General features: G+C 44.8%; 20 protein-coding genes, 1 long non-coding RNA gene and 1 other non-coding gene across 44 annotated transcripts; 8 read left to right on the top strand and 14 right to left on the bottom strand.

The window, feature by feature from the left end:
- Positions 1-7,894: 7,894 nt before the first annotated feature.
- LOC146302304 (E3 ubiquitin-protein ligase RNF38-like) lies at positions 7,895-16,746 on the bottom strand. The gene is made up of 12 exons (XM_084676670.1): positions 16,421-16,746; positions 15,048-15,674; positions 13,137-13,189; positions 12,719-12,900; positions 12,165-12,633; positions 11,721-11,861; positions 11,395-11,583; positions 10,933-11,094; positions 10,715-10,818; positions 10,118-10,321; positions 9,416-9,515; positions 7,895-9,294 (listed from the first exon to the last, which is right to left on the bottom strand). Exons 2-12 carry the CDS (start codon positions 15,316-15,318, stop codon positions 9,232-9,234), a joined length of 1,938 nt encoding a protein of 645 aa, XP_084532796.1. The 5' UTR covers positions 15,319-15,674; positions 16,421-16,746; the 3' UTR covers positions 7,895-9,231.
- Positions 16,747-17,448: 702 nt separating this feature from the next.
- On the bottom strand, positions 17,449-21,431 carry LOC146302303 (uncharacterized). Its single transcript, XM_084676555.1, has 8 exons — positions 20,556-21,431; positions 19,865-19,923; positions 19,597-19,707; positions 19,292-19,462; positions 18,957-18,992; positions 18,755-18,859; positions 18,486-18,603; positions 17,449-18,384 (listed from the first exon to the last, which is right to left on the bottom strand). Exons 1-8 carry the CDS (start codon positions 20,962-20,964, stop codon positions 17,885-17,887), a joined length of 1,509 nt encoding a protein of 502 aa, XP_084532681.1. The 5' UTR covers positions 20,965-21,431; the 3' UTR covers positions 17,449-17,884.
- Positions 21,432-21,608: 177 nt separating this feature from the next.
- On the top strand, positions 21,609-23,951 carry LOC146302302 (paired box protein Pax-5-like). Its single transcript, XM_084697920.1, has 6 exons — positions 21,609-21,764; positions 21,952-22,117; positions 22,197-22,394; positions 22,486-22,532; positions 22,617-22,709; positions 23,767-23,951. Exons 1-6 carry the CDS (start codon positions 21,725-21,727, stop codon positions 23,949-23,951), a joined length of 729 nt encoding a protein of 242 aa, XP_084554046.1. The 5' UTR covers positions 21,609-21,724.
- A 103-nt stretch (positions 23,952-24,054) lies between these two features.
- LOC146302301 (uncharacterized) lies at positions 24,055-25,428 on the bottom strand. Its single transcript, XM_084699026.1, has 4 exons — positions 25,031-25,428; positions 24,807-24,903; positions 24,598-24,689; positions 24,055-24,465 (listed from the first exon to the last, which is right to left on the bottom strand). The coding sequence occupies exons 1-4, from the start codon at positions 25,268-25,270 to the stop codon at positions 24,193-24,195; spliced, it is 702 nt and encodes a 233-aa protein (XP_084555152.1). The 5' UTR covers positions 25,271-25,428; the 3' UTR covers positions 24,055-24,192.
- Positions 24,923-29,408, top strand: LOC146302300 (signal-transducing adaptor protein 1-like). Of its 4 annotated transcripts, none has more exons than XM_084699022.1 (11): positions 24,923-25,051; positions 26,311-26,543; positions 26,782-26,853; positions 26,932-27,045; positions 27,297-27,353; positions 27,556-27,740; positions 27,982-28,107; positions 28,453-28,522; positions 28,661-28,763; positions 28,883-29,068; positions 29,247-29,408. In XM_084699022.1, the coding sequence occupies exons 2-11, from the start codon at positions 26,442-26,444 to the stop codon at positions 29,330-29,332; spliced, it is 1,101 nt and encodes a 366-aa protein (XP_084555148.1). In that variant the 5' UTR covers positions 24,923-25,051; positions 26,311-26,441; the 3' UTR covers positions 29,333-29,408. The 4 variants fall into 4 exon arrangements, with proteins under 4 accessions (XP_084555148.1, XP_084555151.1, XP_084555150.1 ...); XM_084699024.1 differs by having other exon boundaries at positions 24,984-25,201; positions 28,883-29,062; XM_084699021.1 differs by having other exon boundaries at positions 24,992-25,201.
- A 265-nt stretch (positions 29,409-29,673) lies between these two features.
- On the bottom strand, positions 29,674-35,388 carry elf2a (E74-like factor 2a (ets domain transcription factor)). 3 transcript variants are annotated; one of them, XM_084676339.1, is made up of 9 exons: positions 35,018-35,388; positions 34,261-34,341; positions 33,805-34,030; positions 32,971-33,081; positions 32,387-32,500; positions 32,185-32,271; positions 31,783-31,975; positions 31,289-31,531; positions 29,674-31,104 (listed from the first exon to the last, which is right to left on the bottom strand). In XM_084676339.1, the coding sequence occupies exons 2-9, from the start codon at positions 34,330-34,332 to the stop codon at positions 30,459-30,461; spliced, it is 1,692 nt and encodes a 563-aa protein (XP_084532465.1). In that variant the 5' UTR covers positions 34,333-34,341; positions 35,018-35,388; the 3' UTR covers positions 29,674-30,458. The 3 variants fall into 3 exon arrangements, with proteins under 3 accessions (XP_084532465.1, XP_084532640.1, XP_084532550.1); XM_084676514.1 differs by having other exon boundaries at positions 32,387-32,497; XM_084676424.1 differs by lacking the exon at positions 35,018-35,388 and adding an exon at positions 34,538-34,772.
- Positions 35,389-35,769: 381 nt separating this feature from the next.
- On the bottom strand, positions 35,770-49,308 carry mgarpa (mitochondria localized glutamic acid rich protein a). 2 transcript variants are annotated; one of them, XM_084676224.1, is made up of 8 exons: positions 49,054-49,308; positions 45,347-45,447; positions 45,075-45,180; positions 43,795-43,821; positions 41,135-41,659; positions 37,793-38,761; positions 37,550-37,598; positions 35,770-37,454 (listed from the first exon to the last, which is right to left on the bottom strand). In XM_084676224.1, exons 1-7 carry the CDS (start codon positions 49,127-49,129, stop codon positions 37,579-37,581), a joined length of 1,824 nt encoding a protein of 607 aa, XP_084532350.1. In that variant the 5' UTR covers positions 49,130-49,308; the 3' UTR covers positions 35,770-37,454; positions 37,550-37,578. The 2 variants fall into 2 exon arrangements, with proteins under 2 accessions (XP_084532350.1, XP_084532275.1); XM_084676149.1 differs by having other exon boundaries at positions 37,800-38,761.
- Positions 49,309-50,331: 1,023 nt separating this feature from the next.
- ndufc1 (NADH:ubiquinone oxidoreductase subunit C1) lies at positions 50,332-51,793 on the bottom strand. The gene is made up of 4 exons (XM_084676032.1): positions 51,642-51,793; positions 51,007-51,110; positions 50,696-50,767; positions 50,332-50,460 (listed from the first exon to the last, which is right to left on the bottom strand). The coding sequence occupies exons 1-3, from the start codon at positions 51,685-51,687 to the stop codon at positions 50,708-50,710; spliced, it is 210 nt and encodes a 69-aa protein (XP_084532158.1). The 5' UTR covers positions 51,688-51,793; the 3' UTR covers positions 50,332-50,460; positions 50,696-50,707.
- Positions 51,794-52,249: 456 nt separating this feature from the next.
- naa15a (N-alpha-acetyltransferase 15, NatA auxiliary subunit a) lies at positions 52,250-60,843 on the top strand. 3 transcript variants are annotated; one of them, XR_014730726.1, is made up of 20 exons: positions 52,250-52,534; positions 53,695-53,779; positions 53,941-54,045; positions 54,393-54,550; positions 54,667-54,801; positions 55,749-55,902; positions 56,066-56,185; positions 56,343-56,438; positions 56,535-56,641; positions 56,732-56,804; positions 56,901-57,070; positions 57,393-57,545; positions 57,816-57,944; positions 58,150-58,363; positions 58,566-58,759; positions 58,914-59,022; positions 59,138-59,236; positions 59,536-59,603; positions 59,704-59,847; positions 59,961-60,058. XR_014730726.1 is itself a non-coding variant. In XM_084675303.1 (20 exons), exons 1-20 carry the CDS (start codon positions 52,481-52,483, stop codon positions 60,362-60,364), a joined length of 2,604 nt encoding a protein of 867 aa, XP_084531429.1. In that variant the 5' UTR covers positions 52,258-52,480; the 3' UTR covers positions 60,365-60,843. The 3 variants fall into 3 exon arrangements, 2 of the variants coding, with proteins under 2 accessions (XP_084531418.1, XP_084531429.1); XM_084675303.1 differs by lacking the exon at positions 59,536-59,603 and adding an exon at positions 60,158-60,843 and having other exon boundaries at positions 52,258-52,534; XM_084675292.1 differs by lacking the exon at positions 59,536-59,603 and having other exon boundaries at positions 52,253-52,534; positions 59,961-60,843.
- Positions 60,844-61,266: 423 nt separating this feature from the next.
- ugl (ureidoglycolate lyase) lies at positions 61,267-66,066 on the bottom strand. Of its 2 annotated transcripts, none has more exons than XM_084675318.1 (15): positions 65,563-66,066; positions 65,331-65,459; positions 64,945-65,163; positions 64,731-64,821; positions 64,520-64,596; positions 64,307-64,417; positions 64,117-64,176; positions 63,833-63,989; positions 63,330-63,528; positions 63,072-63,150; positions 62,872-62,964; positions 62,688-62,760; positions 62,475-62,542; positions 62,129-62,259; positions 61,267-61,911 (listed from the first exon to the last, which is right to left on the bottom strand). In XM_084675318.1, exons 2-15 carry the CDS (start codon positions 65,445-65,447, stop codon positions 61,749-61,751), a joined length of 1,638 nt encoding a protein of 545 aa, XP_084531444.1. In that variant the 5' UTR covers positions 65,448-65,459; positions 65,563-66,066; the 3' UTR covers positions 61,267-61,748. The 2 variants fall into 2 exon arrangements, with proteins under 2 accessions (XP_084531444.1, XP_084531451.1); XM_084675325.1 differs by having other exon boundaries at positions 65,637-66,066.
- A 116-nt stretch (positions 66,067-66,182) lies between these two features.
- rab33ba (RAB33B, member RAS oncogene family a) lies at positions 66,183-68,931 on the top strand. Its single transcript, XM_084675373.1, has 2 exons — positions 66,183-66,711; positions 67,007-68,931. The coding sequence occupies exons 1-2, from the start codon at positions 66,484-66,486 to the stop codon at positions 67,505-67,507; spliced, it is 729 nt and encodes a 242-aa protein (XP_084531499.1). The 5' UTR covers positions 66,183-66,483; the 3' UTR covers positions 67,508-68,931.
- Positions 68,932-69,351: 420 nt separating this feature from the next.
- LOC146302293 (uncharacterized) lies at positions 69,352-71,795 on the bottom strand. Of its 4 annotated transcripts, none has more exons than XM_084675403.1 (7): positions 71,668-71,795; positions 71,220-71,389; positions 71,050-71,109; positions 70,826-70,957; positions 70,458-70,604; positions 70,313-70,373; positions 69,352-70,113 (listed from the first exon to the last, which is right to left on the bottom strand). In XM_084675403.1, the coding sequence occupies exons 2-7, from the start codon at positions 71,382-71,384 to the stop codon at positions 70,007-70,009; spliced, it is 672 nt and encodes a 223-aa protein (XP_084531529.1). In that variant the 5' UTR covers positions 71,385-71,389; positions 71,668-71,795; the 3' UTR covers positions 69,352-70,006. The 4 variants fall into 4 exon arrangements, with proteins under 4 accessions (XP_084531529.1, XP_084531538.1, XP_084531512.1 ...); XM_084675412.1 differs by having other exon boundaries at positions 71,220-71,332; positions 71,668-71,753; XM_084675386.1 differs by lacking the exon at positions 71,668-71,795 and having other exon boundaries at positions 71,220-71,475.
- A 205-nt stretch (positions 71,796-72,000) lies between these two features.
- On the bottom strand, positions 72,001-76,889 carry setd7 (SET domain containing 7, histone lysine methyltransferase). The gene is made up of 9 exons (XM_084675362.1): positions 76,751-76,889; positions 75,825-75,967; positions 74,883-75,012; positions 74,541-74,742; positions 74,197-74,386; positions 74,017-74,098; positions 73,552-73,669; positions 73,113-73,270; positions 72,001-72,991 (listed from the first exon to the last, which is right to left on the bottom strand). The coding sequence occupies exons 2-9, from the start codon at positions 75,862-75,864 to the stop codon at positions 72,802-72,804; spliced, it is 1,110 nt and encodes a 369-aa protein (XP_084531488.1). The 5' UTR covers positions 75,865-75,967; positions 76,751-76,889; the 3' UTR covers positions 72,001-72,801.
- LOC146302291 (short coiled-coil protein B-like) lies at positions 76,246-79,064 on the top strand. 7 transcript variants are annotated; one of them, XM_084675487.1, is made up of 6 exons: positions 76,246-76,340; positions 76,514-76,562; positions 76,878-76,949; positions 77,046-77,397; positions 78,243-78,312; positions 78,846-79,063. In XM_084675487.1, exons 3-5 carry the CDS (start codon positions 76,931-76,933, stop codon positions 78,271-78,273), a joined length of 402 nt encoding a protein of 133 aa, XP_084531613.1. In that variant the 5' UTR covers positions 76,246-76,340; positions 76,514-76,562; positions 76,878-76,930; the 3' UTR covers positions 78,274-78,312; positions 78,846-79,063. The 7 variants fall into 7 exon arrangements, with proteins under 7 accessions (XP_084531613.1, XP_084531695.1, XP_084531548.1 ...); XM_084675822.1 differs by having other exon boundaries at positions 76,274-76,562; positions 77,046-77,126; positions 77,259-77,397; positions 78,846-79,055; XM_084675569.1 differs by having other exon boundaries at positions 76,258-76,532; positions 78,846-79,064.
- Positions 79,065-79,079: 15 nt separating this feature from the next.
- Positions 79,080-87,153, bottom strand: LOC146302290 (alpha-1,3-mannosyl-glycoprotein 4-beta-N-acetylglucosaminyltransferase B). 2 transcript variants are annotated; one of them, XM_084675340.1, is made up of 15 exons: positions 86,981-87,153; positions 85,998-86,132; positions 85,524-85,646; positions 85,060-85,193; positions 84,495-84,541; positions 84,293-84,406; positions 84,089-84,164; positions 83,839-83,953; positions 83,262-83,392; positions 82,815-82,922; positions 82,244-82,437; positions 81,377-81,455; positions 80,965-81,040; positions 80,452-80,564; positions 79,080-79,555 (listed from the first exon to the last, which is right to left on the bottom strand). In XM_084675340.1, the coding sequence occupies exons 1-15, from the start codon at positions 87,069-87,071 to the stop codon at positions 79,538-79,540; spliced, it is 1,554 nt and encodes a 517-aa protein (XP_084531466.1). In that variant the 5' UTR covers positions 87,072-87,153; the 3' UTR covers positions 79,080-79,537. The 2 variants fall into 2 exon arrangements, with proteins under 2 accessions (XP_084531466.1, XP_084531474.1); XM_084675348.1 differs by lacking the exon at positions 86,981-87,153 and adding an exon at positions 86,285-86,365.
- A 2,144-nt stretch (positions 87,154-89,297) lies between these two features.
- LOC146302289 (saxitoxin and tetrodotoxin-binding protein 1-like) lies at positions 89,298-90,990 on the bottom strand. Its single transcript, XM_084675276.1, has 6 exons — positions 90,759-90,990; positions 90,432-90,574; positions 90,187-90,251; positions 89,880-89,990; positions 89,652-89,756; positions 89,298-89,389 (listed from the first exon to the last, which is right to left on the bottom strand). The coding sequence occupies exons 1-6, from the start codon at positions 90,876-90,878 to the stop codon at positions 89,343-89,345; spliced, it is 591 nt and encodes a 196-aa protein (XP_084531402.1). The 5' UTR covers positions 90,879-90,990; the 3' UTR covers positions 89,298-89,342.
- A 1,330-nt stretch (positions 90,991-92,320) lies between these two features.
- Positions 92,321-98,125, bottom strand: mmp17b (matrix metallopeptidase 17b). Of its 2 annotated transcripts, XM_084675248.1 has the most exons (12): positions 98,043-98,125; positions 96,394-96,795; positions 95,979-96,111; positions 95,691-95,847; positions 95,412-95,520; positions 95,149-95,326; positions 94,800-94,976; positions 94,622-94,715; positions 94,315-94,388; positions 93,972-94,121; positions 93,506-93,814; positions 92,321-93,397 (listed from the first exon to the last, which is right to left on the bottom strand). In XM_084675248.1, the coding sequence occupies exons 2-12, from the start codon at positions 96,553-96,555 to the stop codon at positions 93,024-93,026; spliced, it is 1,917 nt and encodes a 638-aa protein (XP_084531374.1). In that variant the 5' UTR covers positions 96,556-96,795; positions 98,043-98,125; the 3' UTR covers positions 92,321-93,023. The 2 variants fall into 2 exon arrangements, with proteins under 2 accessions (XP_084531374.1, XP_084531383.1); XM_084675257.1 differs by lacking the exons at positions 96,394-96,795; positions 98,043-98,125 and having other exon boundaries at positions 95,983-96,104.
- Positions 94,535-96,249, top strand: LOC146302288 (uncharacterized). The gene is made up of 2 exons (XR_014730273.1): positions 94,535-95,034; positions 95,135-96,249. It is a non-coding gene; the product is annotated as an uncharacterized LOC146302288 (long non-coding RNA).
- A 2,097-nt stretch (positions 98,126-100,222) lies between the features above and the next one.
- Positions 100,223-100,294, bottom strand: trnaa-ugc (transfer RNA alanine (anticodon UGC)). The gene has a single exon. It is a non-coding gene; the product is annotated as a tRNA-Ala (tRNA).
- Positions 100,295-100,454: 160 nt separating this feature from the next.
- Positions 100,455-105,763, top strand: hars (histidyl-tRNA synthetase). Of its 3 annotated transcripts, XM_084675020.1 has the most exons (14): positions 100,556-100,702; positions 101,742-101,902; positions 102,295-102,384; positions 102,478-102,597; positions 102,725-102,820; positions 103,053-103,178; positions 103,303-103,410; positions 103,516-103,614; positions 103,778-103,871; positions 104,067-104,194; positions 104,374-104,652; positions 104,918-105,034; positions 105,123-105,269; positions 105,363-105,763. In XM_084675020.1, exons 2-14 carry the CDS (start codon positions 101,873-101,875, stop codon positions 105,420-105,422), a joined length of 1,494 nt encoding a protein of 497 aa, XP_084531146.1. In that variant the 5' UTR covers positions 100,556-100,702; positions 101,742-101,872; the 3' UTR covers positions 105,423-105,763. The 3 variants fall into 3 exon arrangements, with proteins under 3 accessions (XP_084531066.1, XP_084531146.1, XP_084530988.1); XM_084674940.1 differs by lacking the exon at positions 101,742-101,902 and having other exon boundaries at positions 100,455-100,702; XM_084674862.1 differs by lacking the exons at positions 100,556-100,702; positions 101,742-101,902 and adding an exon at positions 101,917-102,156.
- A 230-nt stretch (positions 105,764-105,993) lies between these two features.
- Positions 105,994-108,676, bottom strand: dnd1 (DND microRNA-mediated repression inhibitor 1). Its single transcript, XM_084675142.1, has 5 exons — positions 108,590-108,676; positions 108,077-108,182; positions 107,250-107,575; positions 107,018-107,150; positions 105,994-106,759 (listed from the first exon to the last, which is right to left on the bottom strand). Exons 1-5 carry the CDS (start codon positions 108,674-108,676, stop codon positions 106,221-106,223), a joined length of 1,191 nt encoding a protein of 396 aa, XP_084531268.1. The 3' UTR covers positions 105,994-106,220.
- Positions 108,677-114,555: 5,879 nt separating this feature from the next.
- On the top strand, positions 114,556-123,864 carry gfra3 (GDNF family receptor alpha 3). The gene is made up of 8 exons (XM_084699020.1): positions 114,556-114,805; positions 118,532-118,801; positions 120,323-120,397; positions 120,621-120,972; positions 121,202-121,311; positions 121,878-122,012; positions 122,269-122,399; positions 123,616-123,864. Exons 1-8 carry the CDS (start codon positions 114,721-114,723, stop codon positions 123,862-123,864), a joined length of 1,407 nt encoding a protein of 468 aa, XP_084555146.1. The 5' UTR covers positions 114,556-114,720.
- The last annotated feature ends 4,219 nt before the right edge of the window (positions 123,865-128,083 follow it).

Here is a 128,083-nt window from a genome sequence, read left to right as displayed (position 1 = left end):
CGAAATGTGGCGACTATGGAAACAACATATTACCCGAAATACATCAATCTCGTTGTTTGTGGACCGTACATGCTGAAGCCAGATAAAAGATGAAAGCGTCCGTCTTCACTTTTGCCCTGCCGTGGTGCGTTCTCAGTCGGGGCGGTAATTCTAGCCTCAATCGCAGCCTCCACTGACTTGACATATGTGACAACAAACAAGAAGCAAACCCCAGGCAGTTTTTAGAAAAAGGCTATTGGGACAGTGGCCTCTTATGCTCCATTATTTCAGCTACACATAAAATCATACCCCACAAATTGGTGTTTTGAAGTTGTTTCCTGAACAGGAAATGACTCCACCCTCGGTGGAGTATATTAAAAGCGTCTCCAATCAGTAAAATCTCCCATTTGAATGAAAAGAAAACTTTTATATTTTACCCTTCATAATCAGGCAACGAAGAAAAAAATATTAAAGCCCTGAAATCAGAATTTAGATCAAATTACTTTACTATCTTCGATGGTCGCAATGTCTGATGTCAGAGTAATCTACATTCTACACATTCGCCCCAGGTGGCTTCACTGCTTGAGGCATGGAAAGGTGCCGTCCGCTGGGAACCGAACGGAGGCACGTCCGTGCTGCAGAGTGGGGGTGCGTCACTCACAGGGCAGAAGTAATAATTAATAATCTGATGTCTACCGATATAAATGTAGTCATAAATGTGGTAGGCCTACCTAAGTTACTTAAGCGACTTTAAGGGCGCTGTAGACGGCAGGGGAATGGAACCACATGTGATGGTTTCACAGGGGTTGCTAAATAATCCCGTTTGTAAAATGTGTCTTTTAAGGCTAAAATAAATTAGGCCCACAGTCACAAAACGCACACCCACACCAGAAACTAGTTCACACCAACAGTAGGCTACACACATAGAATACACGGAATTAGCACATAAGAGATGGGTGCATCTTAATGGTCAACTCCGTAAGAGGTTAGCGGGGAGTCTCGGTGAAATAGGTCAACGGAGACAGAGAACCACGCGAGTCATTTCATTACCCGGGAATAAACACAACCACTTCAGCTGTGCGGGCGGTGGACTCATCTGGTAACCAGGGGCTGCGTAACAATTATGGTGGGGGATTATGCAATTAACTTTGAGTGAACTTAATTAACGCACAATGAACGGTAACCTCACCCGCGAAGTGTCCAACCCTGAGACTGGCCCCGCTTAACTACCCAGAGAGGGGGGAGGAGTGTGTGTTGGGGTGGGGTAGGGTGGGTGGAGTGTGGGCTGGGTGGGGGAGGGTGGATTGGTGGGTGGGTATGTGGGTGGAAGAGTAGAAGAGAAAGAGGAAGAGGACAAGAGAGAAGAGAGAAGAGAAAACAACAGAGCCATCACTCCATACCTGCTTCTCTGTCATGAACACTCACACACACACAAACAAATATCTATCTCTTAATTTGCCATTATGCTGGTCTCTAAAAGCTGTGGAGTAAGAGGGAAAGGAGCTATGGGAGAGCATGAATCTAATGAGAGCTACTTAGACCTCTCTGAGGGCCTCACTATTGGGACTATGAGATCAGGTCTTGGAGGGAGCAGCTCACACACACAAACACACACACAATCCCCATGCACTTTGTCCTCCTCTCTATACACAGCATCATCACGTATGGAATAGTGATCAATCACAACTCACTCACAGGCACTTTTACAAACACACACACGTACACACACACATAATCTCATTCGATCATGTAATGGCAGCACAGTATCTGGTGTGCTCATCCTATCTTTCTTCTCATTACTAAAACACTGGTAACGTGATCAACACTGGCAAAAACATACAGTCAGTCTCCTCAATAGATGGGTTTTAAATGACACACATACACACACCCACATATGTCCCCCCAGGTCATCATTAACTATGCCCATGCCCCCCCACCCCCTCTTGAAGTCTTGGGTTGTGGTGCTGTTATGCGTTCCCAGGGACCCAGAGACATTGCTGTCCCTGTTTGCCGAGATGAGTCTGGGTTCTCCTGCTCCCAGGCTGGTGGACTGTCACAACCAGGCTCTGTCATTCTGATGGTTGAGACTTGGCATGGGACTTCTCTCTCTCTTCTTTCTCACTTTGCTCACTCCAGTTCCCCCACTTTATTTTTTTTCCGTTGCTTTTTCACACTCTCATTCTGTCTCCTACTTGTTTCTCCCTCAGACCTCCCACCTTCACCATGTCTCCCTCTCTCACACCCCACCTCTCTTTCTGCTTTCCTTTGCCCCCCGTTTCCCTCTCTCTCTCTCTCTCTCTCTCTCTCTCTCTCTCTCTCTCTCTCTCTCTCTCTCTCTCTCTCTCTCTCGCTCGCTCTCTCTCTCTCTCTCTCTCTCTCTCTCTCTCTCTCTCTCTCTCTCTCGCTCGCTCTCTCTCTCTCTCTCTCTCTCTCTCTCTCTCTCTCTCTCTCTCTCTCTCTCTCTCGCTCGCTTTCTCTCTCTCTCTCTCTCTCTCTCTCTTTCTCTCTCTCTCTCTCTCTCTCTCTCTCTCTCTCTCTCAATCTCTCTCAATCTCTCACTCACCCTCTTCCACTCACATTAAGAGTTAGTACAGTGTTTCCAGCCTTACTCAACAGACTCAGCGGAGTGTTCCAGAGCACAAAGCCCCTTGTGTCATCATCGCTGAAGCCCAGAAGAGATGCATGGCTCAACATAATCCAGACCCGGCTCCAGTCTGAGCTGTCACCTACGAGAGTTTATCCGGCATGACAATGTGACACGCTTCAGAATTTCACATGCTACAGTCGTGTTCCAGCATTCCCAGGCAATAACGAGCAAGGGGAAGTTGAGGGAAGAGTGGTGCAGTGTATGTGTTTGTGCGTGTGCATGCATACTGACGACATATAGGTCCAAATTCATTCATCCAGGTTGTGCTATGTCCATTTCAGGAGAGTAATAGTCCTGGAAGTGATGTCATTCTGTACACGAGTGACAGGAAATGTTCCATGACTTTCCTAGATGTAAGATGTATGGCATAACAGGCACCTGGAACCAGTACCAGGCCAGCGCACAACTTACATCATAAGTCTGAGCACACATGGCGGAACAAATCTGACAACAAAGAGAGTGAACGCTGGGACTTCAAAACCAACATCTCGAGTTAAGAAGAAGGGAGGGAGGGGAAAAGGAGCTAAAGTGAAGAGGTGACTGGGGCTGTCCCCAGACAGACCTAGAAGGCCACGTATAGATCTAGGAATGCACTTGGTGTAACCTCTGGAGAGCGAGGAAGTAGAGAATAGTCTCCAAACTTAGTTATGACCGCATCACCAGTGTGCCGTTTCCCCTGTGCATCATTCGTGGAACGTGTACTGTTTAAGGGCATGTTTTAGTCGGTACTATATCTGTACTGTCCAGCTAATGTATATAATTGCCATCTGAGAGACATGGGTCTCACTCATGCTATCACTCTGTTGTGGACTGATAGGGTGATCCAAGCTTGTTTCTAATAAATCCTATAGATCAAATCTTTTCCATTTTATTGTCTTCCTTGGCCTGTGTTATGACAGTAAAAGTCATCTAACACTATGTGAGGTCAGACTTCAGGCTATTCAGACACCAGTGGAGTCCTATATAGCATGAAGTGGGAAAATCTCTCCAAATTAGTCTGGTGTGAGATTCTGAGGACTTTTAACATTATAAACCAGGCCAAAACTAACTAATTAACATGGTAATTAAGTACTGTTTGAGCTGTGAGGGCTCTTCTTATTGTGGATTATTATGCAAAAGTGGATTCTCAGTGGGAAGTTTCTGAGCACTTAATGATGAGAAAAGGGGCAGAGAAAGAAATGATAGATGTATGTCTGCCTCATTAACTCATCGGAACCCTTCTATCTCAGTTTTTCTTATTATCATGTATTAATTGATCTCCTTCTTGAAAACATACTTGATTTTGGTATTTGCACACAATAAATGTGGGTGTTGATGGGTATCTCCACACCATTTCATCAAAATTGAGTTTCAGGGTCAAAAGATGTTTGACTAAAGATCTGCCTGTAGGACAGATAGTGATGGTGAACGAGATTGACAGAAAAAGAGAGTGTTTTGGCTTCTGGCTTTCAGATGCACCTGCTCTTTCTGTTTCCTTCTTTTTCTCTCTTTTTCCCATTTGATCTTGCTGTGTGTGCATTTGTGCCTGAATGTTTGTGTGTGTGTTTTCATTTAACATAAATACCAGGATGGGCAAATGCCACCCCTAACACCAGTAGGTGATGAGGCTTGGGTCCTCCCTGCAGTACTCTGGAGTGTCAACATATGTAAACATGATGACTGCACCATGTGCAGGAAGCACAGTGACAGGGCCCAGAGTGATGCTTTCCTCTATTTTGTAAGTCAGAGACAGCTGTATTAAAGATCGTAAATTTACAGGACATTTCTAATGGCAACCATCATAGAAAATTGTATTATTGATACTCAGACTGAAATTCATGCTAGACTTAAATAGAGTTTAAAGCACATTTGTGTCAGAGAGGGAGCCAACTCTCCAAAATAATATCCGACCATCAAACTATAATATCAAATTTTATTGAGGTCTAGTTTTCTAAGGAAAGCCGGGGGCATTCAGGAAACACCAAACCAAAATCTAATCACAACTGATAATGTTATCACAAAAGTCAGATACACATTTGATTTAAGATGTATTGGATGCAACCTCATTCTGAAGCTTTCTACCCTCATCACCTGCTACCAGGGTCATGGGGGAGGAGCCTATCTGAGTTCTCTCAGAATCAAACCAATCACGAACAATATAGCATGAACAAGGATGAGTCAGCAGACAGATTTTATAAACAGCCAATCAGTGAAGCGGGATAAAATGATCGGTTCCTGCTGGGACAAGAGCATAGTGAATTACAAGTCACACCACATAGTTCCACACATACAGTGTATCAAACAGGAGAAAGGTGCGTTTTCTGGATCGCTCTCACATACATAAAGGGAGGGAAGTATAGGGAGTCAGAACCAATCTCACCTTCAGCAGCACCTACACCTACATGTCCAAACACATGCTCAAACTTCCCAGATTTAATGCAAACAGGTTTGCAAGTCAACCCCCTCTGTTAGGGTGCGTGTTTCCTCCAAAGGTTGTTTAAGCCTTCTTCAACCCTAGAGACATCATCTTCTGAATGTACTCTTCAGAGTGCATTCAACATCTATAGATTTGAGTGACCCCTCTGGTGAAGCCAGATGTAGCTGGGTTTCCTATGATCTGAGTTCTCGCGGGGTAGAGCATATGTACAGCCCAGGGCATACCGATGCAAGTCCACATCAAACCTTCCCCCTCGCCGTCGTTTTGGCGCTCTACCGCAGTGGAATGTGTCAAAGGGACATCCATGGCCCGACTCTTAAACCCTGCATGGCCCTGAGATATTAACACGCACATACGCACACACGCACCTCAGTTCCCGAGCATGACAGTGATGGTCTGTGACAGCTCAGAACATGATGACATGGCTGGCAGTCACAGTGCAAGCAGAGGGGGGGGTGGGGGATCCCTAAGAAATAAATATCACAGACACACAAACACACAGAGGCACACACACACAAACACACAGAGGCGCACACACTCCACTCCAGGAGATGAACTAACAGGGAATTAAACCCCCTATAGATCTTCCCTCTGACACATGAAAGGTTATCCCTGGCACTACTGGGGATGATGTATATGTGGGTGTGGGTGTGTGTATGAGGGTCGAGGGGGTGAAGCTGCTTGGGTGAGAACATGCATCTGAGCTCAGTGCCGCGGCAGCCTTTAGCACAAGACAGGATGGAGAATCCATGTAGTCTGTCAACCTGGAGCACACTGCATTCGGAAATGTGGCTGAAAAACACGCAGTCGCAGTGAAATACACACACAAGCTGAAAAACATACACGCATTCTTGTATACACTCACAGACACTTAAGATTGAGGAGGGGGGGAGACACAGCTAGTAACAAATGACAAAAAATAATGGTAACCAGTATGAAAGAGGAGAAGAAGAGCGGATAGATGGATAGAGACAAGTTGCAGGATACACATTCACACACACACATTCATTCACACACACACATTCATTCACACAATGAATGTACAACACATTCATTCCTTCATACACACACTTAGTGCGTGGTCTTCTGGGGAGGTCGTTCCTGACATGGGTTCTAAGACTAACTAAATGCAAAAGTTCCTTAACCCAAAAGCCAATCAGCTAGCTGCTTGAGGACTTGCCACCAATAAGAAAAGACCCTGAGGACACAGCCAATCCAGGGCAGCTGGAGGACAGCCAGTAAACTGGAGATTGGAGGAGAATATAACCCGTGGAAGGGCTCTTGGGAAATTAAAAACTAATAGAATAAAGTTTTTTTTGTGTTTCTCCATGTGGAAACTGGAGATAAAGTAATCTTTGGAAAAATGCCACAAGAATGCATGTTCTTCAGGTCAAAGTGTAAAGAGGTTTAGGTTTTGAACTGTGTCTATGCAAACAGTATTAAAACCAAAGAGTTGTAATGCTGATGTTATGTATCCAATACAATCCACTTTTTGTTATTAAAGCTAACAAAGTGATATATCTGGAAGTAAGAAAGTGGGAGAGTGAGTAAGTGTGAGAGAGAGAGAAAGAGAGAGAGAGAGAGAGAGAGAGAGAGAGAGAGAGAGAGAGAGAGAGAGAGAGAAAGAAAGAGAAAGAGAGACAGCAACAGAGAATGCAAATATTTTCAGTGAATTCATGCTTTAACTGGAGAGACAGTTTTAGGCGGGAATCCAACATTTCTTCAATGTCACTGAACCCTGTAGAGGACAAGTTGGTTAGACAGCCATGCGGCAGTTACAGTGAGAGGGAGAAAAACAGGAAGGCCGGGTTGTTTGGAGTAAAGGACAGAGGGCGGACTCCACTTGTTTTTCTGACGCATACTCATTGGACCAGGAGGGCTTCTAATTCAATTAAACATGAACTCCCCCAAAAACTTGCTCTCCCTTCTTGTTGTTCTTCCTTCTTTTACTGAACTATCCCTCTCTGAATCCATTCCCGTATACACGTGCGATAACCTTCCCACTTTCCTTTCTGTCTGGCCCCTCTCTTTCCATGTGGGTGTCTGTTGTGTGTCCTAGACATTTGTCTCTGTCTTGTGTGTGCATCTGAGCAGAGAGGAATACCACCCATACCACAGGACAAGGACACCTACCCACCACTGCAGCCTGACAGGACAATAAGCAATAACTCTCTGTGTAGATAAAAGAAAGGGAGAGGCTCTCACACAGAAACAGTCTATCTAACATGAAACAGCCTCAACAACACTTGTGTTGTGCCATGTGTTGCTAAACAGCAGCTGTGTGTCCATGCACAGTTCCACCTGAGATCAGAGACAAAGTGGGTCATGATTAGGTTGCTTGATCATAGCAAATACTTTCAAATATAACTAGTCATACCATAGCATGTCTAATACACTACAGAAAACCACCTGTTCTGACTCCCACTACCCCATGGATGGAAATTAAAGTGGAAATGCTTAAACAGACTACACATATGTAAAAGGAGCTACACTGGAAGAAAGGTTCATGGAATTGCGAGTCCCTTAAGATTTTAACAGGGTCAATGCCAAAGATATGCCAAGGTAAGGCAAATTGTTTGATAGTCCTGCAGATTTAAGGACAAAGGTCAACTTGAAAAGCATATATTCTCACCATTCATACTTTGGAGATCTACTAAAAGCTTATTGGCGTAACATCGTGTGACATGCCTTATTCTAAAAGGGTTCTTCGTCTGAAGCAACCCACCTTGTCGAAGGAGCAATGACGCCCTCATGTGGCAATGTACATTTAAGACTTTCAAACACATATGAACGACCCACTGACGAACAGACAACAGAACTGCTAGTTGTAGCCAAAAACGAGCCAAGTAGTGAACAGTTGGTGAGTATTATTATTTTATTGATTTACCACCACCACCTGAAATCTAACACATTCAGCACAGAGAAATCCAGCACAACCAAACTGTAACCACTGGGGCCTGGGATTCGTTTTTTAAAAACTGTACAAAAAGGTGACTTATATTTAAAAAGTTCATATCAAGCCTTTTATTTGGTATACAGATAATATTTCATATATTTATACAGTCTTGTTTATAGATATAACATGTGCCACTGCAAAGTCACAGACAAAATCTTTATCTTTAATAGGGACAAAACAAAAACAAGAAGAAATATATATATTTATATATATATATAAGGATACAAACGCGCTCAAGTTGAGTACAGGTAAGAGTGTAGAAGTGAACAATGTTCAAAAACGGAATGATGAGGTAACTGCTTAGCAGAAAGAACTACTGAGACGCTAATAATGGCCCAGATGGATCGCAACAGACACCGGTGGGGCAACCGATGGGGCATGCGGGCGTTGTGGTGCTGGGCACCTCTCCTACTGTACCACACTGCAGCAGTCAAAACACCAAATCAGTAGCCGTTGGAAGCTCGCAAACACCAGAGGCAAGTCCTCAAGTCCTGTGCTCTAAGTTTGGTTGAAACAAGCTACAGCGGTGAAAAGCCAGCGTGCAGCATTTGTAAAACGTGTACGCGATTCAACTGCATCTGACGAACGTTTAGTGGCAGGGGAGTTGTGGCTTGGAGGCAAGTTCCTCAACCACAGGGAGAGACGGTGGACACACTTCATCCTCCGGTCATGCAGACGCCTGTTCACCACCAGTGAGGTAGGAATCGGAGAAGTCTGTTTTTAAGCACTGGAAAACCTTAATGGACATGGGACTTATCATTTGGTGGTATTCACCCTTATGCAAGTCAATTGGCAGAAGGACTAGATCCCAGACATTAAGGTTAAATTCAGGTGGAATGAAGCATATAAGATGCCCTTGGTGTGCTGCTCACATTCACACTCAGACATATCTAAGGTCTGGTACATATAGAAACTCAGGCATGCTCAGAAACGCAAATACAGTCTCGCTAACACACAGACAAACACAGAGGCCAGGAAACACACACACACAGGCAATTTTGTGTATACATATGCATGCACATGTAACAACCAATTAAACTCGGTTACACACACACATACACACACACACACACACACAGGTGCAGTCGAAGCTGAAGGACATTCACAGCTGAGAAGACGTGAGGCTTAACAAAAGTCGATTAGGGTTGGACAGGATTGTGTGTTTGTGTGGGCGAGTGGGGGGGCAGTGCTAAAACTGTTTAACAGTTGGAGTGGTTTGTCTCCCTCTGGTGGTCACTCAGAGTCTCGCTGGACCTCGGAGGCGTCGGCCCGACAGATGGGACATGTCCTGTTAGCCTGGGTCGGGAAGGAGGGAGAGGACAGGAAACAAGAAACGAGAGAGTGAGACAGATGAAGACAAAGTTTTGGGTTCAAAACCTTTAAAATAAATATATCAGTCAGTAGCAAAACATCTTACCCTTAGCCACTTGTCGACACACTTGCCATGGAACTCGTGACTGCAGGGTAGAACTCTCAACAGCTGTCGAGACTCAAAATCACTCATACACACCACACACCTGTGGGAAAACCACATTAATATGGGCAAAAACATACTTAAGCAATAAGCCCCGCGAGGCCGTGGTTTACGTTGATTTTAGAACAGGTAAGGGGAGTTGTTAAAAACCCCCTTACCTGTTCTAAAATCAGCGGAAACCACGGCCTCGCGGGGCTTATTTCTTTTCTAAAGCTGTTACTACAAATATTTGATATGGTTTCATCAATAAAAACTATTAGAAACAAAATAGTTTAATAAACCGTCATTCTTCCGCTACTACAAAGTATAGTTCCTACATAAATCGTTGCCACGCAACAGTCAGATGGACATCTTTGCTGTCTTTTTCAATTTGAAATATTCGATGCGCAGTAATATGGAATGTTAAAGAATGTTATGAGGACAACCTGTGAGGTTATGCTGGATTTTACAACGGCATGGAATGCGATATAGCCAATCACAATCAAGGATGGGAACAACCAGTTTTAGAACAACCAATAACCAACGTGTATAATTGTAAACGCCAATGATCCAACTGGCTGCTGCAACGGGACAGAGGGAGACAGAGCGCGCAACCAAAACACAGAGAGAGAAAGAAAGAGCGAGAGAGAGAGAGCGAGCACTCACAGGGTTTGTTCTGACTGGTGGTTGTTGGGGTTGAAGCGGTAAGAGGGCAGCTGTTCGATGTCCCCCTTGGTCAGGCCCCGGAGCTTGGCCTCGCCCAGCCGCTCCGCCAGGTTGAGCAGGGCCTCGTAGTTCTCCACCTCCCCATCGTCCACGTCCAGCTCCAGGCTGATGGCGGGGCCTGGGGGCTGCACGGGCAGCATGGAGCTGGGGGAGCACAGGACGAGGACGAGGGGACACTTCATGACACTGAACGTGGATCAGTAGTGTGGATCAGTAGTTTAAAGGTGTGGGTCGGTAGTTTAAAGGTGTGGGTCAGTAGTTTAAAGGTGTGGGTCAGCAGTTTAAAGGTGTGGATCAGTAGTTTAAAGGTGTGGGTCGGTAGTTTAAAGGTGTGGATCAGTAATTTAAAGGTGCGGGTCAGTAGTTTAAAGGTGTGGCTCAGTAGTTTAAAAGTGTAAGCAGTTAGAGGTAAAGGAACAACGCCATGATCAGGAGTGATGGTTAAACCGCCTGTGGTGAGATTCCTCCAGGAGGTCATGAAAGACGCTCGTTTTAGCTTTTCACAAAAATCCCCAAAGGGGCCGATGAGCTACTTACAGGAAGTAAGGCAGGAAGCTGGGGTGGTAAGGCGAGGGTGGCAGTGGCAACTGGGAGCGGTGGCGTCGCCCTGGGATACGACGAGGCATGAAGTTTGGATACGACTGAGAAGCACAGAGTAAGAGAGAGAAACAAACATGGAAATCATTTACAATTAATACATCTTAAACGTGCCTCATTGAATGCTCCTTTAATGTGGGGGTTGGGGTATAGCTCACCACTCCAAAGAACTCCTGTGGCAAAGGATCGTGGGAGAGGAAGTGCAGCTGGGTGGAGTGGGGGGGCAGTGATGGGTGTGTGGCAGGGGGGTAGTGGAGCCCCGCACCCAACGACAGGTGCTCCCCCAGAAGCTCCACATCGTTCTCTATCCTCTGCAGGGGCTGGCACCGACGGACAACAAGACACAGGGAGGAAAAGAGAGACAGACAATCAAAATAAAGGTTGCAAGTGCCTTCCTAGTGACTTAAGAGTGTTGAACGACTGCCAACCTTAATGTCAGTTCCTGTAAATTCACATGGAAAGTTTTCCCCACAGAAAATTCCTGTCATTTTGCGACTCCCACTAGGATAACAGTATGCTCTGTAGCTGGCACCACATGTAGCCCTGTAGAATAACTTAACGGACTCATTCTCCCCCCCCCCCCAACAGAAACATGATCCACACGCCCCACTCACACTCACCGAGCGGGCCTGCTGGGTGGGGTAGGGTCCGAACTGGCCCGGCTGGGGCAGGTGAGCGGGGTGGTGGGACAGGTGTGGGGGTGGTTGATGGGAGAGGTGGGGGGGCAGGAGGAAGGCGGGGTCACTGGAGAGCAGCGAGGGGAAGTGGTAGGGCATGGGCAGGTGCTGCACAGAGCAGGTCTGCAGAACCTGAGGAAGGGAGGGACAACGTCAGCTCTCACCAGATCTGCTTCACAGTCACTGGTCATCCATCACACAGATTAGACATCCAGCCCATTTCAGCTGGCAGGCAGAGGGACACATTTCCAGTCACGGGTGGAACTCACAGGTGGTGCCACGCTGCAGACGGGGTAATGCTGACCGCTGAAGACCACTGAGCATGCTGGGAGCTGCTGGGGGGCGGAGCGAGGGGGCAGGCCAGGGGGAGCCCCTGGAGGAGAGACTGGGTAGGACACCTGAGCAGAAGCCTGCGGGCGGGGGAGAACAAAGGGAAACAGTTCAGGGAAATAGATCCAACAAATCAATCATTTGCACTCTTGTGCATTTACCGTCCACCCACCAATTTCTTCCACTCAAATCTGACACACTTGACTCACTTAATAACCACACACAAAACATTCACAAACCCCACTAAACACACTTTAAGGGCCTACACGAGACACACACTTGCCACCAGAAGGTTGCCATCAACTGCCACCCATTAACATTTGAGTAAAAACAACACCAATGACCTTGACCAAAAAAATTATGAAAATGAAATAGCTACCAACCTGGTCATGGAGGTCCAGCATCATGGTGCTCTGCTGCTGGGGGGGGTGGGGGTGCTGGGGAGGGTGGGGGTGTTGGGCAGGGTGGGGGTGCTGGGCAGGGTGGGGGTGCTGGGGAGGGTGGGGGTGCTGGGGAGGGTGGGGGTGCTGGGGGAGGGCGGCGGGGTGCAGCAGCCGAGGAGACAGATTGGAGGGGTGGAGGCTCCGTGGGGACAGGTTGGAGGGGTGGTAGGGCCTCTCATCGAGGGGAGGACCCCGGGGGGCCTGCTGGGCGAAGGGGTACGTCTGGGGGAGCGCGGCGTGGCGGTAGTTCTCGTCCTGGGGCCCAGAGGGAGGGCCATGGTGGGGGTGAGGGGGAAGGTGGTGGTGGTGGGGGTTGTGATGGTGGTAGTGGTGCTGGTGGTGGGGGTGGGGGTGAGGGTGGTGACGGGTGAGGCGGTCCCGACGGCCACGCTGGCGTCTCATTGGAGGGCTGGGGAGGGGAGGGTCAGATTAGCACCATCATCAGTACCATGGTCATGGTCATCATCAGAGGGCCGCTGCAGGGGTGCTCATACCTGCGGCGGTTGCGGACGGGCGTGTGGCAGCGCTCGGGCATGTAGTGCGGGTGAGGACGGCGACTGGGGGGCAGCTCCCACGGACGGATGGGGGAGGAGGGAGTCGGGGGGGAGACCGAGCTGAGGTCCAAGACAGACTGCTGGGAGAGACGCTGCCGCTTCGGGCTCGGACTGTCCTCCATCTGGAGGAAGAGACAGGAGAGGGACAAAGAGACAAAAAAAGAACATTTCATTTACTGGTCCGTCAGCAGGTATAGATATCATGACAAATACATATATGTATATCATATCTGCATTATGTAAAACCATGTTACTGATATAACCCAGCCATATAGGAATTTGACTAAATCTTGTGACATCATTTAAAGAAGGTGGTACTAAGAGGTTCTTCCAAACTACAGTGGATTATCCAGCTCACCTTGTCCCGGTCGTCATTGCACACACTGTCTGAGTGAAAGTGAAGCCCTCCCCCTAGAGGATGGAGCGAAAACAACAGGCTGAGGTCAAACACCAAAACATCACAACAAGCGCCAAGACCTCATCCTGCTTCACCATCACAAATACACCAGTAGTCACTCCCTCCCCCTCTTTCCTAAGTCTTGTTTTTCCTCAGGAATAAAATGATATGAGGGCCCAGCAAACTGTTTGGTGTTCAAAGATGGATGATGTGAACTTCAAAGAGACACTGATCTATTAAAACTCTCACCAACTGTCCCTCTGATCTCCAACATGACTCTGCTATGCCTCTCTACACTCAAGCACACAAAACACACCAACCTCCAAGCGTGCACACATACACACAATCCTTCACAGACACACAGAGTTGTCCTTGTGCTCTTCAGAAGGGAGTTTTTTTTGTTTGTTTTCATCTCACATACAGTATGTATGTATGTTTTATATATATATATATAAATAAAAGGAGTTCTTTGAAAACATTCAGAGCACCACTGTCTACCCCTCCTTCAGCAAGCCTGTTTAAAAACAACAGATCTGAGAGGCCTCTGCCTCTCTTTCTTCCCTTTGCAATGGTGCTCTGGAGTGCTGTGAAGTCTGCAGAGAATGTCAGCTCAAAGAGGCCCAGTCGGCGGCTGCAGAGCACAGGCCACATGCATGAGGGCTGTGACTGAGACACCAGAAAACACAAAAGCAGAAGGGGGGGGGGGGGGGGAGGACTGAGGTCCAGACATGTTTCAAGCCTTGCTACTCTTGACAACTGAACACGAACAGCTTCCAAACTAAAAACTGTAAGACTTCATCGACATGACACATTTAGCAGCACAAAACATCCAGCGTTGTCTGTTAAGAGCTAAAAGAGATAAAGACACACGCCAAGAAAGAAGGGAAATGAGAGTCGGAAAATGATACTAATATTCTCAGCCCCTCCAGATCCAGTCCTGACACATTCCCCTGAAAGTGAAGTTAAGAGTTGTGAAATCCTGAGCACTTGACTCCCCCCATCTCCTCTCCCTCCGAGAGGAACACACACACATGCACACTTCAGAAAAAGGCATCTGCAGCTGCTAAGAGAGACAAGGAGGATCAAACAGCTGGGAGACGGAGCATTTCAGTCATACACACATGAATCCCTCTTTGTAGTGTTTGTGCCTGCAAACTGGGGTGTGTGTGAATGTGTTCCTCTGCGTGGGTTATTTTGGGTCGGGAAACAGCAGTGCAATGCCATTACAACAACAGCGCTCCATTAAAAGCTTGTATTCATTCATGGCTCTTTCTGCCGAGGGCAATGCACTCCATTAGAATGACACGCTGCTTCCTCCTCCTGCTTCCTGGTTAGTGGAATCCACTAATATCACTTTTAAAGTTCAGGCACATCGGACTTCATATAACTCTATGGTATTGAAGAGAAGGGTTTAAAGTGACAAATAACAGGTTCAAAAGTTCTAGGTAGGTGCTCTTATGGACCTTTGCTGTGCTCTCTGTTTAGGAACGTGTATTTAAAATATGATGCAGTCAATGCAAGCACTAATACTCCAGGTCAAATGAGTCAGAACTCACTAGCTATATGTCGCTTACTGGAAACGTGTTCATACTGAGCCTTCGGGTGATTTATTTCTAGTGACCAAGTGTTGAGAAGGTCCAGCTTTGACAAAAAGGACTGGTTCCATTCTAACCGTAACAAAACAGAAGCAGGAAAAAACAGCATGGAGATTACATGGAAAGCCCAAATGAGCAATATTAGACATATCACAATGCTTTGAGCAGTGTGCTAGGCCGGCACTTCACACCTGTCAAACCACCAGCAGTATAATCACCTAGGAGGTGAGATGCATGCAGATGAGAAGTCTGCCCTGTGATGCAGCATGTAGCTTACCAACGCCAAGATGTCTGTGTGCTCCGTGCGAAGCATGCCGCTGAGCCCCGGCAGGTAGGTAGTTCCCCTGGGTATGTTGGTTATCCGTGTAGCTGCGTGCCCCGTGAGGCATCCACCCGGGGTTGTTCTGTTGGGGGTAGTTAACCCCGACCCCGCCGCTGGAATTTAACATACTCCCGTTGCCGATTGCGTTGCTGCCGTTCCCTCCCCCGTTCATGCCATAATGATAGAATCCTGACCGCGACCGTGAGCGAGTCCTCGGGGGGTCCATGGCTGAAGGAGGAGGTAGTGTGAAACTGTATTGAGGTAGATAGCTGATGTCTGGACGAGGTTCACCGTAGCAGGAGCCTCCTTCTTTTCAGGCCGCCTTGTCTCCTCGTCCCCTTATCCGCCTTGGTATCTCCGTTACCGTCTTGGAAGTCTTCTTCCTCCGCATTAACCGTTTGTTAAAGGGAGAGGTAAACTGCTAGTACCGAATAATAGGTAGGCTACAGAGCCGTTATCTAATGCTCATCATGCAACATAAGAAATGGGTCTTTCTTTTCGACTCTGCCGAGTCCAGCTGTGTTGTTGCACCTCAGCTCACGCAGTGAACGCAAACGATCGCCCTAAAACGATTTTATATCCCTGTGAAATCAATAATGTGGTATCAGTTGCAGTAATGATCACACCACCAAGACACTATAGTCTGGATGGCATACCAACATTTTCATTTATTTCAAAACTGCAGCCAGATGAAGGAACAGTTGAACCAGATCGCTTTATGTTACCATTTCATCAGTAAGCCTCGCAGATATCCCCATGTTCCCTACACTACGCAAATAAATATTTGTAGTTCATTTGAGCACAACAAAGTTCCACGTAGTTTGCGTAAAAATCTCGCTTAAAATTTTTTTTTTTTTACAAATAATTTGAAAATGTAAGATATAATTCAGATATTAGTACTGATACCTTTCAGGTACTTTTGGTCTTGGTTAGTTAGCATTCGGCGCTACTAGCTCGTCAAGCACACAAGGCACCACAAACCAAGGAGTCTAGCTACTACTCCTACTTAGCTAGCGTTAAGTCGGTACTGTACTGTAGCACTATTAGCCAGCGTAATCGACAAAAATGTACGTAGCTACATATTCAACTATTAGATTGATCACATTAAACCTTCAAAATCTGAAACATACTGACACATTATTTAGCAATCTCAATATTCTTGCCGGTTAGCTCAATCTAATTATCGCCTAAAAATATACCATTGTCGTAGCTATCATTGCTAGCCTAGCTAGCTAACAACAACAGGAAAGCTAGCCGAGTTAGTCAAACAAGCCAGAGCAGCCGACATTTCAAGCTACCCAGCGATGTAGTTCAGCAAGCACACTAACCTCTTAGATTTTTGGGGGTTACAGCAGATATTGGTGAGCGAATCCTCTGTTTGAAGCAATCAAGTGTGATCATTTGTCTTCAGATTATTGGTCTTAGTCCAATTTAAATCCACACACTATACATTCGCTGGTGTTTTCTCTGGATGTCAGTGGGTAGCGCAAGTGAAGATCAATCAATGGGATTTTCAGATCTGTCGCCAGGCTAGTCAAATAGAATACAGAACAAATTAAACGATTTGTCTTTTCACGCCCCAAATAAAATAAGGCAAATAAGGCTACTTGCAATGATTCACTTTGTACGATGTCTTCAAAGAGATTACAACAGAATGCAACGAAATGGGCGGTGACAATGTATCAAGGAAACAGAACAGCAATAATCGATGCCATGATCGACTCGTTTAGTCTGACAAACGACTAGTAATAACCACGCTAATTAATAATTGAGCAGACCGTTTCAGCACGAATCCAGAAATTACATGGTATAGTGTGGCGTGATTTAAGGCATAAATACTACGTTATTAATAATATGATTTGCAGCATCTTAAAATATAATAAACATCTTAAAATATAATAAGTTATTGCATTTTAAAATGTTGCCAATCATCCCTAGGTGTATACTGTAAAAGATGATCATTTGGTTTTTGTTGTAAAATAAATGGATATAGTATAGAATTAGTAACTATTTTTCAGACCTGCCCTGCCCCATCATGTCCATGTCTTGCAATGCTTCACACCAGTGATCTACAACAAAATAAGTTGTATTTTACCCTCTCCTTCTCCCTCTAATTTAATACACACATACACCATTATAATATGCAGTGAAAAATATGTTTTACACCACAAATGTGATAAAGGGTATGCTTATAATGTGTAAAAACAATAGAAACAATTGATTAAAACATTAAGTAATTTTAGCAGACGCTCTTATCCAGAGATTATAACCTGTGTGTTTGTAACTAAACATACCGACATGCAGAGTGTGTGTGTGCGCGCGTGGGTGTAAAAGGGAAAGAAATAGCAAACATCAGTTCATATTGAAAGATTTCTCTTAACAATAATGTCGTTTTCTGTAATTTGTAGCAAAATGATTTGTTCCAGGCATGCAAGGCAGTTTGGAAATATACATGAAAATACAGCCTCTTAATCAAAATGTGTGACACAATGCAATTTTCTGGCCCAGATGGAAAAACCTTTACCGAAACATTTTGGCCAGCCAACTTGGAAGTTACTCTGCTCTGCATTGCATCATATTTTTCGAAGTCCGTAAAAAACAAATGTTCTTTAGTCCTTTTAACAAAGGAGCAGGATTTAACAGATGTAAGTAAACACATTTTGTCTGGCTGAGAGCATTATTAAGTGCCTTGCATGATTACTACTTCTACTTCCTTTCCAGTCCTAAAACAGGCCTGAGGCAGCAAGTTCATTCGGAGGTTGGTCATGTATTCAGGAGTCACACACCCAATGCTAACTCCTGCGGTTCCGTACCCTGTGTTTGATGGAGAGAAGGGTCTCGTCCATGGGTCCAAGGTCATCTCGCAAATACAGATCCCCACCCTTCATCCCTCCTTTCTTTTTCCACCTCTCTGCCTCTCTGGTCTTCCTACTCTTCTCCCTGCTCTGGCTCCTTCTCCCCCTCTCTTGACTGTTCCTCCTCTTCTGCAGTGGAGGTGAGGAGTCCCTATAGCGATTTCTGTACATGTCTTTGGCATGGCTATCTTTGTCAAAGCCATCCCATGTGGTGGTCCCTAGCCCCCCTTCACGCCTGGCCTGGGCCTCTCTCCTTAGCATCTTTACCTGCCGCCTCTCCCTGCGTCTTTCTGGCCATGTCTTCCTCCTACCCGCCTCCCTCCGGGCCTCCAGGCCCCTCTTCTTGGGAGCTGGGTGCTCCTCCTCACCGCTGGCCTCTGTAAGCTCAGAAGCCCTCTTGTGCTCTGGAAGCGAGGTGTTGCCAATCTGTGTTGAGTCTGGGTTTGGGCAAAATCAATTAGCTATTTATATATACTCAGCTACTGTGGTTGTGAGTGTATGTGCATTTGCATTCTGATTAAGTGAAAACACGTATTACCCCTGCCTTTCTTCTGTATCCCAGCATCGTCTATGAGGTTGTCTCGCGAGTCATCATAGTGACAGACATACGGGAGGGAGGGAAACGTCCCACTGATCATCCTTCTCATGGTACACTCCTGCAAAAGAGAAACCAAGTAACAAAAAGAATGACCTGGCGGGAAAAGGATAACAACAAAACGACGAGACAGTAAATTTGAGAAGTAACCAATCACACACAGGTAATGTGTGACGGAAGAGGAGAGCAGGAGAGAATGTTCTCATTCATACATGCCCATAGTGTCCTCTCCTGGAGCAGTTGTAGCAGTGGGCGGAACGATTCCTGTAATTGGGGGCGTGGTCTCGGTGTGGCCTGTGGGGTACTCGGTCTTGAGTCTGAGGAAGTTGAAAAAAAACACAGATATAAGAGGTCTTAGGTCCAGCACTTCAACCCTGCTCTTTTCTTCTCTTTCCACCAACCATGGTGACTCACTGTAAGGTGGTACTGTCTCCATGTGTCTGGGCAGCCCTGTTGAAAATGCAGAAAACCCATAAGGACAGAGTACAGGCATGGAACAAAGCATGTCAGAAAAAAAAACATAGAGGTAAACAACAAATCGAAATACAGTACAGTACAAGTACAGTTTTTATTTATTCGTAGCAAAACCTCCCAACCTACAAGCGGTTGTGCGTAAACAGCAATGGACAAACATTTGCTGCTAGACTTAATCGGAAGCACAACACATACACAGAAAATACATACGCACGTACACATACACACACACGCACACATACACACACACAGGCAGTGGGCATGCACATACTCACATCAGAGAGGTGTCCAGTCATCCCACAGCGGTGGCAGTGTTGGTACCAGACAGGGGGCTTTGGGCAGGCCTGGTACCCATGGGAGGGCAGTCCGCAGCTGGGACAGTGCCGGCCAGGACAGGCCCTCTGGAAGTGGCCCTGGAGCCCACACAGCACACAGGTGGGTCGCTTCTATAGACAGAAACACCAAGCTGTTGACAAGTGATCATTTCAATCATCATTGTCATTGAGTATACACTTTTCTGTGTGTATACACTGTTCTGTGTGTATACACTGTGTGTGTGTGTGTGGGGGGGGGGTCCTACCCTGGGGATGGGGCAGTTCCTGACCAGATGCCCTGTCTTGTTGCAGTTGTGACAGGTCACACTCCGGTCAGGGGTGTAATAGCGGCTGGGTCGTGATTGGTTGTATACTCCCTGGGCATTAAAGAGAACCATGACAACACCTCCTAGCCAGCCAATCATCTCAGACCAAATGCGCCTCTCACAGACTACTCTCTAACAGATGAAATCTAATTGTTATAAGATACAGTACATTCCCTTTGTGATTTTGCAGTAATGATGAGACTATTACCTTGTCTTTTGCTGATATGGCCCAGTCGGGATTAAAGGCAATTTTTGACTTCTGTTCCTCTGTTGGGATGACAGAACGCTTCAGATAAAGGCTCCAAGAACAGAACAAGTGGGACCATAATACTGTGTGGATGGTTGTGCCTCCTTATTCAACCACTAAGGGCATCATTGCTTAAAATACAATAGCTGCACAAGTTTCTGGGTGATTTATTCAATATATTCCAGCGTGGTAGTAAAATAAGCGTTCCACAGTCGTTCCGAAAGTCTCCTGAACTGTCACAGTTCTAACTGCAGACTTTTCATTGCCTTTGTAGTTTTCACTATTGGGGAAAATACAGAACTTTCCCTCTGTATATGTAACTCACAGTGTGTACATGCTTTATTGTTTGTGTAATAATTGTATGAGGACCTCGGACACTGTTTTGTCTTTGGAACTTTTATTGCTTAAGGGAACTCAACCTCAGCCTCTACAATGCTAAAACTCAACTGCTATTGTATGTAACTTTCTGTCAGGGGAACTGTCATGTGTGTAACTCCCATTGTCTATGGAACACATTGTGGAAGTCTTGTTGTATGTGGAATTCTCCTCGTCTGTGGAACTCTCTGTCTGTGAAACTCTGCCTTGGTCACTACTAGGTTAGTACTCTGTCCTAGCTGGTGTCATGATGTCAGTTGTTCCGCCTGGTCCTCACCCTCATCTCCAGAATCTGACTCTGAACTTCCACTGCTCCAGTAGCCCAGGTTTAGTTGAATGTTCCTGTCTCCATCCTGCTCCTCTTCTTCCAGGATCATCCACTCCTCTATAGGCTCATCACAGTCCACGTCCTGGTCCTCTTGGTCTGAGTTTAGGCCATCCCTGGAGGATGGACTGGGGCACCTGACTTTTTTATATGCGGAAAAGGGGAAGGCCAGAACTAGGGGAGGGGAGTTGCCTGGAATGGCGAGGGGAACCCTTTGTGAGCTGCTCTTGGGTGTCCGTTGTAATGAACTAAAACCCAACTCACTTTCTCCCTCAGAGGTACTGTCACATCCCTCAATGTAGTGTTCGCTGTATCGTCGTACAGTTAGTTCAGCGCCATCCGTCTGTTTCCCACCAAACATCAATTAACCAGACATATCACCATATACATATTGCAGGAAATGAACCCCATAGTTATTTTTTCGTTGAACAACTCTAAACGTCATGTGCCTTAGCATTAGCTAGCTAGCGTGGCTAAATAACTGTCCACAACGACACGTGTGGTAGTTAGAAGTCAGTGTTATGTGTGATTAATAAAAAAAAATAAAAAAAAGAATCGTGTTCATAAAACGCCTTAATTTTACATATTATATAGTCCAATTTATCTCTTTTAAAAGACGGCTAGTTTATGGCACTCCGAGTTTTCAATGCAAAGCTCCTCAGTGGATGACCAAAAACCTTCGCAGAGTTTTCGGCTAATCGACGGTACAAACTCAAATATTTGTTGGACAACAAAAGTTGAAGTCGCTTAGTTATATGCGTAGAGTTTAGTACAGGAGGACTGTTTTTGTAAATGTCTTTCCTTGGCAGGCGACTCTGTAGTTAGTTTCGTTGCTATGCCAGATGGTTACCCAATTGAAAGTAGAGGTGTGCGTACATGGCATGCGCTGTTCAGAAGATGCCAAAACGCTTAAGAAAACGGCGCTGCACCAAGTACCGTATGATCCACCTTGGAGCATCTGCACCTTTGATGTTGGCTGATCTCAATATTTCTTTGTTATTCCTTAAGTCAGTTCCCACACTTTAAGTACATTATATAGGCTAGTCTATAGATTAAAGCAACTATTACTATTATTCTAACAATTAAACACAATATTTGACACATTTGGATTTACTTCTGTGATGGAGATACGCTGCGGCAAAGTGTCACTCAACATGCAAAGTAAGTAGAAATGTTCTTGCCAATGATCTATTGATGTATCCTACTTCGCTAGATTATACTATATTTATAATTGTATTTTCTACAATAATATTAAAGTGTGCGTGTTTTGAGTCTGTGTGGCACGTGCTGTGCAACAAACGGAACGTGCGTAAAGTTGATCCATAAATGTCTCCGGTCCAATGCCCAGGGCACGGTGGGGTGAACCAGCTGGGTGGGGTGTTCGTTAACGGACGACCGTTACCACAATTAGTCAGACAGCGCATCGTGGATCTGGCGCACCAGGGTGTTCGTCCGTGCGAAATCTCCCGCCTGCTGCGCGTCAGTCACGGCTGCGTCAGCAAAATATTATCCAGGTGACTCACATAAATTGTTTTCAGATTATGTTGAGGACTGTGCATAACCACCACAGCTGTGTAAACTCCTTTTACTCAGGTTCCATGAGACGGGTAGCACCATGCCAGGGGTGATAGGGGGTTCTAAGCCCAAGGTGGCAACCCCCAAGGTGGTGGAAAAGATAATGGGGCTCAAGCAGAGGCATCCTGCCATGTTTGCCCGGGAGATCAAAGAGAGACTGCTCCTGGAAAGGGTGTGTGACCATGACAGAGTACCCAGCGTTAGCTCCATCAACAGGTGTGTCTGTGTGGGTGGGTGTTTATAAATGCTACAATAGTCTACATATCATGATAAGAATTCTATTGATTATTTCCTTGTCTCTTTTTAGGATAATAAGAGATAAAGTTCAACTTCACCCTCTTTCTTGTGAAATAGGTACAGTAAGTGCCCTTCTACTGTACCTATTTTGACATATTTCACTCTCTTTCCAAACATCTTCTAACCTTTGACCCCCCTCAGTGTCAGATACCACAGGTAACAGCTTCTCTTCTAACTCCTACTCTATCACTGGTATTCTGGGAACTGGTTCAAACGCAAGCAAAAGTGTTGAAGGTAGCGTGTGTATTTGTTTACTTGTTGTTTTTGTAGCATTACTTGAAAAGTATATAAACTCATTGGCGATATGTTAATGTTAGTCTGGGTTTAACAACCTTCCCAGTGTGTAACCCACCTCCAACCTCGAGGCTCCTGTCTTTACCCAGCATGGGTAGCATTGCTACCCGACATTCCATCTTCCTCACACTCATTACAGGCCTGCTTACACCTCCAGTGTTTCATCACATAATATATTAGTGGTGGAAGGACACATACTGGCCTGTATACTTTCAGCATTTCATCGTGTCACCAATTATAGCAAAAACAACAGGGAAAGCAAGGAAATGAGGGAGAGGAACAGTGCTAGATGCAAGAACAGACAGAATTCCAAACATTGGTCTGATATGAAAACTAATTATGTTCCAGGTGGAGATTTCCCAAGCAGTTTCTACTCTGAAAATCACAGTTCCTCCCAAACCGAAGACTGGAAACCCTCAAACCTCAGCTTGACATCTCGTTCCAATCTGCCAACTAACCTCAGCCATAGCCTGCCTGTTCATTCCTCTCAATGTGCTTAGCTTGGCACAGTCTCTTACAACAAAACCTAGCTAATGCTACATCAGTTTTTAGCACTCATACTTGCCCAAACTTCTCACTTTTAACATGAAGTTACAGAAACACTGCACTGATTCTTTTCTTATGGTCTGCAGGGAAGCCATACTGCTACAGCTAAGATGGAGAAGAAAAAGTCACTCATTAGTATCATCATTGTGATAAAAGCAATCACTCACTGCAGTATGGTATTGTCTTTATGTATTTACTATAGTAAAAAAAAAAAAAGCATGCACTGCTGTATTCTCTGACTATGACCACAGAGAACCAGCATCGAGCTAAGTAAAGAAATGCTGTTATTTTGTGAAGACATAACTCAAGTCACTGTTGGTTTCAAAATAAATGACCAATCGGTACAATGCGTGTAGTCTCTCTTTGTTTCTGTAACTAGAAATCACTACACACACATAGAACTAAACGAGGCCCATCTGTGCTACATCTCATCTGTCCACTGGTACCCCAGGGCCCCGTCTGTTAGCACTCCTGTCGGGGGCCATCATTAAGGTCCCTGTGATGGAGGGTGATGCTCGTCCCCTCTCAGTAGGGGGCGCCCTTGCCCATCCTCCCCCCAGCCTGATGGATGGCAGGATAAAACAGAGAAGCAATGCTGCTCAGACCAGTACTACAGGGGTCAGACATGAGTGCTGAAAGAAATAACACCTAGAGCTCACAATTAGATATTTCCGCACACAAAGAATACACACGGACAAACACACAAATAGGAACGAAAACATCACACTGTGTGCTCTTGCATATGGATGTGATTGTTTATTTTGTTTGTTAATATTTTCCATGGGAAACAGCATTTCAAGTCATACGAAATGTAAAATAGTGCCCAATTAAAGGACATTATTGAAGCCTATAACAGTCTAAAGAATCAAATTATCCTTTATTCCCTACGGATAATGAGAGCTATCCCATAGAGAATAGATATACTACCAACAGTATACACAAAGTTATTGAATATATTGTATACAATTCCACACAGAAGGAGAATGCCTTGGAATATGATATTTGCCAAAATAAAATAGATTATGGAGAAAACCGATGAAATGAGCCAAACCAGCAATCCATACAGGCTGTAGAGGATCACCCAGACACACCAGAAGGGAAAAGACACCAGGAAGCAGACCACCTCAGAGACACCTCCCTTCTTCACATTCTAGAAAGGGTGGATTACCCAAAAAAGAAATAAAACACATAGGCCATACCTAGATGAGTCTAAATAATGAGTAACTTAAATGTTTAAAAAAAAGTGTAATTGAATAGCAGAATAGGAAGAGAGAAGACATACCTGGTGTTCCAGATCAGCAGGACAGATGTCAGGCTCCGTCTGAGATCCCAGTTGCTCTGTATTTTCTGCATTATAAAGGCTAAGCACTTTAACTGTAGAGAGAGCATAGTTATCGTTACAAGTATGTGTTTTTCTAAATGTACTTTATTTCAACACTTTTGACCACTGTACTATTGGGTATAGGCAAATGCTATAATTGTATTACTCACAGAAAGTAGCGCTCACTAGGATTATGAGCAACACCTGTGGCCATGTCGAAATGTTGCCTGACCCACTTCCTGGAAATGGAGGTATCTGGGGAGAAAACTAATATTTGTCCATTTAGCAAAAGCCTACTTAGTCTTAGTTCAGCAGACTAAGTATAAACCCAGACTTCAATGATTGGATAACCAAATGCTACTGCTATGTGTATGTGTTTGGCATCAAAGATCACCTGAGAAGACCCGGGCCTCTGGTAGGCATCAACGATGTTAGCCAGACGGTAGTTCTTGATGACATTGCTGTTAGCTGGGAACTCTTTTCGACACTCGGGACAGCGGTATTCCCCTCTGCTCCTCAACTCAGCCATGCAGGCCAGACAGTAGCTGTGTCCACATGGATACTGGTGAGGCTCCGTCAGGGTTTCCATGCAGATCCCACATGTCATTAGCTCCGATAATAACTCGTTGTCCATTTTGATCAAATATAAGAGCTAAATAAGGTGTTTTAAGGTAGAAACTTCATGAGAGAGTAGAAACAGTTTAGACGTAACAGAGAGTAGCAACATCAGTAGCAGCTGACAAGTGAAAGTATGTGGAATTTATTTTTAGGAAAGCATTACTGCTACTATTCTTAGTAATACTGAGCACCACAGTCAGAACTGTCGAGGTTGACATAGATTACAGCAAACCAACAATAAAGTATGTGTAGATAATAATCAACAAGACACTGTAATAAACACGTACAAATTTAAATTATAAACAAAGTTGACAAATTCCACACTGAAACAAAGTGTAGTATGTCCTCATTCCAGTGTATTAATATTTAAACCCTGATTGCAATCATGGGTGGGACCAGGAACAGAATGGCAAAACTAAATGGGCCATTGACCTAGACAAAAAAAAATGTGAGCAGAACGTTACTTCAAGTTATAACCTATTAAAGTGATCGGTACATTAGGATCCCTGCTTGTTTTTACAATAAAGCAAAACCACCACAACCCTCTCTACCAATGCACTTGTTCCACCCGTGAACCACTAGGGCTTCCTCCTTATTTAATACTATCCCTGAGTAATAAACAGCAGCTCCATCACCAAATTCTCATAAAAGACACTTTGATATGGAATGGAGGTGCTGAATAAAGCCTCCCTATGAAATGTCTTCGATATGGATGATAGTTTAGTCTGCTTCTCAGGTCAGTGAGTCAGAGCAGACTGGCCAGACTAACCAGTATCCATGTCACCATGGATACTGGTGAGTCTCAGTGTTTCCACGCAGCAACTCTCCATTTCCTCTGTCAAATGTGTATTGTGGAACTTCAAGACTGGGTACTAACACAGAAACTAATACAGAAACTGAATGCAGTGTGGCTTATATATACAGTATTTACTACACACAGTTGATTGAGATATCACCAAGAGTGTAAATGTGTAAAAACGGCACCTACGCAACCAAGAACTGGTACTGGACTTTCACCCACAATAAATAAATACTTCACTTCCTTATTACTTTCAGTGGGACCAGCTCAGACCAGGGGAGAACGAGAGACACAAGTTTGCTAAATGAGAAAACAGTCCACATAAGGTAGCTTGGATTACTTCACCTGAACCGAGCTGAACTGAACTGAACCAGACCAGCGTTGGAGCATGGCAGCGCCCCGTAGGGTGATCACCAAGAGGAGGGCCACCATCACAGCCCTGCCACTCTACCACTCTGGAGCTCTGCTGAAGAAATACACCGGAGAGAAGGTAAAGAACAGAGAAATAGAATGATGGCGAAAGCCCATAGAGCAGATCAAAGATGAGAATAGAAAGATAGAAAACGAGACATCAAACAGGGTAGGGGGAGTCAAGTGAAGTGCGCTAAAAAGTTATGTGTCAAAGTTAACAAAACAAGGCAGTATTGTATCAATCAATGCCATGGAATATGACGTATATTGCCCATTGCATAAATGCACTAAACCTTTTGTTTTCTGTGGTCTCCTAGGACTTTAAGAAGTACTATGGAGAACTACGGGGATCCACCATTTTCCTGTACATGGATGAAACACAGGACACAGTAAGACAGCCTTGAACTGTGAACTTGATAACCACAATCAACAGCCATGTTGATTTAACCACTACTGTCCTTTGTCAGTATACAGAGAAACTGGATTTGCATATGCTGAAGTCCATGGAGATGGATTCTCCTTATGTGAAGACCCCGACTATCTTCACACTCTGTCTCATCAACGAGGAGGTTCAGCTGAAGGTCAGTAGTACAATCTTGTACCTTAGTGCTGTGCGTCACACAATAAAAAGCAGACCTGGGTTAACAAATGTATCACATTTAACATAAGCCAGGGCTGTGAAACAGGGAACATTTGAGGTCAAATGCACCTAAAGCTATGAATAAAACAATGTAAAGATGATATATTACAGGTATTTGACCATGTTTTGGTTGAATGGTTAAAGTGTGCCATAGACGGAAATGAGAAAGTAATTGTTTATATCTTCATGCAGATGGAATGCCCAGACAAAGGAGAGGAGTGGAGGGGTTTCATCATGACTGTGGCAAATGTGAGTTGAGTATATAATGTACTGTAATATAATACAAGAAAGGCAGGCTGAACACAAGTCAAGTTACATGAGGAGAAATGTACAGAGGAAATAATGTTGACCCCCGTTCACAGTCACTACTAATGTAGCACAGTGCAGCCTTTGTTATCGAGGATGATTAAGGATGTTACTGATGATGACAAGCACTGTATGTGTCTTACAGAAAGAGATCCCAAGCAAAATACAACTGCTCCCAGGCCAGATTGAAAGACTGAAGCAAGTTCTGTACGATGAGAAACAAAGACTTTTCCCCCAAACGCCACCTGACCTCTCCAAAAAGAGTTTCATCTCCTGCTCATCCTTCCTGGGAAACACACAAGAAACAGATAGTCCAGCTGTAAACCCCCCGTATGTTTAAACTGATCTTTGAGAAAGTGGGTTTGTAAGTGCAAGCATCTCTGTGATGTTATTCAATACGGAATTGTTTTTTCACAAAACTCATAAATCCTGTCTCCTAATCTTTCTCTTTTCCTCCTTCATTGTCTCGCCCACCATACCTTATTTACACCACCCATCTTTCCATTCACCATACCTTCATGCACATCTTTGTCATCCGCTTTTCATGCTTCCTCTTGTCAACTCTCTCCAGGTGTCTCTTTGACGTGAGCCGCCAGGAGGCGGAGCGTATGCTAACCAAGAACCCAGAATACGGCAACATCATCATCCGCCCTTCCACTTCCAGCTACGCTGTGACTTTAAGGCAGAATGACTTAAGGTATGATCTCTGACCCTCAACCAATGAGCAGAGCTTCAACATCAACAACTTTGTTCTCAACTATGAAAGGGACCGAATCAGAATGAGCTGCATCATGACATTGTACAGACCCTCACTACACTGGTCTGTTCGTTAACACCTTCAGGAAGGAATGCTCCTGACAAAAAGGCCTTTATATATGCTTGGTTTCCCAGGCATATATTGCACTTTGTCAGGTCTCTTTTGGCAATGGGCTTTAGTTGTTTGTTTTTTTTTGTGAATTTGAATAGGAAACACCACATGTTAACAGTTCATTGTATCAATATCTTGAACACAGGACAAAGAGTCGGATGTTTTCTGTTTCAGTGGGCCAGTATTCAAGAACTACAAGGTGTTGCCTATAGACGGGGTGTTTGTCATTGAGCTGGACCCCCCAGTGAGTCACATACACCTATCCATCCACATACGCACTCAACCACAGACAATGAAATATACCGTATTCTAGGTGCATCCCATATGAATCCAATACGTCTGATGCTTCAGTGTTTGTCGACCTGTCTGTCTGTTGTGTCAGGTGACGGTTCATTCGCTGAGGGACGTGCTTGACCACTTCCTGAAGGAGACCAAATATCGTCTCAGTCCCTATGTGATTCCCCAGGTCTATGACAACAAAATCGGTAAGGAAATTCAAACTGAATCAAATGTATCCAAATATTCACCACAGCAACTACACAATGTACAGCATGATGGCGGACGCAACCATACCCTTGGAACACTGTGCATGTGGTCTAAACAGAGGTTCCACCCATGTTGGACCGTTCAACAAAGCCAGTACCCCATGCCAGAGTGGCACCTATGATCCACACTCAGACTGCTTGTGCCGACATCCCTCCAACCACTCCACCACCAGATCCCCCCTGTCAAACCTCAGACAATAAGGGGGACTACATGGAAGTGGACGTCCCATCAAAACTGAGTGTGTGTATGTATAGATTTGCGTTTGGGGGCGCTGAGTAAAACACGTCTGTTTGTTCCAATTGACCATGTTCACATGAGCATCCCTGATACCATATATGTGCTGAGTACAAGTCAGATGTAGTATGTGATACATGTGTTTGGTGTCATCTCCATACCATTCTTCCTAATCCATGTCACTCCAGGCACCAGACCGGCAAACGTGGATGAGGAACTGAGGGCCATTCTAAAAGCAAGGAGGGAAAACATCTACAAAGCAGGGTCTACATGACTGACACACAGAACAAAATAAAAAACATTAAAAGATTGACAATGTGAAGATTAAATAAAACTGATTGATGTGCAAATGATATCTTGTGAAATAATTATAGTATGTATTATCAGTGGTCTTATCACCAGTAATATGGCAGTGTTGTCTTTATGATAATGTGTCATAAAACCTAGAGTTTGGATGCAAGGGGGAGTTGTTAAGAGCCAATTGTGCAACTTCCAAGCATTTATCAAATGGAATTTATCCGTTTGATATTTCAAACTATTAGACATGCCAATTTTCATGCTGATGGTAGGGACCAAGTTAACAGTAGGAGTAAATCACAAACCAAGAGGCTTCCATTCATATTTGTTTTTTTTATAATACATATTTCAGTAAAATCTACTTCAATTCACTTTGAGAGTACAAGAAAATAGCATATACTTCAAACGTGGAGTACATTTATCTAGTTCCATATTGACAGACAGACGACCTTTCACTCCCTTTTTCCCCCTATGGTAAAAAACAGAAAAGAACAAGTGACAGGGTAGAGTGCTATGAGGAATGGGCTGAGAGTATGAAGACTACACAGGTAAACAGAGCCCCCTAGGAAGAAAAGCAAGGATTCAAACTATATGACAGAAAGAACTTCTTTGCATTGAACCTCAAATGCATACATAGCCTTGCTGCAAAGTATCAAAAAGTTTTTTTTTCTTTTAATTTAATTACACAAAATCTTGTCAGGCTTTTTTTTTTATATTATGTTTTTGTTTACAAAAAAGATTTTTAATTTACAATCTAAGGCAGCCCATCTTTTTAAGGATTCCATGAGCTCTAAAGCGTGTAGGCAGAACGTTCCTTCCTTCCTGTTGTCGGTTGCTGACTGACAAACTGAGCGGAGGTTGTGCCATCAGTTCCAGTTGTGGACCAGGACTAGCTCGAGGTAGGGGAATCTCAGCTAAGTCCAACCCAGAAAGGAGTTCTTCTCTAAGGGTCTGAATCCCGACAGCTCCCTTGTCCAGCCAGAGGAGTGGGGTGGAGATGGGGGTTGGGTTGGTGATGGTGAGAGGGGCTCATCTTCACAGTGTCCAGAGTCAGAAGCTCTCTGACCTCCACCAACCACAGATAATCCTGAGGGGGGCCCCTCTCAGGAGGACGGGGGCTCTGGGTTCTGGGCTGAGGATGAAGCACTGGGCTTGGGAGACTGTCTGTCCTCTGAAGAGGGGGGCAGGTCAGATTCCAGGGATGCTGTGGTTTGGGATGAAACAGGGTTTTGTTTGAGAGCGGTGGGTACTGGGGATGGGGTCGCTGACACAGGGGTGTTGGTGGTGACCGTGGAAGGGGAGGGCTGAGGGTTCGCTACAGGAGGGACTTGGGCCGGGGGCTGAAATGCCAGGGGTTGTGCAGGGGCAGAGGACACAGCAGTTTTAGCCAGTATAATCTGGGTGGTTGGTGGCCTTGCCTGTGTTAACTGCATTGTGGGTTTAGCTTGCGCTAACTGGCTTATTGATTTAGCCTGGATGAACTGGGTTAGTTGGCCTGAGGAGTTAGCCTGCATTAGCGTGGCTAGCTGGTTAGCGGGAATAGTGATGATAGTGATTTTGTCTCCACTCTTGGTTCCTGCTGGCATCATGGTGGGCATGGCCTGGATCACGAGCTTAGTTGGAGCCCCCACGTTGCCAACGGTGACAGGTGCTTGGACGGCACTGGTGAAGATAGGTGAGGTGTTCAACGTCACCTGGCCCAGAGAGTTTGTCATGACAACGGGCATGGCGCGAAGAGTCCTACATATACTGATAGAGGCAATTAGGTAGAGGGGAGGGAAAGAGAGAGAAGAGATCTGTGTTAAAATTTATCTGTGATAGTATGATAAACTGGAAAAGAGGAAGCAAACCAAAAACAGCCATTTGCCCAAACAATCCCCTCACTCTAGCCTCACGGCCCACACAACTAAGCCCTCTCCTCCATCCTCCTCACCTGGAGCCCGTTGCTGAGGGGATGACGGTGACGTAGCTCTGCTGAGTCTGGACGGGCATGGCGGCCGTGTCGGATGTGAGGGCGTTGACAGCCTGCTGGTGCTCGGAGGCCATGCCCTCATCCTCCTCTCCCTCCTCCCCCTCCTCGTCATCGATGACCCGGATGTTCTTGGGCATGTCCTTGAACTGGTAGGCCAGCCGCTGGCCCTCCACCTTGGCCAAGATGCCACGCTGGTAGTAGTATCTGGCCACAGGAGACAGTCGAGAACACATAACATTATAGATCACCTGTTACAAATGCTTATACCGCAGGCATCGACCGCTCTTGGTAACCTCCAGAAACACTTAAAAGGAACAAGATGTGTTAAGTCTATCAGGCTGTCTCAGTGTGTGTGAGGGAGGAGACAAGGACAATAAATATTCAGTAGCAATCTTAAAACGCTTGATACGGTTTTGTCTTTGACTTCCCCAGACGACAACCTCCCCCTGCCTCACCTGAGCGCCCGGCCCATGGTCTCGTAGTTCATATCAGGCTTGTTCTTGTGCTTCCCCCAGAGCTTGGACACGGCCTTGGAGTCCACCAGCTTGAAAATGCCTTTCTCCCTCTGCATCCACTTGATGTACCTGGGACACGTGTTCTTGTCCTGGAGCAAGTCCAGCAGGAACTCCCACAGGTATGTTGTGTTGCCTGGAAGAGGGGGGTGGTGGTAAAAATGAATTAACTGATTTATTTTTATTGTTTGGCAAAATTCTGTGCAATTCCTAGTCCTACAAGTCCAACCAGAGGGAGGACACCCATTTGTTGGGGTTTGATAAACACAAGTTCCTCCAAGGTGTGACCACCCTGTGTCTAAGTGTGAGGGTGTGCTAGGTGCAGTGTGTGAGAGAGGCACGCACCCTTCCCCTCTCTGGGTCTCTTCCTTATCCCCAAGTCGATGGAGCCGTTGGACGCAGGCTGGTGAGTCTTAGGCCTCCTACCACCCCCTAGAGAAAAAACCCAGAGAAGAACTTAGCTGAAAACCCTCCAATGTTCAATCCTACCATCTGTAGATAAACATCCTCAAATGAGCATTAAAAAACATAGGTGTGAGCTCTGTACCTCTCTTCTTCTTGACTGCAGGCTCACAGTCTGGGGGGATGGGGAAGGTGTCTTCCTCTATGGTTTCACACTCTGTAGACACCTCCACCACAGTCTCCATCATCACATCTTCTACTGGAGGGAGGGAGGGAGGGAGGGAGGGAGGGAGGGAGGGAGGGAGGGAGGGAGGGAGGGAGGGAGGGAGGGAGGGAGGGAGGGAGGGAGGGAGGGAGGGAGGGAGGGAGGGAGGGAGGGAGGGAGGGAGGGAGGGAGGGAGGGAGGGAGGGAGGGAGGGAGGGAGGGAGGGAGGGAGGGAGGGAGGGAGGGAGGGAGGGAGGGAGGGAGGGAGGGAGGGAGGGAGGGAGGGAGGGAGGGAGGGAGGGAGGGAGGGAGGGAGGGAGGGAGGGAGGGAGGGAGGGAGGGAGGGAGGGAGGGAGGGAGGGAGGGAGGGAGGGAGGGAGGGAGGGAGGGAGGGAGGGAGGGAGGGAGGGAGGGAAATAGAAACAACAAAGGTCTGATTAATAAACAGAAATGGATGAGTGAACCTTGAAAGTTGCTTAACATTTTAAACACATCAACAAGAACAGGAACAGGGAAGTGAGTACCTGCGTGACGGTCATGAAGTACACCAGACGGAGATTCCATGTGCAGGAGAGCTTCGGCAGCCTCAAAGGTTTTGTCGAAACACACCATGTCCCCGTGACTTGACACTTCCACTGCAGAGGGAGAGAGGGTGAGTGAGAGAGGGTGAGAGGAGAGGGTGAGAGGAGAGAGGGTGAGAGGAGAGGGTGAGGGAGGAGAGGGTGAGGGAGGAGAGGGTGAGGGAGGGTGTTTGCTTACCCAACATGACAATACAAATACTTTCTTCTACCATGTTGTGCACCCCACACTCTTCATGCACCCCCTGCTATGATTCTACAGCTTTTTACAGTCTCTATTGACCAAACCGTAGAGGGCTTAAGGTTATGCACTTGTATACATCCACCACTAGAGGACATAACTGAGTTTGTTGGGGTTAGTTCTTGGAGGGAACAATACTCTGGTCTGTTCTATTTATTACACAGCTCAAAGCTTGGTAGGATGTCTACAGCCCTTAAAATTATGTACAGCATGACATTGGTCAAACACTTCTCAGTAATAGACAGCATTTGTTCATTATACCATTATATATATATATATATGGTCTGCTTCTCCACCCAATAAACTTGTCTTAGGTTGTAGAAATCATAACAAGAGTTTGATTGACACACTACAGCTTCTCTCCTTACAACACTCACACGTGTCTCTCGATCCAGCACAAACATAACCCTTCAAATCAAACCGCTAATATTCATCATCGTCCAAACACGAGTCTGTCAAATCTTTAATAATACCATACTGTCTGTTCCTAAACCGGTCTGTACCACTGCTGCACTGCCCGTATTCCCACCCAGACTCACCGGTCTCCACCACCTCCGTCACCACCTCCTGCTCTTCTGCCACGCCCTGCATCAGGTAAGTCTCATCGTCGTACACCAGCACCTGGGCAGCGTAGCACTGCTCCACCTGTGCGCTGGGCACCTCCTCCACAATGACAGCAGGACACTCTGCCTCCTCCTGCTCCACCTCCTCCTCATCCTCCATCACCACCATCTCCTCTTGGCCCTCATCCCCAGGAGTCTCACTCTGGTGGGAGGAGAGGCAGGGAGGTTAGAGACAGATGCTTTTATGCTTCAGCACCGTCACAATGCCAATAGAGAAATGCATGGTGGTTTGAACAACAGTGGTCAGTACATGGTGTTCCTTTCTGAGAACACAGTAGCTGAGAGGAGTCATGTTATGTTTAGGTTTGGAGAGGACTTATAGTGATGACAAAAAGCAACTGACAAAGAAGGACAGGGCGGTTAAACTCTTACCTGCTCCTCTTCAATCACAGTTACATACTCCACCACGTTCCCTCCTCCGTCTGCCACCACTACAGAGGTCATCACTCATTCCTGAGGATAATGCCAACATAGAATGATGTGTGAAAGAGGGACAGGGCCATCCCAAAGGCTATTGCTTGCCAAAGAATACTGAAAGTTGTCCTTGTGGAAAGAACATTACTCCCGCCCCATTATAAAGTACACAATCTATGCTTGTGCACCGACTATGCTCATTATGTGAAATTAAATGAAAAAGGTAACAACATACACGTATCCACGAATCAGTTGCAACACCTTTTCAGGTTTCCGTGCACTGCATTATGATGGGACAATAAATACACGAAATTCACAAGCGTGCCCCGAATGTTTACATCACGGTTTGATGTTTGGCAGTTAAGATGTAGCTTGTTAGGCTACACCGTTATGTAGCTACGTCGTTGGCCAATGAGGGTAAGTATTATTTGGCCGATTACCTCTATATTAGTTAGCTAGCTGACCAAAGTGGTTGTTAATTGATGTGCACAAGTGTAAGATTTTGTTAGAAACCTTGCTAACTGCAAAGTTACGAAAGCTAGCCTTAAAAAAAGAAGCAGGATGGCTAACTTTCGGTAGCTAGCTAGCTACTAGTTGTTGGTAGTATTAGCCAGCTAGCTAACGCCTGTATCCATCTTGCTTGTAGTGTGCTGTATTTGTAGGTGAATTTTATGCATGCGAAAAACGACATGCACTGACAAACTTCGCAACTCACCTTCTTGTAATGTCTTGTAATCTACGTAGAGTATAGCCTCAAGCAAACGTTAGGCCTGTGTAGCTATGCAGCTAGCTAACACAGCGAGCTTGATAGCTAGCTAGTAGCTAGCCAAGTTGACAAGGCCGTCGCGATTCCTTACTTTTAAGTGTTTGCTAGCGATTTAGCAGTTGGCTATCTCGTAAGCTAGCTAATCGCTTTGGCAAACTAATGGTTTTCAATCACGTATAAGAACACTGCTACACAAAACTTCAATGTTTTGATTGACGCTATTTTCCATGATCTGAAGATCTATCTTTCCCGTTGCTTTCCTGCGCGCCCTCTCTTTGCCAGGAGATTCAGGTCAACCTCAGAGACCGCTGGCGAATGACACCCTAGTCACGATGACGTCACGACACCCGTCCGTGACACGGGCCGAAAGAGTTTGCTTGCGAGTCCTGTCTTTGAAACCATCCAGCGGCCTTCAGGCACATACAAAACATCTCTATTTATAAAATACCGATTAAGTTATCGATTCAATACATATGTCGTGGATGAATGAGTTTGTGGACGACAGTATTACATTTTTGTACAGCCGGCTTGCTGTAATAAGCTGTTATTGCTACCAATGCATATTTAACAATGCAAAACGCAAATGAGATAAGACAAGGTGGCAAATGTTTCTTGTAGCACGAACATGTTTGATTGTGTATGTTTGTGTTAGATAAAAATGTATCTAGAAAGAGAGAAAGGGAAGTCAAAACGAACCAACGTTCCTTTAGTATTACCTCTTTATTTCACAAAAACAGCAATGTGTCACAGTCAGTCACAGTTTCTGGCCTTAATTAGACCACTGCCAAGCCACCCATTCACAGAGCAGAACAAACCACTATTATAAAACCTGCCTGCAAACATGAAGGCAGACACTGAACAATCTTGATTAATTAGGAATAAGCTTACATTCGTTTCAACATCTCGGTCCCTTTTTAAATATGACTAAAACAGAAAAAAATTAAATATAACAAGTGAGTGAAGCCAAGAGAAAACTATTTTGTCAAACACAGTACATTACTCTATGGATTCTCTGATAAGTACCAATACTTTGGAAATTCTAGATCAAATTGAGCTATTAGGTTTGTTAGCCTTCAATCTCTCTTTTTCAAAACTTATTACCATAAACCACTTCCTGTGAGCCACCAATGCAAAACATCACCAACGATGGCACTCTGAAACAACAGACTTAGACACCAATGGGATCATTTGAGTGCCTCTTTTGACAGATTCACCAATGTTCACATAACAGGTAGTACTAAGCTAAAACCCATCCTATGCAGTCCAAAACTTGCTCAAGTGATCCTTATTTTCTTGTAGATTTTACTCCAGTAACAATCCAGGGGACAATCTGTGGGTATAGTTTGGGAAAACGTCTATAGACTCCTGCAATGGTGTCAATCAATGGAAAAACAGCAACTATGAGAGGGAGAAGGTAAAGAGATAAAAATGTCTGCCTTATGAAATCTTAAGGGGTGATGCTGTTCTAGCGTTAGGACACAAACATGGTTGGTTATTCAGCTGTGACTTCATAAACTATGGAGTCAACCTGGCAAATTTGGTTTGTGATGCTGTCTGTAACACTGGCATATTCAAGTGAAGTTCTCCCAAGGGTACAACAAAGAACAAGGTAGTGAGGTAGCCTACTGAGTAACGTTCCACAAGAAAGACCCCTGTAAAGTTTGTAAAGTGAGGTTTAATTAAAAAGTGTGTCAGACCACTTTAGCTTTAAAGCTGAAATACTTGTGATTTTTACATTAAAACTAGTTTGACCTGAGGAATAACAGGTTTGTTCAAGGATGCTGGTGAAACACAAATACAAGCCTCGCTATTGCAAGGTGGTAGATGAGTGATAGGCTGGGAAGTGTGTACCACTGCATTTGGTGCTGAAAAAGCAGACACCATTGCAGTGCTTTACAGTGAGGTCTCTGAGGTGTAGTAAACTAGTACAGAGTTTGGGAAACGACCATCGAGAAGACAACCTTACCCTTCACAGTTGTAACCAGGCAAAAACACAAATGATGTGCCCTAAGGGAGGAGAGTATATACCAATATGTGTATGCAGTGTCACAGGTTGTCTTGTGTTGTAAGCCATGTAAGCCAATTGCCAATGGTTCGTAAATGAACTAGAGTTTTACATTTAGGCAACTGTAAAAAGAACAGGAGTGTATATCCAGAAAATACTCCAGGTGTTTGTTTCATAAAGCAGGCATCACATGACTAATACATGTACAGACAAATCCCTGGAGTGAGATGGGGAGATGACAAGTTTTAAACTACTGATACAGGGAAAAAGGTAAGGGATCGTGAGGAGAGCGGTCTGCGATTGGAGGGAGGTTGGGGAAAGGCACATCCTCTTCTCTTCCTTGGGGGAAATATTTCACTAGATGAGAGATCCAGGAGATTTCTAGGAAAGGAGGCAATGTAATGTTCATAGTTATTTTTGTGCAGAAATAAAGTATTCAATACTGGGGGTTCTAATGGCAATGGAAAAGTAAGTACCTCAGAGCTGGAGCTACTGCATTTGCATCCTAAGCAGCCGCCGCTTGCCCTGAGGAAACAGTCTTTATTAGCAATATTTTCTATATAATCTACAATATTTGTAGATTTGAACATTAATTTAATTTATGCAATGATATTAAATTATCCATTAATCTAACTGTACAACATAATCACAAATTCTCTTTAAACCAAATATTAGTTCCTGTTTTGACAAGTTATGGGATTAGTATTGAGACACAGTACCTGTTACCTCAGCAGCCGGGGCTTCATCTTCCTCTGGAGCTGGGATGATCCTTCCAGTCATGGGGCCGACTCCCAGGACTTTGGGCCTCTTGTCAGATTTGGGTGCTCCCTCCAGTACCACCACGATATACTCTTTCTTGGGTTCTGAGACAGAGGCTTCCTCAGGTGCAGCTTCTGCTGCTACTTCCACAACTGCTGGAGCTGGTGCTTCTACTAGCAGTGTTGCCGCTGCCTCTTCAATGACTGAAGAAACATCTACTGGGTCTGGGGCAACTTCTGCTGGGGCTTCAACCACTGGGGCAACTTCTACTGGGGCTTCAACCACTGGGGCAACTTCTACTGGGGCTTCAACCACTGGGGCAACTTCTACTGGGGCTTCAACCACTAGGGCAACTTCTACTGATGGTGCATCCTCAACAACTACAGGGGGAACTTCTATTGGGGCAGCTGGGGCCTCTTCTGCTGGGGCAGCTGTGGCCTCTTCTGCTGGGGCAGCTGGGGCCTCTTCTGCTGGGGCAGCTGGGGCCAATTCTGCTGGGGCAGCTGGGGCCAATTCTGCTGGGGCAGCTGGGGCCTCTTCTGCTGGGGCCTCCGCTGGTGCTTCAGCTGCTGCAGCCTCCACAGGTGCCTCCTCCACAGGTGCAGCCTCCACAGGTGCAGCCTCCACAGGTGCAGCCTCCACTGGGGCAGCCTCCACTGGGGCAGCCTCCACTGGGGCAGCCTCCACTGGGGCAGCCTCCACTGGGGCAGCCTCCACTGGGGCAGCCTCCACTGGTGTTTCGGCCTCTGGGGCAGCTTCTACTGGGACAACCTCCACAGGAGTGGCCTCCACTGGTGCTTCGTTCTCTACTGGTGCAGCCTCCTTGGCCTCTTCCACAACAACACTTTCCACTGGTATGACAGCTTCAACTTGCTCAACAGTCTTCACCTCAATGGACGAGGCGGCTGCAAGCAGGTCCACACTGGCCACTGCAACACAGAACCCATCACAACCCAAGCATCACTCACTCACTCCTTGCTGAAGGACTGAAGCCCATGCCGTAACTTTGGGACTGTTAATGTATCCAGTGTTGGTGTAACTTTCAGTTAGTTTCCTAAAACAAGTGGGATAGGTAGTCATGCTAGCAATAAAGTGAAGGTTTTACATATCCCAAGAAAGGTAAGAATAAAGTTTATAGCAAGTCGGTCAGTTTTATAGAATGCACAATTCCCAATGCACAACCATGTCAAACAAATATTTCAAGCTGGAATCCAAAGCGGAATATGTGTACGTTTTGGGAATTAGATATAAAAGAGCAATTGACTCCCATGAGCGACAATGGTGAGTTGGATGATGTTAAAATACTGACGGGGCTTACAGGTGGAAAAACGACATCTACTGAGGCATACAGGAGGAACATTGACATGGGTGCAGAAAGCAGGCACAGTAGAGGAGGGAAAGATGAGAAACGTCCTGATATTTGACAGGAATAAGCAGTGTGCGCACGGAGCAAGTCAAGAAGACGAGTCGGTGGAAAAAACTATCGAATATAGTTGACTATGGAATTGTGTGTTTAAGTGCACCAGATAGACAACAAAGCACAGACCGTAAGACATGTATCTCAGGACAGAAAGTCCATTAGCCAATAATCCTTTTACAAAGTGAGTGGAGAGAATTTAAACATATGTATTTGTAACCGTTGCACCCAACTCAATAGAAAAAAAATGGGCCATACCATGTGAAAGGCTTTTCCTGCCAAATATCACGAAGAATACACACACCAGATTGAAAATGCTAGATATATCCATACCAAACAAATTAATAATGTTAGGGATGCTTGCTGACGTACTTTCTAAAACCGTGTTGTTTTAGAACGCCGTTTTCGACACCAAAAACCCTATAAGCATAGCCGTTAGCGTAAGCAGACCAAATTCAGACAAATTAAACACGGGAATGGCTCTTTCCAGTTTGACAATACTTTTATTGTATGGCTCGTAGAATTCCCTTCATCAGTTGACACTACCACTTTTTTAGCCAGTTAAAGGATCATGTCTAGAAAGACCACACACGTTTGAGTTCCTTATGTCTCTTTAGACTTACTACTTCCCTTGTTCATTTACAGTTAAGAATAAAACACACCGCAACAGTTACATAGCTTTTACAGGTTTAAGAGTTTGTCTAGAAGTAAAGCTCTCACATAGCTGAGACAGCTGTTCAGATTAACAAAAGCTTCCACATTACATTGGCGTGTACCAACTCAGTGATATCTGGCAGAGAAGCACTCAAAGCTTGAAAGAAAAAAATACAGTCGTAAAATAAATCACAGCCTGATTTGTTAGTGGTCGGTTGTGGCCAGGGCTTTACACATTACAAACAGAGGTAACAAATGAAGCATTTGCTAGCTTTCCTGTTTGTTTTGTTTGTGCATGCAACCTGACAAGTGAGAGATTGTCTGCTACTGTATGTGAGATCAGCCAAGTCCTCTGGAGGTCAAAGGTGAGTGGGAGTATTTTAAGGGTAGAAGGGACAAAGAAAGAAGGTACACCCTTTTTGTCTTCCAAGGTAGCTCAGTTGGGTAAATACAATGGTGCAGGATTAGAACCTTCTCTGGAGGGCTACCCTGGATGGCAAAACGTTTACACCCAGAAAGAGGTTTGTCAGGAACAGCAGAACTTTGGTAAAGAATTATGGGAGCACAGTGACTTGGTTAACGGTGTATCTCTATTCCTACTGTCCCAATAGCATGGGTTCTCCTCAATCATACATCCTTAACTGAAGTAGCATGTCTAGTAATGAGGCTCTTACTGCTAAATAATACAGGGTCTAATGACGCATTTCTCTCCACTGTTGAAGAGTGAACTCATGAACAGATGGCCTTTTGATACATGCATTATTAGGACTTGCACCCCATCAACAGTATCCTGTACATAACCTGGAAAGGGACTTTGTCAAGCAATACGTTAAAATCATAAATATTATCTACAGCACACAGAAACAAAAGTGTGAAGAAAGGGGAAAATAACAGAATAATCTACTCTGTCTTCTCTCTTTTCACAACTATGTCCAATCAGCAGTATTCTTACTCCTTGCCATCTGAAAGAACTCACATAGGCAATCTGCAACCTAGGTAATGCAAGGGAAAACTCTCATTCATAAATCATTTTCTGTTCACGACTGAGGGGACCAGTGTCAGGCTATTAGGTATGGCTCTGTTACTAGTGGTATGATGAGGTAAAAATAAAAAAAGTGTACACCTTTCTATTAGTGGGCTGTATGAGTTAGCACAGGTGTGAGGGTGTGAGAGGAATCTCAGGCATCAGCAGCCTCAGATGCTACCTCCTCCTCAGGGGGAGGGGCCGTACCATTGCTCTCTGCCTCCGGCTCTGCTGCAGCAGCAACTGTCTCCTCTGCAACCACGGGGGCGGCGATAGCCTCCGCAGCCACCTCCACGGCCTCGGCCACTTTGATTACTTCCTCTGCTGCTGCCTCCACCTCCTGGGCTGCCTCAACAACTACCTCTGCGACTTCAACGACTACCTCAGCGGTCTCGGCCACCGCAGCTGCGATCTCCTCCACCACAGTCTCTGCTGCTGCCGGTTCCGCCTCCAATGCTGGTGTTGCCTCGGCCTCAACAGCTACAGGCTCCGCCTCAGCGGCAGGCTCCGCCTCAGCGGCAGGCTCCGCCTCAGCGGCAGGCTCCGCCTCAGCGGCAGGCTCCGCCTCCACAGCTGCTTCCGCTTCCTCAGCTGCTGGTTCGGAGACCTCTTCTGCAGTCTCAGCCTCACTTTCAGCCTCGGCAGCAGCCTCAGCCTCCTCCCCTCCAGCCTCGTCTGCGGCTGCCTCACCTTCTTCCTCAGCAACCTCACCTTCTTCCTCGGCACCCTCACCTGAAACAAAAATGCAAAACTATCAGAAACATTTATTTTTCCCTTTAAAACTCATTTTTTCCCAACTTGCTTCAGTATGCCATTATAAACCTATACAATCTTAACATCTTTATAGGCATGTTTCTCATACACTTTCATATTTTGCATCCTATCATGTATATCTTTACATACAAATGATTTTAAATAAACTCTGTATTAAGTAACTCTTATATCCTATAACACACATCCACTGCAGCACACAAACACACACACCACTTCAAACCTCTTACCACCCCTGCATACCACGTCCCACACCTGCAGGGGGTAAAACAAACGAGCAGAGCAACATCACTGCAGCAGAGACCTCAGAACAGAACGGCATGCAAACCCGGGAGATCGAGAAAAGGAACAAGGCATAAAACCAGAGAGGGAGAGGAATGGCAGTGGACGGGAGAGGAGAAACGTAATGAGGTTATGGAGTGGGATATGGGGGTGGGGAGGGGGTAAAAAGTGCCTTACCATCCAATCAAGGCTAACAGAACCTGGAACTCTGCAAGCCCAACAATGACAGAGATAGTCCAGGTGTTTGTGGGCGTTTATTTAATTCAGGGGGAGTCAGGGGCCTTTTTTTTTTTTCTCTTGTCATTTATCAATTTTCATTTAACATTACATCAGCAAGAGACCATAATGTAGCACCAGTTTGGTCAATGTGAAATTAATAAAGGCAGAGTGCGTAATGAGAAGCATCCAGAAGTTACAAAGTTTAGTGACAAGCATTTTAAAGTTGAATTAACGCTTAGCTGGACTAGTTCTTAGCAGTACAGAAGAAGAGAAAAGACGAAGAGGAATTTCCCCCAGATTCATCCAAAGAGTCCAGTTCTATAGTCCCCTGATGCGTAGGCCGCAGAGGACCGTATTTAGCCTTACAACACTGAAAAGAGCAAAAAATACAGACAATTAGCAAAAAAGATAATTTTTGCTTTATACATTAATAATTACAAATTAACAGGTAAAATTACACGTTTCAAATTGAACGACGACTACACTGTTGAACTATACGTAATGCATCTTTTACATATTCTGTACGTCTTAAGAGTATGTGGATGCTTGTGCAATGCACTGTTCAAAAAAATCCCCTTATTGTGGCACTCTATGACAAAGTCACCTGTTGTCTCGGTTTGATGAAGGGCCTTAGTGTGGACTCAATGTAGGCAGCAAGTAGAGAAAGCAATTTTTGAAGGTTTGGAAGGGGGGAAGGGAGGACTGAATGTGAGAAAGGGGAAGGACAGTCTTTGTTTTGGGGTGGACAAGAGTGTCATGGAAGGGTAGCCCCTGTTCTGATTAACAGGTCTTTTGGCCAACGGGATCAAGTGTGGGAAAACAGGGATGGGGGCAGATGCTGAGAAGGAACACCAAGAAGTTCTACCTCTATACAATTCAAAGTAATTGAAACTGTGGGGTCATTCTGTATTTAGATTAGTGAACATTATTCCATCTTATTTTTTTCATGATCAACTTTAAAGATATATTAAAAAAACTTTAATAAGGCACCTTAAGTGATTTGATTCTTCTACAAAATAATATAGATACATATTACCTCAATCCTAAATTATTTAAAAATATATATATAACACTGATATTAATAAAGCATACAGAAAATTCCTTACTGTTGATTAATCTGACTGCCCTTTTTTAAACTCAGGCAGAGCACTTTTTATCATTAATCAGAACAGGGACATGACAGTGTACTTTGTGTGCATTAGTGGCTAGCCAATGAGAATTCAGGAGCCCAACCATACATGGTGAACAACAGTGTTCAACCATCTAGACTAAGTAAACCTATCTGAATACTCTGATTCCACCTGAGTTTCAGAGCTCATGAATCCCCTACTCCTCCTCCCATATTTGATTCTGGAAAATGCATTTTAGTAAACAAGGTTGAAGAGAGACCTAGCTTTGTGAGTGTACCTAAAGAAAACACATTCAAAGTGTCAAGGCAATAAGTGAGAATAAGTGAGAATAAGATAGTGATAAGTAAATCCATGCCAAGGTACCCCTTGCCAAATTCAGTGCTTCATTGGTCATTCAGTATTTAAGAGCCAGGCTGTGAGTAAGAAGAAAATAAAACCAGTAATTAGTCACACGAAGGCACTCACCCTCCTCTTCCTCCTCTCCATCCCTGCCTAAAAACAGAGACAGAATCACAGTCACAGAAGGCTCTAGAAGGAACGGAATATTTTATGGAATGGTTTGGCAGATGCGAATGTGAGCCATTGGATGGTTGTTCTCGTGCATCTGCCATGTATATGGGTTTACACTGAATGATTATCATCACACTCTCACAATGAATGTCAGCTGTGAGACGCACAAGACTAATGTGAGCTAAGTGTGCTCAGAGATAAAATGTGTTTAGTTTACTGCTCTGATGATCACAACTAGTCTAAATACACACACACGAGAAAAATAAAGCTGTTATAATTGCATCTAATCTCATCTACTGGCTCTTAGTTTGGCTCTCTCCCAAAGTAAATAAATATCTTAACTGCTTGTAAACTATCCACAACTGACATATCAGCTGATGGAACATGCACAGTGGAACTTAAACAACCACTTTGTTTTTGTTTGTGGAAAGTGGTTTTGGCAGGAGAGAATAGTGGCCGCAGGGGAGAGATAGGCAGCTGCCAGGGGCAACACCTTGCCCAGGCCAGAGAATGTGCCATGGACTGATGGTCTTGGCTCAGGTTCCATAGCTACGTTGAGACCAAGTACTTGTTAAATAACTTGTTAAATAACTGCTGACACACCCCTCTAGAAGTTAGTAATGTCCTGGTGTTGTTGGATCTTTGTGTCAGGGAAGGAAAGTAGTGGAGGTACTGAGGAGCCCAATTGTGCATGTGTCTGTGCTTGCGAGTGTGTGTTTGGCCCTGCACAGCTCAACAGGGTTCTCAGGGGGATCAAGTCTCCTTGAAGAAACAACATGACACATAAGGACAAGCCAGGCAGAAGCTTTGGGAGTATGACCCTGCAAATGTGGATGTATGTGTGTGCGTGTTCACTGTCAATGACGTTCTTCACGCTGATATAAGTACAGATTATCCAGGCCTCCAACTGTCCCACAATCCCTAGTTTGGACCACATCTCTTGCTTTATCCACATGCACAGCAAAGCCACAGAGGACACCTGCTATGCAAAGATCAGTCAGTGATCAGACGGTTAATTTGTTGATTTAGGGGCCAAGGCGAGTCAAAGGGATGAGGGTCAAACACTGGACTTCCCCATGGAGTTTTTGATGCCCTGAAAGGATTCCTTGGATTTGGTTTCTTTACATATGTGTGATAACTACTCTATAGGTGATGTACTAAGTGAGCAGATGGTGATCGCCTGCATGTGAATGACAGATGAGCTGGAAGGAGTGGGGGAGGAGGGGGGGGCTTACTCTTTGGGGGCCATGGTTTGGGTGTCCACTCTGTCTTGGGTCTCGCGTTTATTTCAGCCACTCGGTCGTTGAATCTTTCGTGGTCTGACGTCACAGTACTGTAAGCCTGTTTCGGAACACACAAGAAAGCCTTATTTCAGGACTTTTGGCATGCTATGGCATGATATTACAAGTTGGTTACTATCAGAGCGTTACAACATCTCAACTCACAACATGTTAATGTCAGGGATGTTTTTTGTTGTGGTGGGAAGGGGGTGGAGTGAGGCACTCACATAGGTGACTGATCCAGCGAAGGCCCCACCACAAAGGAGAGCATAGATAATGTTCTCCCCAGTTCCACCTGGGACCGATGACATCTGACGCCTAGGAACCACTGCAAAGGGTAAAGATCAGTGGTTAGAGGTGATGTAATCTCCTTATAGAACAATGCATTGTCATATCCTCCTAGTATTTTTGTATTTTGAGGGTGAGAGAGGAAAAAAACATGAGATTCAAATGAAAAAATATTTACTCAAATAAGTAGTCAAACCAGATACCCCGTCAACCCTCTACCATAGATAAACGGAAATAGTCTGTGCGGTGGCTTTAAAAAGATTGCAACCAGAGAGGCCCAGAGTGCAAGCCTATCAGACATGTCTCTCATGGAGCGAGAGGGTAGGTGCCCTGAGACGCTTTGTTACAGCAGGAGGAGGCCTTGCTGTTATTGGATTGTGTGGAATGGGTTTAGGAGTCCAGGAATATGCCTGTCAGAATCAATTGAACTCCTGTCATGCTCATGAGACTCCACACTTTACCTCTGATAAAAAGAACAACGTGGTACAGCGTGAAAGGTTAGGCTACAGTCATGTTTTTGTGAAAGTATACTAAATCAAATGTCCTGATTGCATGTCATATTCTATGAATCCATTGCAATTGACAGAACTTGATCTTTACCTCTTTGTTTTTGTAACTTCGCAAGTGTGTTAAGTTTCCTGCTAATGCGATCAGGTCAGAGCTCTCACAAACAGAAAAACACAACTAAAGCATGTTAGGCATCTTTCAGATCAGGCATTTATCACCTTATTACTAAGGCAAAATATATCTACACTGGTTGTTAGAACACGGGACTGTATCTTCTGCCAGTGACTACCTCAGCTTTAGGGATCAGGTTGCATTTTGTAAACAACCATAACAGAGACTGTTGGCAGAACTCTGGTGTTTGCCTTTTTCATTCACTTTTCAAACCACTGAGGGAAGAAATATTGTTTCCTGTCTGAATCAACATTTGACAATGTGATCGCACATCCAGAGCCTCAAGTTCAGGTTAATAAATGCAATAAATAGGGCTGTGAAATGATTAAAAAATGTAATCAAATTAATCACATGTTTCTGTGGATTGATCATGATTAATTACATATTACCGATTTTCCAAAATCGCAAATGTATTTTGCAATACATTTCGCAACTGTGCTAGTCACCTTGTCACAGGCAGACTTAGTGAGGGCCCTGCGTTGTTCAGTGAGGGTGGTTTGGCACATTCTACTTGAACTCCCCTCGCCGACCAATGCATGCTTCGCGTTGAGGAGGTATAGGTTACTTTATGCTGGTATTGCTTCGGTGAAACGATAACATTGTCATTTAGCATTCAGTCATTTAGCAGACGCTCTTATCCAGCTGGGGACACACTATACGATCTTTTTAATCTTATAAGATTTTCAAACTGAGACCACAAACATTAGGACAAAAAATCCTAGATTTAGCCATTATGCTCCTACAGTGTGTGGTCACTTTTAACACACCTCACACCAAGGGAACGTCTGATAAAATCTGCGGAACCATCAAGATAATCGGGACATATGTTACCTAGGATTGTCGGAAGGGCCGAAATCGGCCCGATTATCCTATAGTGTGTCCCCAGCATTAGTTTTTTTGGAACACGAACTTCTCATCCAGAAATTGCAGATTGGGTGAAATTGTGGGTATATTACGTGAAATGTGTTAAACAAAAATAACGAATTAATCCTGTAATTTAAATCATAACACGTTAACGTGTTATTTTTCACAGCCCTAGTAATAAACTATAAATATATATAACAATAATAAAGATGTATTTTGGGGCAATCTCCAGTATTATTGGATGGGCAGAAAATGTAGGGGGGAGAGGGAGGGAGACAGAGAGAGAGAACATACAGACTGGAATCCCATATGGTACACAGTCTACCCAGTGAGCCAACGGGGAACCCCGTTATTGACTAATCTTAACAGACAAACTTGCTGTGTATTACTTTGTGTTGCAGCATTCCCTTGTCAAATGTGTATTCATGTTACTGAACAACATTAACTCCTTCAACGAATGAGTATAAACAGTTGCCACGGTGAAGACGTGGTCTTGCACATAAACTTCATAGAATCTCCCTGACAACCACCACAACAGGACCCAGTAGCGTCCTATGGGATTTAACCCCTCATACTCTCACTGGGATAAGCCTGTCACTGCAGCCCCTACTGAGCTCCCTAACCAGGCTCTCCCCCAACACCTCGTTATTTATACCTGCTAAGCTGATAAACCCTCAAGTACTGGGAGTCAAGGGGTTAAGGTGGTGAGCATCCTGACAGGAAGAGGGGAGACGGGTCACAAGGTCATGGAATTAATCTATGTTATCCTCGGGGGCTGTATAATGGTGAGTGCCGCTGGAGGCAGTGCTAAAGGAGGGTCCGTGACTCGTCATGCGTGAGCAGTGCTTCACTGGACACGAGCACGGAGAAGTGCACACTCACAAACAGGCATAATCAGGGGCTGACGTTGCGCAATACAAGGACAGCATTGGTTCTTAACTACGGGACACCCGTCTATGTATGTGTGGGTTTAAGAGCTAAAATGGAACTTAAAATGGTGAAGCAAAGACAGCAAAAACATTGGCATGGCCAGAGCAATGCTACGTAAGCAAGAGAGAGGGGTGCCATGAGGTAAGGGGATGGGTAGCAATTGAGAAATAGCTAGCGTGAGGATCGGTTTTTGTACATTCCCGTCCATGGACATGTTTATTATAATAATATATGGAACAATTGATCAAGGCTATTGGATAAACAACAAGCCACAGCATAGAAGCGTAAAGTACTTAATGTACAGAAAGTGGACCAATAAATGCTGGACAACTATTTTTGTTGCGCACAGTTTAGAGTGTGCAGAGGTTTGTAGCTGAAACCATAGAGTTAGGCTGAAACAGTGAGACGCTTGCTTTGTCCGCTGTCTATACATTAAGGACACCGTCACACGTTCTCTACCACGTGAGCAAGAGCAGGAACCATATTTCTGTTGCACCCTTGATCTATTGAAGGTCACATATGGATATTTAAAATAAAATAAATACATCATACTTCATGGCTACGCTTCAATCAGTAGACACTGGGTTTTTCTTTCAAATCTGTCTTCCGTTTGCGTATAGTCAATATAAATGTTTAATATTGACATCCAAGACAAAGTAATCGCCTTCTTTACAATGTAATAATTTATCTCAGACCGGCACACGCACGCAGAGTAATTAAACGATTGAAGAGGATTTGCAGATTTGGTAGAGCGGTGGAGCTACGTTGAGTTTGCGTAACAAACCACCAATGTGTTTGTTTCATATAATATCTTAGGCCCTTTTGGCATTCTATGCGACAAAGGCATTCGAGAGAAAATAGAATTGACAGCCTTTAAAGTAGGCAAATTAGCTCCGCAATATACACCCAAATGCACCTTACGAAACGATTAAGAGCATCTTTGCCAAAAAAATCCAATTGACCTTCATTCCCCCAGTTAAACAACACCGGTGCCATCTTTTACATTTTGAATGCGTCAGTTTAGCAAAGCCAAGCTGCTTGAGTACAAAATGTTCTATTCGGAAAAGTAGCCTACCCATGGACATTTCCGAGTTAAGAGATTACAAATTGCAAAAATTGCAAAATGCCCATACATATAAAATGTGTTCCAGGGTTCTGGCACTCCACTACTCACCATCTCTAGATAACCTGTAGGCTGTTTTCCGTGCCAAAGGCCCAAATCTTTGCCAGGCCGCTCTGCAGAAAAACATTTCAGTGCTCTATCCGATAACTACGGGAGGAATAACCCACAGCGCGAGCTGGGAAGTTGACAGGGTAACTGGCCGTAGTGAGCTGGATGGGCAGGTCGGCTTGGCTGTTACTCGGCCGCGTGTGAGAGGAAGAGCCCTACCTCGAACGCGATTGCTGTGCGACTGATTTCTCTTGGCTCTCTGGCTTCTCACCTCCCCCTTTCTCACGCACGTCACGCATGCACCCTCACCGGGAAAAGTTCGAACAGAAAAATAGTTTCTCCTCTTATTGTAGTTAGACGCATATTTTGAAATGCAACACTAATGTCATTAACATTAAATATGGCCTAGAAATAAATATAGGAGTGCACAATCAAAATGAACGTAAAATCAATATTAAAATGTAAAATCCCATAACAGGGGTGACCCCCTGGAATAGTTTAGGTTTGCCCAAACAACGGAGATCAGAATTTGGTTTGGTGGTTTTATGAGTAGATTTGCTCCCTCACTATTAGCAATAAGGCCGGCCCAAGCCTTTATGGGCCCTTAAGCAAAATTGATTTGGCCGATTAAAACAAAATAACATATACATTTTCACATAATACATCAAACTGTAATTTCATTTGCTCTTGGGGGCCCTCTGGTAGCCACAGGGGCCCTAAGTAGCCGCTTAGTTCGCTTATGCCTTGGGCCGGCCCGAGCAATGTTGTTTTCAAATGTGTGAATATGAGTTAAACAGGAGGATAACAAGCAGTAACAAGCAGATACAAGTATATTTGACCTTTGTACCTTTCCCCGTTAGAAGCTACAAAGGTAATTTGTTTGTTTGTGTGTGTGTGGGGGGTAACAACAAATTAGAAATAGCAGCAGAAAAGAATGTAGACTTTTACATTACTTGTCATACTGACTACCATTAGGCTCTGTGGAATCTGATCTAAAACAGCAACCATAACAGGCATAAATAGCACAAGAGCTACATGAGAACAAATAGCTTCAGTACCACTGCACTGCACATCATCAGGGTCCTCAGTAATCTGGTTAACTAATTGTATGCTGCAGTTGATCTGTTTACAACAAAGACAACATGGGCACTGGCAATGCTCCGTCTTGGTGTTGTCATCTGGCAGGTGAACATTTACGCTGCAGTGTCTTCATAGTCTCTCTCTCTCTCTCTCTCTCTCTCTCTCTCTCTCTCGTTAGTTTATGAGAAGGACACAGGGTGATACATGTTCATAGCTTTATTATACAGTACTGGACACAGGATTATCACTTCCCCAAAAAATAGACAAACAAAAGAAAAACATTTAATGGATCAATGAGACTGACCCTCCTGGTCGATAACAGCTCTAGTCCTGCAAAGAAAGCAAAGATTTGACTGAGTACTTTTATAAAAAAAAATATTTTCAGAGTTTGTGTTACCAATGATTATATTACAATAAAATTACTAATATAAAGAATGAGAATGGCACCATAAAGAAACAAAACCATATTGCTTGATTCAAAATAAGATTTAGAGATAAGATAGTTCTTTTTAAAGGTTAGTTCTGTGTTTAGGTCTGTATTTTTCCTGACAGTTTGAACACTTACATGTCAGAGATTTTATTCCAGGCCGTTGCTCACTTTGTACTCATGTACATCTGTGTTGTGCTGTTTGAAGAGCTGAAATCAGAAACATACATTTCTAGTTAGCATTTATGGCCCATTTTAAAGACATTTATGGTCAACATTCTCTTCTCGCGTTCACTCCCCAATACACTTAAAGGTGTTAGTTTTATGTAGGATCAACACAATTAGGCTTCTTAATATGTTTGTGTTCATATGCGGGCTTAAGAAGTGGAGAAAAAAAGAACACGTAGGCCAGAGAGTGTGTACAGTGTTAGATAGTAGGGAGTACTTACCAGGCCCCAAAGGAATGCAGATGTCCCAAAAGCTAAACCAACACGCACCCAATTGGGGTTGTTGTAATCCGGCGTCCCAGCCGTAAACGCTGACCTAGTCCCACCTGCGATTCAACAAACAATAGCCTACTTTCAACATGTTGTTTTAAAGCAACGAAACATGAACACAGGCCGTAGGGTTGTGATGCTTTTTTAAGTTTTAGTTACAAAAAAGGCTAATCGTGTTCAGCAAGCACTAACCCATGGAGTTATTGAAAAAGTGGTATCAGCAACCAATGTTATAGTCAATGAGTTTGTCATAAATTGCAATAAACCTGCCTGCTATTATGCTATGCACATATTTCGCAAAATGTATTTGAATCCAATTTTCTAGCTACATAAGTAATTAGCGATTAAGTAAGACATATGTTTACATTTAGCTGCAAAATACAAAACACACAAGAATTTGACTATCCTTGGCGAGTGGGTTAATGCCAGTGTGACTACTGTCACTGTATTGACATTGGTTTGCTAGTCGAAGAAGCTAAGCTAAGCTAAGGTCAGGCCTAAAAACATACTAGTGTTTTATTAGCTAACTAGCCCAGTGAGAACGTTACCATTTATTAAATATTTGTTATTACTTTTCAGCTACTTACTTTTGCTGACGATTACTGCCCGCGATAATAACCGACTGAGTGTCATTTTGGCAGCACACAAGAGGCAATCCCTCTCCCACAGTGTGATGGAGTCGTGCTTTGATTGATTATTCGAACTGGCTGGCTAGTACAGTATAGGATAACAGAAAAACCGATGAAGACCTGCTGGGCTAAATTCCATTCCAGAAAGATACGCTCTCTACTTTGTTAAATTTATGCCAGTTAATGATCACGAAACGACCAGAGATCAATTAAATTATTTAATATAAATACTTGAAATTAAAACGTGTGTACAGATGACCGGAATAACCAGCCCTTAATTAGGCCTACTACCCAAGGGAAGAATGTGAGTTTTTTTGGAATTGAATGCATCCATGCAATTCAATCCGTGTCCACAATATGTGGTTGATGTTATAGTCAAATATGAATGCTACAAACATCTATATAATCTGTGTCCATGTGTTTTTTACCTCACTATGTAAGCATAATTAAATGTCCATGCAAACATACTTGTCCATTAAGACATATATATATTATTATTACATTATTACGACCGTAATAACTTTGTTTCGGGTTCTCAGTTTAAATGTGTGCATGCAAACAGGTAGGCCTCGTAGTAGACACGCAGCCGCAGAGCACAGTTTGACCCGGAGGAGAAGGTAACCAGCCATTTTGGTCTGAAGGGGGCCCTGGCTGCCTGTCACCACGTGAGGAAGAAGAGCCCGAAAGAGAGCGAGACAAGTCCGGGAGCTTTGAGTCGAAGAGACCGAGGGGGGAGAGAGTGGAAACTTATATCACGATTCATGTGTGAAGCTACACAATAATAGCCAGTTTACAGAATGCCCACAATCACCCTACCGCCGAAGGAGAATGCTCTCTTCAAGAGAATATTGGTAAGCTAAATGCCAATGCTAGCATGCTAAATATAAAGTTAGCTAGTTAGCCAACCTGCTAGCTTCTGTATCAATTTCAACTTATCCAGCTAGCCAGCTATCAGGAAGCTAACTTGATTAGCAAGTCAGCGAGTACCGATAACTGTCCGTCTTGGATGTTTGTCGCAAACCGAGTCACAAATAAGCAGACTAGATAATCAGAAACGGACCGCCTTTCATACACTGATCTCACGTCGTTTATCATGTAACAAGCCAATATTGCAAGGCTTGTCTGAGTGACAGCTAGCTAGCTACCTAGATGTAAAGCTTAAACTAGCTAACAGTTAGCTGCCTGCAAAGCTAGCTAGGCACACTGCAGACTCATTCCACACCACCGGTGCTAGAGAAAGCTAGTAGTATGCATACGTTTGCTTTATTGCTAACAACATCATTTTAATTATAACCGTGAAATAATGGATGCGATAATAAACACAAGACTTTGACTGCTATCCTAAAGCACCGCTAAAAAGAATATTTCGTCATGCTTGCTAGTCTTTTCTGTTACGCATGGCATGCCTCACTAAACTTCGATTGTTGCCAACTATTATAAACAGTTGGCCGTTATTTTTGGAGAAAAAAACACGATGTGGTTATTTAAAGACGTTTACCGTGGCATCTTGAAAATGTGCACGTTTTTTCTTCTTCTTGCCATTTAAAGTATTGCTTGAAAGTGTTTTTTCAATCAACCCCACACCCCTCCAAGTACTGTTGGATCGACTCTCCTCAACCTGTGCCAGGAGGGATTGGTGGGCATTGTTGAGTAGTTATTGGCAAGCTGTGGTTCTGGGGACCCAGGCCTTGCTGTGCTGACTGCTGACCCTGGCAGATCATGCAGGCAGATTCTAAGTCTGTCTGGCAGGCTCTCTAATCACTATTCTGCTCACCACTGATTCACACAAGCTTATGTCTCAGACTACCCTCAGGATCACACTAGCCACAGTGTCACAGTATGCACACGCTACTCAGGTTTGTGTTTTTGTCTGTGCTGGATGATACAGTACCCTGTTGTTTTTGTGCGTCACATTTTCTTCGCCACTAGAATAAGGAGGCATCAGATTGCAACACACGTGCAGTAGATCAGTAAAGATCAATATTCTCGCCCTATCTGATCTGTCCTGCAGAGATGTTACGAGCACAAGCAGTACAGAAATGGACTCAAGTTCTGCAAACAGATCCTCACCAACCCAAAGTTTGCAGAGCATGGAGGTAAGACACTTAAACATATCTGATCCTGTCTGTCCGCCAGAGCAGTTAAAAGAAATGGAGAAATAAACGGAACCATTGTCATTTCCTCAACCATTAATTTATGATTTCGAAAGGACTAATGACGTCGATTCGATTTCTTTCCTTCTCCCTGTTTCCCTCAGAGACCCTGGCGATGAAGGGGCTGACCCTGAACTGTCTGGGGAAAAAGGAGGAGGCGTACGAGCTGGTGAGAAGGGGCCTACGCAACGACCTCAAGAGTCACGTCTGTATCCTCCCGCTGCGCTGAGAAACGCCTCTTTAACCAGCCTGCCAACACTGAGATGCATTGATGCATTTTGGCTACATGGTTTGGGCCTCAACCCCTCCTGAAGAGGGAGGAGAGAGAAATAGATCTTGTGCAACACACTGTGACTGCATACCGTTTTTGCATTATATCCAGTCATTAGTTTCTAGTGTAAGTATCAGGTTTCTCTGCATTGGAAATGAGTCTTGAATGTTCCCCACTCTTAAGTGGTCCATGTGGGGAGGTTTAGGTAGTTCAGGTATGTGGTTGTTCTTTTCTCCTGGGTGGTTTCCATGTGTGTCTTGGCCTCCTTAACCCCCGGTGTCCCAGGCTGGCACGTGTACGGGCTGCTGCAGAGGTCTGACAAAAAGTACGATGAGGCCATCAAGTGCTACCGCAACGCTCTGAAGTGGGACAAGGACAACCTGCAGATCCTCAGGGACCTGTCCCTCCTGCAGATCCAGATGAGGGACCTGGAGGGGTACCGGGTGAGGATGGGAAGGAGTAGGAGAGAGGGGTGGGAGAGGCATCAGGGGGATCTGCTGTATGTGTGTGTGTGTGTGTGTGTGTCTGCCTGCTTCAAGCCTTCTCTCGGCCTCTCTAGGAGACACGTTACCAGCTCTTGCAGCTGCGCCCTGCCCAGAGGGCCTCGTGGATTGGCTACGCCGTAGCCTACCACCTGCTGGAAGACTTTGAGATGGCTGCCAAGATTGTAGAGGAGTTCCGCAAAACACAACAGGTGAGCCAGACTCATCGTTATAACAGCACGGGCAGTGTATCTGTGGTCCAAATTCGAGGGTTCTAGCATTAATTGAAAGGGTTTGGTTGTCTGCCTCATATCGGTAAATATGATTAGTTGCCGTGCCTGCGCCAGTGAATGTGATTGGTGTTCAGGATGGTCGCGGGTCCATAAAAAGTCTTAAAAAGTCTTAAATCACTTTTTCTAAAAACGAGGCCTTAAAATGTATTAAATTGTCTTAAATTCAGATTGGATGGGTCTTAATTTTTTTTGAGTCATGTCACTGCAAAAATGCAGGCAATCTGTTCTGTCAGGCTGAATATATTTTTGGCTGCGCTGCATTGTCTATCATTAGGTCAGAGCGTAACCTACTGTGCAGATTTTGATGACGTAAGCATTGGCAATACAGCAATGGTTGATAGCCACTCAACTTAGAAACATGGGGAAATGAAAGTTCAATTACAAATGGCTTGATAAAAACGAGTATTCTTGGTTAAGGTTGGTGCTTGAAAATGCTTATGAAGTGAACTGCGTGTCAGAAAAATGTCGAACTTGGGACAATGGGGATCAGAGCGATAGAATCGCACGTGCAGAGCAAAAACAGAGACTACGAAGGGCACGCCAGAAGCCTGCAAGTGCTAGTTTCTGCTCCAACATTTCCATCGCTAGCAACGATGTCAACGCTACAACGGTGGATGTTACGATAGGAAATCCAGAGCCAACAATGCCAATGTCAATGTTCTTAAACTCAACCGATTATTGTCATTTTACTATACTGTTCATTTTGAACAGACATCAGTATGTTTATCTTGAAAGATTACTGTATATTTGCACTTTCGAAGTTTGGTCTTAAATTTCATTTAGAAGTGGTATTAAAAGGTCTTAAAAAGTCTTGTATTTAACTCGTTTATAACTGTAGACACCCTGGTGTTGGTATGTTGTTCCAGACGTCTCCGGACAAGGTGGACTATGAGTACAGCGAGCTGCTGCTTTACCAGAACCAGGTGCTCCGGGAGGCGGGCTTGTTCAAGGAAGCACTGGAACACCTCACCACCTACGAGAAACAGATTTGTGACAAGCTGGCAGTGGAGGAGACCCGAGGTACGTGTGTGAGCTTCAATGATGGTTGTCCTTATGATGTCCAAGTGGGTTGACAGCAGAGATGTAAGTGTATGAAAGGAACCTGGCACAGACCAGTTTGTGGTAAGTGAGGCTGACTTGGTAGATCTTCTTGAGTGTCTCCTAACTGCTTGTGCTGCTGCAGGGGAGCTGATGCTGCAGCTGGACCGGCCAGAGGAGGCCCTGGAGGTCTACAGGAGACTCCAGGAGAGGAACCCTGAAAACTGGGCCTACTACCAGGGTCTGGAGAAGGCACTGAAACCAGGTACGCCCGCACCTGGCCATCACATAGCCTCTTCTGAATCTGCTCTTCAGCTGGGATCCAGGAAGACGCTGAGGTTTTGTGTTTCTGTGGCCTGCCTGTTGTGAACATGTGGTCAGTGTTGGACACCCTGACTCTTGTAACGTGTCTTCGCCCACAGGGAGCGTTGAGGAGAGGCAGAAGATTTATGAGGAAGTGTGGGTGAAGTTCCCCAAAGGACTGGTGCCCAGAAGGCTTCCTCTCACCTTCCTCACTGGTATGTGTACTCACACACACGCGCTTATGCTTTCTACATGGTAAAAGAATGTCACTGAAAGTACCGTCGCCCTAACTCCTAACATTTGGTAACCAGGTGAAAAATTCTGCGAATGTTTGGACTGCTACCTGAGGATGAACTTTAGTAAAGGCTGCCCGCCAGTCTTCACCACTCTCAAGTCTCTCTACAGCGACAAGGAGAAGGTAAAGACAACCAGAAAGATAAGCTAGAAATTACCTCCAAGTTCGTGTCTGAACCCATCAATGTTAACACCCTCATTTGTTTTCTTGCAGGTGTCAATTATAGAAGATTTAGTAGTGGGATACGCAACTTGCCTAAAAAGCTGTCGAATGTTTAGTCAAAATGGTAAGTATTAAATTGTAGTACGTTGATGGGTTTTGTAAAACCCCAAAACATATTTTGTGGGCTATATCTGTGTCAGTGATTGTGTGTGTCTTGTAGATGATGGGAAAGAGGAACCTCCCACCACACTTCTCTGGGTGCAGTACTTCTTGGCTCAGCACTTTGACCACGTTGGCCAACAGGCCTTAGCCCTGGAGTACATCAACACAGCCATCGAGAGCACGCCCACGCTCATAGAACTGTTCCTCATCAAAGCCAAGATTTACAAGGTAGAGGCTGCAGGCCCCTGCATGCAGACACACTCTCACATCTGTCAGCAACACACCCATGTTCATACACCTGTTCTAGAGAAAAGCCAACCAAAACAAGGGAAAACATATTCAAAGAATTGTTCTCTCTCAAAGCCAAGATATTCAAGGTAGCCTGTTGCAGCCATGTTTTTGACACTGACAGAAAACCAGACCAGCCTGATCACACCAACGCACCACATCCAAGATGCACCACGCGCCAGACTTCTCAACCTACCGAGGCCATCAAATCGACAACTGGACCATTGTTTCTGACATTCCTCCCCCTCTTCTCCCCCCACAGCATGCAGGGAACATCAAGGAGGCAGCCAGGTGGATGGACGAGGCCCAGGCCCTGGACACGGCTGACCGCTTCATCAACTCCAAGTGTGCCAAGTACATGCTGAAGGCTGGCCTGGTCAAGGAGGCAGAGGAGATGTGCTCCAAGTTCACCCGGGTGCGCTGCAGCCTCGTCCCTCTAGTCCTCCTTTGTCCCTCTAGTCCTCCTTTGTCCCTCTAGTCCTCCTTTGTCCCTCTAGTCCTCCTTTGTCCCTCTAGTCCTCCTTTGTCCCTCTAGTCCTCCTTTGTCCCTCTAGTCCTCCTTTGTCCCTCTAGTCCTCCTTTGTCCTTCTAGTCCTCCTCTTATTGTTGCACGTCCCAAACTGGAGCATGCGTGTGCACTGTGGCCGCGGGGCTGTTTTGAAGGCTGACGCTGTGCGTGTTTCAGGAGGGAACGTCGGCGGTGGAGAACCTGAACGAGATGCAGTGCATGTGGTTCCAGACCGAGTGTGCCCTGGCCTACAAGTCCATGAACAAGTTCGGGGAGGCGCTCAAGAAGTGCCACGAGATTGAAAGGGTAAGCCACAGCATGCTGAGCTCTGTCCAATCTTTTATCCTCCAATCAAAATGATCCCCTCTTCTTTCATTTGTCTGGCATCAGACAGGGTTGCCAGATTTTTAACCCACCCAACTGACAGTAGTTTAGAAACTAGTCAAGAATAGGGTAATCGGCAATCCCACTTGCAGAAAATCAAGAATTGTCTCTCGCTGTATCCCCTCAGCATTTTGTGGAGATCACGGACGACCAGTTTGACTTCCACACCTACTGCATGAGGAAGATGACGCTGCGCTCCTACGTGGACCTGCTCAAGCTGGAGGACGTGCTGCGCATGCATCCCTTCTACTACAAGGCAGCGCGCACCGCCATCCACATCTATCTGGGCCTGCACGACAACCCCCTGGCCGACGACAACAAGGAGCACCAGGCCGACGCCGGTAAGTGTGGGAATGTGTGTGTGTGAGTAGGTGTATGATTGTTTACATGTGTTACGTGTGTGTGCGCCATAAAACCTGTCTGTTTAGTTGGGGCCTCAAAAAACAAAATAATATGTAAACCAATACATTGTACTTATATTTCTCTACATCTCACTTAATTCTACGTCTCATCTTTTTCTCTCTCGGCCCGTCTCTCCACCAGAGAACCTGACGGACAAAGAGCTGAAGAAGCTGAGGAACAAGCAGAGGCGGGCGCAGAAGAAGGCGCAGCTGGAGGAGGAGAAGAAGAACGCAGAGAAGGAGAAGCAGCTGAAGAACCAGAAGAAGAAGAAGGAGGACGATGACGAGGAGATCGGAGGGCCCAAGGAGGAGCTCATACCCGACAAGCTGGCCAAGGTGGGTGTCTTGTCTCCAAAGATATAAACAGATCATTTAAAGCAAGGAAAGATCTGTGTCTGTCACACCTTGTCAATAGCCATGCATAGTTAGTCAGGGTGTGAGAACCCAGGTCAACAAGGCAGTGAACGTCATGGTCGTCACCTGTCCGCAGGTGGAGAGTCCCCTGGAGGAGGCAGTGAAGTTCCTGACTCCTCTGAAGAACCTGGTGAAGAACAAGATCGAGACGCACCTACTGGCGTTCGAGATCTACTTCAGAAAAGGTACCACGCATGCCCACCAGAATGGAAACGAACGTTTCAGAACCAGTTTGTCTGGACTCTGATGACCTCTCCTCACCTCTTTCCCTCTCTCTTTTTGCCCCCCCCCCTCCAATAGAGAAGTACCTGTTAATGCTACAGTCGGTGAAGCGGGCTTTCTCCATGGAGCCCTCCAACCCCTGGCTCCACCAGTGTCTAGTACGCTTCTTCAAAGGAGGTACGCCCAAGTGTTCTAAACCTCGCATGCACCCTAGGTGACACCAGAAGTATACTGAATATTCTGTGGTAGCTGTTCCTAAAAGGGGGCAGTGCTCGTTAGCCATCTAATCAAAGCTCCTTGAATGGTTCCCAGAGAACACCCAGGGTCTGCTTGTCTCTGTAGCTCTCTCTGGTCTCTTGTATCTGGGTCACAGTGAAGTCTGGTCTGTACCTCTGCATTGGGGGGGCGCATTCCTCCCCCACATGTATTCAGCGGACCTGTACAAACATCCTGTCAACCTTTCTGATTAATCCTAGCTTGGTACCTCAGTCAATCGTCAAGACGCAGAAGAGAGAGGGGGAGTAGAGGGAGTATCTGTTGGGATGTATGTTTGTGTTCTTCTGGAGAATGAAGGTGAAGTGGTGTTCCAGAACACTGTTCTGGTTAGTTGATAATCCTCTGGCTGTCCTGAATGTGTTGTGCAGTGGCTGACAGCCAGGACCTTCCGGAAGCTGTGAGGACGGTACTGAAGCAGGAGATCTCCCGGCTGTTTGGAGAGAGCGACCCCAAGAGCTTCAACAAGAACTACCTGAGCAAACACTCCAACTCTGTACCGCACCGCTTAGCTGGTACGCACACACGCGCGCACACACACACACACACCCCCGAACAGTGCACTCTGACTGGTCCATGTAACAACGCAGAGCCACATGCGTTGACATCCATGTTCCTCCTCTTGCAGCTGCTAAGATGATGTTCTACCTGGACTCCTCGTCCGACAAGATGGCGTGCGAGCTGGCTACGGCGCTGGACGAGTCCTTGACTGGGAGGAGCATCCAGGTAAGCCGGCCCTCTTCAGTAAACGGCTCCTTGTTTTCGGGTCAAGTGGTCAGGTGTGTTGACGGCTCCCCCCCCCCCCCCCCCCCCCCCCCCCCCCAGATCTGTACGGAGGCTCTGCAGGCGTTGCGTGAGGGCAGTCTGGGGGAGGGCCAGCAGAAGGCCACCGAGTCGTACCGCGCAGCCTGCAACAAGCTGTACCCCTACACGCTGGCGTTCATGCCCCCGGGTTACGAGGACAGCACCACAATCAGCGCCAACGGGGACCTGTCAGCTGGTGAGCACGACGAGATGGCTAACGACATGTGAGGAGGAGGAAGAGCGCGCGCACACACGCCTCCAGCCGCTAGTCTGCCAACGACACCCTCCCAACCCCCCCACCCCATCCCCCAGCTTCGGCTGTCTGTGATTTCCCCCCCCCTTCCCCCCACCCCTGCAGTGCACTGATTTGGATGGACAGAGAGCCACAGAGAGAAAGGGAAGGAGAGAGAGAGATGTGGAAGAGGAGAGGAAACATAAAGCCCATTTTACTTTCTTTTTTTTAACCCCCCGGTGACAACTATTCTTTAAAACAACAAACATCAACAAAAGGAAATAAAAACGTACAGAGAAGAGGGAGGACGTGGAGGGCACAAAGCGGGTTGGGTGGAAAGCTTCTGTGAACAGGGTTTCTGTTTCCTGTGATTCCAGCCCATGTTCCTCTGTGCATCTGCTTCTTCTCACGTTTTTAAAAAGGTAATTTATATATTAAAACCACAAATAAAGAAATAAAAATGTTTGAAAACTGAGATATTGTAGTAGTGCTGGGGACTGTGTTCATATGTAGTGTTGAGGCTGGCATGTGCCAAATATAAGAAGGTGGAACACTCAAGAGGAGGCATCACTTGTTCCTGGGGAAGCATTGAGGCGTTGCACTCGGTTACAATCGTCTGAGCTCATGTAGTCCTCTACTCAGCCACCAGGGTGTCCAATGGCAGACATCTAAACATGAACTCCAGGTGGAAGGAGCCAGGACACATCCGGTCTCAGTGCAAAGACACACACAGAGCTCAGAAGTCCATCTGCTGAAGTAAAGCTTTATGACTGACAAATCCATTTTTATTTCCTTCTATTCTCTTTGTATTTCTGCAGTTTTACCCTTTGTGAAAAATGTGTGGGTCCCATTTAAAACAACCACTTATAAAAGATAATCACTCGTCACAACAGCATCCTACAGTTATCTGGCTTTTATTTCAGGGGTTTGCTTCCGTTTGTCCATCATAAGGTGTAAATGTGATGGCATCTCTGTTACCACTCAGTCTCATTGTTTTACTTTTCATTTAGGTAAACAAGGCACTTGTCAATCACATTGAAGTCTTCACACAGACCACTCCTCTCTAACATCAAGGAGTTATGAATTAAACTGAGTTGAATAAAATATCCCTTGTGAGGGGGTTTTGTCTGGATTTTATTATAGTGGTGCCCAGCCTTCATAATTTTGGCCCTCGACCTAGCCAGCAGAATATATTCAAGTGGCATAATTCTCTGTTCTTTGTAAATGTAAATTGAATCATTACTTCCCAAAGAATTGCACAAGCCTTGTTTAGATGTTTTCAGCCAAATGTTTTAACTTGTATCCAAAAATTCACTTAGCACTTGCTCTAGCAACCGTAAGGGATGTAACAACTCATGTACAATGGGGGTGTGGTTCCACTCAGAGTTTGGCACTGGGGATTCTCCCTGTTGAGCCATCCTGGACCTGGGCACTGAGAAAGGTGTGGTCCAGGTTCAGGTAGGTGGTGAGGAACTCTGGGAAGTCTCTCTTCTGCACAACTTCCAAGAACATGGCAGCAGCATTGAGAAGCCTTTGTTCATCTCTACCGGAGAAGAGAAATGGGGACAAACAAAAAGCAGAGAGCTGGTGATGAAGTGCTGACGGGAATTAATAACGGGAGTCTAGATGTTGCTGTTATTGTAGATTGTCACTTTATCATAAAACAAATTGTACTTAAAACATCCTGTATAGTTTGGAACAATCTGAATTTCCCTACTGAAATAGTAGAACAGGCTTGACTCAAGACTGCCCTCTCTTACCCAACAGTCTGGCAGTGGGTGACTTCCCGGAGCTCACTGATGACTTCCTGAGTGAGGTCAGTCACCAGCCCCCGGGTCACCACGCTGCCATTGTCCTCCAGGAGGGCCTGGTGCCGGATCCACTGCCACACCTGCAATAGAAACAGGAACTGGATCTCTCCTCTTAGGTCAAGGACCAAGGGTGGAACTTAGACTAACATGAACTTTCCCCTCCAACTAACCTCTAAGTCTAAGACAAAGCAACTAAGTAAAAACTGAAAGTAACTGAAACTTAACTCACACTGTGGGAGTGATAATACAGACCTTACAACAGGGAGTTGTGCGCAAATGAAGGTCATTAACACACCTGCGATCTGGAGATCTCTGCTGTGGCGGAGTCTTCCACCTGGCCTCTGTAGAAGAAGTGGCCCTTACCTGGATTAAAACCACAGAGAGACGGGTCTTTGAGTCAAACATAAGGAAACATTGAGATTTAGGTATTCATCTTTCCTTCCATACATAGGAAAGTAGTTTGTAGTTGGTAGAAAACAAATAACACAACTCAAAAGACCTTTCTCACCCGTAAGCCATGCCTCAATAAACAAGATACCCACAGCAATGTTATACTTCAGACCATAAAGTGTTACTCCACCCTGTCACTCACAACGAGAAGAAGACATCAGTTAGATACGTATACACTGTGTTTGAGACTAGTACGATGAGTTGGTAGACAGGTGCAGTTGGCAGATGAGTTGGCGACTGACTGCTGGCATAGAAAGTAGGTCATCGGGGGTGACCACTAGGTCCTCTCGAAGCTGGTGCAGCTGGTTGACACCCTGGCTATGGAGCTGGAAGAGCTGTGTGGCAGAGAGGAAGAGAAAGAGAGTGATGAGGATAAGGGAATGAGGCTATCAAAACATGTTGAAAGGTAGTTCACATTCAATGATCACAACGAGGAACGTACTTTCTGCATTGGTTCTATGAGGTCTAGGTCGTACACCATGAAGCCGTCAACACCAGCATCAATCTCCAGTAACTTCAATCTGAAATGTGTAGAGACAGACGTGAATAAACTAATACTGCATAGCCTGCCTAGATGACAAAACTCTTGACAAAAAACATACTGGACAGATGGCATGACACTAAATCTGAATGGTAATCAAAGTCACAATAGAACAGAGTTGCACTTCTGCATGCATGCTCATTTGACCAGTGACTTTGCCTGGTGACAGTAGCCAGCACTGTCCTGCAGGTAGCGCTCTCCCTGTCTGGAGGTAGAAGCAGGGCAGCCATGCCTCCTGTGGCCAACGCCCCTCGCTGGTGACATGTGCAGACGAGCAGGTCCATATAGCTACGCAGAAAACGCTTTTCCATGTTGACATATTTGCTGCGGTCGGGGAGCAGAAAGGCCTTCCGGTGACCTGGAAGAGAAACAAATGACCTCTGACCTTCAGAGTGATGGTGCAGATTCTCTGTACAACTTATATGAGCAGCAGGTGTGAATGTGCCATGTTTTATAACACAGACTCTTCCTTGGAATTCACATGTCATTATTATCCCCTGCATTTGTACATGCACTTTTTGTACGTTGCTTTGTCACTGGCAAAAATGTAAATCTAAATGTGATTCAAGTCATTTATAGATATTGTGATTATAGATATATTGTAATATGAAGGGTGAGTGGATAATTGACCCATGAGGAAAATGCTTCATGGTTAGCCTCACCAAATTTGTTGACAAAAGAGGCGGAATAATCCCAGATGCCACAGTTGAGACCAGCGGAGTGATCTCTCAGCTCGTACAGAATCTCTTCCATCTCAAATGCTGCCAGAACGTTCTCTATCAGCACCGTGGCCTTAATACTGCCAACAGGTAGGCCCAGCTATAACACACACAGATACAGAGGAACAGACATGCACATATGTACACACACACATACACACAAACTCAATATGCATACATATAACATACACAGTAGATACTCACATACAATACATCAGCACACAAACCTTGTGCTCGGTCCATTCAAATATGTTGTTCCATAGTCTTGCCTCAAGGTAACTCTCCACCTATTTAATGAAGAGAATGAGACAGAAGAAAGAGAGGGAAAGAAAGGTAGATTAAATTAAGAGGGGGTTTCCTTGTGGGGTTCATTTTTTATTAACCCTCCACCATCTATACATTTCAATGCAGCCTTACTTTGGAGAGGTAGAAAAAGGGCCCACTCCCGCAGTCAAACAGCAGCTTCCCACAGTGGAACATCAGGAGGCCAAAATCAAACAGAGGACCAGGAACCTCCTTCCCCTTCACCTGTGGAGTTACGTAGATGTCCATTACAGACCTCTAGCACACCTAAACTGGATTGTGAACCAAGCAGTACAACATTGGCAGAACAGTCAGGTGTTTCTGTACCATCATGTTATGTTCCACCATGTTCCATGCACGAGGGCGAAGCATCAGCACGGGAGCTTGGGAAATTGGGGGGGTGTCTGTTGGAGGGTGACAACAGCAGAAAACACACAATGTTAATGAGTGATGTTTATCTGCTCTTTAGAGTGTGTTGGTGACTGAAGAATGTGTGTGTCTGAGCATATACAGTATGTGTGAGAAGGCTATAACTAACCCGGAAATGTGTTATGCACCACCTCGTAAACATTAAATATGCCTTTAATCTGGTTCCGGTATGTGGGGCAGTTACCATCATCAAAATCAATCTGTGGGACACAAACAAGACAATAATAGTGAACAAAGGAGATTTTGAGATTTATGAACAATTTTTACTACTAGAAATTACTAATCCAACCAATTTGAGTCCATCCTGTTGTGTTGGCCAGTACCTGTAGACCCTGAGCAGGGGAGCGAAGAGCCTGAAGGAGGCGTTGGGTGTCACAGGGGGCCAGGTCCCCCACATCCACATGTCTTTTCTGCAACCGGGGGGGCACAGGTCGGACCCTCCAGGTAGGGTCACTTCTGACGTGGGCTGTGACCTCTGAGAACTCTGGGAGGTCACCTGACAGGTCCAGGTGAGCCTTCCTAGAGATCCGGAGCTTCAGGATCTAGAACATCAAGGTGCAGAGTGTGCATCATTGAATCTCTTTGTTGTACAGGATTCCAGTTACTAACATGTCTCATTCAAATTCCTATTGTATGTGTATTCTTTTTCTGATTATCATTTAAAAAGGGTGATTTATGTGTAATATAGAATTAGCGTCATGTCCCTTACCCTATCAACCTCTTCATCAAAAGTGGAGATGAGCTCTTGCAAGAAAACCAGGGACCCAGTGGAGAAGATGGTCTGATACTCAAGATCCAATCCTGGGGGAGAGGGAGCCAGATCCATGTCTGTTTGTGCCTGGGAGTTCAGAGCCATACAAATAACATGGTTTAGACACACAAAGCAGACATAAGGGAAGTTTTGGTCAAATCATTAAATGAACAAAGTATTCTAAGCATACCTTAAATTGTAGTTTACATACTTCTAATGTAAAAATGTTTTGTCATTCATGGCAATGGTTAAATGCTCACAGACCTGTTGTACTCGGGTTGTCAACTGCAAAGAGACTGTTCTGGACTTTGATACAGGGGAATAATGTCCAATGTTTGGCCAGGCAGAAGAGTATTTGTTTGGAGCTGAGGTTAGAAAACTTCAAACTGCGAGCCTATAGGTAATGAGATTTGTTGCCTGACGTTTTTTTTAACGTTTACTGGTGATATTCAATTTACTGAGTCACCTGCTAAACTATAGAAAGCAGTGGCAAACATATTTGGCAGTCCCAAAAGTCTGCACTTAGGAGTTTACATAATGAATACATTTTTCCAAGTAACAATACTTTTGGACCTTCCCAGATTATATTTCACTCAACGCGAAAACTTCTGTACAGTAGAGGTTTAGAGCTTTCTGTTTTGAGCACATTTATTTGACAAGAGTCAAAGAGTCCAGAGACGTTTAAACCCTACACATGTTAATGAGTACGCCTTCTTTGGAAGTGAAAGGCTGATTTATTCAAAACACGCCTATTTGGTCGAAACGGATCCAATCAATAAAGACTTTCCGTTTCCATGAAGTTCTCGCGAGATGAGTCCTTCAACGTTGTACGTGGCGACGTAACATCCACTAGCTGCAGAGTACCCATACATAGTATTTTTGAGAACAACAGTTCAGAGCTGGTAGTGGTACGATTTAAAACGTAACCAGATAGCTGTTTGTTGCTGATGGCCTTAGTTACATATGAATATTAATTTGTATGTCTCAAAGGCAAGGTTGTCCTGTTCCGACAGCTCAATCGCTGCAAGTTCGCCAGTCACAACATATTTGCTTGTGGTCGAGCTAGCTACAGCTCGTCTCGATTAACAAGTTTAGTGGCTTGTTTATCAATATGGCAAATCTGGAGACCTCTACTGAATTTGCCAATTCTCTGACCAGCGTGAACCTTCCGCCACCACGGACACGAATCTTCAAGATCATCGTTATTGGGGACTCTGGTGTGGGCAAGACATGCCTCACCTACCGATTCTGTGCAGGCAAATTCCCAGAGAAAACCGAGGCCACGATCGGGGTGGACTTCAGGGAGAAAGTTATCGAGATTGACGGCGAAAAAATAAAGGTGAGTGAATGAGAAGTGTCAAACCATTGGAATAAGAAACAGGAGTTATTTTACAACGATTTTATCTTACAACGATGCACAGTATAAGGTCAACCAACCTTCAAGATGAGGGTATCTTGTTAGGGTCCTTTATCTAAAGGGCAGTGGCTGCTAAATAAGATACTCTGTGTTCTGGCTGCCCTCTGCAGAATCATAAACACATTACAGGACATATGAGCAGCTCTCTTACCCGTTGAACAAAATAAGTGATTTATCTGAGTTTGTGTATGTCGATCTTCCTTCCTTTCTTCTGCAGGTTCAGCTGTGGGATACAGCAGGACAGGAACGTTTCAGGAAGTCTATGGTACAGCACTACTATCGAAATGTCCACGCGGTGGTCTTCGTCTACGACATGACCAGCGCCGCCAGCTTCCGCAGCCTCCCGGCTTGGATCGAGGAGTGCAAGCAGCATGCTCTGGGGCAGGAAGTGCCCAGGATCCTGGTGGGAAACAAATGCGACCTCCAGGACTCCATCCAGGTGGGCACGGACTTGGCGCAACAGTTTGCCGATACTCACTCTATGCCCCTGTTTGAGACGTCTGCCAAGAACCCAACGGCTGGCGTGGATGGATCCATCGACCAGCGAGGAAACAGTGACCATGTGGAGGCCATCTTCATGACAGTGGCGCACAAGCTCAAGTCTCAGAAACCTCTTATTCTGAGCCAGCCCCCCGGCAGTGTCGGGGGACACACAGTGACCATAGGTAGAAAGGGTGGCGAGAGTGATGAGAAGGGTGGCTGGGGCTGTGGCTGCTGAGTGAGGAGAAAAAAAAGAAAAGGGACAGGAAGTGAGGAAGGGAGAATGAGGGATATAGGAAATTGAAGAATCGGAGGTGATTGTGAGGAAAGCACAATTTCCACACTGCCTGTTATCTGGCCTTTCAACTCAACAATCAAAAAGCGCTTTTTTTAATCATCATATCTGAAATATTTGAAAACATACTATCTGAAAATACACTGTTTGAAGGGAATTATAACTTGTCAGGGTCTATCATCCATATTGATAAAAACATACTTTTATCAATTGTGTGTGAACCCAGTAAACATTTGAAGAGATAACACACATACCTCTATCCTAGTCAACCCCTATCCATAGAAATCACTCAGGCACTTCCAAATATAAAATACATTCATAGGTATTATAGAAAAACAAAATTAGTCACCCACTGCTTTGTTGTAAGTAGACTTCTTTCTTGGCCAGTTAGTAAGATGTGTGGGCAGGGACTCAAGAAAGTAGTCTGCTTTAGCTCTAGAACAAGTTCAACAAGTTAAGGATTTCCTTCACTATGTAACAATCTGAAGCATGTCTAAAATACAATCTAATACAGTAAAACAATATATATATACAAAAAGAAACATAACTCTTTAACTCTACTCTTACAGTACTTAACTATAGCCTGCAGTTGCACATCCACCATAACCCTTGCTGTATTCAAACTCAGTTTTGTGGTGTTACCCTAAGGTCTTTAACATATTTTTACTTAATCGCTGTTGCTTTATTTCTGTATTTGGACCTCAGCAGGTTCTGTGGCCCATTTATGACCCATTTTTATTTTGATAATGTCCATTGATAAGAGATTTTTGGTGTGTATGGTATGGAAAGAATGTTGATAAAACCCAAAATGTTTCAGAGCTTAGCACAGTGTGTTAGGATTTGGCCAACTGACCATGTAAACTGTCTATCATCTTTTCCCAAGGTAAAGACAATGGATTTGCCTCCTTATTTTGAATGAAAGCCTACATGTGTCATTGCCTATGAATTGGCTAGTTGACTAAGGGGGAGTTGCATAAAAATCAAATGATGCTCTGTTGAAGTTTGCTGTGCCGTGTCTTAGCTGGTCTGATCACACAGCTTCCTGGTAGTGGTCAGTTGTATTAGTGTCTTTGTCTAAATGAGCAGTGTACTATCTTCATGGCCAGCATAGGACTCCATTTACACCATGGTCCAGATTTACTGTTTTCTGAAACAGGTAACTTACATCATTTACATTGTGCCATAAACCATGCTCTTTCCTTGTGTGAAGACAAGTTTGGCCTGATGCTGTAGCAATATTTTACAATTGAGCTGACAAAAAAAGCCTTCTCACAAAAGTCAGATAAGCTTTTGTAGACATTGATACATTTGACCCAAAGGCTTGTTAAACACAGATAGCCCTGAAATGTAAGATGCTGAGACATTTTGTAGGGATCTAGTGGAAGTCCTATGTTGGTGGTTTAATATTCAGTTTTGTTATGGTTCTTATTTCCATTTATTCCAGTCCAATTTGGGTCCAAACAACGACCGTTTTCGGTGTAAAAACCATTTAGTACATTCATGTACATGTTCATGTACATAATCAGCCCCATATGCTATGTTCAAGTGTGTTTCACTAGCTACATTGATCAAGTGAAACACAAGATAAGCAGCAGTCTGGTCTACTCAGTCTGGTTGACCGGGTTAATGAAAACACTAGCACTGAATATTACATCTGTTTTTAAATCAGGTCACTCATGCACTGACTGTACAGGGACAGTGAATCGGAGCGTACTCCTTTGCAATGGTTTTATGGAATTATATCAAATGTTGTGTAACCTGCAATAAAGCCTCCCAAAACAATTAAAGTGTCATGTATCAGATGTCTGTGCTGTTCTCTTTAATAATTCATAAATATGTACATTTTGTTTTATTAAATATGGCACACAGTAGCACAGGTGGTTACAATACAAAAATGATAAATCTGCCAGGTTTAAACAGCTGACTGTATAAAATATAATACATGCATGAGCAGTAGCTCTGCTGTATTGGGTCAAGTATAAAATTGCATTAATTTACACTGGGCTGGTTTCTAAGATCTGTACCTCGTCTCAGTATTTAACAAATAGGAAAATGATCTTTGTTCCCCAAAACATTCAGAATACAATGTTGTAATTCAGGAAACTGGCTCGGAAATCCCAAAAGGGGAGCTTGGTTCCAGGTATACCCAAGACAACAGCATGAAAGATGGGCTGAAATAAGTTTGGCACAAGTTATGTAGGGTCTGTCTTTTTAGCTCTAGGGAGACAGCAGAGAAGAATGAAATGCTGGTGGATATGTAAGATACATGCAAGCTGTCCTCGAGTCCTTATACTGGACTCCTGCCCTCCATTAGCCTATAATAGCACCGCTGTGGGTTTGCCTACATCAACCAGAAGGCATCTGATCCATGTCAGTGATCATAGAACTAAGGATGTAAAGAAAAAGTTAAATGTGTCCGTAAGGTCACACAGGGGCCAGGCCTCAGGTGAGCCTGCTGTATGCTGGGTGTTTGGATGGAACCTCTGCTTCCTCTGGGTCCCCGTCACTGAAGGGTGCTGGCGAGTTAAAGATCCGATCGTCGCCCCCTGCTGGTGGGAAAGGGAAAACGGTTTTGGACATGTATTCCAGTCTCAAAACACAGGCTAAACACCCATCTATACACAACAAACAGCAAAGTACACCAACAGGGTCTTCCCTGTCTAGAATAATAGTGGCAATATGCAGTCTCACCATCAAATCTTGACCCGCTTGTTGCCTTACAGCACCCAACACAGTCGGGCAGCTTACCTTGCCAGGTACACACAAGCTCCGTCTGAGGGTAGGGGTCACTCTGAGGGACCAGGGTCTCCTATAAAACACAGTGGCACATGGTTGAGAGGGGGAAGGTTTCCAGGTTTCTTTTAGACAGGGAGTGCTGTGGTTCTCTCCTCACCAGGCCTGTGATTCCATCGTAGCAGCCACAGAGAGGCAGACTGCGGCAGCCCACGTAGGAGATGAGTGAGGAGAGGAAGAGGCTGACGACACAGGCTAGCAACATGGTGGCATTGGATCCCCTCACCATCCGACTCAACACAACCTTCTGAGGGGAGACAGGAATATCTGTTGATATTATTACCGTCCTTATGTGGCGTACTTGGTACTCACACTAAGACGACGACAATACAAGGTTTGGTTGGGGGAAGGTGTGAGTGTCATTAGACTGCTCGTTCTGAAAATTTTGTGTCCATTTCACCTTGCTGCTTGGTCATTATCAGTGTGGATGTGTTTGTTTAAGGTGGGGGTAGGGTGGCAGGGATTTACCACTTCAGGTATGGAGTGGTGGTGAAACACTTCTTCATCATCCTCGCCATAAGTCAGTGTCAAACTGGCATATGATATTACAATCACCACGGCAACACAGGAGAAAACTGAGCAGATGATCATCACGTTCACCTTGGGGATTGTTGCAAGTAGAATACTTTAGATAGGAAGTGCCATTTTAAACAGTTAAGTAGGCCTACATTAACACACAGGCTCTCTCTTACCAGTATTGGATTCTTCCTTTGAGAGGCAAATAGAGCTAGTACACCGGGAGATGCCATGATCTAAAGACGCGGGAGAGAGAACAGTGATGCAGCATAAAACATATAGGCGAACATTGGGACATTTTTCATCAATAAAGTAATCCAACTATATTATCCAAAGTTTTACCCACCAATCCCGCCCATACTGGAGCTCTGGTCAGGCTGAGTGGTGTGTCTTTGCGGAAAACTGCGTCCATGACCCCGCACACCATACACAAAGCCCCACATGCCACCTGAAGGATACCTAGAACCACGACGCTACGCTGGTTAAAGATAAAGTACCTGTAGCGGTCCATTTGATCTACACAACACATAAAACCACGCAAAGAGTAAAGGTTAAAATACTACAGTGTACATTTATGTTAAACAACGTTAGCGTTACATGTTTAGGTACACCCATCGCATCTTTTGATTGGCTACGCCGCCTTTTGTAGGCTATTGTAGCCTACAATTAATGGGCACGCACACTAGGCTACTTCACTCACATAGACTGAGATTAGCTCTGAAAGATAGGCTACTATCACAAACGTTTAGCTGCTATTCTACGCAATATTTCATTTTGTATAATCTCATACTCACCGAAAAGTACGACTAATTAACCTACTTTTCCCCACGCTCAGTAGTCGCTCTCTTCCTTCCGGGCAATTTTCAGTTTTTTCAACAGGTGAACTCAAGGCAGTGCGTTACCCATTAACCTACACGCGCAGGTGCAGCCCGACAGCCGTGTAGAAGTTTAACCCTTATATGGCCACCATGCTCAGTAGGCTCTCCGAAATAAATGTGTTAAATGCCCTATAAATATGAAATTTTCTACATACCTTTTTTTCGTGGTGAAATAATAAATGTAAAGATTTTTGACACAAATCTTTATTAAGGTTACTTAAGTAAAGACAAATTACTGTGGCAACTGAGTTCAAGTGGCACAAGAAAACACATTTTAATAGTTTTACTAGGGTGGGAATCGACATCAACATCCTTTTGCAACCTCAGTCATCAAGTTCTCAGACACAAACACACACAATCGCAGTAAAGGATTGAAGTATACAGTAGTATGGTAGTCTTTCTCCTTTTAGCTACAGCTGAATCAAAAGATGTACAAACCAAGACACCTACAAAACACTTGTCATCTTACTTCCAATGGTTTGTAAGAAACAGACCAAGACCAGAAAGAGACAGACCCTTTATAGCAGCCTGCGGTTCCTTGTACTACAATTACTCCTAAAAAATCCTTAGGTGCATGGTGCCTTTCTCGGATTTTCGTCAAGTCTGTGGACTGCTGTGGCATGGATTTTGTGGATCTCCAAGTCATCCACACATTGCAGTGTTTCATTAGAATGGTTTCTGTCCTCGGTGCACAAGACGAGTCTGATACAATTTACCCATATTGGTTTTGTACAGCTTGTCCTGGAAGAACAACAGTGTAAAAGTAGTGGGGTATACGTTATTGGTCATACATTTCACTGAAAAGGAGCATGTTTACCATTGAAGGTTGGAATATACAGAGATAACTTGGTTGTTAAGGTACAGGTTGTGCAGGTACACAGATTTAATAATGTTTTTGACCAATTATGGGATGCTTTGTGATTCAGTTCAAGGTACAGGCTTAACTATTTAAAGTCTTCCAGCCTGTTAATGAAGGGCAGGGGATAATTCAGTGATATGAACAGTGAGGGGTATTGGGGGCAAAGGGTAGGTAGGGTAGCAGGGTGTGTTCTATTCCCTCTCAGCTGCCTGTTTCTGCTGAAAGGCCAGTAGCTCTCGTTGGTACCAATCAGGGGCCTCCGGTCCACTCTCTCCCGACGGCTCATGGTCATAACCGTAGGCCACCATGAGCTCTTCGTCTCGTTGCACTGCCCGCAACGTGCGGATGCATTTTATAGACCCAAAACGAGGATGGACGTATCTAGAGAAACCAATCAACAAACACGTTGTAAGAACAAAAAAGCTTGCTTCCCTGTCCATATAGCGAGTCATCAAGAAAAAGAGGAGGCATTTTATATTTGGTAGTCAGTGCCTCTACGTACGGGTCGTATTTGCAGTTAGGGGTAAAAGAGTGGTTGCCCTTGTGTCCCAGTGAGGCGCAGTACATCTCCATCTTGTCAAATGGCTGGGGGACATCAATCACAGTGTCTTCGTCCAATGAGATGGTGTTCCCGTTCAGGGCCCAGTCCCGGCTGTCCACCTAGACGGATAGCCATGGGCAAAGCCACAAACAATAATGACAGTGAAAAACCTTGCTCAGACCTTGTATTGTTCTGACCAATAAACCGAGGTGTGTTAATTGGAGCAATGAGAGGCACCAGAAATGTGTCCTGCTGGCTAAGACAGAAAGCTGAAGAGGTGGTTAAAACACCTGGAGCTACAGCATATATTTAGCATTCACACAAAATACACAAGGAATTTTCCTTGTGCTTTCCTCGTGTCCACTTCCTAAAACATAAACAGACAGACAAAGACCTCTACCTCAGAATGTGTGATGCGCACTCCATTATAGAAGGCCATGACAGTATTTGGCTCAGCGTCCACCTTGGCAAACAGCCCATCTCCTGCCCCCAACACCAGGGAGTCAGCCACATACACTCTGAACCAGAAGAAATGAGTTAACATGCTGCATCAGATCCTCTGCCATTGACAGTTTACAGAAGTAGTTAAAGAGTAGAAATCTAAAGATTCCCTCATCATCCTTCCAATTAGATAATCACTTTAAAGTCATATTGGTTCTATGTTAATAAAGAATAAGGCACAGGTTACTCATAAGCGGACATTGTTATGTTATTGACTTGAACAGTCCTTTGCTTATGGGTCTAGTTCTGCGGTCTAGATTAAGCTCATTTACAACCAGAAATGTTTCATGAACTTGGCTAGGAGCACATTTAAAATCAGTCAGGGTTAACTTGGCAGGGTTAGGAAACAGGCAACAGGGCAAACCTTTTGCTCTCGTAGGGGTCTGGCAGAAAAGTATGGGTGGCGATACAGGTTGAGGTGGACTTGTCATAGGAGTACACAGGGCCTAGGAGTGGACACAGTTGGTCATTGCTCAGCCAAAAATAAAGATGCATAGGAATCCCAAAATATTTTAACTATGGTAAGGAAGGCATGATTACTCACTGTCAGGTACAACATCGAAGTGCGGTCTACCCGTCTCCATAGAGACCAGGGTGGCAAGTTGAGCCTCAATCAGCTCCCCCTCCACAAAGGTGCCATAAAGAGCTGTGCACCCGTCAGGATACACATACGCAACCGATTTACCTGTCATCTCTCCATCTTCGTTAACCTTCCCAAATAGGCAGCCTTGATCCTAAACACACACACACACACACACACACACAAAAGTATGTTCACACTTTCCTGATGTCCAACAGGCTCTGAGACTTCAACTCACAAGTCATACAATGTCACCAACCATACCAACTATTACATATCTACCATGTAACACCTTACTGGGGACCCACAGGGTAGTAAATCCAGCACTCTCCATAGCGGCTGTTGTCCTTGTACTGGCCCTTGAAGGTCAGACGACCCTCTGAGTCGTACTCCTGGGCCATCCCGTTCAGCTCCCCGTCAGTGTAGGTCCCGTGAAGGACACCACCATCCTCATAGGTGTACACCCCCTGGCCCTGCAGGGCGTCGTCCACGTAATAGCCCTCCAGTGTGCTGAGAGGAGGAGTGGGGGGGAGGGGGGGTTAGGGTCATCAGGAGAGAAAAATTCAAAAGAAAGAGAGAATGTGTTGATGTTGTATAGGCACATGTGTGTGTGTGTGAAGTTGTATAGGCACGTAAGCACTTTGTCATACCTCCCATCGAAAAAAAAGAACTTTCCCTTCCCGTTCTTCTCTCCATGTACGAAGTGGCCTTCAAAGCGGTCACTGGACGAGTAGGTCACCGTGCAGAACCCATGAGGCTGGTCATCCTCGTCCAGAGGACCTGCATGTACATGTACGACATGAATTGGTTAAATTCACTCCACCTGTGCCATCGAAGAACTACCTTTTCAGGGTTGTAGCTGGTTAAAGCTGTGTTTGTGGGAGGTGGACGTTTGCGAGCTACTTGATTCGTATCCCTCCTTACAACCAGACATTTTGTAGGCATTAGTGCCAGGCTACTGAGTCTGTCTTACATACCCTTTTTCTTACAGTTGATACATCATATCCACTTTTTCACATTTCTATGGCAGCCTCATGAGTCATGTGAGCTGCATAGTGCTTACTATATTCCCAGGACAGAAGTCTCACAATTTGCTAGAAACTGTGAAAGAAACTATGCAAACTCTGCATACATTAGTGCAGCCAAATAAGGCACTTCAGACAGGGCACACAAACTAAGATTGCTTAATATTCACGTTAGGAAGTGTGTCTTTCTATGTGAGCTCAGGTGTGGCGAGAACATTGTGGCGAGAAATTTGGCAAGCTTATGTGCACACGTGGTCATCGAGCACCTCACTGAAGCACGGAAGAAGACTGTCATTCAATGTGGGTTTTCTATCAAACCTAGAAAATGTTTAATCGAAGGAATTCACCACCAGGTCTACGTGTCTTCTCTGCAGGCTTCGCTCTACTGTCATGAGGGTTTCCCCCAGAAATAAAGTCCCTGGCTCCACTGCACAATGCTATAGACTGTGGGCCTACGTAGGCTACGGTTAAAATATGCCCACAAATACTGGAAAGTTGTCGGCCGATGGAAGTGTGTTGTTAAATATCTTTACAATAACATCGTTATTCGTTCGTATACATTCTTACCCTCAACGACTTCTTCTCCATTTTCGTCATCGCTATCCATAGCCGTGCCGCCGTAAACTGACTGTCAAGCGTGGTTGGGGGAAATGTTGAACTTGGTCCTCTGCCCTCCTCGATTAGAGACCAACCACTGCTAACCTACTCCGCTGGCAAACAAAATACTTAAAGGTGCCTACTGTAGACTAGTCTAATAAAAAATAGACATCCTTGTGATTGAATGTGTTGTGTTAGTTGATCTCTCGGGGATTCTGCAAACAAGAATACTGGTATTCAAGCCCTACCAGTATATAAATACTCGTCATGCTTTTCCTAGAATCACAGTGAAGTAGTCTTCGGAGACCATCAATATCAAATTTGATTAATAGTTATTGCTAGCACTAACCCTTACAGCACTAACACTAGCCCTTTGCAAGCATGTCACAGGGCTTCTCATAGGCTACGCCCATAACGGCCCCTAAACAAACGTAAATCCCCAAGAAGACAATGAATAACTCCAAGGATAATACCCTAACAGGAAAGGTTAAAACGTTGTTATTGTATTCAACCTGTGCAATAAATTGTGCCATTTATTTCGCAACAGTAAATATAACAAGCTTGCATCACCCTCTAGCGGCCATGTGACGAGTAAACACGAATGATGAAGCGCTGGACACCTTGACATCTGCTGTTAATCGCCTGTTTTTCACCCTCAGATTTTGCTATCCAGCCAAGGTTTATTTCGTTTATTTTTTACATTAAAGGGTATGTTCGTAACTTTCTATTAATTTGAAGTACCCGTTTACATTACTTTACGTGTCTTAAGGCTGTACTCAGCTTGGGGATACAAGCTAACGTTGGCTAGCTTTGCTAGCAGCAGGCCTGTGTGATGTCAGGATTTAATTGGTCCCATCAGCTGATTATCTTTCTATTTTACTAACGCCACTGCTTACCTCATTGAAAATTACAACTATTGTTGAATTTGGCGAGGTTAAAATGAGTTGAAACGTGTTTTAGCAATGTAGTGCTAGCTGAGCTATCTAGTTGGGAACTTTTCTTAGTCTTTTTCGTTTACAACAGTGTCCCCGTGAGTCGCAGCCCTGCATTCCAAAAAGGAAGACGAGTACTTCACCATGAGCTCGGATGGGGATGGTAAGGAAACTCAGCTGCATAACATGCCTGCTCACGAACCGAGTGGCTTTGCCAGTGCTTTCAGAGACTCGTGTGTGTGTGTCTACGTACGCACAGGTGACATGGAGAATCGGGCAGAGCTGGAGGAGAAGACGAGGCTCATAAACCAGGTGTTGGAGCTGCAACACACTCTTGAAGGTGAGCAAAGATGTTATACACACGAACACACACCCACAGAGGCTCCTTGTTTAACAGACCCAGTTCGGATGAGTTTGTATTATAAGTATGTAAGTAACTGTAAAGACTATTGCAACTTAACTGCAAATCCAGATCTGTCAGCAAGGGTGGATGCAGTAAAGGAGGAGAACCTGAAGCTGAAGTCGGAGAACCAGGTTCTGGGTCAGTACATCGAGAACCTGATGTCGGCTTCCAGCGTGTTTCAGACCACGGACACCAAGAGCAAACGAAAGTAAGGAACCCTGGAAGCCCGCGACGGCCACCCCTCCTGCTATGCTTTCCTCGCTCCTCAACCCACAGCTTCTTCACCCCAGACCACCACCCTAACCCCCACCTTCCAACCCCTTCTATGAACTACAACCGGCCAATCTAATGCCTTTAGCCCTCCTGACCGCACCTCACATCATGCTTTGGTTTACATTTTTGATTTTACGGTAAAGCTGCAATGTCAAATGTTTACGTTCGATTACTCATCGATTATCTTTTGTATTTATGTTATGGTATATACTTGCTATGGTTGCCATTGTTTCATGTTGTCTGTTACATGTTTATATTACTCATGAAGTCACTAAGTGAAAATATTCTCATAAGGGAACAGTCTGAATACATTCTAAATGTAATGTTTATGTAATTGCCATTAGCTGTTTTTAGATAATGCTTTTAGATGTAGACTCTGTAATGACTATGACCTTGCTCCACTGCCAAACATGTTTTTCATTTGAGTCAACCATCCCACGTGTCGATCTTAATCCAAACTCAAAATGGTTTCAAACTGAGTCCAGCACAGAATTTATCCGCTGTAAATTGTGCAGTTGATACTAAAACTAAGACCAATGGTGGAGAAGGTTCATTGCACCTGTAATGCTGTGGAAGTCACCTTAAACCTGAAGTGTTTGTGCAGCATACACTTGTGAAATTCAAATATGTTGCAGATTTCAAAAGAAAATTGTTTTAATAAAAAAGTGTTTGCCTTTTTATGACCTGGTCTCCACGGTAACGCTCCCCTACCCTCACTCTCATCTTTCTAGTCCTCCCTGTCTAATGGTTTCCAATTTGTATTTGTTTACGTTTTTACAGAGTCACTAAAGGTGCCCGGAAGGACAAATGAGCAACAGCTTTTGCATTTTGATGTTCTTCATTCGACTTTGTGAGGACATCATGTATTAATAGTCAAATAGAAGCATGTCAACTGCTTACTCATGGCAAAACTCTAACATCCCCATTTGGTTAGCAAATTGATAACCGACTTCTGTACATTTTTTCCAGATAAATGTAACTGGTTGGAAGGGGTATCGAAAGCCTGATTATTCAGTTGACATGCACATTCCCTGAGCTATTGGTCTGTGTTCCCATACCTTTCTAGTTTTACTCATAACCACATCTAGAAACAAATCCAGTGTACAGTCTCCAATTCAACAACAATTGTAAAGAGTGCAGTTTCTGAATTGATGCAAACTGCTCATTCATTGAGAAGTGGAGCACAAGGCTGGGATACGTTCCATAAAGTGGTTTCTTCCACGCCTTCCCTTTTCTTAGGGGAAAGGGAAATATAGTAACTTTACCAAATGGGATGCAGCCCTTGAGCCCAACAGTAGGTGTGTCTGGTTGAACTGTTTCCTGAGGAAACCATATATCTTATTAGCACTCCCTAAACAGAAACTTTTGTGTATTTTTGAACAGTTCTGGACTGGTTTGGCCCTGAAGTTCTCAGAACGGGTCAAGCTTCTGTGGCAGATGCCTTGTACTCTTGGCTGGCTAGTACGACTCGGCTCAGCTCAGTAATAGTCAAGCACCAACTACACCTTGTTATGTTACTATTTCAGTATAAAGACACGGAATATGAAAGTGTTGTGGAACAATTAATGAGAATTGCATGTTTCAGTAAAATATATAAGAAATCATGACTTTAACTGGTTAGTTTTTGTAAAGGAGTGTCACTTGTATATTTTATTTACATCACATTCAATAATGGTATAGGGTGGGACATCTTCACTGAAACGTAAAAAATATACTCCTAAATTAGTCTTAACATCTCCTGGATCATGTGCAAGTATTAATATGAAAGCTCCACAGCGCTTTGGCCAAGGATGCACATTCTTCAATTTCTTAAGGCTCTACAAATTGTCAAGACCTCCAAACACAGCATTATGTTGTGTTTATATATTACAACTGATAGTCATATGTCAAAGAAACAGTCATCCCTTTACCATGTTAACAGTCTTTAGGGAGGCTGAGCCAAAGGTCCACTGGATAAGAAGATCCAAGTTCAGGAAACTGCATACATGTCTTTGTCCACCAGATGATGGTATTCAGCCAGTTGACCACCGTGAAGGCAAGTGGAAGGCTCCTGTTTCTCCTCTCTTCTCTCCTCATCAAACTTTAATAAATATCTGACAGAGTGGAACAAGCACTGAGCGTTAACCAAACCAATGTTGCTGTATCACCACACAATGTGCTTTCCATCAAGACCCTCTTTAAATAAATGTTGTACATTTTATGGCTGCTGTTATCTTGGCCATGTCTCCCCTGTAAAATAAATCTAGCATCTCAATGGGACTTACTAGTTAAAAGGTTGAATAAAAAATGAGTGGACACCCACACACACACACACACACACTGAAACTCACGTTTGTGAGTTCCTTATTCAGGGCATCAGATACAGGAACTTCCCTGGCGCAGACTTTTGCACACATTTTGCACGCACGCACGCACACACGCACACACGCACACACGCACACACGCACACACACACACACACACACCAGTGGCAGCTGTTCGTCCTTCAAAGAGGTGAAGCTCATTTTCGTCCTACATGATAAACATTTTGCATTTATAGTTGACTACACTGGCTAGTTCAACCCTACGACATTAGCCTAGCCTACCTTATGAATGAAGGAATGAATGAACGAACGATCTAACAAAACAATATTAAGCTCGGAGTCCAGGCCAGCCAACTCCTCCATTCACCCCAGAGACGCCGAGCATCCGTGGGCGGGACATAAACCGCATTTATCCAATGAGCATATAGTTTTGAAGCACTGAAAAAAACTGTTCAAAGCAGCCCCATTGAAGTCCATAAATGCTGGGCTTCAACAGGGAAATGCACTGTGACGATTTCCTTCTCATACATTCCCGTAGCAAGTAAGTCGACCTGCTAAATGTGTCTGATTCATAATAGTACATATTTGACCATTCTTTTTTTGACATTTTAGGGGAAGCCGAGCTTCCCTTGCAGTCTTTAAGAAATCGCCACTGACACACACCTGCACAAACACAAACTCCATACCTCGCTCAACAGGACCCAAACATCAGAGTCAGAGTGCACCATGAGGCGTATTGCAGAGAGTGACTGAATGGCCGTGTTAATCTCTCCTTCCGCCACCCCATCAGCAAAGGAACCTGACACACACACACACACACACACCCACACAATGAAATCATGTGTAGAGAAGACATACAAGCTACTGCTGCCTCAAGTTCAGAAACTGGCCTCCTTTCTCCCTCACACTTTCTAACCCTAACCCCCCCACCCTTCCTACTTCTTACCATTATTTCTCAAACAGATGCACTGACGCTTAAGGTTGGACAATGGACACCTGATATGAAAACATGAACTTGCTATTAACTCACGGTTACAGTGTGCCCACCCACACACTGTAGTTGTACTCACATGAGTGCACATGACTGGTATCAGTCTAAAATCTTGTTATCTGTGTGTGCACCGTGTGTGTTGTGTTTGTCAGGGCAGAAAAGCAAGCTGAGACCGATAAGTAACAGAAGTGATATCACAGTTAGGTACCAATCACTATGAAGCCATCCTCCAATATTTGGTATCCAGGAAACATGCCTTCTATTTTCATGTCTCTCTTTAAACCCTGCGGAAGACACAAACGTGATATAAGAACATTTCTGCACTTTCGGTGAAAAACACACACACGACAAGATAGAAGATCACTTGTCCAAGATGGTGTTTCATGTCACTGTGCCCTATTCCCCAAGGTCTTTGACACCTGAGAGGGAGATTCAGCCACCAAGAGAAAGCTATGTAACACTGCTGACACCAGCACACACACACCTTTCATGAAGACACACACAGTCACAGATACAGTCATACCTACAATACATATAGTTTCATTAAGTCTCACACAGTTACCAAGTTACACATAGCCACAGCCACACACCCACCCATCAGTGTGACCTCTGTAACTCACGTCACTAGGAAGGGCTTCCACAGTGGTGTTGTAAAACTTATCCCCATTGGTCTCCATGTTTCCAGTGCGGAATCGGTACCTGTAAGCGTGGGAACAGAACACCTGTCAGCCAATCACTTTCTTTGCGTAAAAGAAAATAGAAGAACTATCAGCCAATTACTTTATGGGGCAATAATATTTATATTGGTATATTTTATGATGTTATCTCATCATATAGTTTATTCGCATATTTCTCTTTGTGTATATGGCCAATATTTCTGTTCTACTTAGCTGCACTAGTCCAGTGTGCTCTATTGAAGGTTACATGTCTGGTGAATACACTGCCACCAAAAGCATGATGGAAAACTTAATGTAAGTTTATTGAGTAGCAACCTCTCCTTTCTATCTAATCTATGTAGGCTAATGCCAGCCCCCATTGTTAACACGTCAACACACTCTCCTACATGCACACACACACACACACACACACACACACACACACACACACACACACACACACACACACACACACACACACACACACACACACACACGTATAAACACTCACACACAAGAGCTAGAAACCAGCTCATATACTAAATGAACTTATAAGCTTTCCTAGCTTCTTTGGGGTACCCTTTCACTCTACCCAATAGGTCTTGTACCCCAACTGTATTATTATTGTAATATTTGAAGTGGTATTGTCAATAAATAAATACATAAAAAATAAATATGAAGCTACTGCAAAATATTCCCCCAAAAATCTAGATACAAGACAAGAGTGTGCATGTACTCCGTCTTTCTGTCTTTGTGTACACACACACACACACACACACACAAACACACACAATTATAATGTGTGTATATGTGTGTGGCCCTTCCACTTACCCTGTGACTTTGAGGGGCTGGGTAAAGTGGATGAGGATGTAGTCCCCAGTGGTGGGGGAGAGCCCCCAGAAGAAGTCCTGCCCCCTGTAGGCCCTCTCCAGACTGTGCTGCTGGTAGTGCTTCAGACTGCTGCTCAGCTCTGCTGGAGGGTTGCTGTGGCCCACATACTGGAGCTGCTTCCCAAAGTCCTTATCCTGGGGAGAAGGGAGGGAGCACTCACATTCTCACAACGCAGACACGAAAAACAGGTGTGTACATACTTGTACGTCATGGTAAGAACTGGATCCACAGTTGACAAATATTTGAGTTGTAACACACTCTCCCCAAAATAAGTAAGAAAAAGGGTGTAGAGAGAAAAAAGAGGGAGTTACACAGAGGTTTATAGATATAGAAATAGAGAGAATTAGAGAATCTAGGAAGCATTAAAGAGTGAGCAAGAGCGTGTTTGAGAGAGAGTTGGTGTAAGAGAGAACGACAGAGAGAGAGAACGACATAGAGAGAGAGAGAGAGAGAGAGAGAGAGAGAGAGAGAGAGAGAGAGAGAGAGAGAGAGAGAGAGAGAGAGGTCTGACCTTGAGATGTTGTAGTTTCCCGGGCAGAGAGGAGTGCAGGCCAACATGTTGGAAGAGAGAGGGCGTAAATCTATGCTTGAGCGCAGCCTTCTTCTGGTCACAGTCCTTCTGCACAGCACAACAAGACATAGCAGGTGTCAAAGCAGGAGGCAAACATTTTATGGTTTCCTTCCTTCCATCCATCCATTGTTTTGTCCATCCATCCATTGTTTTGTCCATCCATTCATTGTTTTGTCCATCCATCCCATTTCAAAATTGGATGGGAATTAGATGTGCAATTTGGAAGCTATAAGGACACCAGAATCTTCTGATTCTGATGATTTTAATGTGATTGAATGTTAGCCTGACACAATATATACAGTGCGTCATAGCACAATCTTGTTGGTTTTTATTTGTATTTTATTGTGTGTGCTAATGTGTTGTTTATTTACACCAATGTTATCTCACCGCATCCTTCTCAGGGTTACATGCCTTCACCCACAGTATGTGGTCTAACAGCCAGTCAATGGGCTTGTCTTTGTGGAACATCAGAAAGAACTCTGCTATCATTGGTAGCTCGCTGGTTCGAAACATCTTACCTGGGGGATCACACACATTTTAATGTACAAAAAATATATATGTTTTGAGGTAAATGTGCAATGGTGGACATGTGTGTCATACAGAGAGATACACAACGCGTGTATGTGATGAATAGAAAGAAAGATGTGTGTGTGTGTGTGTGTGTGTGCGTGTGTGTGCAGTGAGAGTGCAGTGTCAGAGTGTAGTGTGTGTGGATTCTGGAATACCTGCTGTACTACCTATTTGCACCGTTTTTATTTCTCTTGGTTAAATTACATGTAAATGTATATGTAAACTGTGTGTGTTAAAGATAGAAGAGAGAAAGTGTGTGTGTGTGTGTGTGTGTGAGAGAGACAGAGAAAAAGAAAGAAAGAGGTGTGTGCTGCTGGTATGCATGATAAAGACCAGGGAGTGTGTGAGTGTGTGCGTCTGAGTGATAAGAGTTGTGATAGGCGTGTGGTCTCACCAATGAAGCCCAGCTGAGAGAACTCTAGAAAGAGCCAGTCTTGGTTGGCCCGCTGACTGGCACAATCCTTCATGGTCAGAGAGTATTTGGGCTTGGCCACAATGTCATCCTCTAACTGAAAACACACAACACATGATGTGATGTAAAGAACAGACAAATCAGACAGACAGGTCAGCAGGAGGGAAAGATTGGAAAAACAGGCAGATAATAAAGACAGAGAGACAGACACCAAGAGGAAAACAGGCCCTACCTGTACATAATAGGTCCCCTTATTCTGGGCATAGAGCATTAGGTAGCTGTAGTCCAAGTTCTGCTTGGTTCTCCATCTGAGGACATCCAAAAGACAAATGGCTGTAAGGTTTCATACACATTGTACGTGACAAATGTGTGGAATTTTTTGCATCCATTGTACTGTGTGTGAGTGTGTGCACATGTGCGCATGCATGCTCCTCACTTGACCCTGTCCTTGGTGTCTCCAAAGGTTTCTCTGAGGCTGCTAAAGTTGGGGTAGAAGTACTGAGAGGGGGACACCACCTCCAACAGTCCTGACTGCACATCCTTGGGAAAACTACAATACCCAGACAATAGCAGAAACATACAATGTAACTACAGCTCACAGCTTTTAAAAAATCAAATAAAAAATAAAGAGTGCTTACTTCTTCTCTATAGTCGCTGCGACACTTCTCACATACTCTATATCCGTCTGTCCACAAGGATAAATAAGATATGGGATAAATATTGAGTAATAGGAATCATGAAGAGATGCGCCTTGGGCAAATAATTTCATTATTTGGAGCACAATGTAGGGAATGATTTCATGTACTGGTCTGTTTTTTTAACTGAAAATGTATATCCTGATTCACAGAAATAGAGACATTTAGGCTCGTATGAAAAGTGACCTACTGTATATAATTACCATTCACTTTCAAAACTCTTGCACATGTGTTCAAGAATGCATGTCTGCTGTCAGACTAAAACATGTATACAGAACAGTGTTGTCATCCTGGATTGTGCTCCACTGGTCAAACAGGTCTATGAATTCCTTAGGCTCTGTCCCTCCCACTTTGACAAAGTCGGGCAGAGCAACATCATTAGTCTCTGTCACCAGTATATTGCATTTTAGTGTGTTTTACTAAGTAACTATCAACAGGACCCAACTAAATAGCAGTGTGTGTTAGTAGGTGGGTGGGTGTTGTGTTGTTTACAAGCTTCTCTGGTTACCTCAGCGACAAAGACAACGATCAACATGTCATTCTTTTCAGATGGCGTAAGGTCGTAGAGGAGAGAGTTGAGGGTGCTAACGAGGTAGGTCTGCTTCGCCCTCTTTACTGTAGGGATGCCCAGCACCAGTGACACTACACCCCCCCCCCCCCCCCCGACACACAGGCACACACACAGTGGATAAAGAGAAAGGAGAGAAAAAGGAGTGAAAGAAAGGAAAAAAGGATAACGGTCAACAATGGGTTACTCGTCAATTTGAATATTTCAAAGGCAAAGCCTAAGCCAGCAATTTTTAATTAATAAGTAATAAGTATAATTATAATTTAATTATAATTTCCTGAAAATCCACACTCATCTGACTCCTATTACAGGGGACATGCGTGTCTGTCTATGCATTTTGCTGAGCTAATAACTCAAAATGATGACGCTCATTCATCCATTCATCAGTTCATTCATCCATTCACCTCTCGTGCGGCCCTGACCCAGCAGCACGTTGGGGGTGAGGCTGTCTGGATGGTCCCTGAGATGGGGCAGGTAGAGGTAAGGGTTGGGTAGCAGGGGTGACAGGGCGCTCCATTTCTCCTTCTCTGGGCACCAAATCCAGGCACCGAACACAAAACAACACATCATTAAAAAGATCACAAACACCAAGACCAAAGTCCCTCTAAAAATGCCATAAAGAGCCTATCAGTTTCTGGCAGGCCAGCAATATGCCAGGGGATGACAGGAAATGAAAGAAAGAGAGAGATTGAGAGAGATTGAGACAGAGAGAGAGAGAGAGAGAGAGAGAGAGAGGAGAGAGAAAGAAAGAAAGAGAGAAAGAAAGAAAACCAGGAAAAGGGCCGTAGTCAGGCATTTTCTTGTTTGTTCCAGTTGCATAGCAGAATTAATTAACCAGACATTAATCTTACGAACCATTCTGAAGTAGGTGGGGTTACCTGTGATGTTGCAAGTTTTGTTGAGGTTCTTGAAATGGCCCAGAACCTGTCTCAGTTCTACAGACAACAGCTGGCCCTTGGACTCGGCCACCAGCAGACGCTCAAACAGAACCAGCATACTAGGGTTGACAACATCTACACACACACACACAAGACAGATACACTTAGCCTGTCATATCAGCCTGGTATTGGTTCATTTGAAACATTTTAAGAATTTGTGTTGATGACAGGTATGAAGTCTTGGGTTCCCCAGCTGCGGCCCTACATACTGTAATTGACACACTCACCAAACTAATCACCACTAAATGAATTTCAAGCACAAAAAAGATGATCTGGCCTGTCCCTTTGAGTCTGACCACAGATATTTCCATGACAACCCCACTAATGCCATGTTCTCCCACAGAGCAAGAGGCTAAGGTGGGTTGCTGGGAAACACATTTGAAGAAAGTAGGCAGCTGAGGAATTAATTGTGTGTACCTTTCCCAGACCCCAAAATAATAGTGGGGAATACACTGTCTTTCCAACTGAAGTAGGGCAATGCATAATGCTGTTGCGTATATGATAAATATTTATAAATCATCTAGTGGACCGTTTCAACTAATGGTGTCATTATTGAAAGTAGTGGGTTTATAATTATTACGGAAACTAAACGGAGGCCAACTGTAACAACATTTGCCAACCACAGATATTAGCTACACCTTGAACAGGTTTGACCTGTTGATTGAACAGGTCAACCCATCATACAGTAGGCTAAATTACAGGATTTCCTCGACCGAATGATGTAAGTGAGCATACATTATTAGTCTATACTATAGATGGTAAACTATAGTTAAGTAAGTGGAAAACCTCCGGATTTAGCCTGCTATTTTTCATCTCCGTCTCTCCGGACAACCCTGTGGGTCGAGTGCCCCAAGGTGCTCACCTACCTTCAACATATGCTTCATGCAGGCAAGAGTTCGCGTATATGCGGCAAAGTTCCTTACCCTGTTTGTCACGAACTGCTGTAAACCAGGTGAGGGACAGAAAACTTCCTAAAGCTAGAAGACATACAAGTTTGAAAAACTTGAGCTTCATCTCATTCTCAAACACGCGTTATCTGTGGAAAGCTATACCGCTGACTCTGTTCCCAAGAGAGCACGGTCTAGCCTAGGTGTGTCATACCACAGGTGGACTATCAGCTTTTTACGGTTACGACATGACAAGTTAGCAGACGTGATTACTAGAACACAATACAAAGGGCGTCAAATAACTTCCTTGTTTCTGTAAATGGCAGCCTACATTTGAATGCATAGCCAGTGTTCCTCTTGAGTGAAAAGTGATGCGAGTGTACGACAGGTGCACGTTCGTCTGTTGCCAACTCCGGCTTTCGTTTTAACGTGAAAACTGCGATAATTACTGCAAAACTAATTGCAAGAGAAACGCACGTCAGACAGTAGGCTAGAGTGAGCCACGTGAAAACGTTATAATGCAAAGAACTGCAAATAAAACCCCTTCAGTCAATTCTGTAGTCAATGTAATGTATCTCTCTACACATCTTATTTGTCTCAGGCCCTTTTTTGAAATTGACAAGACATTTTAGAAACATAAACATGATGATCTGAAATAGGATACATTTTATTTTGACATTGTGCTTTATTTACCTAATAATATTTATCTAATAAACATAACAAAATGTATATTGTCTATGCAGGGCCAGGGCCAATAATTGATTTTGGGGCCCCTACTAATTTGTATGATTACCATTAACGTAATATATATATTTTTTTAATTGAGCTATAATTTCATGTGCTCTTGGGGGCCCTCTGGTGGCCACGGGGGCCCTAAGCAGCCGCTCAGTCCTCTATGCCTTGGGCCAACTTTGTGTCTATGGTATGCTAAATGACTTAATGTAAATGTGAATGTCATTTAAGGAAGAAGTGTGTAAGTTATTCTGACAAATTTGTATTCTCCTCTGGGTCTGCCAATTTGTCACCACAAAACTGCAGGAAGAAAGCATCTCTAGGTGAAGTGCAAGTGATGTGAAGAAGTGAGAGAACATCTGTTTACCTGTAGAGAAAGTCCCTTATAGGTCTTATTACACAGCACATAGTGTTCTCATTGTGTGTCAATACATGTAAAATAACCTGCAACTCCATCATAGGTGAACAGTGGATGTTGTTGGAACTTGAGACACTCTACTTGTTTCGTGTTTTCCAGTGGAGACGCCTAGTCTTTCCTAGAAAATGAATGATCGTGGTCACAATTGACAATTCACAAGTCATACCGTCAAAGACACACACACACTCTCTATTGCACTCATTAGCACTCACTGAAAGGTGTCTACATCTTCACACACACACACACACACACACACACACACACACACACACACACACACACACACACACACACACACACACACACACACACACACACACACACACACACACACTCTCACACATGCACACACACAACATCCACCAGCCTACCATAGATGCACATGAATCACTTGAGGATGTGAAATCTCCCCCTGAGTGGAGGGTGGTGGTAGTAGGATAGTGTCTTGATCTAGAGGTGGTCAGACCATGTTGCAAAGAGGAAACCCATTAAAACAGAGGAGAAGCTTGACATATTTAACACTATATGCTCTATTCTATCAGCATTGATCAATACTGAGGCTAAATATCATATCAATATCATAAAAATATAACTTTTCGTTACAAAAAGGTGCTCAACTTACTGTATCATCTGTTTGATAAGTCAATTTATATAAATGTTTGCATGCTTGATGAATCATTTGAATGATTAGTAAACTTGCTACATTGTTTCCTGTTGAATATTGGGAAGTGATAATCATGGCAGTCTCCATCTGCAAACCAGGGATGGTTGTTGGAGTACCACATTTCACACATGCCTGGTCCTCTATTGTTTATTACTATGAATGTTGTAGGGAGCTGACATAGGAAATGTTGACATTATGTAAATCCAGAAACATTGTGTTTGAGGTTATACAAATTATTAATACCACAAAGCATGAACCATTTACAAAAAAAGCACTTGTTGATATATGGGAGGTAGCCTTAACACAGTTATATAGAGCCATACTGTTTACTGCCTGTTAATTGTTGTCAACTCAGTTGATCTATTGTCACCTTCATCTTTAGGTTAAATCTGGAACTGAAATAATTTACCAAAACTTGGGTTCATGATGCTAAATTATTCATTAATAAACAAATTATTTGACATCAATATTTCTCTTTAAATGTAAATATATATATATATATATAAAAATGTAATTCTACGACACAGATTCAAGGATAATTGTCATTTCAGCCAGTATTGTTTATTGAACAACAATCAAACTTTTCACATGTCCTTTCTGTCCTTGTCCTCTGTCTTCTGAGTACACAACTCTGCAGGGAAAAGAAAGATGTTGAGAATATCAGCTAAAGCGGAGAATGTCTGTTTTAATAGACATTTTGAAACAGTGAAAGTGTGTTCTAAGAATGTACTACGCTTCTCTGACAGCAATGTACCAAATAACCAACCAACTTAACTCTCCAGTAGTGATGCACCCCAAGGGTTAAAGGTTGTAACTGAGACTATTGGGCAAGACAGGACTCTCCATAATTGTATATGCTATGCATTGTGTTGTGTCAGTCTCTGTCATTTAACCTGCCACTCCATTATAGGTGAACTGTGGAGGCTGCTGGAACTTGAGGCACTCAGCTTGCTTCCTTAGTTTCTCCAGCACAGAATCAGGCAGTTTGCTAGTTTTTCCTGGAATTGAGAAATCAATCAGTAAACAGGAAACAGGACCAATCCAAGGACATTTCAGGTAAAGTAACATGCGGTCTCACACACATATACACACACATACACACACACACACATACACTCTACCATAGACAAGCAGATACTGGACGAGTTTCCCTCTGGATGTGACGTTGTCATGTATAATGAGGCACTCGGGGCAGGTTTGCAGGAAACTTGCTATGTTGGTGTCATTCCCATCTGAGCAGAGAAGAGATAGAGAGGGATTAGCGCTCTTCTTTGTGCTGACCTAGACCTAGAAGTTAGTGGTTGAGAAGTCCTGTAAGTCCTGGATCAGTGTAAGGTATAACAAGGACAGGCTGATTACACCTAACGGCTCTATAAAAAAAGGATTGCAAATGTACATTTTTCTTTAATGCATGTGCAGTAGACTTACCTTTCACAAGGAGAGTGTTGTTGACCACAGTCATGTTCACGGAATAAAAAACACATGTCTCCTCACTGAAGGGAGGTCCAGAAGACAGTGACCATCGCAGATAAACCTTATAATCAATCACTCACAATAATCATAATAATTACTCATGATAACCATGGTAATGACATATATTGTGGATCATTGGACACTCATTTACAAGTGGAACTGTTATAAAGTGTGTTTGAGAAGTGACCTAGGCTGCTTACCGCATGATGCCCTGTTGCAGGATGAAGGTCTTGTTGTCTGCTGCAGGGAGAAAGTTTGACCAGGTACTGTTGGTTTCCAGCAGTGTCTCTGCGGCAGTCTTATCGTCACAATAGGCCTCAAGGAGGATCCATCTTCCAGAAATCTATAAGAAGAATTCTTCATTTACTTAACTTTATCTTTATAGTACAAGATATGTTAGGATCGTATGATCAGAAAATATTTGATCTTTGCATTGTTCATCCTTTGTGTATGTGGTTGTATTAACAGGTTTTAACGGGTGCATGTCTTTGTGTGTATGTATTTGAGTGTGTGTGTATGAATCCCACCTTAAAAAACTCAGATGCCTCCAGGGGCTTCACCAAATCCTCACATTCCTCTGGGGTGGGAGCTGTCTCCCCACACGCTACCAGCACCGCCAGGAGAACCGCTCCACAGAGAACCGTCATGATGAGACACTTCTGTGGAGACCCAGCGAAGATAAATTCCTTCTTTAATACACACAACACAGTCCAACCTCAGTGTGATTCTTCACTTGTCCTAATATGCTGAGGATGTTTCAGACTGAGCCCTCTGCCCACGCATTCATGAAATTCTGCCAGTGGTACAGGGTTCATTTCACCTCTATTGATGGTTTTTATCACTGAGAGCGTTGATCTTTAGCAAAACCTTCCATGTTGATACAGGGTTGTTTATTTGACAGAACCTGGGCAGAACCTGATTTTATTGACCGTATGGTATCCCTTGCAATGAGGAGAAGCACTGCTGACAGAAAACACACAAATAATAATGCACACAAATTCTGTGCTCAAGTTTCAGTCCACAGATTGTGCAATCAATCTGTGGGACTTATCTTCAGTAAAGCCTCACAAAAGAGTTGAATACAGAATTGTGGAATACCGATTAAAAATTAAATGTAGTTGTTGATCCATAACTGACAACACTATGGTTGTTCTGTAAGTGTGTTCTGATAGGAAAAATATCTAAATACATGTTTTGTAAGTTGTGAGGGGTCAGGTGGAACACAGGGTCCGTGGGCACCCTCTCCTGGGAGGTAGGCCCAAGGACACCTCAATTATATGATTGAGTAACCAGGTGAAATGCATGAACTTGATTGTGCTTTCTTTAAAAGGTCCCGATTAGGTGAACACAGAGGAAAAATGTGAAGGACAACAGCAGAGCACAGAGTGGAGCCAGATTACTCGTGCTGACGGCGGTTGAGGGACCGCCTGTCGTTTCTTCAATAGGTGTTATAGTTTAGTTTTGACATAAACAGAGTTTATTTTACTTTATCCTAGTACGGAAGTGTGCCTACTAGTTTTCTGGTTTTCCTGAAACAAAATCTAACCGAAGCATTACTGGCAATATACAGTTTCAGCGTCTCATTTTGCTGGCCTGCACCCGGGGAATGTATTGGGTGATCTAGTATCACCAGCTAGCGAATTCTCACAGAGTGTTTATAAAAAGGAATTAAGGCTAGTTAATATTTGACTTACATGTGACTTGAAAGGTGTTGTTAGAAAAGGTCATGTTGGTGACAACATTAAGACATATTCCATCACAGGAATATGAAAGAGATACAATGTTTACTCAACATTAACCGCCTGCATCTTAAATATTTGAAATAGTGCTTGTTGACAGGCAAGAGGGACCAAGAGCTTCCTCCAAATGTAGTGAATTTCAAAACTGGCCAAATATAAACAAAGCTTAAAATGGGAACAAAGACCTGGGAACAACACCTTTACCTTGGGAAAGAATATGGGTGTAAAACTGAAATCCTCCAATGCTGCTTTGCACACAGATATTAGTGAGGATTATGGAAATGGATTGGGGTACATTCATGGCAAAGAGAACACTGCAACTACAACAGAAAGCAGACGCCTGTTCAAAAGGGTTGAAATATTTGTCTTTTTATGAATGGTAAGTGTTAGTTACAATAATTGGGTGGTTCTTCCCCAACTTAGACAATTTTGAGTTTGTCTGAATCAATGGACAGCTAGTGCTCTGGGAATGTTCCAATAGTTTTTTTGTTTATTGCCCAGTCCTGTCCCTGCGGTCTTTGACACTTCTTCCCACTCAGGTACGTAGGAAATGTCAACATTGCTGTTGGATACTACTGAATGTCAAGGTGGTCAATTGTTTATAGATTGTATTACAAAGCTTGAAAGAGGTTGCCAATTGATGAGGAGAAAAGGTTGTTTAACAAGTTATGCTGACAGTTTTCCCAAACACACAGCATATCTTTGTATATAATTGTTTACATAGTTTACTGTGGGACAATACATCCTCATTCATTCTAAAGTCCTGCACAGCTAGAAAGAATGTTGTAGGTAAATGTTCCAGATTGCGTTCCTGCTTGGTTCAGGCTGTACAACCAGGTGGTCTGGTTGAGGACCGAACGTTCCATGACTTGTTCCAATGTCTTGTTCCAATGACAGAATGTTCCAAATGTCTTGTTGAGGCATAGTCAGTTAACAAATGAAGTCTCAAATATGACTCAGACAACTCCCATTTCTCAGCACTGATATCGAGCTGAGGGTCCATGAAGACCAGAGAAGGGACCACTGTGATTTGAACTAAGATGTGGTCCAATGTCACTCAAACAACAGAGGGATTAACGTGAAAACCAGAATAGGAATCAAGGGAGTCACGTCGCCTTCTACTGCTTGGTTCATGCAAGTGCATGGCCAGGGCTGCAGCCCTCCTCTGCCTCTGTGTCTATCCAGACCTTGGTCTCTCCTCTGCCCTCCTTTCTCCTCCCTCCCTCTCTCCTCCATCCATCTCTCCCGGAGCTCCTGCCGTCCTGTGGGCGGAGAGAAAGAGAGAGAAAGGTCGTCCAGGACAGGAGCTGATGGGTTTGGGCAGTCCAGCCAATCAGTAGCCAGGGATCGAGGATACCCCTCCTCTAGGGCAGAGCCTGGGTAGGGAAACTTCCAGTAAGAATGTCCTTTGAAGAGAATGATGGAGCCTGGAGAAGTAATATTCAAACCAGATTTGGATACAGTGCATAGGTTTGTAGATACAATAGATTAAACATGCCTATGTTATGGTAAAGCACACACACATGGCTTCTTACCATCTTGCTCTTCGCTGATCCCATTCACTCCGTCTCTAATGAGTTTTGTCCAGGTTTGATTATCCTCTTCCTGACCTCCTGACCCCGCCTCCCTGGTCTCCGCCCACACTGGTCCCTCCACTGAGTCCCAGACAAGACCTTGCTCCCCGCCTCCATTTTCTTCTGCCCCAGAACCAGCTCCAGCACTAGGCAAACCCCCAAGCCCAGACTCTGACCTGGTCCCAGCCTCTGACACCTCCCTGAGCTCAGAGAGTGGTTGTGGGTAGCCCTCCTGGAGTAAGAGGTCCCTGAACAGCCAGAATTGGGAGCCTGAAAAATGAAAAACAACATTGATTCACCAACTGACAGTGCGAGCTGGTCATCGCAATGAAACAAAAAAAGACAAATATCGTAGTCATTAACTGGTGAGGTAACAGAAAAGAATGATGTTGTGTGTGTGTGAGTATGCAGTTCCAGAGGGGCATACCACTGATGAAGATAATGGCGTGGTCCGAGTGTCTCTCCAGCACGGCCTTCAGGGGTGGCAGGTCAGGAGGCAGACCCCCCCACAGCCTCCTCACTGAGGCTGCCCGGCCAGACACCAACCCTCCAGCACTGACCCTCCACATACTCAACCCTGAGATAGAAAGAAAGAGAGCGATAGAGAGAAAGACATTGAGAGTGAGAGAGAGAATGTGTGTGTGTGTGTGTGGAGGGAGAAGGGGTACGTTTGCAGCTGTAAGATACATCCCATGGGAAGCAATCATGAACCCTTTCAGAAGCTACACTGAAAGCTTCAATGGGAGGAAAATCCCAGCAGCCTCTCCTACCCTTAAAGAAAAAGGTCTCTCCCCTGATCTTGGCCACGGCATCAAAGCTGGTGTTGCACCGGTCTACAGAGGGACTAGGACACAAAACGGATGTATTAATTTCTTCACATAACGCTGAAGAGATTTGTTACCATAAAACTGAAGACAGGGAACATGTTTAATAACTGAGAGGCAATATTTCCTAATATTTCCAATATTTCCTCCATTTATAATTCAACCATTCCCTATCTCTATGTACCCAGTATAAAATTCAGGTGAAGTCATGTTCCGTATACGTTCCATTAGGTCAGTGAGTAACCAGTTTTACCTGTGTTTGTGTCTGTGTCCATGGCCTCGATGGCGCAGCTGAGCCTCAGTGGCTAGGCGAGGGGCGTCTGAGGCCAGCAGCCGACTTCTCTTACCTGCACACACACACACATACGCAATAAGCAACACAATATGTCCATACGTACTTGACTAACCCCCTAAGAGACCGTCAGACTGACCGTAGAGGTTGGTGATGTGTTCCTGGTCGTGGGTGCCGAGGCGGTATTGGAGCGGGTCTCCTGCAGGACCCTGGTAGTACGGCCTCATCACCGAGCGCCTTGTGGAGGAGTGGGACAGGCCCAGGGCGTGGCCAAACTCGTGCACCAGAACAGTGAACAGATCTGTCCCCTCAGAGGCTGGCGAGAAGGGTGGAGACAGACGGGCGGAGACAGGGACAGAGGAGTGGAAACAGAGGTATGGACCAGACTCATTCATGGGTAGGGTTTGAATATTTAAGATGACTCCAGTGGGTCAAAGGCAGTGTGGAAGTTTTAATGCTTGTGACCTAATTCAGCACCTGTCTCTCACCTGGCTGGCGGAAGGCCCACTCCTCCTCTGCATCCAGGTGGACCCCACCCGCTCGGGTGGGGTCTGAGGGGAAGAAGGCGTGGCCAACAGCACCCCCGGCTCCATCGAAGGGGTAGCCGTCACCGTGGAAACCGCGGAGGAAGTCAACTTGTAAGTCGGCCATCTCGGGACCTGCCACCTGCCAGTAAGAGAAGAGGAAGTTACATGAGAGATAGAACAAACAAGCGAGACAGGAAAACAGAGATACCAATAGAGAGACGCACTTCATGGAACTCCAGAGGTGTTGGCTCTGCCCATACCCTCAGGGCATAGAACACCAGGGAGCGAATCGTCTCACGGGAGAGAGAAGATGTTACAGGATAGGAGCCCAGCCTATAGGTAGAATGAGAAAGGCCCTGGGTCAGAACGTACACAATGAACATCAGGACAAATCTAAAAAGCAGGGAAAGGATAGAGCTAGACTTATTTTAGTTTTAGGAATGGAAGTGAAACAGCAAATGCAGGGGGATGAGAGGGACGACAAGTGAATGATGGTGACAAACCTCCAGTTGATGTTCTTGCGTGTCCACGCAACAATGGCCCGCTTCCTCCTCAGGCTCCGCCCCGGGTGGAGCTGATTGGCTTCGGGTCCGTGTGTCTCCTCCTCATTGTCAGGCAAAGAACAGCGTGGTGTTTGCATCAGAGTCAGTGTCTCCTTATCTAAGCGAGATAGAGAGAAAGTGTGGGAAAAAGAGATAGAATGAAAGAGAGAAAGAAGATAGAAATGGGGTCATTTCATAGCACCTCCAATAGGTTGACTAGACGACTGAACAGTTTCTCTAATTTCCCACCTACAAATCCAGTCTCTTTCAGCCCTGCAAATTTCTGCATGGCTGTCACAGCATGAGTGACAGCTGTCCAGGCCTGTAGCTGTCCAGTGGAGGGGTCAGGGGGCGGAAGGTAGCCATATCGCATCAGCCAATCCTGGGAGAAGGGAGAGAACTGTGTTGAAAGGCATAACTTAGGTCTATTACATATGTCTTGAAACAATTGGTTGCAGACTAAAGAATTATAATGCTGATCATGACCATGATATACAGTATGATTAAATAATGAAACACATTATGTAGATATCATGTGCATTTGTTTGTGTGGACATTTATCTCTAAATGTAGGGGTATACATGCCAGACAAGGACAAAATAATTGTTTTAAAAAACATTTTAAAGTCACCAGCTTGTTTGATAGTGTAGAAAAATATCCTCACCACTAATTCAGAGCTCTCGTCTTTCGTTGGTGTCACCGACTCAGGGGAGGAAGGTAAAGTTGTGTCCGTTGGGGTGGCCGCGCTTGGGACTCCAACGACGGCCACCGTTAGTGTGCGCCCGCACAAACAAATCAATAACACGCACCAAACCGCCGTCTTCATTGTGTTCACATTTTACAACACACTTTCTTAATAAAGCGACCTCTCTACCGTCTTGCCGCAAAGATGAATAATTTCCAATGTTCAGCAACTTCGCGAGGTCATCCGTCCTCCATCGTCGTCGTTCGATCAAGGATAGTGCAGCAGCCACACGAACGGAACCTCCCGGGAACAAGTGGCTGGTGAAACGCTCTGCACGGGGGAGCGAGCAACCCACGGCCACGGATAATATATATCCCGTGCCTATGGACAATGAAAACATTCCTGTAAGCTGTCATGACGATACATTTCATCTTCAAACATGATTGTCTAAAACTGTGTGTGTGTGTGTGTGTGTGTGTGTGTGGGGGGGGGGGGGGGTATTTAATCCACAACATATGGGGTTTACAAATTACAACATTCTGCACAAGCGTCACTGGAATATACATATGTGGTTCAGGGACATTGTTCTTTATGTCCCACTCCCAGTTATAGAACATGGTACAATCATGTCGACCATAAAACTTTGAATTCCAATTTCAGATAAAAAGTCATAATGACAGAAACGTCAATAAAGTAATCCAGGCAGGCATGGATATGTAAAACAGGCAGATGAGTCCAAGACCCATCCAATCAGGAGATGGAGTGAGATTACCATAAAATCCCAGGGAGGGAGGGAGGAGATGGGTGCAGGGAGGGAGGGAGGGTGTTGGGTGTCTGTGTACAAGTACAAGACACTTGATCTAATTTCAAAGAAGGAAAGTGTTTGGGCTGTGTGTGGTTGGCATGTGTATGGGGGGAGGGGAATACTGAAGAGGATGTGGAGTTTTAATTAAATTAGCTGCCATCATTTAGTTAAAGAGAGGGGGCAAAATGGGAGGGCTGGAAGAAGGACAGTTGTAAAGTAATGGGATTAAAGTGGAAGAGGGTTCAGTCGATTCCTCAAGGGACTCATAGAATGAAAGATGTCTGTTGTGCAGAGAAATAAGAATAAAGGGATCATGAGATTGAAAGGAAAAGAGAACTGGTTAAGAGAGGTTGAGATTGAATGGTGAGAGAGAGAGAGAGAGAGAGAGAGAGAGAGAGAGAGAGAGAGAGAGAGAGAGAGAGAGAGAGAGAGAGAGAGAGAGAGAGAGAGAGAGAGAGAGAGAGAGGGGATAGAAGACGCACTAGTGCAGTAATGTAGGTGCTTCGTTCAGAGCTGTTAATTAATTGAATTCTTGATACTGGGGTGCGCACACACTTGAAAATCCATCTGGTTAAGCACTGACAAATTAACAATGCCACAATATGGTTTACAGACTGCTGCGAACACACATCACTAACATCAATGCATACAAACCCACATGCACACAGACAAACTTTTAAACTGATAAAAATTCTGCATGCAAAATAATATGATGGCAATATAACAAAGTGCAAAGTCACATGGTGCATAAGTATCCAACTAACCCTAAATATTTACACAATAATTTTTGTCACAACCCTAACATCGGTGGATCAGTGCTTACCTTCCTCTTCCTTGCTGCCTTGTGCCTCCTCTGCTGTGTCCCTTGTCTCTCACTCTCTCTCTCTCACTCTCTCTCTCTCTCTCTCTCTCTCTCTCACTCTCTCTCTCTCACTATGAGCAGATGTGCGCTTCTTTTCTCCCACCCACTCCCCTGTACCTCCCTCACCAACCCCCCCCCTTCCCTCCCCCACTATCGTCTCATTTCCCCCCATTGCACACCCTCCCTCCCACGATGTTTCAACAGTCTACCCTGTAAACCCCCAAAAACAAATCTGTGTGTGAGCATGTATAACATATATGTGTGCATGGAGGGTAAAGATGGAATGTCTCGACTCCCTAAGAAGATTTGGAGTTTCTTTATCTCCCGCTTCTCTTACTTACAGGCACACACACCCGCACACACACACATCACATACTGTCCTGCTGTCCACTTTAGATTAAAAAAATATATATATATATATATAAAGATATCTAACTTGAAAACATACATGATTTAAATTAATCCTTGCATCGAAAATGATTTAAAAAAAATTGAGCCTCAGAAAATGTTGGACTTGTATATAGATATCGACTTTTAATGTGTAACTAAAGGCTTTCCCTGCGGGATTAGTGAGAGTGGAAAAGCAAAGATGGTGTGTGTGTGCGCTCCGTATGTTTAGTGTGTGTACAGTGAGAGGCCTGGCTAGAATCGTTTTGATGCAATCCTCTTAACCAAAGGATTACAAAAATAAAGATCAAGATTTTAACTGATCTCCCCCTCTCTTCTCTCTCATTCTGTCAGTGCATTGTTTATGCTATCATGCCAAATGTTGCAGGGTGAGAATCACAGACTGATGGCAGATTATGGAGTAGGTAGACTTTCAAAAGTCATTCTGGAAGCAGATTAACTCGATCCAATGAAATAGAATAGTCAAATACAAAGCGAGAGAGAGAGAGAGAAATGCAGGGCACAAATACATGCCTGAAAAAACTGAAAGATACAGAACAGGGAGAGTGACAAGAGAGCGAAAGACTCGGAAGCATTAGAGTATATTTCCAGATGCTTAATGTCACTCTCTTGCTCTCCCTCCCTCCTTCCCTCCTAGGGTAATGTATGATTGAAAAAGCACACTCTGACTCTACCACTGTGTTATTCTAGAGAAACTGGATCCCACTGATGTAAAATCAATTCACAACCTGTCACAGTAGAGACAAAACGGGATGAAATACCACCTAATTACAACATCACCACCTCCACTCATTACACACCCACATGCCCACACACAACCTAATTTGCTGAATTAACTTCACTGCCATTCAATTACTCCTATTGACTTAGTTAAAATGCCTTGAATCTAAAGAAAGTTTGCTGTGGGCCAGACTAGGTGGGGAACATAGTTTCCAATGTCGCCTTGACGACAAGTCAGACCCACATGAATGCTGGTGGTTGGACGAGGTCAAAGGTGAGGTGTAGGAGGGGGGAGATGGGAAACGGAGTCTGTATTTTTGGACCCCTGTGGTGGGGAATGGGGGGGGAGGGTTTGGTGGATATATGAATAGGGCTGTGTTTCTGGGAATGTCCCAATGCCCCAATTGTAGGTCCCAACTTGTTGTTGTCCCTAGCAACTGGGACACTTTTTGGGGAACATAGCGCTGCATGGAGTCTTTTGTTCATGGATGGTTTGGAATGACAGCATACCTCATCAACTCTCTATCTCTCTTTCTCTGGGCCCCAGCACTTCTGAAGACATTGGAAATACGAGTTCACACACCCAATCGAACTAGCAATGTTGTTGCTGTGTTGCCTGTGGTTGCTATATGCCATTTAAACAATAAATCTTCTGTGATCGACAAGCATCATGTCATGCTGCTGTGTGTGTGTTTATGTGTGTCAAAAGAGGCGTAGGCCTATATAGTTTTTTACTCAAATATTGCAAGAGTAACCCAACCACTAGCAGACCCCCATTGTGCTTCTGGAGACAAGCTGATTAATTAAATATCTTGGGTTATACATCAAATGCCTGCTGTTTTTTGTCAAATAATTCTCGTTTGGCAATATAAAACTATCCACAATTGATCTGTCTGTACCCTATAGAGGAAAACTTAAGGTAGACAGGTACATATTAAAATCTAAATTTAAAGAATTTGCTTTGCCTTACAGTGACCAATTCCAGCAACACGTGTAAATATGTTCAAAAGATGTGGAGATGCCGGGGATTGAACCCGGGGCCTCATACATGCAAAGCATGCGCTCTACCACTGAGCTACATCCCCTGCATGACTTTTATCTAATAATTTTAAACTATATTCCTTTTTCCATAATAGTTGCTCATTGGAGCAAAGCCATGGCCATGAGCCATTTTTTGTTGGTTACCATAGAAAATTAATTGCTGTTCGTCGTGACCTGGGCTATAGAGACAATTTCGTTGAGAATTTCTCTATGGCTCTGGTCGTGGCCAGCTCTAACTATATTTGCAGCGCCACTCAATGGTGAACTGAGGTAGCCTAACCGGTAGCAAGCGACTAGTACCATAGACTAGCTTCCGCTTGAGAAGGAAGAGTAGTCAGTGCGTCCGACTCTACATCCCCACCATGGCCGACAAAGCGCAGATTCAAGAAGCGATTAAAACACAAGGAGAGGTCGTCCGTAAATTAAAGACAGAAAAAGCTAGCAAAGATCAGGTCAGTATTCACATTGCGTCATTTGTGTTTCATTGTTCTGCTACGGCGAAATGCCTATTGCCTGGCTTGATTCCTTGGCACGAACACATGTGCCATCAAGTGCTAGTAGCAGAACAGTAGCAGCTGTACTGCAGCCGCAACCGGCAAGCAGGCAGCTGTACTAGCCAGCCTAGATGTCAGTCGAGTTTGATGAATGATCGTCGATTTGAATAGACTCTTGCCCTGCATCAGCTGATTTTTAAATAGTTAGCTGGCGTTTAACGGCAATGTAAGAACGTGTACCAGCACTCCAGTAAGAATGTTTGCGGTGCTATACACGTTAGCTAGGAATAGTATTAGCTTAGCCTTAACGCTAGCTGGTATCTGCCTTGTTAGGTTAAAACTAACGTTAGAGTAGACCTGACCAGATAATAAATGTTACCGTTTACAACCGTTAACTGGTGTACGTAAAACGTGAAAAACGACCAGACGTCTGTTATTACTTTCAGTATTGAGCAAGTCAACAGTACAGTAGCCTACATGCTAAGTTAACAGGTGACGCAATATATAGCATTTTTTGTATCATTACTGCGTTGACTAGTGCTGGCAAGTGCGCCAGTCAATGTAGTTAACTCTTCTTTCTGGTTGTTGCTGTTGTGTTTGGGGTTATGCCAAAGGACTGGACCCAGGTGACGCCTGTCAGGTTACCCTTGCTCGACAGCTTTATAGTCCTGTACTAGGTGCCTGCACATCTTATCTTACAGCCCATTTAGATTTCTATAAAACGTCAGGTAATATAGATGGGATACAAGCAGGTGATTAACCTCACAGATGTCACCTATCCAGTCATGTCAGTTATGTGATCATACATAGGACTAAGAAGGAAGGAGTCATATCCAAAACAAGCCAGATGGTTTCCAGCTGTGGCTGCAGGGGTCAGCATGTCTCCCCTTCTGTCTGAGTCAGTCTTCTGAGTTCTCTGATTGGCTGGTTAGTTTGACCCCTGCTTTTCATGTTTTATCCTCCATGCTGTGATGCGTCATGTACTGCACGTCCCTAGTGCTAGGGTCGCTCACCAATTTTCTCCTGTTCTTCCTGCCTGACGACAACATCATCGGCCTGGCTCTACCTTCATCATCATCTACCTCAACACCCTCTACCTCTAACGCCACTACCCGGGATTACCAATCTATGGATATATCTGGACAATCTCTGTTTGGGGTGGGAAACGTCTTCCTGTTTGGCACTCATAAACTGTTGTGATTGGACATCTTGGTGGGGTGAAACAATGCTATTGGAATATGCCTCTGCTATGATGCTGCACTGCTGAACAAACCCTTTTTTTGTCGAACTCTGTTTCTGGGATGAACATTTTGGGTATGTTCTCCCTGCGTGTGTGTGTGGGACTGACGCGCCACCGGACTTTACTCTGTACCCGTTCTCTATGCACCGTGTCTGGGATGACTGTGTCTCAGGTAGGCCTCAGCTGGGGGGTGGGGTTGGGGCACGACCTGAACTGACCTGAAGAAAAGATGGCTTTGGATTTCTCATATTTCTCAAAGCCTGTTATAGTACATGGTGTCTGAGAGTGTTTGTGTGTGTGCTTGATGCAGATTGATGAGGAAGTAGCCAAATTGTTGCAGCTGAAGGCTCAGCTTGGAGGAGATGATGGCAAACACCAATTTGTGCTCAAGACTGCCAAGGTAAATGCAAAGTGGTCACATTCTTGTCTAGAGAAAAAAGGGACTATTTACAAATGTCTAAGGCTCTTTTCTTCTTTTCCTTTCTCCCTATAGGGCACCAGGGACTACAATCCCAAACAGATGGCCATCAGAGAGAAGGTTTTCAGCACCATTGTTAACTGCTTCAAACGCCACGGAGCAGAAACCATTGACACACCTGTGTTTGAACTGAAGGTGCGTGTGAACCTTCTCCCTCTCTTACGCACAAACTAAATCTGAAAACAGACAAGTCAGCTTGCTGTTGCATGAAGTATGACGTTAGTATTGTCTCAAGCCATTCTGTGTGGCTGTGTGTGTGTAGGAAACACTGACCGGGAAGTATGGGGAGGACTCTAAGCTCATCTACGACCTCAAGGACCAAGGTGGCGAGCTGCTGTCCCTCCGATATGACCTCACTGTATCCTTGGAGACCTAAGATTAACATCTGGCTCACTGCCTTAGTACTCTTTAGTTTGATGTTGGTAGCAATTGACTTGACCAGTAGAAAACTACTGACAGTGGCTAAGACTGTAATAGGGGCGCTGGAAGTTATGCTGGGGCACCTCCTGAAGAACAAGATTGTTTTCTTGATTGTCACTGTAGAAGATGAAAAGTCAAGTATTATCTGTCCTTAACCCCACCCCTGTCAGGTGCCCTTTGCACGTTACCTGGCCATGAACAAGATCACCAACATCAAGCGCTACCACATCGCCAAGGTCTATCGTCGTGACAACCCCGCCATGACCCGCGGCCGCTACAGAGAGTTCTACCAGTGTGTAAGTGACAGATGACAAAAGCTATGTGCGATTTGCCCATCGGACAACACTTGTATACTGTATGCTGTCACCACATATATGCCATATTACATACAGGTTTTGCTGTCTGTGTATGTCCCTCCAGGATTTCGATATTGCAGGGCAGTACGATCCCATGATCCCTGATGCAGAGTGTCTGAAGATTGTCCACGAGATTCTGAGTGAGTTGGACCTAGGAGACTTCCGCATCAAGGTGAGAATTTCCCCTGCACCCCCACACTCCTTCCACACACACACACACATACACACACACACACACACCATTTCCTCCCACCTCACTCCTCCACCCTCTCTGCAGGTCAACGACAGACGGATCCTTGATGGAATGTTTGCCGTGTGCGGCGTCCCCGATGACAAGTTCCGCACCATCTGCTCCACGGTGGATAAACTGGACAAGGTAACACACACACACACACACACATACACACAACTGCACTTGAGCACACCGGGAGATGGCAGTCCAATCTAGCCATCTATGGGATTTTGGTTTGAAAGGTAAACAAAATCAAACTCTCATCTCTCTGTCTCTTTCGCTCTCCTGCTCCCTTCCTCTCTCTCAGATGTCATGGGAGGATGTGCGCTGTGAGATGGTGAAGGAGAAAGGCCTGTCTGAGGAGGCCGCAGACCAGATCGGGGAGTATGTCAGCATGCACGGTGAGGCAGGAAGTGTGATCGTGCAAATACTCTTATAAAATACTTGGTGAGCTCCTGATATAGAAATGAAACCAATTGACTGGAACCATAAGTTCCAACTGTGACGCCATTCAATCGGAGCTCCATCAGCCCTTAATTCTTATGTAAGCTCCACCCAACCTTTGACCCAGTGTGTGATTGGTGCTTGTGTCACAGGGGGGCAGGACCTGGCAGAGCGTCTGCTGCAGGACCCCAAGATGTCTCAGAGCAAGCAGGCAGTCGCCGGCCTGACAGACATGAAGCAGCTCTTCAGCTTCTTGCAGCTCTTCCAGGTCACAGACAAGGTACGGGGGTCAGCGGTGGGAAATGACAGCAGGGACAACAGTCACCATGCAGCCAACACTTATTATCCACTCTACCGCCAACCTTTGGGTCGCTCCCTCCTTCTCCTTTGAATGCCTTTCAGGACCTCCTTTCCCCCTTTTTAAGCTGCTCTCTCCCGGTCTCTGTCTCGTCCTCCCAGGTGGTGTTTGACCTCAGCCTGGCGCGGGGGCTGGACTACTACACAGGCGTCATCTACGAGGCCATCCTGACCCAAGCTGGACCCATACCGGCGCCCGCGGCCGCAGAGCAGAACGGTTCCGGCGGTGACGAGGGGTCTGTGAGCGTGGGCAGCGTAGCGGGCGGCGGGCGCTACGACGGCCTGGTGGGCATGTTCGACCCTAAGGGCAGGAAGGTGCCATGTGTGGGTGTGAGCATTGGCATCGAGAGGGTTTTCTCCATCTTGGAGCAGAAGGCAGAGGTATGGGGAAGCATGGAGGTAGCTGATTTCGAGGACGTTAGGGGTTTGTTAACTGTTAACTGTCATTTTGCCTTGTTTCTTTTTGTTAATGTATGTGGGTATTTGGGGGTCATTCACATCTTTCAGGTTATTCAGTGTGTTCCAAAATGTTTCAGTGGTTGTGCTGTGAGTGGCAGTTCTCGAAAGCTTAGTGTTTTTAGTGGCCATATCGATTGTTAGCCCAGACTGTGATTGAGCACATCATCAACGCCCCGCATCTCCACAGACATCAGCTGAGAAGGTGAGGACCACCGAGTCCCAGGTCATGGTAGTTTCTGCACAGAAGAACCTTCTGGAGGAGAGGCTCAAACTCACCGCTGAGCTCTGGAACGCTGGCATCAAGGTGTGAATGTGTGAAAATGAAAGAGGGCAACAAAACTGGATTATCTGGATGAAGTATCATAAGCCTCTGACTGTGTGTGTGTGTTCAGGCAGAGGTGATGTACAAGAAGAATCCCAAGCTGCTGAGCCAGCTGCAGCACTGCGAGGACTCTGGGATCCCCCTAGTGGCCATCCTGGGAGAGCAGGAGCTCAAGGACGGGGTGGTGAAGCTCCGCACTGTCGCCAGCCGAGATGAGGTGACACACACACACACACTGTTGCTTGATCAAATTGAGTGCTGTATCCTTGCAGTTTGAACACTGTCTTCTCGGGTCTGGTTTGTATCACAGGTTGACGTGCCAAGAGCAGAACTAGTGGAGGAGATCAAGAAGAGGACTTCTCTAGTTTAGCCTGACGTTTCCCCCACAACTCGACTCTGCCTCACTAGATGGATCCAAAAACACAGAGCTACTTAATCAGAATGGAGGCGTTGTTTTCTGCACTTGAGTTCCCTCAACCACGGTCCTAGTACAATGACTGGCCTGCGTTCAAATGAATATTTAGTACGAAGGATAAAAGAACTATAATCCTGTTGGACCTGGTTTGAGGGACTAACTATATTGCCCATTAATGTTATCAGAATACCTTGATTTACTTCAACTCTAGGTCTGATCTCTTCACTTTAAGACTTGTCTGTAATAAACATGCCTGTTCTGTCAAAGCCCCAAATACAGGTTAATTCAATATCTAACCAGCCAGTGTCTGCTTAATGACTGGATTCTCTATGTATTCCTTTCTCACTCAGCAGTTAAAGGTGGGGTAGTTGGTAAAATACGTTTAACTTAAGATTGGTGAATGGGTGTGATGACGTCACTAATACCGCTTGCTAGAAATAATCACATCACAGGCTACTCAACTTCCTCAGTGCCTGCTGGGTTGAGGCTTTACATAAGGAACACATCAACAAATAAACAAGGCCTTTCATCATAAATCTCTTTTTTTAATTAAAAGGAGAAACCAGTAAACCCAAGTGCAGGAAAAACATGCAAAAACAGTGGTTACAGAGTCATATCATGCAAAAAAAAGGAAAAGAAACCCAACGTACAAATTAAGATCATAATTAAAACATTATTTAACATAAAAACAGTAGCAGCTGGCCTTGCTGCCAGTGAGGGGGGGGGGGTGAATGATGAGTGAGGGGGATGACCCTAGACCCTGTGGAGGGCCCTGATGACCTGTTCAGCAGCAGCCCGCTGAGCCTCCTCCTGCATGGCCGTGGCGCTGGGCCCGGGCAGCGTCTGCACCGTCCCCGTGAAAGGGACAGCCAGCCCCGGCACACACACCCGGTAGCTGAAGCGCAGGAAGCCGTCGGGAGCCGTGTTCAGGTAGAGCAGCTCGAACAAGGGAGGCCGGCCCCCGGAGGCCATGCACAGCTGCTGGAGCAGCCTCACGGCATCCACTCTGCCCTGCTCCTGTGAGGGGGGGAGGGAGTGGGGAAGGGAGGGGGGGAGTGGCGGAGGTGCCAGGTGGGTGGGGCTGCCCACGGCCCGGGAGAATCCCCGGGGCAACGGGGGCCGGATGAGCCGTGGGGGCAAGAGCGGAAGATGGGGGCTGTTGTTGAGGGTGCGGTGGGGTAGTTTGAAAGGCGACGGGGGGATCTTGGGAACCCTCGGGGGGGTCTTGGGCTTAGACTTGGTTGAGGTCAGCCACTTGACAGAGATGGAAAAGCCAAAACGCTTCTTAAAGGCTGGGTAGATACAGAATAGGGGGACATTAAATTAAAAAAGATGATGAGCATAACTTTTATACAACAAAAGTGCATACAAAAAAAAGGCCTCAATGCATTTCTAAGCAGTATTACTACTACTAGTATAGTTGTCAAATATCCTAGTCATTGATTTAAGTGCATTTCTGTTACTTAGTTGTATAAATGGCAGGTAGTAGGTATTGTTGCCCCCCCCCCCCCAAAAAAATAAAGCATTTAGTTCCTACTAAGTGAGCCTACCTTCCACCAGCACCTTTTTGGCCATGGAGGCTAAATGATGAGAGGAGTAGACCACATCGGCAGACACGCTCTCCTCCCCGAGCGACGACTTCAGGGTCACACACTTGACACCCTCAGTAAAGTCCTTCAACACCTGCAGTGGAACACACTTTTGAAAACTTTTGATTTTGCACATTTGGTTTTTGGATCCACCCAACACCCACCCACCCAACACCCACCCACAGTCCCTGACCTGCAGCAGCAGCTCTCTGCTGGTGTTGGTGGGCAGCTCCCCTAGCAGCAGCTGCCGTTTCTCTGTGCTGCGCCGTACGCTCAGACGCACTCCCGGTTCCAGGGCATGGCCGTGCAGCGAGCGGATGGCTGCAGCTGCCAGGGTAGGGCTCCCGTACTTGGCGTAGGCGAAACCGCGGTTTTGCCCGCTGAAGTTCATCATGAGGCGGAACTCCCAGAGTGGGCCCACAGCGCTGAACAGTGGGATCAGGCGGTCTTCATAGACATCCCTGGGAATCTGACTGATAAAAACCTCGCATCCGGACCCAGGGGGGTCGCCATGCCACACTGTAGCCACCAGGGGGAGACATATTAACAGTTCACTTAGGACAGGTGTATGTCTGCCTTGAGCATGCGTTTACCTGCTTATCTAGATTAAGTTAGAGCTTTTAAATGAAAACAGATGGACTGGCTGGAACATTGTCCAAATAAATGCAACTCTTGTAGTTTATTATTAGTTCAATGGAAATAGGTGTAAGCAACAGGTATAGAACAATTGGAAGCTTGTGATACAAGACAATTCCAAGGGCAGTAACTGAATTATATAGGCCTAATTATCTCGTATGGCAGTTTCCAAACAGCCAACTAGAAGGGAAGTTACCACATTGCTTACAACTGCAAAGTATCAACATCACCCACACAGGTGTGGCTTTCATTAGTAATCAGAAGGATAGCCACTTAACTAAAGCGTTTTACTGCAATAAGGAAATTATGAAACTATCAAACGCTGGCCTCATCAGGCCAAACCATTACTTGGTAGAATCGTTTTTAATTCATAACAACACCAACCATCAGGGGGTCCTCCATATCTCCGCTGTCCGTTCACCTGGATCAATTTCATATGACTCTGTTGCAGCCATATCTCCAGAGACTTAAGTCGTTCTGGGATAAGCACCTGGGAAAGAGGTGTTTAGGTCAAACTTTACGTTAGCCTAGTTGTGACAAAGCAATAGTTAACATCCGTGCGTGGAGATTTGTATGTCTGTTTCACGTTTAAGTCACTCACTCTTCACCGTGAGTTTCAATTAGAAACGTGACACCGTACATATACTTTGCTGACAACGTGCCAACAAAATTAACTGCGTAAACCCTCGAGTAGGCCTTATTTCAGAACAATGGCAGACTATAGTCGTCCAACAAACATTTTCCTTTAAGTTCACAAACACGCGCATGCCACGTTAACCGTTTAAGTGAAACTTTGGAAAAGTTGCAACTTGCTACACGTGAAGTCATGTAAATAAATTCTAGCCCATGATATTATCAAACAAAGCATAAACACTAAACTATCTTAATAGGCTATACCTGGTCCTTTTCAGTGCGATCCATCACAAGTTTCTCGAATATTGTTCGTTGATTGATGAACGGCACAATGATGGTACCCCGTGACATTGCAGCGAGAGGTCATTGGATAGGGGCGTAGGCCTATGAACACGTTTGGCTTTGTTTGTAAAAACTTTTTTATTGATGGTTTGTAAAGAACGCCATTTCCATTTTTGCACTGTTGTATCAAAACACTGGTGACCTATCTTTTTCCATTGTATTTTGGAGGCAATCACTTCGACAAATCCGCCTAACAAAGTGTGGTCGCACTCTCATCAGGATGTGAGACGCTTAACAACATCTCCGCAAGATGTCAGTGTTCCACCACGTATGCTGTATGTATTTTCTTATTTACCCTATCTTATCTCCTTGAATAACTGACCTAATCTCCACGCACAGCAGACCACCTCTCACCCTCATGCGTGCGCAAAGTGTATGCTTGTTTTGGAGGTAGCGCAGTGTCTATTATGTAATGGTTCATAAGATTTAGACAAGGGTTGGGTTTAAGGTCACGGCGCTTCGTGAGATGTACTCTGTTGGAGGCTAGGTACCGACAGGATTATGGTCTCTTGTCTCTGAGTCTGGTGGTTATGAAAGTCTCCCGCTGCTTTCTCCTCCCCATCACATCTGCACTTCAAGGGGCGCGCTCTGTTACGCATCCATTTTTCATCCTGTAAAAATCCGTTTGGCCCATGTCTCAAATGTTTTATTCAAGACCACCCTTGTGTGTGTGCCTCTGTGTTAGGATCACAAACAGTTGATAATTAGTTCATTTGATAGAAGGTGAAAGTAGAAAGAGAAGGAGATAGGAAACAAGGAGTAAACACTCATTGATGCCTCACTGACTCAAATTGTCATTTAATTGCCTGGTGATTAATAAAGTGCTATCTTATTTGTGATCTCTGGGTGTTAGAAGATAGACATACACTGACTGTGGTTATGACTGTGTGCTGTTTTGGTATTGGGTGCTCTGTATAAAGTGTTTTAAGGAAAAAAGAAAATGGGATGAATGTAAAACAAGAGATAGAGAGAGAGATCCGGGGAGAGTAGATGAGACCAAGAGGTTTGGGAGACAGGAGAGATAAAGAAAGGGAGGAACACAGTTTCTTCCTATCTGACGGTTCCCAACAGAGTGCTTTACCTCAAGTATCTGGGAAGCAAAATGAATTAGTGTATCTAGACCTGGCCAGATAACGGCTCTGTTTCATGACAATCAGATTTGCATCAAGGTCTCGAACATTTTTATTGACCATGCTCCCTGGAGTCCATCCTGAAGAGGATTTAGAAGAGATTGAATGTGTGTGTTGTAGTAAGCCAGAGTGTGGATCTGTATGTGTGTGTGTGTGTGTGGGTGTGTGTGTATAATGGGTCTCCATTCTCACCCTTTCTTGTGTGCTTGTGTGCCTGTGTGAGAGTGTGACCTTTCCATTGAATACTTTGTTGAGTGACTGTTACTACTGCACATCAACACTTTATATTGTATGGTCACACACACATGTGCACGCACGCACGCACACACACACACACACACACACACACACACACACACACACACACACACACACACACACACACACACACACACACACGCACACACACACACACTTAACCAACATCTTGAAGAATCGTTGGTATATCCTTCAGCTTGCAAATAAGTGTGTACGTAACATACCCAATATATTCTGGTGTGTGTCCTTGGTGGAGAGGTGAGAGCAAGACAGATGGGTGGGAAGGGGGTGCTTGAATTCTGAATGTTTCTCTTTATTGTTTACTGTTAAACATGAGAAATTTATGTTAACTTTGTTGGTCCCAGACTTAACTGGAATTGGGAAGTTCTGGAGTTTGTGTATTCAAGCATTTTAGAAACTTCCAAACATATGCTCTAAAAAAAAATTATTGCTGAAACATATTGACATTGAACCATGTCAATAAAAACTATGACATATAGCCTAGTTTTTACAGTCTTTAGGTCAAACTGAGGAAGAAGTTTTCCACTCAGAGGAAGTTTCTAGAATGTCTCCCGTACTTGCCAGAGTCAAATGAGTCTCTGAAGTGCTGTCATTCTGTTGCTAAGAAGTGTCAGCTGCTTTGCGACAGCACATCCTGAGCCGTAGGGCCCTGACTGACAAACACACACACATACACAAACCTTCCCACACACACATTGACACACAACAAACATCCAAATAAACATACATACACACTTAAACTCTCTCTCACACACATACAAACACACACACACACACAGCTGTGTCCCCGCCTTCCCCACCTCAACATTGGGGGACTATGCCTCTCCCTCTCTCACCTGAGGGCTAGCCCGGAGCAGCAGCAATCTGTTCGCTGTCACTCCTCATCACTCGTCATCTCCCCGTCCTACACCCCTCAACTTGTCTTAAAAGACTTTGAAATCCACTTTAATCATCTGACTCCAGTTGCACAGCTGTGCTCTTATAGGCCTACAGTATGGGCTGGCTAATGACAGGACCTTGATGTCTGATGCCTCATGTGAAGAAGCCGTGGTGAACACTTCCTTCCCTGCCTCACTTGACTGCAGTCCTGTATTTTATTTTAACTGTGAAGGCAGAAATATTAGATTGGATTTTGAGTCTTATAAGAGAAATCCACAGTATGGTTGCTTGGTGGGAAATGATTCCCGTTGTTTTGCTGATGAAATTTGCAGATTTTATGGGTCGCCTGTAAAAGGCTGGACCACTGTTCACAATGAGGGTGACTCTTCAGTCCCTTCTCTTTCTCTCACTCCCTCCCAGTAGGAGTGAACTCTGTACTTGTTGGCCCTGCAGCAGACGGTCCAATTCAGCCAGGTGATAACGCGTGTCATTGCTCCATTGTGCGTCCCTCGGTACTGTAGCTAATTTGTACCTGCGCGTGTAGTCGGGTGTGCAGGTCAATATTAGCTCTGGAGGCTCTACCTCAAAGGGAAATATTTACCCTGCCTCCCTCCTCACCTTCTCTTTCCCTCCCCCATAGACCCGATCCCGGACCACGCCCCTCTCTGGCCTTGCGATGTTCCCAGTAGCGCATACGGAAGACTCACTCACCAGGGGCTACGCAGGACCATTCACAGTGCCAACAGCGATCCACAGCACACCAGCAGATGTTTGATAAAGAGGGAGGTGTGTGTGTGTGAGTGTCAAAGCTGTGCAGTGTCCCTGAAAGCTGACTCTTTAAAAGTCAATATAAGTTGATTCATGGAACACATATTGCATCAGTGCATATTTTATATGCAAGACTGACGAAGAGGAAGTGTCTGATATTTCATGTCATAAATATTTATTACAGAAAGATGGACATCATTGTTTGCTTATGATTATTTGAAATGTGTATGTGTGTATGTAACACTTTCATGTTTTTATAGACAGTCTAGTGCAAGTTTCAAAGAATATATTGTTTGTTTTTCTGATGCCTTGAACTGGTAAGCTACCGCATCACCGGCTTAGATTGTTTGTCATTTGCCATTTGAAGTGGAACTAACAAGCATATAAAGCAAATGCGAGGGAGAGAGAGAAAGAGAGAGAGATCAATGGAGGGAAAGAGAGAGAGAGAAATTGCGTGTGAAATTGTTTGCAAAATTTCGTAACAATATCTGGTATTACATGCTTGTATGGAGATTCACCCTCATTCCTCTTCTTTTTTCTCTCTCTCTCTCTCACCCTATCCCTTCATCTTTCACTACTCCTTTTCATCTGGCTGGTGATGAAATACACGGTTTGCAGTGAGGGTCACTGGGACTGTCTTTTAGTAAATAAACAAATTGTGAATAAACGGAATAAAGGTAAATAACATCCATATGGAAGAGAGAAAGAAGAGACCAAAGAAGAAAGATAGAGATTGTGTTTGAAACTGGGCAGAAAAGAGGTGAAGTTGAAATGAGAGCAAGGTTGCAGACAGAGGTGGGGGAAAGATGAAGATGGAGGCCAGATGGTCTTCCAGAAGGGCCCAGATCTGTCCATTGTAATGCCACAGTGCTGTCCAAAAGGTTCGAGAAAAGGGTGAGCTCTCGCCTTATTAGCTGAACACTGATTACCCACCAGGCCGTGGGGTTATACGACCTCTGGGGAAACAGAGAGCCGTGTAATTTGTTTGATGGGGCCATGCTGTTAGCGCACGTGAGTGTGTGTGTGTGTGTGTGTGTGTGTGTGTGTGTGTGTGTGTGTGTGTGTGTGTGTGTGTGTAGGATACAGGAGAGAGAAAGAGTATGGGTGTCATCACTGCAATGACCTTTCTGATTGCTGTAGGCAATTTGTAATCAAGACTGGAAAAAAAGGAATATCAACATAAAGCATAAACAGTCCTAATGGGTAGGTGATGGTTAGAAACTATATATGCCGACAACTGCATAAATAGTCATGACCATACTCAGTGTCTCCCCTCTTGAAGGTTGAATATTCTGATTAGTGATGATTGGAGATGGATGGTGCTGTGTACCAAACACCCAATAACAAGAAACACCAACTGTGCTTCCTACTCCAGTCATTATGTTTCCCATCGTCTTAAATCGATCAGCAAGACAACTAGACAGGCTCCAAATTAGCATATGCAAATGTTGTGCTCATAAACCCAGACTTCTCCCAGGCCGGTGAGTTTGCCAATTAGTAAGAAGTGTGAATAATTCAAACACGCCGGATCTTTCTTTCCATAGACGCCCCAGTGATTGTTTATGGTTGGCCTGTCATAAACTTTTGACAGCCCCCTCTCCCCCCCACCCCTTCCCATTTAAACATCCACCTCAGCTCACACTCAATCATCTCTAACCTCCTCTAACAGCACGTTTCCTTTTTCTGATCAATATGTTGTTTGATCTGGTCCCCCTAACTAATTCAAACAGATAGAACTGGCTGTACATGGTGTTAACGTTAGAGGGATGCATGGGAGAAGAAAAAAAGTGGAGTAAAACAGTGGAATGGAATTGGAAACTTGGAAACGGAGCCTAGTCTATTCATCTTGATTTAAAAATAAGAATAATCTGAGATCTGATAGTGAATGTATATAGATTGCAAGTACTGTCTTGGCAATAGCCGATTTCACACTACTTTCAACACCATCCATTTTATCTGAAAAGATGGATCAAAGAGTGACATGATTAAAGGAGGAGACATATCCCTTTTGAAAAACAGGCAGAAAAACATAAAAGTAAGATATTATGAAATGGTCAATTTGTAGCCACGTAATTAGACTGTAGGCTAGGCTATGTCTTTCCATTATATGTTGTCCAGTAAAATAAAAAGTTTGAATGGAATAACTGGATTCTGCTGTTCTTAAAAAAGTTTTTTATTTTTTAAACGGCATGCTAATCCGGAGATAACTAGGCTACATCCTCTAGTGTCACTGCCAAGGAGGAAGACGGGGACCGAGGTGCTCAAAGTCTATACAGGCTGTAAATGAAGTCTAGACTATACGATCAGTTAGTGTTTGATTAGCCTAATTAGCAGAGACCCAAAACATTGGTCCCAGAACATTTGGAATAGATGTCCAAAGTTCTGTCTTGGGTATGGTTACCTTGAAATCTCTAATGGATATTTTCCCAGGGGGGAATATGTGAGGGAGTGTGCACGGCACCCTAATGTGTCCCTGTCGTCGCGTCCTCGCACCTCACAGCCTATCATCAGTTCTCACTTCAGTCAGTGAAACCGATGCTGCGCTCAAACTGTCATTTAACCCCCTCTTGCGCGGCGAAAGGACGACCGCGGTTATACAGGCTTTAAGCGGTTGCTTGTCCGTTATTCTCACAGTCGCAGCATGTAAACGAACTTCTCACTACCCAGAGAGCCTGGAGATAATGGCGTGATGATCTTCGATTTCCTTCCGAAGGGTAGCCTTGCCTACTGGCTATAAAATGTAACTAGTTTGAGCGGTTAGTTGCGAAACAAAACAAAGGGCACGAGCAGTCCACTGCGCGTTTGACTGTGACTTATTTGGGGAATTGTTTTTGAAGACAGCAGACTTTTTACCTTCACCTATTTGGCTCGTGATAGATCGTGACTCGTCTCCCGGTGGATGTAACGCGGAGCGGAGTGGCTGGTCGGTGTCAGCGGGCGCACTGCGCGGAGACTGGCCAAGTGCGCCAAGTCAAAATCTCACCATCTCACCATCCCATGTCCCGGTGCCTTTTACACCTCATGATGGAGTTGTTGACAGAGATGTTTCTACTCGGAATGTTATTGGCCGTATTCCTTCCAGGTAAAAGATTAGAACTCAAAGCCAATGGGCATAACTATTATTGTCACTGCCAACACACTATTGGTGACTGTCAATATCTAATCTCTAATTGCTGCTCGTGATATTCAGCGTATGGTTTGGTTTTAAAGGGAAATGGGTCATTATAGTATAAAGTTTTCATCTTGGATGCTTTTTTATGTCATTTTTGTTGGATTGTATTTAATTATTTGAGATTACATATTGTAGCCTATATTTGTTTGCCTAAATAGCCTATTCTATTTGATTAAAGATTCAAATGGGATATAGGTTCTTAATGTAGCCTATCCTTTTTATATTGTTTATCAACCTGTCACGAACCTTCAGAAAAGGGTCTCTTAAACACAACCATCCTATTTGTCCCCCAGGACAATTAGTCTATTTTTTATTTTGTGGCAACATTTTGTGGCAACGATTTTGCCGTAACAGAAGCTGTATCCTGCATGCACACTGATCTTTATTACAACACTTGAATGAACTTCTGTCATTCGTGGGGAAAAAGGTACAGAATGGCCTCTGTACGTTTTTCCTTCTGCAGTTTGTATGGGAGTCATCATGACTGGCACGCCAAAAAATGTTGTATTCTCAGTTGCTGCTGCGCGATATGAGCTTCTCGCATCGACAGGTTTATTTATTAGCCGCATTGATGATTACATGTTTGATGTGTTTGATGTCTTGGTGTAAGCGTCATTCTCAAGGGTCGACTCATATATCAGAGCTGTCTGTCTCTGTCTCTGTCTCTGTCTCTGTCTCTGTCTCTGTCTCTGTCTCTGTCTCTGTCTCTGTCTCTCTGTCTCTGTCTCTGTCTCTGTCTCTGTCTCTCTCTCTCTCTCTCTCTCTCTCTCTCTCTCTCCTCTCTCCTCTCTCTCTCTCTGTCTGTCTTTTTCTGTAAGGCGTGTAATTTATGCAGACACCTTTCTGTGATTGAGTTTCAGGTCGTGTCTGATTCTTTCCCTTTTATCTCGATATAAATTCACCTCGCCTCCAACTGCAGATCAGAATAAATTGTGAAGTTGTTGTGCAATGAGGAAGCGCAGTCAACCGGCGCCGGTGTGCAAACACATCGGGACTGGTTGACGTCTTATCGGCGTGCAGGTGCGACTGGCCGACAGATGCTCGTACAGGTGTATTTGAGTACTAGCCGTGGAGACGGACAGATTTTGGGCTGCGCACATACATGTGTTGACAGTCGGACTAGGCTAACCCACTCGACTTGACCTCCCAACGCTTAGCGTCAGCCTAAAGTTTGAACAGTAGGACTTTGGATTTTGTTCAATCACTGATAAAAACCCAGACATAAACACCTTTATGGCTTCCCAGTCACATAAACCCAATGGAAAGGTTAAATATTGTTTAGTCATGGGAGGAATTATCCTTAGGTAATTGTGCATGCGTGTAGTGTTAGACAGGAAGCATTTGTAGTGTGAGGGAGATGGATGGAGATGAGAGAGGGAGAAGATGTGATTTTGTGTGATGTGTGAGTGACTTGTGCGTGTCTAGGGGTTGTGTGCGTCCAGGGGGTAGTTAGGGGTCGAATGTGTGTTTTGTTGATAACTGGGATTTGGAACTCAAACACAGAAGCACCAGATGGTGTGTTGGGCTTATGCCTTTTTGGCTGTGTGTGGGTCTGTGTCTTTCACTGCATCTGTGTGTGCCTGTCTGTGTGTGTGTATGTGTGTGTTTGCACACTTGGCCTCAATCAGACTCTTGCACTGTCATATTCCCATCCTGCTATTCTCCAGGGTAATGATGTCATACCTCGCTGCTCGCGAAACTGAACTTTGTGATTGGAACTCCGATGACCTCTATTACCTTCTACCCATAATAACTGAACTAGGGTCAGCCTCTGCTCTTTCCTGGCCCCATCTACAGACATAATGAGACACATAAGAACTGGACTTGGACCTGGGACTGGGAGAAAATATTTGACCTAAGTATGATTCTTTTAGGGAGCATCCCACAATTTTTATGCCTATTCCTTTTCCCACTGACTGAAATGATTTAAGCTATTTGAAGACGATGCCTTTTCTTTTAAACCAAATTGCTGGTTGACTTTGATGCCCCCTCCCCCACCCCCCCCAAGCTCTTTCACATGTGATTGTGTATTTCATTTGAATATTTTCAATCATTCCTAAAGGGGCCACGTTAGTTTGGATGATGCCTGCCAGTGTAGCCCAAGCAGCACATGTAGTATATAAATTGTGTTGGATCCATCCCACCTCACATGCTCATACTAGGAGCTAGTAACCATAGAATGGAAAGGCTGCAAGGGTGGGTGGCCCACTGCACCAAAACAAATTAATCCAATGACTCAATAAGCCTACTTGTGATTGGACGTTATTCTGTTCACCTCATATGGGTCAATAATCTGGTTAATCGTAAACCAATCGTGAACCTCACTTTATTATGGCTAATTCAATCTGCCTGCGATCGGAAAAAAGGTATCATGTATGTAGACACATTCGTAGTGATAGTCAATTTTCATCCAGTTTACTGATCTGTTGTGTTAAGCGGCTTATGATCTTTCAGTCGCTTCATTCCTCCACTGTATTGTGTGTGTGTGTTTCTGTCTGCTTCTCAGACAGATTGCTTTGCCCCCTCCTGTGGTGGTGCAGTATTGTGTTTTTTGTAATAATGATAGTCTCTGTGCCTCCTAGTCTCCCTCGCAGCATGACAGACATGAAAGGGTCCTTCTCAGGGCAATCGTGTGTGTGCTTTCTTGTGTACCTGTGTGTACCTGTTTTTCTTGTCTACCTATGTGCGTCCGTGTGTGTGCGCTATTTTTATCATTCCCGGCACATGCTGATTGTGCCTCATACTGTGAGTCCTTACCACTAAGATTCTGATTGGTGTGTGTCTCTGTGTGCCGGTGTTCCATTTACCTGGTGTTCTACTTGTCTCCCCCCAATTTCACTCTCCCTTTTTTGTCAATCTTACCCCCCCCCCCTCTCTCTCTCTCTCTCTCTCTCTCTCTCTCTCTTCAAATTATCCTCCCTCCATTGCATTACATCAACTCTTCCATGTGTGTGTTTGCCTATGCCTCTGATATTTTTTTAGTTGTATAATTGATTGTAGGAATAACACCCCAAAATATCTTTTGCAATATAAAATCTAATGAAATCTGTGCCACAAATATGAAATGTCATGCTGTGTAAGCTGTAGCTTTTATGCAAACGCTATAACTCACACAAACACAAGCACACATACACACATACACACACACACACTAAATATGTTTTTGATTTACTCAGCCAAGTGCCTTGCAAGTCCATGAAACAGAAATTCATCACAAAAGGAGTCAGATCCAAAATGGTCCCTTTTTGTATTCCATTTACTGTGGAAATCGCGCACACATAAGAACAAATTACTGCCACGGGTGGTAAGTTTACGTGGAAGGCTTTGAGTACTTGAGCTTGAGTAACTTTATGAATCTGGACTGTGAGATGAGTTTAATAGGACACCTTTGTCTACATCAATAGGTTAATGCACATTGGGGAACGTGGTCAGAGTACACTGACAAGTTACACATACAGCTATTAGGCCCAGCAGGACAGATGAAACTGCAAGAGCTGGTTGATTGGGTGGGGTACACAGGTCCCCCCACTTAATCTGGTTCTACTTCTACAATGGCTGACCTGATACTCGACCTGTATCACATGACTCAACCCCCTACACCCTATTTCACCTGTCCTCCCCATCTTCCTTCCCCAGGTGCGGCACCCTCCCTGCCTAAGACCAACTGTCTGGAGGCAAAGCAGGTCTGCCTGGCTGACCCCCAGTGCGAAGCCTTATACCAGACCCTGGAGGGATGTGCGACTGACCGGGCAGCGTCCTCGCCTGGCAGTGAGGCCCGCCTGGAGTGCCTGGAGGCCCTGGTTGCCCTGCACAGCGACCGACTCCTGCTGGGTTGCAAGTGCCCCAGAGGCATTCGCAAAGAGGGGCACTGCCTCAAGGTCTACTGGAGCCTCCACTTCCTGCAAGGTGAAGGTCACGCGGGGTGGAGTGGTGTAAGAGTCGACTGATAAGATACTTGAATGTTGAATGTTAGAACATTTGTTCTGGACTATGTCCTTCAGTTCCACAGAAGAAGCTAGAAACACACAATATCATAACAGTACAGTGGTGACATATTGCACAACCCTCATGGCCAACATCTGCATTGCATGTTAGTGTTGAGATGCTTGATGGGCAGAGACAGGAATTAATGTTTCGAATGGTTCAGCATGCTCTTGGGAACCCTGAATCTTCAACTAGATGGTAAGAGCTGGAACTCTGGGTGGAGAATGTAAGTTGGATAGGACATTATTTTTGATCCAACTCACAGTCTTTACCCAAAGTAGTTGTGTACAAGCAAAACAGGGGTTAGACTAAAGTGCACTTTCACCTTTGTGTGTGGGTTCCAGTGCATGTTTGTCTGTAACTGAAAGGGCAGAAGGACTACCTTTCAGCCCCCAAGCCCCCCCACAATGTCAGTGCAGGGTCAGTCAGCCTTTGTCCGGGAGCCAGACTAGCCGTCCACAGCTAATGCTAGCTAATGCTAGCTAATGGATCCCTCCCCTGTGGCCTGTTAGTCACCATGCATACTGTAATTACACAGTCCTCAGCCTCAGAACCACCCATGCACTCCTACCTACCGTGTCATTACACTAAATATACAGCCCAAATGGATTTACATACCAAAGTCTGTGCATGTTATTAAATATAGATTGAGTGGTTCTTACATGCACCGTGTAATTTGTGGAAATCAGAAGCGCTTGCGAACGTTTATTAGAACAAATGCAGAATCAATCATTGACGGATTAGAATGGGTTTTAGAATTAGCAGGAGAGGGATGTGAAATTCAATGCGGTGGCGCAATGACATTATGAAAGAACGTCTGGAAGTTAAGCCGACACATCCAGTATATTTGATCTTGTCCTTGTCTCATATGAGCATATGTTTCTGCACGAGATGATCAAATTTGATATAACTTTTTTGGGGGTTATGACTTAAATTCTTATCAAGTTGCCGTAAGGTCATGATTAGGTTATGTACTGAACTGTGTACTGTTAGGTTTGTAGGTTATGTTCTGTACTGCTGTGATTATCTGTGTTCATTAAGTAGATGTCATGGTGTAATGATGGTATGATGCAGTGTTATGACAATAAAATGTTCTCGTTAAGATTTAAGGTACTTTTTCGGTCATGGCTCAAGACTAGCTCTCCATTAATAAACACGGGGGTCATTCATTGTGAAAGCTTCCCTTGGATGTGTATGTGATGTTTCAGCAAATTTATATTATGATGCTACTGTCAGGTCTTGATGTAACGTGTATGGAATGTTATTGCTAGGTTATATCATTATGTTATTGCTACATCGTATCATAGTTACTGCAAGGTCATAATGTAGTAATTAATGCTAGGTTCGATTGTGACATGACTAATATTATAGGTCATACTCTGACGTGTACGTGATGTTATTGCTAAGTCTCATGTGTTGTTTCTGTCCCCTGTGATGATGTAGAAGATGATGAGCAAGAGTCATCTCCCTATGAGGATCCGCCTTTCCAGATGTCCCGCATGGCCTCCATAGTGGCAGGTAGAGTCCCTGCCTCGTCTCTCTCTCTCAGGCACCTGGCCATCGTTTCATCATTACACTCTTAATTAGTCTCTTCTTTTGATGTATGATAAATCTGTCAAGTTAAGTTGTAACGGCATTGGCTCAAAAAAGGGTCCTCGTTTTCATTTTTGCCACTCTATTCCTTCCTTCCTTCCTCTCTTCCCTCCCCTCCCTCCCTCTACACACTCCCTGTCCCCACCAGACACCACCCTCCCCCTGGACGGTCAGAACCAGTGTCTGAAGGCGGCGCAGGACTGCGGCCTGTACGAGAAGTGCGGTGCGCTTCGCTCCGAGTACGTCCTGGCATGCACCAAGCGCATTGCGGGCACTGACCACTGCAACCGGCAGAAATGCCACCGGGCGCTGCGGCGCTTCCTGGAGCGCGTGCCCGAGGAGTACAGCCTGGGCCTGCTCTTCTGCCCCTGCACGGACACGCTGTGCGGCGAGAGGCGCAGGAAGACCATCGTGCCCTCCTGCTCCTACCAGGAGAGAGACATGCTCCAGCCCAACTGCCTGCACCTGCAGAGCTACTGCCAGAGGGACGAGCTCTGCAGGTGAGATGTGCACACTCGCATGCTTTTCTCAGACCTACAGTTATTATCTTGCCTGATACAACATTATATTTCTCTCTCTCTCTCTCTCTCTCTCTCTCTCTCTCTCTCTCTCTCTCTCTCTCTCTCTCTATCTCTCTTTCTCTTTCTCTCTCTCTCTTTACAAACATCTATCTACAACCTAAAACATAGAATTAGAAACCCACCTTATTAATGTGTGTGTGTGCCTCAGGTCCAGACTGGCTGATTTCAAGCTCAACTGCCAGCCCTCGGGTCTGTCCCCCTCCGGCTGTGTGCGAGAGAATGGCGCTGCGTGCCTCAAATCTTACGCCGGACTCATCGGTGAGTAGGAGAGAAGAGGACAGGGAGCATAGCTAGGATGGATAGAGCTGGGGAGTAAATGGCAAATAGCAGTAATTGGAAGAAATGAGGAACAGAAAGGGAGGGGATTTTTTTAAAAATTGGGATACAACTTTGGAGTTTTCCAGCACTGAGGATGCTTGAAAGAAGGTTCTGGCAACACCTGGTGCGTTTTTTTGTTGTCCAAACTACGAAAATGCAAACATATGCTATGTTCTGCCCTGAGTTTCTAAAACAGAAGACCAGCAATTCCAATAAGACTAGTCATTTTTTCACATTGTTGATGGTCCCTAACTGCTGTTAGGGAAACTATTGTGGAATATCTGTACTTGTACCTGAAAACAACTTTACTTTGGTAATAATGGCTAAATTGAACGAGAATGAAATCTGAGCATTTGGCGGTGACATATTTTCAGCTCACATTTTCGGCCTGTTTTCAACCTCTTTCGACCCAAACCGAAAATCAACGACCAAAATGTCAATGCATCCCTAGTATTAATACAGTGTACTGTCAATTTGTCCTGAGGTTTAACCTTGTTTCCCTCCAGGCACCTTCATGACTCCTAACTATGTCACCAACAACAGCATGGCCGTGTCTCTGTGGTGTGACTGTGACAGTAGTGGCAACCACTTGCAGGACTGCCTGAGGATACAGCACATGTTTACCAACAACCCCTGTCTCAGTGAGTTGTGTATATACACCTGCACACACACACACACACACACACACACACACACACACACACACTGACACAAACATGCCTGTTAGCATATCCCTACAGTACACTCAATGTCAGTCATTTAATGCGTCTTTGTATTTTATATACAGTAACAGCCAATAGGAAAACATATTCAGATAGCTACAATCGCTCATAGTCATTCACAGTACTGTCTTACAAAAAAAAAAACACATTAATGTCCTTTTCACTTTTCTCTCAGGGAACTCCATCAGTTCCATGGGTAGCTTTGCCCCTCGCCCTGTGGAGAGCACGCCAGTCACGCCCCCTCGCCTTTTCCCACTGGACCACCAGGAAGAGCTCAGCAACAATGCCCTTCCTGAACTCCACTCTGTAAGTACCCATCATTACCTCTTTGAACACTTGGATTTGAACTCTGGTTTAACCATATCTACAAGGGAAATAGAATACTTCAAGTATTGAGTGCACTACAATAACTTGACCCCTGCAGAACATGACCCCACAACTCTACACTGATCATATACAGACTGACACACACGGTAGTGACCGATGGCCAATAGTAACTGACCTCATGTCTGACCACTGTTAGACTGACTGACTGCAGTTTTGGATAATTCCAGCTGGCCGTGAAAAATGTTGATTACTGACTGCAAAATGTTGTACCCATTGAAATCTGTCAAAGCCATTGACCAGTGCAGTGTCTATAGTGATTGCTGTCAGACCCATTTGACCGCTCTAGTACCTTTTGACCACTGTAGTACCCACCCACCGACGGCTATTATAGTCAAATGGCCTGACAGTAGAGCTCTCTATGTTTCTTTGCTCCCAGCATGCATCATACAGCCAGAGATAATCTGGGCTGCCAGACAAGAGGGGATTCCAACTCTCTTCCCCCTTTTCTCTCTCTATCTCTCTCTCTCTCTCTCTCTTCTTCGCTCTCTCTCTCTCTCTCTCTTCTTCGCTCTCTTTCTCTCTTGTTGGTTTCCCTCCCTTTTACATTTCTCTCGCTTTGTTTCTCTCTGTCACTCTTTCTGAGGGGTCCCAGCCTCTTTCTCTCTTGCTTGTTCTCCCTCTTTTTCCCTCTCTCTCCCTTTCTCTGTCCCTCTGTCTGTGTCGCTTTCTGAGAGGATTAGATAAAGGTGTTTGCAGGAGGCAGAGCATCCATCAGACATCATTAGTATTAATGTATGCAAGACCATCTGTCTGTCCCTCTTCCTCCATCACACTCCCGTAATCCTACCTCCTTCTTTCCTCTCTTCCCTATCCTCACTCTCCCTCTCTCCCTCTTTCCCCCCTTAACTCTCCCTCCCTCTCCTTGCCATGTTCCACATCGTAATCCCTCGCTCCATTCTCACATACTGTATGCTGTCGCTTTCTCACTGTCTCTCTGTCTCTCTGTCTCTCTCTCTGTCTCTCTCTCTCTCTGTCTCTCTCTCTCTCTTTCCCCCTCTGGTTCTCCATCATCCATCGCTCTACGTTTCTCCGCGCCCTACATCCCTTCCTCTCATCCGTCTGCTCTCTCCGCATCTCTTCTAACGGCTTTGTATTTCTTCTTCTCTCCCCCCCCCCCCCTCTCTCTCTCTCTTAGGTAAAGGAGAGCGAGGAAATGGAGGGTGTGGAGGAAGACGGCCAGGATCAGGATCAGGATCAGGAGGAGGAGGAGGAGGAGGAGGAGGAGGAAGGGGGTCAGTTTGACGTGATCCCCCTGTATGCTGAGAAGGCCACCGTAGCCAACCTGGGGTCTGGGGCCGGGGGGGCCTCCCTCCTGGCCCCTGGTCCCCTTCACTCCCTGCTGCTGCTCCTTCTACTGCTCTCCGTCTGCCTGAGCTGGGGCTAGAGGACGAGGGGGGGGACCCCCTTTGAACAGCCAACAGCCCCCAAATGCACACAGACTCAGAGACAGGCACGCAGAGAGAGAAAGGAGAGAGAGAGAGATAGAAAAGAGGGAGGGTTATAAACTGAACCTCTCTTATTCCTTGGCTGGCCATCTCTCCATGTTCCCTTGCTCCCCCCCACTCTTTCTTCTGAGATTGAGTCTGTTTTTCCTTGTGTCTCGCAATGCCATCCATACCTCCCCACTTACCCCTGTGATCACGGAATGGTTGGGCCCGATAAAGACTTAGACATATTAGACTGGTATGGGTTTGGACCAACTGTGCAGTAACACTAGGGGATGTTTAATGTACAAGTAATTTATTGGTGAATATAAGTGCCAGAATACCTTGAGTGTAATTTGACTTCAGTGCATCTCACACAGCCCTCAACCCATATACTTTTACTTTGCAGTGATGGACAAGGACCCACACACACATACACAGTTGATGACGCACAGTGAGTGGGCTTGCTAGATATCTAAGCTAATTTGCCATTTCTACAAATAAACCAGGCGTAACCGTCCCGTGAAGGCGCATCACGTGTGTGCGTGCCCGTGCTTAAAGAGATTACGAAGCTAACTGCAGAAAGCTTTTCATATTATCTCATCTCCCACCTCATTCTTAGTCTTGTCAGCAGTCATGCTCACATGCACACGCACACATACAAACAAACACACACACACACACACACAAACACACACACATGCCAGCCCATCATTCGATCCAGCAGAGGCAAGCTCCTTGGCGCCTTTATTGCTCTATCTGTGTCTCTATCTGTTTTCTTGTGACTCAGCAAAGATGTGGTAGAATGACCACAGGGATAAATACAAATAAAACAGTCCTAATAAAACAATATGAGTTATAAAGTGGAAGGAAATAAAGTCAAATGAGTTCTGGGCAGGTACAAACCCTAGTCTGGGGTTGATGCTTGCAGGCAGAAAAAGATGGAGAGACTGAAGGAGAGCGAGAAAGAGAGTGAAACTGAGCGAAGGAGGGAGAGACAGAGAGAGTGAAACTGAGTGAAGGAGAGATAGAGAAAGAGGAGGCAGGCAACTTTACAATGTGAGGTCTTTCTCATAGTGTTTTAGTTGTTTTAGTCAGAGGGCGATAATAGGCCGTGCCGTGAACTCTTTATCTTCCAGTGGACTCGTGGGGGCTGCTAGTGAGAGAGAGGGAGAGAGACAAAGAGAGAGAGAGGGAGAGAGACAAAGAGAGAGAGAGGGAGGAGAACAAAAGCGAAGGAGAGACCCTCCAGCGCAAATATACCATAGAGAATCGCAGGCTCTCCATTTTCTGTCTTATAAATCTTTGCTGACACTAATGTTTTTTTTCCCTGCGTTTCTTGTTCTTTCCTATTTCGGAGGGAACGTGTAAAATTAACTTCCGTCCGGAGGGGCTGGAGATTGTGGTCGGTGGGGGGAGGGGGCTGTGGAGTTGGTGGGTGGCATGGCTCCAGTATGTCTCACTCTTTCTCTTTCTCTCACATTCCCAAACAATCATATTGAAACACAAACACACATACACAGCTGTCCATCTAGCCGAGGGAAAACACCCCTTAAACAAACTATATGTCAATCATCCCCGACTTCTACACACACACCCCTCCCCCATTAATAACACATTTACCTGCCACCCTGTCCCTCCATCCTGTGAAACAGCCACTTCAGTGGCAAGGTCAGCTAGTCGACCACAGAACCTCTCCGGAGGTTAATTGAGATCAGCGAGGGTAGTGGGTGTTTGATTGATGTGGCTGTCGGGCCCGCGTTGGGCCTTTTACGATACCCGTTGTTATTTTTAATTGTTGTCTCGGCCGTTTGTCGTTGGCTGACATCTCACTACAGCGAAGGGCCGAACAGAGAGAGAAGAGGGAGAGGAGAGCAGATACCAATGATTTACATCAATATGCCTGAAATAAATAAGTCGAGAAGCCATGCGTTAAATCAGCTAACACAGAGAGAATGTGCGAGAGAGAGATAGATGGGAGAGGGAGGACTACAAGAAGGAAGGAGAGAGTGGTGGAGAGAGAGGGACACTTGTCTTTTACGGCTGTTTCTTTCGGATGGCAGTCCATCCCCGCCGCAGATTAAAAAATAAATGAACATGCACACACACGCACAAACACTTTATGTACACTGTACTATATACCCTTATACACACATTACGTGTCTACTCTTCACACACATTGGCCTATGTACTCCACACTACACAAATTCACACAAACTGTCAAGCATGAACATTCTACACAGTAGAAATACACACAGACAGACACTATGTCCACTGTACTCTATAGAAAGACACACACACTCTGTACTAGAAAGCATGTACACTCCACACTATAGAAATGCATACACATGTACACTTTACACTATGGACTGACACACTACGTGCACTCTACCCTCTATAAACAGGCGCGCACTAAATACATGCACTGTCAGACTTTTAGTTTAATACGGCAGCCCCTCCCATATAAGTCTGTTTCCTAATCCATTGTTGCTGTGACACTGAGATGCTTCAACACAATGGTGTGTTCTGTAGAGAAGCACAGGGAGAGAGAGAAATAGACACACCAGGAAAATACCGATAAGGTACAGACAAAGAATGGGAAAGCGCGGTCCACAGACAGACTGATGGACAGAGTTAAGGTATGAAAACATATGGGAAGAGAAAGAGAGAGAGAAAGGCAGGAGATGGAGGGAGAAAAGGAGATGCATCAGGGGAGGAAAGGAGAGAGGAACATTTAGAGAACAGCAGAAGGGGGAATTGTGTCACAATGGGCAGGAGAGAGCCTCGAGTATAACGGAGAAAAGGGGAGTAGAGGGAGAGAGGGGGAGTGCAGAGTGCAGATATGCCTTGCAGGCTTATAGCAGTATTAAAGCTGTTGCTGGCCCTCCCTGATCTATGTCACACTCTGTAGGTCCTATAGCATCAGCGCCACTGTACAGAAGATGACCAGAGCCTCCACTCCGCCTCAGACACACACACAAACCGCAATTGAAACACCTCCACAAAATACAGCTACTCCCACACACACACTCCCACAAACATGTATACACTCACAGCAACTGTCAAACACACACACACACACACACACACACACACAGAGAGCAATGATTACACAAACAGTACACACATGCACAAGAAGAGTGGAGGGGAGAAACTGGTCTCGGAAGGGTTCACCTCATGTATTTTTATATGTACTTCATTCTTATTTTATTCTACCTTTAGAAAGACGGTGACAACAAGGCTTTCATCCTATCTATTTTGTATCCTATCTATTTTATGTGTTCATAGTTGTACATAAGAGACCGTAAAGCTTAAAGGGGACTGCATCTTTCTCTGTTCCTATGTGTTCACCCCATGCTTGTGCGCTCACACCATTGATTCTCTCGGTTGACTTTGTTCCAATCCAGAGATCTGTGTCTATGGCAACCGTTGTCCAAATGCTGTGTCCCGTCATATAGATATACATGTATTGTGTGTACCTATTATGACCATTAAATGCATACCGTCTGCATCTCATGAATTACTTGTTATCTTCTGTCATGTTCCTCTGTGCAGTTACAATGTGGGGAACGTTTTGAGTGGGAGTTGTTTTTGTGGAAACTACTGGAGGCTTCTGAACTGCACCTGCACCCAACTCTGCCTGTCCGTCACTCCGTGTATCCATGGTGACGATGTCTCTGCTTCTGTTTGTCTGATGCACCAAATAATGCTAAATGGTGCTGAATAATGTGCGGGTGCTGAGTCTTTCTCGTTAGGCACCTGCAGAGGTGAGTTGTGGATCAGGCGGCCATTTTGAGCAGCTTTTCCGCCTGACGGCCCCCTCGATCTCCCAAGACTTCCGTTGCTGAATGGGATGTCATCTCGGAGACGAGTAGAGCGTGCGGCGCGCACACACACACACACACACACACACTAGGACTGCAGATGAGGCTCTCTCATGAGCAAGCAAAACTGTCCACCCCGCAAGGTCTCCACAAGACGTGAAACTTTCTCTTTCTCTGTGTGCCCACGGAACGCATTCCAAATGGCCAATTCCAGTTTTCTCTCCATCTCTCTCACACTTTATCTCCATCTATAGAAATGACTTTACGTATAACTTTGTGCCCTCCCTTGAGGTATTAGCAGGCTGGTTGGAGAGAAAAGAACTATTTCCGATCCCCCGATGTGAGTGCTGAATAA

The sequence above is a fragment of the Hypomesus nipponensis genome, chromosome 1, assembly GCF_054491055.1.
Source record: "Hypomesus nipponensis isolate SF chromosome 1, ASM5449105v1, whole genome shotgun sequence".
Classification (NCBI taxonomy): domain Eukaryota; kingdom Metazoa; phylum Chordata; class Actinopteri; order Osmeriformes; family Osmeridae; genus Hypomesus; species Hypomesus nipponensis.
This window is presented reverse-complemented; position numbering and strand designations above follow the sequence as displayed.

Bases quoted from the DNA above. Each gene is read 5' to 3' on its own strand.
- LOC146302291 (XM_084675569.1), top strand. The intron at 77,398-78,242 runs GTAAGGAACCCT...ACGTTTTTACAG, and splicing joins GACACCAAGAGCAAACGAAA to AGTCACTAAAGGTGCCCGGA.
- mgarpa (XM_084676149.1), bottom strand. From the start codon at position 49,129: ATGTTTTTCTGCAGAGCGGCCTGGCAAAGATTTGGGCCTTTGGCACGG. The intron at 45,448-49,053 runs GTGAGTAGTGGA...TACCCTTTGCAG, and splicing joins CTACAGGTTATCTAGAGATG to TGGTTCCTAGGCGTCAGATG. The intron at 43,822-45,074 runs GTAAGCCCCCCC...CTCTGTTTTTAG, and splicing joins CAAACCATGGCCCCCAAAGA to GCAGGGATGGAGAGGAGGAA.
- elf2a (XM_084676339.1), bottom strand. From the start codon at position 34,332: ATGACCTCTGTAGTGGTGGCAGACGGAGGAGGGAACGTGGTGGAGTAT. The intron at 32,272-32,386 runs GTACAGAGCTCA...TTTTTTCTCTAG, and splicing joins TGCAGTCAAGAAGAAGAGAG to GGGGTGGTAGGAGGCCTAAG. The intron at 31,976-32,184 runs GTGCGTGCCTCT...CCCCTCTTCCAG, and splicing joins GAGACCCAGAGAGGGGAAGG to GCAACACAACATACCTGTGG.
- LOC146302304 (XM_084676670.1), bottom strand. From the start codon at position 15,318: ATGGACCCCCCGAGGACTCGCTCACGGTCGCGGTCAGGATTCTATCAT. The intron at 12,901-13,136 runs GTGAGCTGGATA...CTCTTCCTCCAG, and splicing joins GCAATGACGACCGGGACAAG to ATGGAGGACAGTCCGAGCCC. The intron at 9,516-10,117 runs GTGAGTGCTCGC...GTTTTCCCACAG, and splicing joins CACCAGTCAGAACAAACCCT to GTGTGTGGTGTGTATGAGTG.
- ndufc1 (XM_084676032.1), bottom strand. From the start codon at position 51,687: ATGACACTCAGTCGGTTATTATCGCGGGCAGTAATCGTCAGCAAAA. The intron at 51,111-51,641 runs GTAAGTAGCTGA...GTTGAATCGCAG, and splicing joins GGCAGTAATCGTCAGCAAAA to GTGGGACTAGGTCAGCGTTT. The intron at 50,768-51,006 runs GTAAGTACTCCC...TTCTGATTTCAG, and splicing joins CTGCATTCCTTTGGGGCCTG to CTCTTCAAACAGCACAACAC.
- naa15a (XM_084675292.1), top strand. From the start codon at position 52,481: ATGCCCACAATCACCCTACCGCCGAAGGAGAATGCTCTCTTCAAGAGA. The intron at 54,551-54,666 runs GTGAGGATGGGA...CGGCCTCTCTAG, and splicing joins GGGACCTGGAGGGGTACCGG to GAGACACGTTACCAGCTCTT. The intron at 54,802-55,748 runs GTGAGCCAGACT...ATGTTGTTCCAG, and splicing joins AGTTCCGCAAAACACAACAG to ACGTCTCCGGACAAGGTGGA.
- gfra3 (XM_084699020.1), top strand. From the start codon at position 114,721: ATGTCCCGGTGCCTTTTACACCTCATGATGGAGTTGTTGACAGAGATG. The intron at 120,398-120,620 runs GTAGAGTCCCTG...TGTCCCCACCAG, and splicing joins CATGGCCTCCATAGTGGCAG to ACACCACCCTCCCCCTGGAC. The intron at 122,013-122,268 runs GTGAGTTGTGTA...CTTTTCTCTCAG, and splicing joins TACCAACAACCCCTGTCTCA to GGAACTCCATCAGTTCCATG.
- LOC146302303 (XM_084676555.1), bottom strand. From the start codon at position 20,964: ATGTTTGGTGGGAAACAGACGGATGGCGCTGAACTAACTGTACGACGA. The intron at 19,708-19,864 runs GTAATAGTCTCA...TTTAATGCCCAG, and splicing joins CCATATCAGCAAAAGACAAG to GGAGTATACAACCAATCACG. The intron at 18,385-18,485 runs GTAATACGTGTT...GCCCAAACCCAG, and splicing joins GATACAGAAGAAAGGCAGGG to ACTCAACACAGATTGGCAAC.
- LOC146302300 (XM_084699022.1), top strand. From the start codon at position 26,442: ATGGCAGCGCCCCGTAGGGTGATCACCAAGAGGAGGGCCACCATCACA. The intron at 27,046-27,296 runs GTCAGTAGTACA...ATCTTCATGCAG, and splicing joins ACGAGGAGGTTCAGCTGAAG to ATGGAATGCCCAGACAAAGG. The intron at 27,741-27,981 runs GTATGTTTAAAC...AACTCTCTCCAG, and splicing joins AGTCCAGCTGTAAACCCCCC to GTGTCTCTTTGACGTGAGCC.
- LOC146302293 (XM_084675386.1), bottom strand. From the start codon at position 71,402: ATGTGTTGTGTAGATCAAATGGACCGCTACAGGTACTTTATCTTTAAC. The intron at 70,958-71,049 runs GTAAGAGAGAGC...ACAATCCCCAAG, and splicing joins AAAGGAAGAATCCAATACTG to GTGAACGTGATGATCATCTG. The intron at 70,114-70,312 runs GTAAGCTGCCCG...CTTTCCCACCAG, and splicing joins GCTTGTGTGTACCTGGCAAG to CAGGGGGCGACGATCGGATC.
- ugl (XM_084675318.1), bottom strand. From the start codon at position 65,447: ATGGATCTGGCTCCCTCTCCCCCAGGATTGGATCTTGAGTATCAGACC. The intron at 64,418-64,519 runs GTACAGAAACAC...GTAACTCCACAG, and splicing joins TGGTGGAACATAACATGATG to GTGAAGGGGAAGGAGGTTCC. The intron at 62,965-63,071 runs GTACGTTCCTCG...TCTGCCACACAG, and splicing joins TCATAGAACCAATGCAGAAA to CTCTTCCAGCTCCATAGCCA.
- LOC146302290 (XM_084675340.1), bottom strand. From the start codon at position 87,071: ATGAAGCTCAAGTTTTTCAAACTTGTATGTCTTCTAGCTTTAGGAAGT. The intron at 85,647-85,997 runs GTAACCCCACCT...TTTGGTGCCCAG, and splicing joins CAAAACTTGCAACATCACAG to AGAAGGAGAAATGGAGCGCC. The intron at 83,393-83,838 runs GTGAGACCACAC...GTGATCCCCCAG, and splicing joins CTCTCAGCTGGGCTTCATTG to GTAAGATGTTTCGAACCAGC.
- dnd1 (XM_084675142.1), bottom strand. From the start codon at position 108,676: ATGTCACGGGGTACCATCATTGTGCCGTTCATCAATCAACGAACAATA. The intron at 108,183-108,589 runs GTATAGCCTATT...CCTCTTTCCCAG, and splicing joins ATCGCACTGAAAAGGACCAG to GTGCTTATCCCAGAACGACT. The intron at 106,760-107,017 runs GTAGGCTCACTT...GTATCTACCCAG, and splicing joins CAAAAAGGTGCTGGTGGAAG to CCTTTAAGAAGCGTTTTGGC.
- LOC146302302 (XM_084697920.1), top strand. From the start codon at position 21,725: ATGGAGATACGCTGCGGCAAAGTGTCACTCAACATGCAAA. The intron at 22,395-22,485 runs GTGTGTCTGTGT...GTCTCTTTTTAG, and splicing joins AGCGTTAGCTCCATCAACAG to GATAATAAGAGATAAAGTTC. The intron at 22,533-22,616 runs GTACAGTAAGTG...GACCCCCCTCAG, and splicing joins CCCTCTTTCTTGTGAAATAG to TGTCAGATACCACAGGTAAC.
- LOC146302289 (XM_084675276.1), bottom strand. From the start codon at position 90,878: ATGACGGTTCTCTGTGGAGCGGTTCTCCTGGCGGTGCTGGTAGCGTGT. The intron at 90,252-90,431 runs GTAAGCAGCCTA...ACCTCCCTTCAG, and splicing joins CTGCAACAGGGCATCATGCG to TGAGGAGACATGTGTTTTTT. The intron at 89,390-89,651 runs GTTAAATGACAG...TTTTCCCTGCAG, and splicing joins CACCTATAATGGAGTGGCAG to AGTTGTGTACTCAGAAGACA.
- rab33ba (XM_084675373.1), top strand. From the start codon at position 66,484: ATGGCAAATCTGGAGACCTCTACTGAATTTGCCAATTCTCTGACCAGC. The intron at 66,712-67,006 runs GTGAGTGAATGA...TTTCTTCTGCAG, and splicing joins TTGACGGCGAAAAAATAAAG to GTTCAGCTGTGGGATACAGC.
- hars (XM_084674862.1), top strand. From the start codon at position 102,046: ATGAACATTTTGGGTATGTTCTCCCTGCGTGTGTGTGTGGGACTGACG. The intron at 102,385-102,477 runs GTAAATGCAAAG...TTCTCCCTATAG, and splicing joins TTGTGCTCAAGACTGCCAAG to GGCACCAGGGACTACAATCC. The intron at 103,872-104,066 runs GTGAGGCAGGAA...CTTGTGTCACAG, and splicing joins GGAGTATGTCAGCATGCACG to GGGGGCAGGACCTGGCAGAG.
- mmp17b (XM_084675248.1), bottom strand. From the start codon at position 96,555: ATGAAGACGGCGGTTTGGTGCGTGTTATTGATTTGTTTGTGCGGGCGC. The intron at 94,977-95,148 runs GTGAGAGACAGG...CCTTCTCGCCAG, and splicing joins GTGGGCCTTCCGCCAGCCAG to CCTCTGAGGGGACAGATCTG. The intron at 94,122-94,314 runs GTAGGAGAGGCT...TTTCTATCTCAG, and splicing joins AGAGACCTTTTTCTTTAAGG to GGTTGAGTATGTGGAGGGTC.
- setd7 (XM_084675362.1), bottom strand. From the start codon at position 75,864: ATGGATAGCGATGACGAAAATGGAGAAGAAGTCGTTGAGG. The intron at 74,099-74,196 runs GTGAGTAATCAT...GTCCACTCCTAG, and splicing joins CTTCGATGTTGTACCTGACA to GCCCTGTGTACTCCTATGAC. The intron at 72,992-73,112 runs GTACGTAGAGGC...TGGTTTCTCTAG, and splicing joins CCTAACTGCAAATACGACCC to ATACGTCCATCCTCGTTTTG.
- LOC146302301 (XM_084699026.1), bottom strand. From the start codon at position 25,270: ATGGACAACGAGTTATTATCGGAGCTAATGACATGTGGGATCTGCATG. The intron at 24,690-24,806 runs GTGAGTAATACA...CTCTCTCTACAG, and splicing joins CCTAGTGAGCGCTACTTTCT to TTAAAGTGCTTAGCCTTTAT. The intron at 24,466-24,597 runs GTATGTCTTCTC...CACCCTTTCTAG, and splicing joins CTGCTGATCTGGAACACCAG to AATGTGAAGAAGGGAGGTGT.